Below are 136,348 nucleotides of genomic sequence, written 5' to 3'. Positions count from 1 at the left end.
GGGGGGGGGGGATAAAGGGGGGAGGAAAAAAAAAAAGTTTCCCTTGAAGTTATTAAAAGGCAAGGAGGAAAATAAGCGGCGGAAGGCCGGCGGGAGGGCAGCTCCGAGGCTGCAGCCGGCTGCGTGCCGCGGCCAGGCGCTTACCTTCCGCGGGGCGCGGCGGGGCCGGCCGCGGGCGCGGAGCCGGGCGGGCAGGAGGGAGCGCGGTGCGAGTGCGACCGAGGCGCGGCGGGAGGGAGGGAGGGGGAGAGAGAGAGGCAGGCGGGAGGGAGGAGGAGGGAGGGAAGGAGGAGTGCTCGGTTTGCTAATTACACCGCAAGCTGGAGAGTCAGCTGCTCTGACTTCACTGCGATGGAAATGCTACCTCCAGCTGTGCGCCTTTTAATGCCATATGTTACTCCAAATCTCGCTACCAGCCAACCACAGCTTGCTGCCTTTTAAAGTTCCAGCAGCCCCATTTATAGCCCGCGATTAAATCCCACAAACTTGCCCCGAGCCCGCCCCCCCCTCCTCCGACACTCTCGCCACCACCAGCCCCCAGCCCGGACCCCACCTCCCGCCGCAAAGTTGCTCCCCGCAGCCCGCCGCTGTGACCTTCGCCGGTGCCCGGCTCCGCGCAGCGCTGGGGGGGCCGCCGAGGGGAAGCACGGCGGAGCCGCTTCTGGGATCTCCCCCCTTCACAGCCGCGCTCCCCAACTTTGCGGGGAGGACTTTCCCCCGCCGGGGTGTGGCGTGGCGGCGAGTTCCCCCCGCGCGTTCCCGCTCCGCGGGTCTCCCCGCGTTACTCACCGGCGGGCGGCGGCGGCGCTCGGCGTCCGCATGTGCGCGGCGGCGGCGCGGGCGCTCCGCGGGCGCGGCGCGGGGCTGTGGCGGAGCAGGTTGTTGGCCGGCCGCTCTCGCGATACTTTCGCTGCTGCGAGCCGCGGGTGCGGGCGAGGGTGCGGTGGCGAGCGGCCGTGTCCCCGTCTGGAGCACACAATGGCCCCGCCGCCCCGGCCAGCCCCGCCGCCGCCGGCCGGTGCGCGCTGCCGGCTGCGCCCTCCCCCTCGCCGCCTCCTCCTCCTCCTCCTCCTCCTCCTGCTGCTGCTGCTGCCGCTGCCGCTGCTGCCGCCCTCCCCTCCCGGCCGCTGCATTGGCAGCGCCGCCGTCCCGCTCCCACCTCCGCTGCGCCGCCGCGGACAGGGCGCGCCCGCCCGCCCGCTGCAGCCCGACGTGCCGCGGAGCGCGGGGCCGGGGCAGCGCGGCCGCGGGAGCTGCGCCGCCGCGGGGCTGAGGCGAGGGGCGCGGCGCTGCCCCCCCGGCACATACACACACATACACACACATTCACACCCCGCGTCTGTCTGTAGTTGCGCGCCAGCTGATAAATACCAAATGCCGACGGATTTTTCAAGATGACCTTTTCGATAGTTGATTTGAATTTTAAATTTTAATTAGCTGTGATCGCATCAGAAGTGAGCGCCCTGCGAGGAGCGGGCGCGGGGTTCCCGCCGGGGCTCCCACCGCGGTCGGACCCGGCAGACGCGGCCGAAAGCCGCGGGAAGCTGCGGCTGCCCGAGCCCCGGTGCCGCTGCGGCCCCGCGGGGAGCTGCCCGGGATGCCGCGGCTCCGGCTCGTCCCGGAGCCCCGGGGCTGCAGCAGCGCCCGGAGGGGAGGCAGGGGGCTGTGTTTGAGGCTCCGGGTCGAGGTGGATGTTGACGTTTTTGAGGGATGAATGTGAGAGTGCTGGTGGGTAAGGGGGGGTGGAGGGGTCGCGGAGCACCGGGGGCACTTCAGAGCTCCCCTGCGAATGCCGTGCGTGGTGCCAGCTGGAGTCTCCAGACTGTGCTCTGGTCTCCAACAAGTACAGCAGGGAAACTCCTTTCCCTTTCCTTCCTCTAGGTTGCTTTGCCTAGATTGTAATATCTGCAAAATAGCAACTTTTTTTTTTTTTCAATTAATCCATTTCCCCCACATTTTTCTACAATGATAGCTTTACCACCTTAAAACATCAGGTTTAATTTGGTTTAATCTAATTTAATTTGGATCTCTGATATATTAAGGGTCTTTGTCACAGGAGCTGGGGTCTGCATCACCAACACGACTTTTCTTCCACAAACCTCAACTGTTTAACTCCATTGGCAGTGAATGCCAGGATATTTGGGTGAGTTTGAGCATTAATGATTGCGTTGTCACAAAGCCTTTCACAGAGCAACAGTATTTGGTAATACTGTCAGCTGTAAGGTTCAAATTGGAAAACTCCAGCTCAGAATGTGGAGGTGCCCAGCTTCAGTGAAAGAGTTAAAGGTCCTGGGGTTAAATCTGTCACCATTCTGTAAAGCTTAGAGCTTTATCTATTTGTCCACCACGGCAGACAGGACTGGGGAGCTCTGTCCATTTAAAGACAGTGTCATCCTGCAGTCACAGCCTGCACAGGCTCCACCAAAACTGGAGCAATTTCTTCCTCAAAATGCAAGTGCAATCTCCATGAAGTTACTCGGTGGATTTGCTTACTTGTGGAGTTTTGTTGTCTTTATACATTGGAAATGTTAGGCAGAATTTCGTACTTGTATGAATTAGGCTTCTTGTCAAAAATACCTTGTTTTGTGAAAGTAATAATTCATGTTATCCTCTCCCATTTAATAAATAAATTGACAAAAAACAAGACTATAAAAAGAACCCAGGTCTTAATTCCTATTTGGGTGCTGCAAGGTAGGTGTAATTGTCTACAATCTAGCAGTGTCTTATTTTTAGGAAGCCACTTACAATTTCACAGTAAGTCTGTGGTCATTATCAAGTTTGAAGTGTCAGAAAATGCAACAGCATTCCCATTTCCTCTAGGTATCCATCTGGCATGTTGCTGGCTTGCTTTTTCAGGACTCAGACACACTCTACTCACCTTCACACCAAGGCAACGCTGGGTACAATACAGGTGTTGTACTGATTTAGCTACGGCTGTATAAAATACTGGTAGTACAACTTGCTAATGTAAACAAGCACAAAGTCATTACTGGAAGCAAGGCAACAGGAAGAACTGCCCCAGAAACTTTATTCTGAGAGCTCCTGCATTTCTGACAGCCCTCATGAGAGCAAGACAGGGTGAGAAACTATCTGCTTTCCTCTCCCTGGCCCCTGAGCCCTTCTCAGGCTGAGGGCTCCCCTCCCACCAAGCCCAGAGGAGGCTCTGTTTTCAGTCCTTCCTCAATGGAGCAGAGCCAGGCAGAGCTGCTTGGCCAATACAGAGCTTTGTGACTGCTGCCTGTGCTCGGAGGAGATCACAACCACCGTGCCACCAAACAGCAGGATGGCTGGATGTGGATGGGGACTGATGGAAGGGCTGTTGGGAGTGACTGTGTTGGGCATCCTTGTGCATTCCTGGGTCTGCCTAAAACTCTCCTGGGCTCCAAGAAGCCTTTTGCTGCCTATGGAGCTTTCCAGAGTTGAGCAGAAAGCCCAGCTTTAGGGCAGAGAGAGTAAAAATCAGTGGTGCTGGCAGGGCTTCCACTTGCCAGGCAAGGCTAGCCCTGCTCCTGGTTGTTTTTGCTGCCTGGACACCAGCCAAAGCCCACAGAAATTAGTAGAAAAACCAACTGGATCAGGTCCATAAAGCCTGAGGACTCGCTTCCATTCTTACCCCTTTGATCCAACAAGAGTAGGTATTTACTGAGTGGGGCCTCTCTAGCCCTCTTTGTTGGCCAGATGCAGAAGTGGTAGCAACAGGTTTTTCATGTGATTTAATCGTTTTCTCTCTCACCACATTGGGCAGAAGCCTCTTTGTGTTTGTTTCTACATGATTTCAGTGCTTTTATGTTATTTTTTTTTTTAATAGGACATCTTCTTTGTTATAGTCCAGTTGTATTTCAGAGGGAGAGTCAGGGCCTGAGACTGTCTAATACTTGCAGGATTGAAGCTATTTTAAGTGCATTGGTCATAGTGAGGTTTATTTGCAGAAGTTCTTCCAAACTTTTTCAAAGGCTGTTTTATCCCTTGCAGACAGCAGTGAGCGTTAGAAGGACAGAATGCTTCATTCCCTCCTGTGAAACAGGGAGGAATTTAACCCCCAAAAGATGCAGAGGTGCTGGTGGTAAGACAAGGAGCTGCCCTTGGCATCCACGGGACTTCCCCAATTAGCAATCTCCTCCAGCACTTACCCTGCAGTCAAATCCAAGGTCAGCATTTGGGGGGTTGCTCAGTTTGCAGTCAAGCCATAGAAGTGGGCACGACTTTCCCAAAGATCTTTTCAAGCATGTCATCCAAGACTCCAGAAAGCATTAACTTGCACTGCTGCCATTCCAGACATTAATCAGAGCATATATTGCAGACAGTCTCCTCAGCAGTGTGCTTATGTGAGTCGTATTTGTTTTATGGCTGTCCTGCTGATTTCTCCCAGATAACGAGACCCTGCGTGTGCTGCAGTATTTGTGAGTATATATTGGAGCAGCCAGGGCCATTGTCAAATCATCCTGTGAAATGGAGAGGCTGGTGGCACTAAGCTGCATGTATAAATTGCATATTGCTCTATTTGCCATAACGTGGCTGTCAATAAGGCTGCATCAATCTAGGAGCACGCATTAAAATCAAAAAGGGCTCTGCAGAGGTATCACTGGCACAGGTCACATTCAACTCTGCAGTGAGAGCTTGCAACATCCCTGTCCAAGCCAGCCAGGCATTTAATATCACACCTGTACCTTGGCTCCCCTGTCAGCATCTGGGAGGCAGCTTTCACTCAGTTATTCATCTTCCATAGTTTCACTCAGCTTGTCTAACCCTTAGCTTCTGCTTGTTTGGGTTTTTTTACAGTCTGCTGTGTTCTGTTTATCTAGAAATGGTAAATGAAGGTACCTTTTCAGCCTTTATAAAGCCATTGCTTTTTCAGTAAAGAGAGCATGTGTCTTGCTTTGCAATGGTGAAGGGAATTTGCATGGCGTTGACAAGGCACACTCTTCTTTCAGAGTTTTTTTCCTCTTTCACTCTTTTTTGTCACCCTGGCAACTGTATTTTAACATTGTTTGCGTTTTCTTTGCCAAATTAATTTTAAAATTCAAATAAAATTAAGCAGGTTCCTTCCTTTTTAATATTGTTTTATTTATTTATCAATGCCCAAGAAGGAACTTGAGAACCCACACTATAAAATAACAGGTGTGTAGAAGTTTTGTAGCAGGATATATAGAGAAGGACAGTGAAAGACCATAAATATCAGTGGACAGTAAGAAAAAAAATTGGTGTCTGCTTTGGGACCAGACATAAAATTTATCAGACCCAGACAAAGCTCTTTAAATCAGAAGCTGCTGTATCCTCAGTAAGGGTAGTGTAGAGTCCAGTGTAGAGTTAGTAATTTCTTATTAAAGGAGAGAATTTAATTGGTGTTGCTCTATTTGTAAGCAAATAATGCACCCTGTTAACAATGCACTTTATTTTGGTAACTCCCAGAAGAGGCCTTAATACAGCAGAAGTGTTTTGCTAGATTAAGACTGGGAAATCTCAGGATGAAAATACTTGCTAAGCAAAAAATATAACCTAGAATAAAGAGCTTTCATTCTAAAAATGTTCTCATACAACTTTTGCAGCAGTTCTTCAGAAAACACTTCATCTCAGGACAGATAAATATTACCACAACTACTGCCTTCAGTAGGCATCTCTGCCTCTACTAAGGCAGAGATTTGGCTATTTATCCCACTGTCTGCAAAAGGTCTCTTAAGCAGGATCCATTCCTCTCCTGGGACTTGTGGGGTTGGCAGAACATGTTCTTGGAACAAGTGCTGAGCTCCTCATTAGATAAATCAGCAATCTCAGGGCATAAAACACTCTGTCTTTTCACACATGTGGGGTATATAATATCAGTCTTCTCTTTTGCTTTTCCATGGGGTTTCCAAATCACCTAGCCTGAGTACAAACAAGCAAGTATCCCAGATGCCTGTTAAAATAAGAAAATCCCAAACATTTCACTTTTCTCCATTGCCCATACTAAACCCTCCCTGTTACACAGTTCAGACTGTCCTTGCTGCAATGCCAGTCGCTGATACCCCTCCTGCCCTCCCAAACACCTCCCCATAGCTGCAGCAATCACCTCTACTGTTCCTTTATCTTTTTATCAGGTACTGAATCAGAACCAAGCTGCCTGTTCCCACCTCCAAGACCCTCTGTAACTTGGAGTGCTCATGCTGGTAGAATCTTCTAGCCCTATTCCTTACCCTCCTAGGATGTTTTCCTCTTCCCTCACCCTCGTAACCTTTTTGTGCTGGCTCCTTCAGCAAAGGCAACTCCTGCTCTTTGCCGTGCCTCAACCTTGCCTTGATGTGGCTCACAATGTAGTCAGAGGAGCTGGGATGAAGATTTTGGTGACACTGATAGAAAGGATTTTGGGGTGACTCAGGGAGCTCTGTGCAGAGAGAAGCTGGGCCCAAAGGGCTGTCTCTGCTTGACCCCTTAGGGAGCCTGAATTCCAAACCTGTGCCTCTGAGAGCAGCCCAGCTCCAGGTATGGAGAGAGAAATGGGAGGCTGGGCATGAGGAGACCAAGACAGACCATTTTTCTAGTCAAAATGAGCTGCTTTTGTCTCAGCTGTACAGTAGCCATCACACTGGTTGCTCCACTTCCCTCTGATGTATTCCAGGTGGAGGGGAAGTCCAGAGAATGTCATGTAAGAAATGCAAATAAAAATGTCTTTCTAGACTTCCTTCTCTTACGTACTGTCTGCCAGAACCTTTGCTCCCCTCTTTTACTGTTTTGCCTATGGATGCATTTTATGCTTTTATGTTGCTCTTCTGGTAAAAGAAGAATTACTTGCTGTGAGTTTACATAACTTGCCTTTTACTGCTCTGGAAATTAATGTGGGACTTCAGTCTTAATTAGACTTTCAGTGTAAGTCCTGCTTTAATGAATCACTGAAAGATGTGAATAACATTAAGCTTCAGAATGTGGCTGCAGAATTGGATACCTGAAGCTGATCACCCCACTGGGTCTGTGGGAGGATGAGCTCTTAGGTGCAGTGAGGGGGAACAGACTCCCTGAAACCTGAGTAAGCTTGAATTTAAATGCAGGTAGACCCCTGCCTGTGGAAGAGTTTTGATTTCAGAGCCTGCACTTGTGCCTTTAACACTTTTCTCCTGCATCATGGCTTCCCAACAAAGCAACAGACTTCACTGCATCAGGAAGTTCAGGCTGCAGTCTGAGATCCAGGCTATCACCTTACTGAGCTCCTCTTGCAACACAGCAACCAGCCTGAGCTCCTCCTGCACCCAGGGAAGAGAAGGATTTCAGTAGTTTGCTCTGGGAAATAAAGTGGGAGGGTAGAGATGTCAGAAAATGTACAAAGCCTTAGGAAAAAAATACTGGCTTGTTAAGATATGCTCCCGATGTTTTGGCAAAGTGTCTGTCTCATCTGCTGAACCTGGTGACACTTGCTAAAGAGCAAAAGACACTCAGCACCACACTTAACCTGGAGGCCAGCCCATAACAGTTAGTAAGTGAAAGGAACAACCTGGAATGGTGATCACCTGCTGGGCACCTGCAGGTGTCACTGCTAGGATGGCACCTGGTCACAGCACGGTGGGATGAAGGGAGAACTGCCATGGAAATGGTGCTGGTGTCCATTTGCAGACAAAAAGGGGTTTTGTAGAAGCTGGCACGACAATGAAAGGCTCCTTTGCAGCGGACAAAGTAGGGGCCAAACTAAAAGTAAAACTAAATGGACTGGGAGTGTTGCAGAAGTAGCAGTGGTTCAAAACCCTGTGATTTTTACCTTTTTTGTCTGACCTTCATGACCCAGAATTGATGATGTGCCTAGGGGGTCCACTGGGCTGGGTTGGCTATAGGACCCAAGGTTTCTGTAGCCAGCAGTGTACACGGTGTGATGTGCTGCTGCTCATGCCTGCCTTTAATTCCATAGTCCAAAAGGCTAAGTACTTACTTTCAGCTGAGTGAAGTAGAGATAGCCTCCAGCTCTAGTCCAGAGCAATGTTCAAACTACACCTTTGTAATCAGGATACTCTCAGGCTCTGTGCTGCATCTTAGTGATGAATATAGGAGAGGATTTGTGACTACATGCATTTAGACCAGACTCCTAAGAAGGCAGGGACAGAAAAGGAAAGCAGAGGTCCTTTTAAGATCTGTTCTAACAAAAATATAGTTAAAGAGTATTTTTTTTTTAAATTTGGTTATTGAGAGTTATCTGAATTCTCCCAGCTCTTCCAGCACTACATTTGATGTGGAGTCAATACTGAGATCAGCTCTGATGGAGAAGCTGAAATCCAAACAATTTCTCTCTTCTAATTTGGAGATCAGATTACCCATTTGATTCATGCGTACAGGTAAGGTGGGTAAAAGTAGCAAAATTTATATAGAGCAGGGATGAGAAAGAAAGGAATTGCAAGGTAAATGATGTTTGGAATTGTAGGGAACTCTGGGAAAATAAGCAAACACCAAGAAACAGTGAAAGGACAAAAATGGCAAAAAAAAAGTAAATTTTATTTACTGGGAAAATAAGATGGGTAAAGGCTAAATCCCACATTCCTTTATTCATGCAAGGATTCCTGTTGACTTAAATAGTTGTGTAGAAGTATTTCTCTGGGTAAAGGATTTGTTGGACTGTGTTCAAAACCAGGTTAAGGTTGATGTTTTCACAGAGGCTTCAGTCTTTCGTATGCCACCCTGGGCAGTAAACGACAGCCACGGGACACGTCTTACAGGACACACCACACAAATGGACAAACAACAACAAAAAAGCAAGCTCTGCCGAAGTGCCTGGGATGTTCAGGGTGGCGGGGGGCTGGCAGGAAGGTGACTCAGTGGCCGGGAGGAAGGGTCGGTGGTGAGGGCTCGGTGCGGCGGCCGAGCGCGGACCCTCGGCCGGAGCTCGCGGCTGCCAGCACAAACTCACACAAGTTGTTCTGGCGCCTGGCCTAGAACAACACGGGGCTGTTTTTTCCCTTTTGTGCTCAACTCTGTTGCACTGGGACAATGTGAGATTTTTAATTTTATATGCAGAAGGAAGAAAGAATTTGACCTTTTCCTTTTTTTTTTTTTTTTTTTTTTTCTTTTTTACTTTTCTGTTTCTCCACTGTACTTATCTTTATGTGTGATGGTGTTACAAGGCCAGGTCAGCAAATACTTTATTCCAGTGACAAGTTTTTGTGCAAAGGTCACAAGGGGTGGCTGTGGGTGATCAGGGCATTTCTAATAGTCACAGACAGATGTGCTGCTCTCACCCTTAATTTTCTGCTTCTTCTGTGGGCTGCCAGGTCCAGCTGTTGCAGAAAGAGGGAGAGAACAACAAGTAGAGCAGTAGAAGGGAGGAGTTTGGGGCTTAAAGCCTGACTGACAAACGAGATAAAAAGTCCTGTCTTCCCTGTGCCCTGCTCTTGGCACCAGTGACTCAGGGAGCCACATTGCAAACCTTGCACTTGTCCAGGTGTGCCTCGATGGAGATGCAGAACTCTGGCCAGCCACAGCTCTTCCCACACCTTCAGCAGAGCCATCAGAGTGAGCCTGCATGTACCTGCCCATCAGCACCAGGAAGGAAGGGCTCCACTCTGCCAGCGTGAGCCCAGCCTGAGGAAGAACTGCTCATCACCCTTATCCTCCTCCAGGACTTTGCATTAGGTGCCATGGACATGCACAGCCCCGGTGTCACTGAGGCTTAACTCTAGGCAGGTGCTGCCTGGATCAGGACCTAAATGGTTAATTTTCAAGTGGCTTCTTAGAGCAGATGTTCCCATGTGTATCCCCTCCTTCCTTCTTCTGACACATTTCCTACACAAACAGCAGATTGCATTGCTGCTGTCCTTTTGATCTGCGGGAGGGGGAGGAAAATCCCACACAAATGATATTAGTTCTCTTTTCAGGCAGGGTGGTGATGGTGGGTATGGGCATGTGCCTCCCTCCCACCTCTCCCTGCCCAGATGATTTTTCTGGGACTTTCATCTTTAGTCCCTGCCCACTTCTGGAGCTGCTTTTAAGGTTGCTTACCTTAAAGTCTGGAAAGAAAGAGGAGGTAAGGGTGGGCAAATTGTGAAAAAACTGTTGTTGCAAAATGCTGCTGTCTGTCTAAACACATCCAGAGGCTGGGGTACCGTCTGCTCCATCTGCTGCCACGCTGCTGGCTCTCATGCATGGCACTTGGGTACCTGCACTCTTTGTGGGCACTGATGAGTTAAGCCACACTGCCTGAGTGAGGCTTAAGTTCTCACCAGTCAGGAGACTCTCTTTGAGCTTGTGTCTAGATCATTCCCAATCCCAAACTTACTGTCCAGCCTAGCAGACATGGCCAGGTAGTCTCAGGCTGGTTGCCAAGGGACAGCTCTTGCAGCCTCTGTGAGGGGTGACTCGGGGTGGGGTGTAAGGACGCTGCAGGGTCAGATCATCAGGCCTTCCCTCCTTCTTCCAGGATAAGAACCAGGAACAGCAGAAGACTTGGCAAGATTGTGGGTTCAGGATGAATTAAAGGAGGTGATTCTCCATGGGATTGTAGTTATGGTGTACATCTCCTTGATACAGCAAGACTGCATGGGTTTGGAGGACCATGAGAAAATTTCATGGTTAATAAATTCATCAAAAGGTGTTAAATGCAATGCACAGGTTTGGTTTATAAAGCCACACAGTGCTGACAGCATGAATTCTGGTGCAGCATCACTGATTGCTTACCCTGTTCTTACATTCATCTGACCACATCACTGCTGTTCTTTTTTGGAGAGAAGACACTAGACTTGATGTACCTCTGTTCTGTCCCAGGATGACCTTTTTACATTATTATCCTGAGACAGAGAAGAAAGCTTCCTGTCACTCTGCTATGGGTGGCAGCTGCAGAAGCCCTCTAGATGTGTGATGGAAATGATGGAGGTAAGGTGTGATGGAGTTGATGGAGTCAAGGTGTGGTTGCCACTAATTTTTCTAGCATCACCCACCTGTGGCTTGACTGGGGTGAAAAAGACAAACAGTTCTGCCTGAGCTCCTTCCTAGAAAGACCAGGCATTGCTGTTCAGGAAGTTTTTGGGATGTCTGGGAGGCTTAACACTGCCAGTGTCCCTGGCCTTGGCACAGCAGCAATGTGGGTGCACTGACACGGGGCAGGATGCACATGTGAAGTAGCCTAGCACTGAGCTGCCTGCTGCTGAGACATCTGAACGTAGCCAGTGGAGTTTCAGAAATCAGACATTTTTCTTTATTTAATTTTGTCTTTTTTCCCTACTTTAGCATCATCCTCATTTCTAGCCCTTAGCAGTGGTTTTACAGCATCAGTGCTCTCTCCCGTTGCCTTTGGAGGCTTCCATTACAAACACCTGATTATTATGAGGTTGATGATTCTTGAGGCAGGGAATGGGAAGGCTCAAACGTGACACTGTGACCAGCCAAAGCAGTGAGGCAGGGAGTGACTGATTGAAATGCTCTAAATAACAAATTCTTTTAAACCAAAACCAATTCCAAAGAGACTCAGCATATTTGCAGATGTTATTCATATAGAAGGAGAATCAAATATCATCAAATAACCCACTAAGCCTGACTTGCTCACTGGCTTAGATGGGATAAGCTAAGCTTTGCATGTTATTTCGCTCGATTTCTGGAGCTTGTAACCAGAACCAGGCAGTTTGCAGCAGTCAGCCCGCACGTTCAATTCAGCTCCTTCTTCTGTTGCTAAATTCATTAAAATTGCCCAGGAGTGTGCACTGGAGCCATCTCCATGTGGCTGCTCACCAGCATTTCTGCAGAGACATCGAGTGCACAGGGATCCTGGGCAGGCTGTGTGTGGGGGAGGGTGTGTGCAGCCACGGGGCTGGCCGGGCACTGCCAGCACCTCTGCTTTCCCAGAACATCTGGGCAAGAGCCAGAACATCTGCCCCTGGCACAGGCCACCGGCCTCAAGCAGTGCTGCTCCTGCAATTGTTCTCACAGCAACAGGCAGCAGCGGGGAAAGGGAAGAACAGGCTTGTTACGCTCCTGCAAGGAAAAGTGCAGGCTGATTTTCTTTCTTTTTGATTTCTTCTTTTGGCTTTTCTTTCATGGTGTTTCACACGCAGTGGTTTTTACAGTTGTGTTCAGGATGTTTCCTAGATGGTGGTTTATGGTTATCTTTGGATTTTACCAAGGTCTGATGTTTAGTGTTTCACCCTCACTGCAGGGGGAAAAAATAACCTGCCCGGCTCTTTGTTTTCCTCATTTATGTTTTTTCATTATTCTTCCCTTGCAACCCATCAAGTGAGCTCTCATTTCAAAAAGTACAGGGGTAGAAAAGCTACAGTTTGCTCTATTTTCATTTCCCTGAAACTTTTTTGAAGTTCTTGAAATGATGAGAAGTTAGAGACTGCAAAGAAAAAGCAGCCAGAAAAATGGGGACAAGTGAATCCCTCCCACTTGTCACCCTGGCATCACCCCAACATCTTTCATTTTATTTTGTTCAGCAATAACAATAATAGGAAACAGACTTTTTTATCAAGTTATCAAGTGTCCTTTGTGAATACTCAAAAAGGTAATTGTTTTTTTAGTTTATTACCATAAGCACTGGGCTTCATTGCTCAACAATTGGAAATGGAAAAGTTAAAAAGAAAAGCAGGTTATGGTAAGCACAGTCCCAGTCACCAGGAGCTCAGACTGAATGTGGGAGACAAGGATTCCCCCACAAGCATCAGAATCCTGAGCTCTCCACAGGCCATAAGGGTACACTTGCTCTTAGACACTCAGTCCATCAGACCTTATTGGCTCTGCAATATCAGTAAAAGCTGAAAGCAATTTCTTTGTGCCTTTCCCAAAGTTGCCAGCATCCCTCAGTCCCACCCAGCATCTGTCCTGGGGTACGAGCTCTCCTTCCCTGGTGCTTTCACCGTCATCCCAGGGGCTTGGGTGGTTGCCCTTCACATCAGGAGACTGTATGATGCATTTCAGCACTTAAAAAGATAAACTTATCCGTTTCATTGCCTTGTGTGTAATATATGTTTATGAAGAGCGTGTCCATACAATTTATACCACTAAATTTTCAACCCTGTGGCAGCCCTTAGTAGCCTTAGATGCAACAAGAATCAAATTTTTTCCCTTTAACATCAAATTGTTCGTTATTGTGTGATTTATTCAAAGGCTGCAGAGTGGAAAGTAAGAAATGCCTGTTGTTGCCAATAATACAATCACATGTGGGGCTTAATCCTGTAAACATGCACAAGGAAAGTTACTTACATATCTAAGTCTTTGGTGCAAGCAGCCATTTGAATAAACTCCTCAGCCTGAACATGCATCTGTACAGTATTTAACATGTAGGGTTTGAGCCAGCCTGGGGTCTTTGTGCTAAATATATAATAATTATTATAATGAGGGTATTAATGATTTGTTTGTGTGCTGTTCTTACATCTAGTGCCAAATATTATACAGAATGTGAATCTGGGAAGAATTTAGCCCTTCACATTTTATATCTGTAATAATCCATGACTGAATTGCTGGATTCCATCTCATTTGTATATGCCATATTTTTTTCCAGAACATCTGTTTAAACCCACACTGGATAGCTGCCAGATTAGTGGAAAGGATATGGTATAAAGAAGACTTTTGTTTCCTCCGAGCAAGGAGAAAAAATAAGTTACAAGTTGGTGCAGATTGCCGAGAAGAAGCAACTTTTTCTCTCCAGAAGCAGATGTCCTGTAGTGTTTGAAAATGAAATGTTTTTGTGTCTTGCAGGCAAAGGTTCTGTGCTTCAACAATATTGATTGTCAGTTAGTGCAGTCTGTCAGCCTGCCGTGGTTAACCTACCAGTTGTTGGAGAGACAATCACGAGCAATTAAGAATCACATTTTGCAGTTTCAAATGCATCCATATTGCCACTTCATTCAAAATCTTTTTTTTTTTTTTTCCATGTTGGAAAGTACATTGGTGAGAGAGAGAGGAGTTTTCTTTTTTCCTCCTGCCAACCATATTTTCATTGCTGGCCAAATTAAGAGAGATATATAATGCTCATAAAGTTGCTGCAGTTTCTTGATTAAAATCTTACATCCAGCACTCCTTTCAACATCAATCTATATTAATAAGGAGGGAGCACATTGCATTGCATGTCTCTGTGTTGTGCCTTAGACACAAAGCACCAGGGAAGCATCAAGGAAAGATTCAGCTGCAGAGCAAGCAGTAGCACAAAGAGGAAAGGACTGTTCTTCATGAGGACGGACCTTTGTGATTTGAAACAGAAAAATGGATAGGAAGATTAAAACCAAGAAGAGCCAAGGGTTTAACAGCCGAAATTACACCAGTGCTGGCTATGCAGAAGTTGTGGGAATGGCTGATAGAGTCAAGGTAGCAAAGTGCTGAAATCAACCTGATACACTGAGAAAAACAGCCCACGTGAGATGAAAATGGAGTACTACACACTCCCAAAATCAGCGTGCCTGGAAAGCCTGTGGCTCTTGCCACCCTTCTGCCAACCGCCCTTCAAGGCTTCAGTAGCTGGTGGCCCTTTAAAGAGAAATATCAGAGACGCTGGGTCTGGGCACTCTCTTACCATAACTCAGTTTGTCACAAAGCCTGTGCCAGGCACTGTGCACGTCATGCTGTGACAAACTGTGCATACTGTCACCTTAGTTGGTGGTTTCAGTCCAAACACCTGGGAACCATCTCAACATCATAAACCAGCATGACTTAGAAGGACTTTAGGCAAAGACAAATCCTGTCTCCTTTTCCAGAACTCCTCCACACAAAATAATTTCCTAAAAGCAGCAAAAAATCCATCAGTTCTTCCAAGACAGCACACCACTCACAGCTTCAAAAGAGGTTTCCAGCCAGCAGATGACTCCCACCATGGGGTTTCTCCACACCCCAAACATCAGAAGGCCTTCCTGTGCCTCTGTAACCCACCTCTGATGAAATCCTTGTGTTATGTGGGTCTATAATGCTCGGGAGAATGGGACTGGGAGCAGCACTTGCAGGTTTTGTTGGTGAGAATATGCCCCTTGCAGACACATGGGGTTCTGCCTTATACACAGGGAGAGCAAGAAAATGTCAAGTCCTAAGCAAGCCCATATACATCGTTCAGAGATTGTCAAGAGCAACCAGCAGAAAATGTCAGCACATGCTTCACAGCTCAGAGGATCAGAAAAACAAGTTGGCTGTGACCCTGTCCTTGGGAAGAGTTTTTTCCCCACACTGCACTCCCTCCCAACAGCATTACAAGCCCCCCCAAACACAGAGCAGCATCCAAACACACTAAGCCAGCAATGGACTTGACCTGAGTCCCACAGAGCCGCTGTGGCATTGCAGCACTGATGGATTAATACAGTGAAATCTGCATGATTTAGGATCTCAGCAGAGGTATTTCAGAAAGGATGGGCAATTTGGGTCAGCAGTACTGCAAATGAAAGATGCTCAAACTGGGGAATCCAAAGAAAAAAGAGAAATTATGCAGCTGAATAATATTGAGAAATCATTTCCTACATGCAAATGTACACAGGTTCTGATACCAAGGCTGATATGAGTATAGAAGTGAAGAGTTTCATCTTTAGTAAGACTTTGTCAATTCAAAACTTAGATTAAAGGGATTTCTGTGCAGTAGCTCTCTGACCATCTTCACCTCTTCTCTGTACAAAACACAAGTTTGTGGTTTTACAATCACATTTTCCTATTTTTAAAACATGTTTTCTCTGCTGTCTTGCTCTGTGAGAAAGACATTGAAAGTGCAAGAGAAACTGTCTCAACAGAGGAAACTGAAATGGTTTCGTGCATGACATATGAACAAGGGAACAAAGTAAACACCGACAAAAATAGAAAAGCAGTGCTTTATTTTCTTTCTGATCTTTCATTTTTAGGGGATATTTGTGATTACAGAGAACTTCCAACATTTCAGGCAAATGGGAAATTTTTAAACAACTGATGTAATAGGGAGTTTAGGTGTTAGCATGCGATGAAACAATATCTTATTCTTACTGACAGCAGGATACAAAGATTGTTTGTATTTAGGACTCTTCCTGACCTGAGCAAGAGCAATGGATAAATGGCTTTAAATGGAGTGCAGATCTTCACAGCACACTCCATAACTCTGATAGCTCTGTATCTTTGATTCATCCAGGGTTAAGCATTCAAGAAGACTAAACATGATTTTCTCCCCTTCTCCTATGTCTGTCTTTGAGCTGAGGAGGAGTTTTCTATCAAGCTATTCAAGCTGTGGAAAAGTGCTCTGGGCACCTCACTGTTATTTATGATCCCCAAAATCTTGCTTCTGGTACCAGAGATGAGAAACTTGAGAAAATCTCTTGGTCTTATGCTAATCTCGCTCAAACTGTTGACACAGACATTAAGCAAACATACTGGGGTGTAATTACATTTCACACTGATCTATGAAATATTCATGTAATAATAACGAATACATACATGCAATCCTACAATATCATCACCATAAACTGTGGTCAAATAGGTATGATATTTGCAATTCTTATACCTTGTTCATATAAATAAATATTCATTAGAACTAAAACTAATTACTGCATGGTTGATGACAGCTGAGAATATTAAGCACCACTACTGAATTATGCCTTCAAAGGCAATGAAATGACATTCATTTTTAAGTTGGGTCGGTTTATTTGTCCAGCTATGATAATATTTTTTTTCCAATGGAAAGAGGAATGTTTATACTAATTGTCATGAGAATGTCTAAGCATTTTCTGTGACTAGTAATCAAATTAGGGAGCTGAAAGTGTCTGTAACTACACCAATGTTAGTCTATTTTCATATTTAAAATTGGCCTTTCCCACAGCTCATTCAAGTTTATGTTCTAGCCACATGTCCCACAGATAAATAAACAGATGCTCTATATAAAGAGTTAGATCATATTCTGAATGAGTGAGGAACATATGTCATCATTAAGGGAAGCTTCAGTGCCAACACTGGCATTAAGGTAGAGGAAAGAAAACAAGGAGGAACTTGAAATAGAGCAACATAATCCCAAGGAAGTTGTCAAAACCAGAAGAGAGGTTATTTGTGCTAGAGTTGGCAAGAAAATGTTGTTCGGCAGTTTTTACTGAAAAACAAAAGAATAGCTAGAGGAAATTTTGATTTTTAATTAAAAAACATCCCCTGTTGTTGGTAGTTCTGGCCTGAAACCAAAGAGTATGTTTTTTTACCTTAACATGCCAGATCCCTATGTTTTGTTTGCGCTGAACTTTTTGTGCAGTGTTTGAGGTGCCCAGTTTTCCAGTGAAAACAAGAAAAACAAATAAAACTGAAATTTCCCAAGAATATTTCTCTTTGTTGGAAATCTAATTTTTTTTTAAGTGAGAAATTTTCATGTAAGTTTTTTTCACATGCTGCTGATGAAAGGAGGATATCCAGATATAGATGATGATAGATCTTTGCTGTCTGAATGCAACCAGATGACATTGCTTTTATTGTTACTGTAGTGTTGTGTGCTTCATAAATAGAGACTGGAAAGACAGTTCATGCCCAAGAGATCATTGTAATCTAAATATAAGTCTAGAGGCTTTATTTATAAAATGTACAGAATCAGGGGTTTTTAATTGCATGCAGAAATATTGTTCTGAGAAAAGTACTATGCACACATAAAAAAAATTTTTGTTCTGAAGTTTTGAGAAAATCATAAGTGAAAACTCATGCTATAAGCGACAATTAAAAAAAAAAAAAAGAAGGGAAAAGGTATTTGCAAATACCTTAAGGATTTAACTGCAATTCAATCATAGCAAATGAGCAGAGGACTGACACAGAAAACCTGGAAAAGACCAAAGATCTCCCTGAAGAACCAAAAGAGGGAGGTGAAGTCTGTGATGGGCAGAGATCACTGATGCAATCAGAGGGTTTATGCAGGATATTGATCCAGCTGATAGTTGATTTCCCTAAATAACAATCTTTCTAAGATACATCCAAAGGTATGGTGAATAATAATGCACAAGGTATTGGAAGGACAGGGCTGCTGCTACTCCAATTTTTATTGCTGAATTCCCTAAAAAAGGCTTAATTTTTTGTTTTTGGGGTATCCAAGGGTGGGAAGGGAGAGACTGACTAGAGGAAAAGGAAAGACCCAGTTCACTGCTATCAGCATGGGGGGATGAGGATGAGGAAACTGGGGGCCAGGCTGGGGAGCCTCTGGCTGATGGTACATGGGGAGGAGGGACGCTCTGCATCTGCACATCGTGCACCTCCTCCGGAGGAGGCTGCTGGATTTAGCAGCCACTTTTGGCTGCCAGTTGCATCGGTCAGTGGCAGCGTGTAAAGGTTTGGCAGTACACAGCCGGATCTGTGTGAGACTTGGCTGCCTGCACCATCTTTTTATGTACTTGATTTGAGAAATGAGTACACGACAGAAATTTCTCATGGCCTGACGCGACAGAAAACATCCAGTGCTTTGTAAGCTGAAAACCTCCCTTAAAGCCCCAGATCCAGGAAACACCCGCCTGGCACTCTGGATTTGGAAAAGAAACTTTACAGGAAAGTTGTTGAAAGGCTATTTGGAGCAGGATTGTTTATACCAAGAAGCTTTATGCTATTTCATGTCAATGGTTGTGCAACTGCCCCTCTGTCCAGGTGTCCAGCTTTGCCACAAAATGAGTCTACACCAACCAGCCCCTGCCAGCTGGTCCTGACCTCCTGAAAAGGGAGTGAGGGAAAGGGCAGCCTAGACCAGGGTGGCCACTGTAATTGTCTGCTCACAGTTGTTGTGGCCATGACCGTCTGCTCTGGGTCCCGTGGATGGGCCAGACTTCTGTGGCTGACTGCAAGAAGAGCAGAGCCATAGGTTGCCAAACCCAGTCAGCAGGCACTGGCAGGCAGTTGGCAATCAGGTATGTTCCTACCTTGTTCCAGCTATTTCATTTATGTGACTGTTCAGGGGAAACATCTGGCACAACATCTGACTGACACATATCCAGCTACAGAAAGGTGATAAAAACCAAAGCAGCCATCGGGGATAACAAAATGCATTTTTGTGTATCTTAAGCCTCATTCTCTTCTCTCAGCCACCAGGAGTGAGCCAGGAGTAACTCAGCTGAGGTCAGTGAAGGACTGAAGGCTAAAGATGGTATGAATTTTGGTTAAAATGCTTCTGCCTAATGAGACATTCTCTTAACTAAGCCATCCAAATTTCCCCACTTGCACCATCACAGATTTTGTGTAGGACCTGGGATAGTAAATTTTTCTTTCCCTCACCTCAGTTTCTCTCTCTAAATGAGGGAAACAAAAGGCTGTTTTGGTCACACAAGTTGATATCTGCCAGTGCATTCTAGAAGAGGTAAATATAATTACAGCCATTCTGGCTCCATTGATGATTGCATGTAAATTTGGTGAACATTTAACAACAAGATCAGGAGCTGGAAAGTGAAACACTTGCAGTTTAGCATGACTGTAAAAAACATGATTTCAGGACAAATGATGAACCACTGTAACAGCTTCCCAGCAAACATGGTGGATTCTCCACGCAGAGCATTCACAGGCTGCCTAGCTTTTTTTCTGACATTAAAGACAGAGCATCCAGAGGACTAGAAATGTGCTTTACATTTAGCTTTCCTGTATCCAACAGCAGTAGTCCTCACTAGTTTAAATTAAAGATAACAGTATGATGTGAGGGAAGCCCAGGTCCCCGTGGGGCTCAGATGCACGATCCAGCTCCCGCGAGCGAACAAGCCACCTCACGTCAGCTGAGATGTGGCAACTCTGTGGGTGCTTGCTCCTACAAGCAATAACAATAGTTCCCTGCAGCAACTGTAGTGTGCTATCTCAGCCCTGCTTTCACCACAAGCAAGTGCCATTCTGCTGCCTTTACGGGAGGCAAAGCAGGGCCATGGTTACAGCAGTCACCCCGCTCGGCTGGGCTGGCAGGCAGCAGCTTGTCAGGTGGCAGGAACTCGACTGAGACCTCTCCAGAGATGTGGTCATCCTTCAGACATCTTAGAAGTGGATTCTGGCTGTGCAGTGGCAAAGTTCAAACAGGAAGCCCACAAACTTCTCCCCAGGTCTACGTGAAGTTCTACGGCTTCACAAGCAGTCACTGCTGTTGCTGCTATCCAAAGTAAATGCTTAAAATACTTTCGGCTGTTGGAATATGCCAGAACAGCCCTCCTCCCACATCCAGCCCCCATATGGAACGATCTAAATGCAAAAGAAATGACTAAAAGGGTGTTTTTGGAAATAATTAGGTCAATTAGAATGTAACAAGGAGAGTGGTCTAGACATAGAGAGCATTTAAATTAGAAACAAACTACTCCATTTGGGTTCTTCAGTTCAATCAGCTATTTAATCATCAATTCATCTATGTGAATTCGTAGCAAATTAGGGAATTTACTAATTTAATGTACCCTCAAGGTGGTGACTCAATTATGTATCAATGTCACTGATGCCTGCTCAGTCTAAAGCAAGAGAAACACAGTCAAGCTCTTCAGAGCGGGGCTTTGGTGTCACACACTCTGCAGGGATCACACAAACTGATGTGTTTTAGAAAGGTCTGTAAGGGCAAAAAAGAGACTTTGGTTCTGCATTAGCCAGTCTGAATTTTGTTAAATGTTTCCTTACCCAAACCTGAAGCCCAAGCACAAAGCTGCTAATAAATGAGAGGGAACAGAAATGAATTTGTTTCTCAGCATGTCCTGTACTCTAAAGTGGCAGGTGGCCATTTTTTAAGCCAAAGGTAATAAACAATAATCACTTTTATAACTGATACAGTATAAGCAGATCTAAAAGTGGAAGGTGATGTAGGAAACCATAGCATCCTCTTACATGATATGTTAAGAAACTAGTCCTGTGGCATGTACAGCATGTCTCCCAGGCAACAGAAAATGCCATAATCTCTCCTAGGGGAGCTAACCCTTACCTGGGTGAACTTGGCCCCTGTGCAAAGCCACACAAGAGTTATCCATCACTCAGGTCACTCCTCTAGTTGTAACTGACACATTAAAAAAGTCTGTTCTGACTCTATAATTGATGCCCTGCCAGAAGCCTCCTCTGGGGCCCAGATGTGATCATCTCACATCCTTTAGGACTGACACAGACTTTGGTGAGACTGAAGTCAAGCTCTGAAGAAAACAAGTGTGTGGTGTGTCTCTGAAATGGGCCTTTGCAGAAAACATGGGTGGGGAGGAAATGGAAGATGAGAAAGTTGGGTAGAAAGGAAAACAAAACTGGAATTTTTGAGAAATTTTACTTTGTGCTGCACAACCTGCGTGTTTTACCCTCTTTGCCATTCCCTTTCACTTAGACTCAGCAATTTGAGGAAGCCCCCACTGTGTAGTCAATAACAGGATTCAATCTTGGGTCCCGCCTAGAACAAAATGGATGCTATTTTTTGTCACACTGGAGCTCTGCTTAAACAGCCCGTGGAAAAGAGTGTGCTCCTGTGTGGTGAGAGCAGGCTGACAGCCCCAGAGATCCTTTCTGGATGGAGTGGTACCTCTACAGGTAAGAGGCAGCATCATTCCAGCACGAGGTGCTCTTTGTCAGACACTGTCATCTGCAGGGGTTCCTGAGAGGTTACACGGTGACGGGAAACAGGCTGAACGTCACAGAGTTCAGATGGTTCTTGAGTGGTATTCAAATGCCCGGAGATAGAGGGATGGGTGCAGTCTTGGCAAGATCTTAAAAGCAAGATAAGGAGCAAGGAATAATTAGGCATCTGACTGGAGCTGAAAATTCACATCTCTCCTCAGGATTGGTGAACAGCTTTGGCTAAAATAAGATGCAATTTGAATCTCTGCCAGTTGCCTGTATTAAACTGAACCCTGCTTTTCTTTTCTTTTTTATTTTTTTCTCCTTAAGATCAGAGATTGCTTTGTTCAATGTTGGAGCACGTCAGAAATTCTTCTGTGATCCTTGGAAGTCTAAGTGGGGGGGAGTGGAGAAGAAGGAGTTGCCATATTGCTGCATTTCACACCTGGTGCAACCAAGTGAATTCTGCCTCCAGGTCTGGGTCTGGGATTCAGCAGGGATTTTGTGAAATTACAGAAGATGCATAGATACAGTTACCCACTGTGCCTGTTTTTAGGACATTTGTCTTGGTTAAATATAAACTCCAGAGAGGGACCCTCTGCTCATGCTGGGGCTGGCTGTTTTCAGAGATGTTTGCCCTTCAGCCCAGGACCTTGCACAGAGATCAGCTTCCTTCCATAGCTATTTGCTGGCTTTAAAGACTTGCACCCTTCCCACATGGGCCTGAAATGGCATAGATCTGGCCTCCCCAGGTCCTTGGGATTCTGAAAGCTTGCAGGCACCATCACTGAAACCCAGAGCAGACCCAGGAGAGGAGTTTCAAGAAAAATGCCCTTTGACTTCAGCAGAAAGTGAGATTATTTGGTATTAATGAATACACCAAGTATAGACTAATGTGGTCAGATCTGAAATGAAAATAAAGACAATTTTAGCATTCCTCTACAGTGCCTGATTGAAGAATTTGGTCACATGGCAGGAAAGAAGGTCACTGACAAGAGCTCTTTCAACAGAAGCTTATTCGTATTTTAAACTGGTCACATGCCTTTTCATTTGTGTCTTCTCTGATGTGAGTCCCCTCTTCCTTCATCTTTATTTACACTAATCTGTTTTCATAATTTGCTTTGAATTGCAAGCAGACTTCTGTCTGTCAGCCAGTTTGAAGGGGCAGCAGAGGCATCCCCCTCAACTCCTGCTTGCCCTGTGCCCAAGAGGAATCGTTTCTCCTAAGGAAAGAGCATCATGACAACTGTTTTGACATTATGAATTTCATGCTGACTGGTCAAGATCAATTTTAGAAACAAGCTGTAGCATGCAAGTGTTGCTACTCTTCCATTTGTCTCTGCAGTCAGGCTCACATCAAACACACTCCACGTCATGTCATGGACCACAAGAAAAGATTTGCAGCTAAAGCAGTGGGACTCACAGCTAACACTATCAGAAGTGTTCCATAGTGATGGCACTGTGGCAAAACACAGATTTCTATCACAGAAACATAGATCATGTTCAGGAGGACAGCAGTGTTTGTAAAAGCGTGCAGTACATAATGAGGAGAATTTCACCACGCACAGCAAGGAGACGTGTTGGCGGCTACAAAGCAATAGATTTAATTCATACCTGCAAATAATTTGATCTTCAATTTTCCTCCATGTTACTTTCTACACCAAAACAGCTTGTACAAGCTATCAATGGGCAGAAATTGTCAAGGAGTTATGGCTTTTTAAGATCTGACTTTCTCAGCAGTTGCAAACGCAAGAGCAGAATGCTGATTAGCCCTAAGATGACATATGCATAAAAAAAAGGACCCCAGGAATATAATAATTCAAGGCTACTTCAGATGGATTGTGTTTTTGTAAACACTACACAAATAGTGATTTGGGGAATCTGAGCCCCGAGCTGAAAGCCAGGCTGAATGCATTTCCAGGGAATATGCAGTTAGCACCTCGACTAAGGTGGTAAGATTACAATGAGCATTTCTGACTATTGCTAACTACACATTTGAGCTGTGTGGGTCAGCGTGGTGACTCAGCAATCAAAGTTACTTCATCCTGCTGCAGAGGACTGCAGTTTGGTTTCCAGCACCACATTTAGGATTTCCAGGGGGAGCAGGAGATGAGTCAGGGAATTAGAGCAACCTTGCATTACTTAACTAGTGCTTGTGGCTTGATCAATGGCACTGGGAAGGCTCTGCTGTAGGGAACCCCTGCAACAGTGTCGCAGTGTGCTCGCTGCTACAGGGCGCTGTGGAGGCTGCCAGTGCACTCAGAAACAGGGGGGAAATAAAGAAGACAAAAAAGGTACACACTGTGAGAAATAATGTGAAAAATTACTGTAGCATCACATGGCAGGTATTATTTACCTTATTGTGAGTGAACTGATGCATACTGCATCCCATCTGCGATGCAGGCAGACACAAAACTTCATACGGCACGGCTAAAGCAATACTGCTATTTTATAGGTATAGCCAATACCTGGTAAAATGGAATGTGCACAAACCCCACAACATTCCTTAGAGCACGAGTGTGTCCTCTCTGGTCAGCTGCGACATCGGGCAGGTAATTAACAAATGCCTGGATAAAACGAGCAAGGTCTTGTTTATCAATCAACATCCTATTAATTAGCTCACATGCCAATTTTAATTGAAGTGATTTGTATTAATAATGGTTGTCTGTGCAAGTTGTGTGGTTTACCTGCAGGAATCTGTCCTTGCTCCTGGGCTTAAATTTTGGCAAATATTCCAGCCTAGGAAATACCTTCACAATTTCAGGATACTGATTTTTGAGAGCTAAATAGCTGTGTAACTGATAGCTATTTATTAATAGAAACTTTACATGAGAAACCATCACCTGAGAACTACATCTGAAGTGAAAACAGAATAACGGTGTTATGTAAGAAACTCTCTAGCTGAAACCATGTCATAAAAAAGCTCCAATGACACACATAAGGGGGTAACATTATTTGCAAATTATAATAATGGCTTTCCACATCTGTTCTCATGAAGAGGGAAAGCTGTGTGGCTGCTGGTATTTTATTTAAGGTTTGAATCCACCCCATATTGCTTTACATTTTGCAAAAAAACCACAAAACTATTACTCTTCTTCGTTTTACCTTTTCTTATTTTGTTAAAGGCAGTGCTGTAGCTCAGGTTACTTGGAGGTTGTCATCATCCCAAGATCATGTCAAGCATCTTCTGGAACTGAATTATCCCAGGTGTGCTTTCAATTTAAAAATGACTCTGTGAGGACAAATATTAGGACAATAACAGCTGCTTCTGTGCTACTGCACGTGATTGTTATTTTATCATTTATAGACTTGCCAGAGCTCCCTGGTGCTGTGTGCTGTCCTCACAGTTCACAAGAGGCAATGCCTGCCCCAAGGAACTTATAATCAAAAACCGCAGAATGGGCTGGGAGAAGGGAATTAATCAATGATTGACTTTCTCTGCATTAAATACAGGAGTATCTGAGGCATGGAGATTCAATGACTTGGCTAGGTTATGCAGAGAGTCTATAAAAGAATTGGGAATTGAAAGTAGCCCTCTTCCATCTAAATCCAGACATGTTGAGTCATCAGTCAATAACAAGACTGATTTCCATGGCAGTGGTGTTTGGAGGCTTTAATCAGGTTTCATGTCCTATTATGCTGGGTACTGTGTAAATATAGAATAACAGATACTCTCTGCCAGCATGTCCTTAAACAGATCCCTGCTGATTTCAGTGGAACTCTACACGTCCAGAAGGATACCCTGGGGTAGATCTGATTTTCTAAATAGGGATGAGGCGCAGTAGGTGGGAGTAAAACCTGCAGGATTTATGGGGAACATACCATTATAGGTAATGGGTAGCAACTTCTTTTATCCCTTGTTTTATTTTGGAAGAGGGTAAATGAATGAGGGAGAATCATAAACTTTTCAGTGATAGTCTGGTACCTACAAACTTCGAAGTATCTCAGTAGTTGTGTTTTACTGAAATGTGAAGTTTTTCTGCCCAAGAATAAATAAAAACCACTGAAAACAACTTTGGCAAAGCTCTTCTCCAGTTTTAGACACAGTGTTTAGCAAAGAGTAACCTCTTTTCTAGCTGAAAAGATGGGACTGTGAAAGGTAGATGGAAAATAAAGATGCTATAATGGGAGAACTGTGAGCACGTTTGGAGGACATCTGCTAAGATGTTATCGGTGGCAAAGAAGCCCTGCCCATTGGGTGACATCATTCCCTACAACTGCCAGCCTGTCCTGGCAGGCTCCGGGGCTGCAGCGGGAACGCTGTGTGAGAGCCAGGCTGGATGCGGCAGAGGAACACAGTGGGCTTGATTCCCTCTGGGCTGCCAGGGAATAAATGCCTGAGGAGCAGTCGCTCCTCCAGCTGAATGCAGATGACAAGGCCGAGGGCAGTGAAGACCGCAGGGCCAGTCAACAGATTGATTTCTTTTGCGCTTGCCTTTTTTATTTTAAAAGTTAGTATGTTAGATGAGCACCAAGAAGCTCCTGCAGAGATGGTGCTCAGCACTGGACATGGACATGTGGAGAGGTGGGTTCTGTCCCACACAGACCTGGGGGATAGTCCTGTCCTGGCTTACACAGGCTCCTCTTGGATCCAGCTAACGCATGAGCCTTTCTGCTCAAGGTGGGATGGGAAGCTCAGCAGACAGGCAATGTCCAAGAAAACTGATGCTACATGCCCAGTATGCTGAGGAGTGGGGTGGGCAATGAAATAGGTACTTGTTACATCAGCATGCGTGCAGGGGTTTTGACCCTGAATTTTGCAGTGCTTGTGTCTGATTCTTACTCCTAGTATCTTCTTAAACTTCTCCATAATATCTACTTAACTTCTGGTTTCAATGCCTTACTCTCTACTAGCGTGCTTGAGTCAGGACTGTGTTGTTGAGGCAGACCTCCAGATCACATTGATTTATTGCTGTTAGGTTTGTACCACAGACCAGTCTGGGAGTGCATGAACTGAGTGCCCTTGCAGTGAACCTAAAGCAGCGTGATCCTCCAGAGCAGTTCACATGAACTGCGGCCATCACTGGGTATAAAGTCCATGGGACCCCATTAAAGCTAGCCTGAAGCACCTTCACTTCCCTGAAACACCTTTGGTTTGGAGATGGGGTCCTCAACATCCACAGAATTATTCCAGAAAACCACTCCTCCAGGGCCACTACTGCTCACACACACCAAGTGCATTGCAGCTTGCTGCTCTCAGGGAACTTCAGGCTGAGGGCAGAGGAAGAGGGTTTGGGCTTGGAGAGGAGCCCAGCCCCCTCAGAGCAGGATGGACATAACTCACTCTGGACACAGAGTGCAGCAGCCACAAGCCTATCTTAGGCACAGCTAACAAAACCAGTACAGAAGTAGCCAAAGGCTAGAAAAAGCACTCAAAAGTTTTGTGACAATAAGACATCTTGCAGAAAAGGAGAACTCAGTGATTTTGCTGAAGGCAAGTGGAAGCATAAGCTTAGATATCAAAGAAACACAGGAGAGAGATGCTCAAACAAACAAACAAAAAATTATATAAATTATTTCTGCACCTTGCTTTCACAGGACTGCTTCTTGTATTACAAATAAAGCAGAATATGAATATAGATAAAGACATCAGTAAGCACAATTTTGTGGTTGCACTAGCCAGAGTGTCAGACCAGAATGATGCTGAAACAGTCACTTCTCCCCTTAATTTTCCAAACTATATAATTTTGAGCAGGTGATTCAAAGCATAGCGGATTGGTATGTGCATGCAGATGCCATTAAAAACACACTGAAGAAATTACAAGCAATCTCCTCTCTTCTAGCATTATTATGAAAATGATAAAAACACTTGCTAGTCCCCCAGGTAAATGTCATGGGTATATACTCTTTAAAGGATATGGGAAGCCCCTGTCACTATAATGCTCAAAACCTTAAAAACTTGATTGCCACCCTTGCTCTTTAGGAAACTGCAAATGTCATGAGGAAGACTGAGCTGCTCTGTGCTGGCTGTCATCTGCAGATCCATGTGGCCAGAACCAGTGCTCCAAGAACCCACTGCTGTGTCCTCATCCAGCAGAGTGGCTGCTGCTCCTTTCACAGAGATCTGTACGTGGGGATCTGCAGGGGTAATCAACCACTGAAATGGCCCCCAGGTTAATATGCTCACACTGTGCTTAGCTCTGTAATTTTAAGTGAAGAACATAATCAGCACTCGATGTGTGAGGGTTGGGGATGCAACAGGAACCTGAAAGTTTTTGCTTTTCTTTTAGTATGTATCTGTAATGTCGGTATTTCAGTCTCAGAGGATTTGTCTATCTGACTATAGTTAAGATCGTGATGTAGTCTCACACAGATCATTGGAGTTTAGCTTTTTCAGGTATCTTTCCTGATCTAAGAATCCATGACAAGTCACTTTACAAGGAAGGGGGAAAAGCAGAGGTTTGAAGCAGACTTCAGTCCCTTCACATCAAAGCCCAAGTTTTCTGATGTGCCTACAGCCCCTAACGGCGCCTAGTCCAGACTGAGACTTGTGGTTATTTTTATAACAAAAGTGACTGCAGTGGGGTACGGCACAGAACTGAATATTTGCTATTTTTGTGTGCTTTATTTAATGCATTTTCTATGCAAACCAATTGGGTTCCTGTTTATGTATCAAACTCCCCACATCAAGTTTGCCCCTTGTCATGGCTATCATGTTCCTGGTGAAGAGGACTGTACTGCTCTCACTTCGGAGCTGACAGCATTGACACCCCGCCATCCTAGGGCTGTCTAGCTTCAGCATCCCAGGAACAGAAGCAGGAAACCAAAGCTAGGTCTCCTGTCCAGCCTATTTCAGGACTTCCAGCAAGCCATGAGGAAGAGCAGCAAGGCCTCTTTCAGTGCTGCTCTCCAGCAACCTTATCAGTTCAGCTGACAGCAGCTCTGTAGGAAATTCATCGGAGAAGTATAGACACACTCATACATCTATTTAGTCTCAAGATGAATTTCTAAAATGCAAATGCACAATGTTTCAGCATTACTATATTTATTATTTTTTTCCAGAGAGTCTGCTATTGTTTTGCTATTGAGAAATATACCTTCAAACATTGGATTAGTTCAGTTTAGAAGCACAACTATGTTTATTATATTTGGCACTGTGAAAAGCACTTCTAATTTCTATTTTTATTAAGATAGATTTTTCTCTGAAACCAAAACTCAGTTGTTTGTTTAAAAGCTATTAATGCCTAGACTGAAATACCAGCTCTGTAATTCTAATAAGATGTCATAGAGTTTTTCTGACTATGTTCTGAGTACAGCCCACCTTTTCAAAAGGGAGGAAAAAATTCACTATTGGCCCACAGAGGTGCTGTCATTACTTGAATCATGGAACAGAGCTTGTTCTACTGGGGGTTAACTCAGTAATTCTACTTCATCTTAGCATGGTATCTTTCTTGTTATGCCTGACTGGACAATTTTATCCAAAGCTTCATAACTTAAAAATTTAGAAATAACTTCTAAACGTGATGCTGAATGAGTTCTTACCTATATACGTGTTAAAAATGAATGGGAAGTGCCTGCTCTTCTGGCATGGTATCAATACACTGTCTGGAAATCATCCATTCTTTGCCACTAACACCTACATTCAGTATTTTCGGGTAATGTAATACCAAGGCTCAGTTGATGCACCTTATCCTGAAGCACTTAATAAACTAGAGTTAACAGATGTGAAATCTGAGGAAGCGCTCAGGGAAATCTAGGGACTTCCCTGAAAATTAGGGTTTATAGACTATAATCCCACTGATGATAGCTGAGTGATAAAACCCACATTGTTTGTATTTATAACAATTCTTGAGTGATTTCATTGTTCTCAAAGAAAAAAAAAAAAAGCTGCTTTTGTTCATTGTTGATACAAAGTCACTCTTGTTGTTGCAGACCAGGCACTTCCTACTTTACCTGGGTATTTTTATCCACAGTACTTTGCTGTGTTTGAGAGATAAGCCCTTACTCCAGACTCTGAATCACACTTCCCCCTCAGATTTGGGGAATGTCAGATCCAGATCGGGATCCAAACTTTCTAGTTTGGGCCTGTCTTTCATCATGGTAAATCAACAGTCGGCAAATCTAAACAATATGTTCATGTTGAAATCTGGAGGTTTTTTTTTTAATTGTACTTCCTTTCTAGCAAACAACGGACGTTTATTTTCTTCTCTTCAGGACAGAAAATTGTTTACTCTATGATCTTATTTTTTAAACTGCTTCTTCATTTGCAGGGGGAAGTCCTAATGACCTTGCTCACCACGCAGCCTGGGAGCTTATCAATCAGGAGACAGTTTGTCAGGAAGGTGAGAAAGCTCTCCTGAAATCAGATCTATTACCAGAGATCCCCCTACCCCCACTGTCTCACAGCCAGTGAACTCCTATACTTACATGCACTCTTTACTTCTAGATGTAACTACAGCCCGAAGGCTCAAAATTAGTTGATAAATCAATTTTGTCCTTGTTTTTGTTAAGTAAAATACAGGTCCTCTGAGCTGCTTGCAAGTTTTGCACACTGATGATGAATTTAATTTTAAATACATCTTTAAGGACTACCTACATTTTAATAAACACTAAGTATTTTGTAAGTAATGCATGGTAGGTCAAAATGTGATCACAAACCCAGATTTTTCCTTTCCATTACCTTTACATCTTAGAGTTCCCACAGCCATTCCATTCTGTCCTGGGTAACTGGGCCAGTACCACGGGGCCTGCTTACGCTGCTAAAGTGCCTGAATGGTACATTTTTAAAACTGTGCTGAAATATGCCCCAGTAAACCTAAAGGTGATGCACAGAAATCCCACACTGGTGTAGCTGCTCTGCCAGCAGGAACTGCTCTGTATGTTGGTGGAAAAGGAGGCATGACTCTTTCTTCACCCTCCATGAAGAAAAGTGAAACATTTCTTCTCTGCCTCATCGTTGGCTCCTCTAGCACACCAGTGCCCCCAAAATCCAGGAATCCATTTGATGCTCAGGAACCCTGATGACAGATATGATCAGTCAGACCTAGCTGATCAAAACGGAAGAAGAACGTGAATTTCAGTAAACGTTTACAATCATCAAAATGATGTGGTAAAAAAGCCTCTTATTATATGCAATAGGTTTGTAAAGGCAGAGCTGTATTCCCCAGCTTTACTGCTGTAAATGCATTTTATGCACTTTTATGTTGCCAACAGTGCAAAGCTGTGGGAAGATGTGCTGTTTCCTAAATTCCAACCAGCTTCCGATTGCAGAAATGTGATCATCAGTGATCGTATGTTTCTGAAGAAATCCAATCAGTTCTTACAACCCAGTTAACGTTTATGGCACTGTCAATTTGAGAATAAGCAAGCTCTCTTAATGACCAAAGAAGACAAATTCTGATAGTGGAAGGGCGGAGAAACGTTAATCTGTCATTGCTGTTTCCACAACATTGTTTTTTAGAGCAGAATGAAAAAACCTTACCAAAAATACTGTCATGCTGTAAGCAATAGTTTAAGCAATTTGTCATGTTCTGAGCCATTCCTACTGTGAAAGCAGGACGGCCTTGAGTGCAACATCCGGAATCACTACCCTGGCCCCTCCACGGGCAATTCCTTAATTCTGCCTGTCCAATGTGGAATGGGATATTGGAGCATCGTCCAATGTACTGTGGTACCTTGTTAGTTAATCATCTGGTATTTTAGGGGAGTGTAAGGGAAAATTGTGAGGCCAGAGAAGCAGAACTGGCACTCCATGCTTTTGGGGGAGCTTGCTGGAAGCCCCCCAAGAGGTTTAAAGGAGCTTGGTCATTCCTAGAGTCTGAAATGCTGGGGCTGCCTAAGCCTCTTATCTATGTGGGGCAGGAACCCTCTTTTTTGGGGCTGCTCTGTCCAGAGAAGGGCACTAATGTGGTGAAGGGGCTGGAGAACAAGTCTTACAAGGAACAGCTGAAGGAGCTGAGGGTGTTTAGCCTGGAAAAAAAGAGGCTCAAGGAGATCTTGTAATTCTCTAGAACTCCCTGACAGGAGGGTGTAGCCAGGTGGAGCCCGGTCTCTCTTCCCAGGCAACCAGTGACAGGACCAGAGAACAGTGTCTTACGCTGCACTGAGAAAAGTTTAGGTTGGACATTAGCAGGAATTCTTCACAGGAAGGGTATTTTGAAATTGGAATGGGCTGCCCATTTCAATGGGAAGTGGTGGAGTCACTGTTCCTGGACGTGTTTAAGGAACGGCTGGATGTGGCACTTAGTGCCATGGTCTAGTTGACACTGTGGTGTTCAGTCATAGGTTGGACTCGATGATCTGTCCTTTCCAACCTAATTGATTTTGGGATTCTGTGAAATTGTCCATGCTCCAGGCAGCCAGGTTCACAGGCCGAGTCAGGACAGGCCACATCCCTCCCCTCCCGGGGCACAGCGTCCCCAGCGCTCTGCTCCAGGGCCGGGCCGGTGCCAGGGGAAGGGGGAACACCGGGCCGCCCGGGGCCAGGAAACGCCGCCCCCGGGGCCTGGGGCCGGGCTAATTCTCTAGAACTCCCTGACAGGAGGGTGTAGCCAGGTGGAGCCCGGTCTCTCTTCCCAGGCAACCAGTGACAGGACCAGAGAACAGTGTCTTACGCTGCACTGAGAAAAGTTTAGGTTGGACATTAGCAGGAATTCTTCACAGGAAGGGTATTTTGAAATTGGAATGGGCTGCCCATTTCAATGGGAAGTGGTGGAGTCACTGGCCGGCGGGCGCTGCTCCGCCGCGCTGTGGGAGCTCGGAGGGCGGCGAGGCCACGAACCCCGTCCGGGGAGCGGCGCGGAGCGGAGCGGGGCGGCCTCTCGGCACGGGCGGGAAGCGGCTGCGGGACCCGGCGGCCGCTCCGCGGAGGGTGCGAGCGAGCGCCGCGGAGACGCGTGCGGGACGAGCCCGGCGCGGGCGGCGGGAGCGCGGCCCGGGGGTGCGGGGGGAGGCGGCGGCGGAGCGAGGCGAGGGGCGGCCTCGCAGGGCGGAGCGGCGGGGAAGGCGAGCCGGCAGCCGGAGCGGGTGTGCGAACCCCACGGGCCGAGCGCCTACGAGAGGGGGAGGAGGAGCCGCCCCGCCGCCCGGGGATGGTGAGGAGGAGGCGGCGGCTGCCGGGAGCCCAGTGAGGCCTTCGCTCGGCGCCCGCCGCAGAGCCCGCCCGCCTCGCCGGCCGCCCCCTTCCCCCGCTCGCTCGCTGGCTCGCTCCCCCCTTCCCTCCCCTTCCCCTGACTCCCTCCCCGGCTCCCTTCCCCTGCCGCCGCCGCCGCCTCCTCCCGGGGCTCCAGCCATGTAAGTGACCCGCTCCCCGGCTGGGAAGGGCTGGGGGAAGGAAGCGCCGGGGCCGGGGCCTGCTCGGCGCGGCCGCATTGTGCGGGGCCGGGAGGGAAGGGAAGGGCCGGGAAAGGGGGCGGCCGCTCTCCCTTCGCCTTCCCCGGGCGTGGGCTGCCCCGCCGGCCCCCGGGCACGGCCAGGCGGGGTGGGGGGCGAGGAGGCCCGGGCTGCAGGCGGCCCCGGCCGGTCGGTCCGTCCTGCCGGCGGGCCCGGAGCGGACAGGAAGCTGTTGGCTCCCCGGGGATGTGGTGGGTGAGAGGGCGGCGGGGCGGGGGTCTCCCCTCGGGCCTGCCCCCGCCCCGGCCCCTGCGCGAGCATCCCCCGGGGAAACGGCGGTGGGGGCGGCTGGGGGGTGGCTTGTGATATTTCTGAAACAGCGGCGAGCAAAGTAGCCGAGGGCCCCCCATTTTCCCAGCTCCCCCGCCCCCATTTTCTCCCCTTGTCTTCTGCGGCCGCGTTGTTCAGCCCAGCTCCGCTTTGCGGACCACTGAGTGTTTGCCGACGGGGGTGTGATTCTCTCCGTGGGCATTTCGCGTGTGTAGGTGGCTGTGCAGCGCTTGTGGACTTGATTTTTTTTTGCAGTCGTGTTTTGCAGAGGTGTAGGGAGCTGTCTGCAGAATCCCCCCCGCCCCCCCAGGTGAAGCAGTTGCCGAAATGTTCTTAGAGACTTGTAGGACTTGTGTCTGTTTCTTTGTAAAACACATAATCAAGCATATAAACGTTCTGGTACTTTCAATTTATTTTACTGACAGGACGCTACTGATGCAGATGCAGCTTGCACCGTATTGGTGGTGTGGGCCCCCCCGCCACCCCTCTGGGAAATATTTAACTGTTTTGCTTTGTTTTCCTACCACCTATCATGTAAGAAACAAATCCATGATTTTCTCTTGTTTGTTTTATTTATACCACAGGAGGGATGCACATTTCAAAATACAGTTATAAAAGGGAGTTACTAACACTTAATGCTGAAGTGTTTGTTTGCAGGTAAATAAATTTGACATACTGCATGACTAGTAATTACTTTCATGTAGTAGTTAGTTTCATGGTGACAGCCACAACATTTGTCTGCGTTAGCAGATTTAAAGACACTGTGGAACTACCTTTGATTTTTTTTTTTTTTTTAAATAGTAGGGTTTGTGTTGTGTGTGGTGTTTATGGAACTGTTTTTGGTGTGCAGCAGCAGTAAATCAAATTTAATAATTGATCCAGTGTCCACAAGTCACTTTCAGCTCCAGTATTCACTTACAGTCTTACAAAAATGTTCTGTAAGTGATTACATTAACAATTAAATAGTTTCACAACTGTCTCGATTTCTTTGGGGACTGAACAACACTTCAGTTACAAATACTTTAAAATGGAATTTGATTAAATATATCTCAGGTCGGTAGCAAAGTTCCGAGTAGCACAGTTGTTAAATTACACGAGCATAAAGTGTAAAAAGACTTGTTCTTGTTTTGGAACATAAAGAAGATTTTGTCTGGGCTGCATAAGGACTTATGAAGAAGTCACTTTTCTGCCATCAGTCAGTTTTGAAATAGATAGCTTAGTTTGTCCTATCAAACTGTTGTTGTGTTTGCAGCATGGACAGTTGGATGTCGTAACAGTGGCCCCTTACCTGAACAGCATTAACCTCCTGTCTATTGATCAGCAGAGGCAGGAGAGCACAAATATTTCAAATTACAGTTTTGTAAACCTAGATTAGGCTAATAGATTGGAAAAAAAAAAGGGGGGGGGGCATGTGGCTATAGAGATTTTTGTTTTCCAGTTACCATTTCCCTAAAACTTAGTATCTGAGAATCCTTTGTGAACCTTGTGATCAGCTGCACTTGCTGCCATGAAATTCCAGTTTAGATGTGGTGTCATTGGACACATAGCGCATAGTAGCAAATACTGGTGGCCACACCTAAGTAGTGGCCCACAATGCCTTTTTGTAAGGGAAGCTGAGATGGTGGCACAACCTGGTCCTTCTAAGCTTCCTTGAAAGCTGTCTGCCTAGATTTGGTAACTGGGTCATGGTGCGAAGCTGCTGCAGGCTCAGAGGGCCTTGAGCACGTTGGAATCACTGCTGCTCACATGAAACAGCCAGGGCAGGATTTGCGTAAGGCAGGAGATGTACTTCACTGGTCAAAGCCTGGTGGGAACATCTATCTGTACGCTCCACTTGAAACGTTGGCTGGAGCCCAACTTTGTTGTGTCTGTGCCGTTTTGGTGCAGTTGGCTGTCAGCTGGGAGCTTGCACTGGGAAGAGAGTGTAGGTTGCTCGTGGCATCCCGTGTAACGGGCCTGAACGCACCGCCCTGGCCCAGTCCAGCTCCTGTGTACGTCGTCTCTCTCATGACAGTGTCATGTGGCCACAGTAGGCAAACTTGGGCAGCTGGATCCTGCTTTGCCAGGTCCTGCTGCTGTGCATTATGAGAGCATGTAAGGATGTGCAGCATGTTTGGGCTCGGAGTGCCCTGGGACAATCAGGAATGTGCTACACCAGGGCAGTGGGCATCAGTAACTGGTGTGTGACCGGGCAAGTGTTAGCCCAGGGGAATGCTTTTTTGTAATCTGCTTTCTGATCTGGGCTAGCGAGTGCAGCCCAGACACACATGCCAGGACAGACTGGTGGGTCAGTCTCTTTAGTCCCTTGCTTACTCTCCCTCATGAAGATGAGGTGATTACCATAGGTGCTCCCATAAGCTTAAACTTAATTGAAGACTTCCTTTTCTTCCTGATCTGCTGTAGGGTGTGAGTGGAAACAAATATAAAACTTTACATTGGAAAGAGGACAGGAAGTACAAATTAATATTTCTGCTTTCTTAGAGAAAAAAGGTGAGGATAACGTATAGAGGAGAACGAGAGAAGGAGCTCTAACACAACTCTCCCAAATACAGAAAAGGTGGTTCTGCTCCACCTTCTGTTGGATGGTTGGTTTGACTGACTCCTTAAAGCAGGTTTCATTGCTGCAGTGCCTACGGAAGTGAGTTATCTCATTATTTATGAAGAACTTAATAACCTTTAAGGAATTAATATGTACGCAAAACCGGTGTCACCGTGATACAATGCTGATGTCATGCCATTCATGATTTTACAGCACTTCAGCTGTGTGAGGACTATTGCAGTGTTAAAAAAAGTATTGCAGAAATGCATATTGAAAAACAAGCAAAGGGAAGACTAAGAGAAAGACCAAGTTGTTTAGCTTTTGACAGTATTCAGTCCTGTGCAGACACAGACTGGAGCAGCCAGGTCATACTTACCTCAGATGCCCTCTCTTCACTGGGAACCATTCCTAGATGGCCATAAATGAGGACTGTAATCATTCCTTTTCTTTTTCCCCTCTAAGGATTTTATGGAAAAGGAACTTTTTCTGGTTTACACATCTTCAGTAGTACATTGACCTATAGTTAACTTGCTCTTCTATTCCGAGAAATCACTCTTGCTTGCTGCCACTGTCTTCAATAACGTCTCTTACTAAAATAGATGTATTAGGCACAGCTTGAATGTGTGTTTTAAAATACAGTAGATAGAGCAGGTTTGCTGCTGCTGGAGCTGTGCCTGTGGACATCTTGTTAGACAGTGAGAAGGGTTCCCCAGCTCTTCGCATTGCAAATTAAAAATAGCTTAAGTTTCTCCATGTGAAGTAAGTGCTCTGACATGGCTGACTGAAGGACTGAAGTGGGACCCATGATGCAGGTTGGTGTCAGGAAATGTTGAATGTTTTTCCAATTTGTTGTGCCATGGCTTCTTTACAAAACTCTCCACCCCTTTCACCACCACTCTCCCCTGAAAGGAGGTGGGCAGGTAAAGACACATCCCTGAGAGCACTTGCTTCAGTAGCAAGTGGGAAATATTTCTTGGGTAAAAATGGTAGGGAAAAGGCAGTCCAAGCTGCTTGGACACCACAGAGAGTAGAAAAAATAGTCCCTCTGAACTTTGTATTTCTTGGTTGATCTGCTTTTTTTGGCTCTGTTGTCATTCAAATTTGGATTATTAAATGACAGTTTAGCTGATGACAGGCAGGAAGCTGCCAAGTTGTAATCCTGGCAAGTGTTAACGCAGGAAAACCTGGAGTAAGTTAGCTGCAGATTGGAGAATTCTGTCCTTCATGCTTTTTTACATTTTTAATAATAGCATTGCCCTTTCTACAGCCTACTTTGTCTTGTAGCTTCCATTTTTATGTATGGTTGTTGGAAAGGATATTGATTGCTCGGTGCCTCTAAATGGTTGAATTCAGGATGCAGAGGTAGGATTGCACAGTCCCTGCACCCTGTATGACACAAAGTTAGAAGCGTTAACTTTCACACCGAGGTGTTGCATTTCCATACTCGAGCTGTGATAATCTTGGGGGTTTTGTTCAACACTTTGCAAATTGCTCAAGCCTCTAAGTGAGGTCTAGTCTCCTCTTGACATCAGCAAGCAAGTCTAGCTTGCATGGCTATTGTGCATGGCCATTTTGAAAGGAGCAAGCCTGCTGTGTTTGTCAGGTTCTATCCTAATTGCTCTGGAGCTCAAGGAGTTTGTTCCAAGGTATCTCTGGCAGCTGTGGATTACTGGTCTCTATTCTGCAGCATACAGTGTTCTCATATTTATTTATGAAATTAGGAATTATTACATGTCACTTGTTCCAGTGTAATTTTTTGTGTATCTTCCCTCCCTCAGGCAAACATCTGTTTCGTGGAGTTGATAATTCTAACTAGTGAGATCGGCAGATTTATAATTTGGAAAAAAAATCCAAACTCACCTTGTTTCTGGGGAAAACTTCAACATAAACTGCTAACTGGAAAAGCTGAGGAACAGTAACAAACAGTGTAGGTTTGTAGGCAGTGTCAGGGGAGTGACCTCCTTTCTCCATCCATTTCTGCTGGCAGTGATGGAACTTGTTCATATTCGAGCTTTGTGCTTTGAACGTTGCCTGTTTCAGATCTCTCGGATGTAGTACAAAGCCCTCTGCCCCTGCTGGGGTTTCAGTTCTAGGCTGGATTCATTTTGACCACCTGTTTTCTTCCATCCAGTGTTGTGTCTTAGTGAGTTATGGGGAATTAGTTGCTGTTTAATCTAGTTTCTGATGGATGGCTGTCACCTGCATGCTCTGGGATAATTGATGCACACGTGCCAAATGCATGCAGAGATGGTATATATTTGTCAGGTGGGACTGGGATGGCTCTGTGGTAAGTGAGAGACTCCAGTAGCAGCCGGGTCTTTGGTGGCAGTTTACAAATGCTGCTGGGTTTTGTTTTATTAAGCTTGTTGGTTACTGCTGGGAATTTGTCACCAGTTGGGTTTTTTGATCACTTAGATAATACCAAATTGAATGGCAGCATGGACACTTCGGAGAGCATAGAAGAATTAAAGAAAAACAGAGAATATTTGCACCACAAGGAGAAAAGTAATCAGATTCAATTTAGAAAAATAATAAAAGCTAATGCATTTGGGAGGAGATTATATTCAGTGAGGGAGGGAAATGCACAGAATATTTCTGTGGTAGTCAGCTACAAGCAAGGCACATTTTCAATAAGAAATGGCAATCCTGAGCTATTTAGAGAGGGATTTTGTCTCATAAAGCAGAGGGGTAAAAGTCCCAAGTTGTGCTTGGTATATTTCATTGTGAGAAAGGCAGTAGCAAACTGCAGCATGGTTAAGGGAGAGCAATAAAATTGATCAGGGTGCTGTAAGGGCTGATTTGGGATAACAGTAAGGTACATGAGCTTATCTCTGGTTGTTTATATACCTCTAGGAGAGGTAGAAGTTAGAAATATCAAATTTAGAGGAGATACTTTTTGGGGAGTCAAGGAGATCTGAGTGGGATTAAGGGATTGATGCTGAAGGTAGGAAGATCTGAAGCAGGATAGGAATATTTACTGTCAGAGGTTTATCTCTAAGACACACTGCTGGTTAATAGACTATTATCAGGCTGTAAAGAAACCTTCCAGGAGATGTTCTGGAAGTCTCCCTTACCAGGAAACATTGAAAACTGTTTTTTGTGATATTTCAGAATTTTTATTGTTGCAAAGAATGAGGTGGTGTTGCAGAGATGGAGGTCTACTAGGTAAGGTGTTGAATCTACCTGTAATTCAGACAGCACCTCATAGTGTTGTGAGTCTGCCCATGATCAGCCTACTCAGTCAAGAAGCAGGACTTTAGCAAGCCTGTATTTTGGCACCTCCACCCGCCAAGATAAATTCTTGTGGAAAGCTAAGCCCTTGTTTAAGATTTGTAATAATAATAGAACAGAAAAATCCCAAACCAGCAATGCAGCAATGAAAACTACTCCCTGTTGTATACATTGTACATCTGCGACATGCTTTGAAATGATGGCATGCTCTTCTTTTGATTCTTTCAGAAATAGCTGAAAAGAGGAAAACGGAGGAAAAACCCTCATCCCTCTTGTGGAGCCTTCTGCTGGAGTTCAAGAATTTCAGCTGAGTGTTCTTTTGCCATAAACTGGTTTTCAAGAGACATTCCTGCCATTATGAATGAAGTAGCGATAGTGAAAGAAGGCTGGCTTCACAAACGAGGTAAGTGACTCTCCCTTTCTGGACAGTGAAATGACTCCATCCCTCTCTAGTCTGGTGTTTAGCAGCATGTTCTCAAATAATCCATTATTTTCCTGTTCATCCTAGTGGGAAACAGCACATAGGTAGCATACCTAACTTTTTTTCAAGCTTTAGAAAATGCATGAAAAAGAGGTTTTCTTGTGTGTGTGTGTGTGCATGTGTTCACCAAAAATTGGTGTCAAGTGCTTTGAAAATGATGATAAAGGTAGCAAGTGAAGGAGGTGTTAGTGGTTAAACTGTAGTAAATAATTTTGGTTTGTATGTAGGTCTGTAGCTTTCCTTTTTGTGCTAGAAGGGAGAATTAAGATGAACATTTTTGAACAGTGAAAAGTATGCCTGTATTTTGTGAGCAATGCTGTGCTCTTGCAGAGACTTGCTAGAAGATGTGCTATTCTGTGTGTATCTAAGCTGCTCTGGGTACCGGTGTCCTGGACAGGAAGAATAGCCTTGAGTTTTTGCACTCTGTGCATTTTGGTTGTACCATGAACGACATTTGATTTTTATAAAAAGTCTTTATTCTTGACAGAGTGGCAAAACTGAAAAGACAGTCACATGTATGGTTAGGCTTTTTGCCTTCTTATGTGTTTTCTTCCCAAAACAGTTTTTTTTGGGGAGGTGCTCATTTTCAAGTACCACAGCATTGATTCTATAGGATATTACCTGTTTCTTTGTATTCTATTACTGTTTCTTGGAAAGGAGAGAGCAGTGTTAGGTACTTTCCACGATAGTGTCATTTTTTTGGACCAAAACCAGAATCTGTGTGCTCCAGCAGTAGGGAAGCTTACATGGTTCTGCAGACTCAGGATTTTTCTAGAGGGTTTGCAACAGCTTGCCTGAAGGTGCAAAGGTGTAGCATAATTATTTATGGAAGAAATTTGAAATGCGTTATCATAACATTGGTAAAGGCTGGTGGTTCTTCGGCAGCAATAAGAAATATCTAGGAATTTAGAAAACATCTTGATAATGTGTATTTAAGAGAGTGGAAGTGTATATTTCTAGCAATTGGTTATGCAGTTTAGTTTAGCAGATTGATGCTTGATGTACAAATGCTTTGTTCAAGTTTTTTTAGGGGGATGTGTGGTGTTTTTTTGGTCTGGTTTATTTCAGTTGGAAACACCTTTGCACTCATTAGCTTAACTAGCTCATTCAGTAACTGTGGTGTACCCGGGCTGCTTTGTTCTGACAAAGTATTTGAGAACTGTTCTGTGTTTGGATTAAATAGAAGAAAGAAACACAGGATTGTACTTCCCATTTCCATTTATGAATCTAGAAACTCTTCAAATCAGAGATTTATTTTTTTTTTAATTTTAAACTGTTTTCAGGCTTAGGGTTTTTAATCATCTGTTGTTGCAATTCTTCCTACACTTACCTGTAATTTTAAAAAAAATTCTGTTATTTTGAGGAGCACTGCACAAAAGTCTGAGGGACAAACATTTATTTTAAACATTATGGAAAAGGCATTGTTAGGATGATTCAGAGGCACATGTGTCTGAAACTTTTGAACAATCATGCTGTATTTCAGGTTTGTCTGTGTTTAGTTTTGAGAACTGAATTTTTGTTGTTTCTAGGATTACGATAAAGTTACTTTCAAGTAAGGAGACCTCTGAAGGAGGTCTTAGTAAAAAGATGCCCGGATCTCCTGATCTGACTTTTTTTGTTGTTTTAAAATTGCCTTAGAGAAACAGATTATTATCTCTGATGGATTGCTGATAATGTTATGATGAGATTACGTGCTGAGCACATTCCCATTTTCAAAATGTTACTCTGCATGTTCCGCATATTTGATGCTGCAAATTTATGCTCAAACTCCTAAACTGTTAAACATACCTTGGCATTTTTTGGATGCCAGGTTTCCTAATCTTTTTAACCTGTTTCCCAGTGTCCTTTTGCCCTCTTGGTATGTGCAGTGACACCTATTTCATTCCACTCCATTGACTTTGCAACTGTTAATTCGGTGTTGTCCTCATGAGGAGGTTTTTAGAAAGCAGTGCTCTATTTTCTCTTCAGCCTGCTGGTGTCAGCCCTGGGAATCTCTTGGTTTTTGTAGCTGTTCAGGGATAGGTTGACAAATTTAGTTCATTTGGCTCTGTCTTTGCTGTGGAGTAGCTTATCCACTCTGTGTATGCGTGTGTTTTGTTAAGCATCTTTTTTTTTTTTTAATAATCTGCATTTATTACCAGACACAATCAGTTTGCTTGCTCTGCTAAATTAAGTGCTTCAACCACAGGATGTTTCCAAAACTGATGTCTGATACGGTGAGCTTCTGAAGTCAAGGCATAAACAATAATTACTGCAGGGAGGGACTGCTAAAGGGGGGGATTTCAGATATTAGAAACATACATATATATGTGTGTGTGTGTATTGTGCACATATCTGTGTGTGTGTGTGTATATATATATATATATATATATGTATAGTATTTTAGATCATTTATAAAACCAAAGGTTGCGCTTCATGTGTTCTTTAAAGATCCTAGGGTTTTCCACATGCAAATATATTAGGTAGTGACGGGCTAAAATCCAGATTGGGCAATGATGTTCTCTCGACCTAAGGTTCCCCATAGCTTTGGTTGGATTTGGTGTCTCTTACAGTTCCTGTCCTGAGCAGTCAAACAGCATGGCTGCGTGCAGTTAAACAGTTGCCACATCTCACCTCAGCAGTGGCTTAATTTTGGTGGTTTTAATGATTTGTGTATGTATAAATCAGGCTGCAAAGTGCTCTGGAGCCCTTCTGGATGGCAGGTGTGTAAGTAAGCATAAAGCCATCATTAGCAGGAGCAGGTGTTTCGGCCTGGCAGGGAAGTAGCAGGGCTTTCTAGAACTGTGTAGTTGTTTTCTTCTGTCAGCATGCTTTACATTTATGTTTTTGTTTCCAAGATTAAAAATACAAATGGAGAAATGAAATTAAACGTTGCTGCCTGACCGAGAGCTCTTGGCAGTTCTCTAAGTCAGTCACTGAAGGAAGCTCCACTTCCAGTAGAGCAGATGTTTGTTTGTGCAGGGGCCAGTTGTGTCCAGGACATGTCTAACCTCAACCATGCAGAAACAGAACAATTCATGGATGAACTTTGCCCTCCCCATCCCTTTCCCCATTGCAGTGCTCCGTGCTGTTACTCAAATCCCAGCAAGGATAGAGTCTTGTGACCACTCTTTGTATAACTGCATGGCTGGACTGTTCCAGCACGCAGGTGGGAGGTGTGAAGGAGCTCAGGCTTGTGTTTGTGCATCCAGCCTGTGTGTGTGCATCCAGGGTGTGCAGTCCCTGCTTGTGTGATGCTGAAGGTTTTGTTTAGTGGGAAAGGATGAGGGAAATGGTTAGATGCAGAGGTGCTATAATTGTGATTGAATATGAGGGGAGAAGGAGAAAATTATCTGCCCAAATTGCTGCTTGTTGAGCTCTGAGATTATAGGTTTTCTGAATGTGTGTCATGAGGATCCTTAATTTTGGTTGTGTGTGGGGGACTTTTTGGAGAACAGAGGTGTTCCCAAGTGTATTTTACTTGCTTTACTGGTCCATTTTAAAGATCTCATTGGATTTCTTGCATCTTTCTGCTCTGGTCCTTGTTTATAAAGGTCCTTCTATTGTTTTCAGTCTTCATCCTGTTTTTTTTTTTTTTTTTTAAAGTCTTTCTGCATGGCTAACAAAGAGGGGATTGTGCGTTTTGATACTCTGTCATCTCTGTCCTCCCTAGTATGTCCGGTTTTCTTATTAGGGCATAAACTTGTATGAAAAAAAGGAGTCTTTTGGAAGCAGGGAAAGAGGAGGAGGGAAAAATATACACTGACATTTGAGAAAGGAAATTGAAAAATCTCCATTTCTCAGTCTGAGAAATCAGAAGCAATTATAAGGAACTGGAGAGACCTGTGTATTCATCCATTAATATTTAGCAGGAAATGCAGAGCTATTTTGTTTTTAAATAGCATATTAACACCACATAGTAATTTTAACCATGAAAACCATAACATGTCCTCCAAATGCCGATTTTTATGGACTTCAGGCTGGTAAAACTATTTGACTGATGGAGTCTGTAGCTTACAAGCTGACCAAATCTAACAGAGGCCCTAAAATGAGAAATAATATGTAAGATACCTACTCCACTTCTGGATATAATACCTTTTTTTTCTTTTGGTTAAAAAATTATTTCTTTAATGAATGGAGTGATACAGACAACAATAAATAACAAGTGGCCCATTGTGATTTTTCTTGCTATAGCTTCATTGCATAAAGTGGATGCAAGATCCATATGAAAAATACAAACCAGGACTAAAATGCTGATTGTTGCTCTTTTAACTTTCCCTAGCAGAATAGCACAGATGGTGAACTTTATTATTTGGAGCACAGGTTCATACTTTCAGTATTCTGTTAGTGTGAATCAAAAGAGGATTTTACGAGGTATGACCAGATATATTTTTAAGCCAGTGAGTCTCTGGTGTTGCTGTTTTTCTTCACCTCTTCTTTCTTCTCTCTTTTCTGTTCTCACCATGTTCCCTACCTCTTTTTCTGTATGTGTGTGTGTGTGTTTTATTTTGGGGTGTTTTTTTGTTCTTACCTTGCCTTCTGTCTGTCCCTGGGATGTAGTGATGCACTGTCTTGGTGACCTGTGTAGTCAGAACCTTTGAGATTCAGATTAGTTCAAGGATCGTCTGGCTTTCATGGTATTTCAAAGAATGGCTGTGGCACTTGATGCAGAGGATCCTAAGAGCCATCTGAACTCTGAAGATGCCAGCTATAGAGGGCACAGCTGCTTCAGAGGAAAAGCTGGGGGGATTGGAAAGGTAAGAAACAAGATAGGGGCTGAACAAAAAACGGAGCAGGCCTGAACAAAGAATGGACTGGGGAAGTTGTGTCAGAGGGAAAGAAGCTGGTGCTGTTTCTAGAGCTGAAGGATTGGGTTTATAGGGAAATCTGTTGCTCTTCTTGTTGGAAACAAAAGATAAGCTGTGTCAGTTTGTGGTTTTCCTTGTGTGTCTCTTTTTCAACACAAGGGGCAATAGTTTTGCAATTCTAGCTCTTGGTTGCTTTCATTTTGCTTGTCCTGTTCTGGGAAAAGGGGACTGGGGAGGAACCAGGAAATTGTCAACTAATAAATCTGACCTTGGTGGTAGGCAAGATGCTAGAGACATTAAGAAAGGATGAGATCACAAAACATCTGGAGAAATATGAGCTGATAATGGCTAGTCAGCTAGACTTTTGGAGGGTAATCTCGTCTGATGAAATTATTTGTGGAGAGGTCATAGGAAACAGACTGGATCCAGTGTACTCTAAAAAGTTTGCTCTGGTTGACAGGGGAAGTCAGAAACTGAGAATCAGCTGGTGCAGTGTAACTGTACTGTACTTCATCTTTGAAAGAGCTGGTGTAGCCTAGAAACGGCTCATCTTCCTTTCACAGAGCAGACTACTTGTCTTGGAGTGTTTCTGTTACTTTCCAGCAACCTTTCAGAAAACTGTCTTCCAGAACATTTCTGCATGAAACCCATTCTTTATTCTACAGCTTCACATTTTTGAAGGGTGACATCCAAATGTTTCTTTCTTCAGTAAAAATTACTTCCAAAAAGTCTTTATTCTAACATTTTCACAAAACACTTTCAGTTCTTTAGAGAAGTGATGCTGGGTTAGATGTGTTTTTCGTTGATTGTAAACTGACTGGAACTTAGTTGGAAGTGAGACTGAACACTCTCTTTGAATGACAAAGAGGAAGAGCTGGGATGTTGATGCCCAGGTTATTTATGTCAGTCCTGGAAGTTTACTTTCATATTCTGTTTTATTGCACATCAGAAGCGAAACAAACTAGGTCTCAATTTTATCTCTAAAAGTGGGGTAGCGTCATAGATTAATGTTACTTGTTATTAAAAGGGATTTGAGAATGAGGGATCTAGGACATTGCAAGCCCTGTAAAAGCAAGCCTGGAAATGCTTGATACAGTGGATCATGCAGAAAGTGCCTGTATTGGCTTTGATTTTCTTTTTCATGGTTCCTTGCTTTTCAAAAAGGGAAAGGTAGGCCTCTGGAAAAAAAAAAAAAAGCTCTCCATGTTTTCTGTTCTTTTTTTCTCTCAGTAGGCATATTGAGAAGTCATCAGGTTTGGATGTAGGAAGAAAGAAGTACTGAGTGAGTATGCTATTTTGAGGTAGAGAGCAAGAGAATAAAGCTTGCTCGTTCTTGCAGGGGTGGTTTTAGGCAGGGTGCTGTGCCATGCATTTAAAATTTGGCGCCTTGTCCTTGCTTGGAAATGTCTTCCCCTGCAGCCCCTGTGTGCATGCCAGAAGGTTCCTTCCCTTCCAGCTGGTGCTGCTGCCACTGTGTAAGCACTGTCATTTGCACTCCTTGTCTGTGCCTATGGCTTCCCCTGCCCAGACTTGCTCCTGGTTATCCCTCGTAGCCTGAGGTTCTGCCGTCTTGAAAAAGCTGGTGAGGATTTGATGCTCGTAGAGCAGTACGTGGTGACATGTGGTGTCTCTCCTTTCATACACTTTCAACGTAACTGATAATTCTCTTAAAAATTGGGGTGGTGGTTGGTGTCAGATTCATTTGGGAAACAGACCTTGATATCTATTGGGGGAAAAAAAGGATTTCCTTAATTGCTCAACATTTAATTTTGATCTATTTTAAAAGAGAGAGAGCATTGTAAAAACCAAATACTTGTCAGCTGTTTGGGGTTTCCCCCCTTTTACATATTGGAGTAGCTGATTTACAAAGGAAAAAATGAGTTAAGCCTTATTTAAAAGTCATCTCTCATGGAGGAAGACAGAAGAGGGATTATTATTTTCAGATGCATTATGTTGTAGGTACAATGTGCTTCTTAAAGGGGGAACAAAAACCAGGAAACTATGTGAGGAAAGAGGAAGAAAAAGAATGGAGAGAGAAAAGCACCATATTAGGTGTGAAGTAGTGTGTTTTTGTGAGAAATATTTATTGCAGCTGAAAGGGGGAAATAATGCAGACTGACTCTGAGTGCAGTTGGTAAGCATGCTACAGACCTCTGGGATTATTCTCCCACCTCTTAAAGTTGAGCCAAAAATGTGAAAAAGATAGCTGGTCAAATAACATTGTGAAATTTTTCAGTTTATTCAAAAGTGCATGGTCATATTTGAGGACAGCTGAGGTAAACAATCATCACAGACTGTGGGCAAGTCAGTTACTGTTTCCCCTGAGCCTCTTGGGTAAGTTGGGAGAGTGTGTTTTGAAGTGCTGTCCAATACCCAGGCCTTTGGTGAACTGCATGTAGAAATACACTGGAGTCAGTGGTTCTGTGCATGGCTGCAATGGTATTTCATGCTCTTAATGAGACTGAGTGCAGCATCTGAGTAATTTATAGGACTGTCAAATCAGTCTCCTCTGCCTGGGCTTTTACTAATGGTCTCTTAATGAGAACCACAGGATAAGCATGCTAGAAAAGTGGGCTTTGTGTTGGTGGTGAACCACAGCCTTCACAGGAGATACCTGTTTTGGGAGGGAGCTCCAGCCTTGGAATGGTTGAGGTTGGAAGAGACCTTTGAAAATCATCTAGTCCAGCCTCTGTGTCGTAGGCAGGCACACCTTGCACTAACTAGACCATGTTGCTCGAAGCCCTATCTAAGCTGGCCTTGGACAGTTCTAGGATGGGGCATCCACGGCTTCACTGGGCTGCCTGTGCCAGTGTCTCACCGTCTTCAGAGTGAAGAATTTCTTTATTAAATATTATGTAGTCTAAATCTAGTCTCCTGTCACAATAGGCCCTGATTGAAAGCCTCTCTCAGTCTTTCTTAAAAGCCCTCAGTGTATATAAAAAGTGAGCAGTAAGGTCTCTCCAGAGCATCCTCTTTTCAGGCTGAACAGCCCCAAACTCTCTCAGCCTGTCTCCATAGGAGAGGTCTTCAAGATAAGCATTATTTGCTGATGGAGAGTCAAGAGGTTAGCCCTGGTGTACCTTGAAGTGAACTTCAGGTGCTGCTGATGGAGGTCAGGCTGCTTACAATTGCTACTAATTCTCAAATTTTAAATGCAGCCCTTATGTTTATGTTGGCTTTATAAATCAGTTCCCATCCGTAGAAGTCACAAGATTTTGAAAGTTTTGCCTGTTTTATTTCCTGAAGCAGAGAAGCTTGCTAGTCCTCATGACGTTGAGAAAAATTGGAAAAGATAACCTGAGTGGCTCCTTCATGATTTCAACTAAGCAGAACAAAAAAGGCTGTTAAATTACTTGTCAGAAAAAAAGCTCAAAAATTAGAGGATTTGAATTAATTTGTTGTGTTTGTTTGTTTTTTTTTTTTTTCTGGCCTCCTAGCCTTAGCAGTGTTAGTACCCTGCTAATTCTACAATTGTGTCTGAGGGTCTGGGGATCACAGAACACATCCTGATTACACTTCAGAAAGCAGGCAATATGAAAAAATAAATTTCTCATTACCTGCAAGATGCTTGACAAGTATAATTGTCAATAGAAACATAGAAATGAAACTGTATTTGAACTGCTTTTTTATTTGTCAAATTCCTAAAATAAATCTTAAGATTCAAGAGAAAAAAAACTTAGTTAAAATTTTGTCATGTCTTCCCGTACACGCCTTTGTACGTGCTGTATTACAGATGACAGCATATTGCTGCTTTGTGCAGAATGATGTAGTTAAACTGGTGTGGAAAATATTAACACTGAGTAGGGTTTATGCCCAGAATTACAAGACTGCACACAATTCTGTGTATTTTTTGTTTTATGCCTACTATGGAGCTTCTCAGATGGAGTATTAGTAAATAGTTACACCCTTGAACAACCCGTTAATCAGCTCAAAATCCATTGCCAGGCCTCAGCAGAGTGGGAATACAGCCTTTTATTTGCTGGTTGCTTCTCAGGGGCTTCCAGGCATGGATTGTCTGGACTGGTGTTATTACATGTCATACGTATCCCTGCGCCTGTCTGTGGTCAATAACCTGTCTGTGGTCAATAAACCTTTAACTAACTGAAAGTGTTTTCTTTGTAATGTAGATTTTTCTTTGTCTTGTTTTATTATTTTTAACTTTTGATCATGCAGTCTCCTTACCTTCCTATGCTCATTAAGTAGAATGAAAATTTGGGAACACCAAGGAATAAGTCAAGACTCAAATGTGTAGCTGCGTAGATTTAGCTGTATTAAATGTTTATTATTCTACTGGAAGTTTGTGCATGGAGCACTCTGGAATCCAGTTATGATTATCTGTGTTGACAATGCTGGTTGTAGGATTTGGAAGTTGTTTTCTAGGCGGACTTTGATTTCTGGGCAGAGGATATGAGTCCTATGCCAGTATAAATTCACTGATGAAGTAATTTTATGGGAAGTGGTCTTTGTGCTGCTGGGGCAACGTATGGAGAAGACTGCATTTCAGATCATCATGGGGTTTTTTCCCATAATTTTTTTTTTACAAAAGAAATTCTGCCTTTTTTACATGGTTGTTACTGAAAAAATGGTTTTATCTGCTTTAGTCATAGAATGGATTGAGTTGGAATGGACCTTAGATATTGTCTAATTCAACCCCCCTGCCATGGACAGGGACACCTTCCACTAACTAGATCAGGTTGCTCAAAGCCCCATCCAAACTGGTCTTGAACACTTCTAGGGATGGGATATTCACAGCTTCTCTGGGCAGCTCCTTCTCGCACCTCACTACCCTCAACCTAAGGAATTTCTAACTTCATCTAATCTAAATCTTTTCTCTTAATTTGAAGCCATTCTCTGTTGTCCTGTCACTCACTCACTCTTTAATCCCTCTTAAAGAATAAAATTGGTGACTTTAATACTGTCTTTGGTGTTATTTTTCAAGCAGTGAAAGAGTAGTATACTATGTGACTTTTTCAAGTTGAAGTTTTCTTTGCATCAGGGGTAGCTGTAAAATCTGGTCTTCTTTTCTGTAGGTGTATTTTTACTCTAGCAGGAACATGTAAAAGGTATATAACTCATGTGTCTCCTGATGTAGAAGTAAAAGTTGCCTTATCACTTGCATGATAAGAAAAGCATTTATTCTAAATAAGAATTAGGGAAAAATTGCATTTTCATTTGTTGAAAACCACTGCAAACTTGATGGCAACAACCTCCAGCTGACTTGCAGTATCTCTATAATGCCTATTGAACTCTTGTGACAGCTTGTTTCTGTTGTTTCTGCTGAAGTTTAGCTTGTAAAGTCAAGATATCTTGATCTGAGAGATGGGAAGATGGTTAAATTACATCATCATGGAAGAATAGCAGCGTACTTAGCTTTAAAGCCATTCACGACTACATTGGCACCCCTTTGTTATACAGTGTAGCTGAAAACGAACTGCAGCAATAATGAACCAATCCATCTAAATCACAGCAGCTGAACAACTGACTGTTCTATCTCAAAATGCAAATGCTTTGTGCAGAATGGATTTAATTGTAAATGTTTGCTTAGTAGGGAATATGAGCCTTTTAGTTTGTGACAATAATTGTGAATACAAAGACCGACAGAATTTTAGGGTTTACATAGCTTGTCCCTGTTCTCATAACAATATTTCAAAGTCACTTTTTTAAAATGTACCATTTGGCTTTTTTCTAGCCAGTGAATAGAACTCTAAATGCCCAATCTCCAAGTGGTGTTTTGGAAACTGAAGGATAAATTTAGCTCTATGTACTTTGATCAGGCAGAATTTTCTGTTATATTTCTTTCGAATCTATGTTAGAGCTTTTATGTAGCTTCAGATAATAAGAGGAGAAAAATGCTGACTTTCAGAGCTTGAATTTGTTTTGCTGTGCAGAAATGCCAAGTGTAACTTAGAGTATTAAGCATTTTCTTTGAGATTCTGGTAAGGTGCCTCTCAAACAATTAAAAGGTTACTGTGAGGAATTTCTTTTGTAGTCAAACTAACAAGCAAAACCGCTCTGTATTAAAATCTTCATTCTTTGTTAAATTCCTGAAGCCTGATCGCTTGAGTGCAGCTCAAGAGGGTGAATCTCTCTCACTGATTTGAATGAATTAAAATAAAAGCAGCATTGTCATTTTGGGAAAGGAAAAAGCTCACCGAGCTTCATCAAAAAAAGCAAGAAAGCAGGAATACCTGCCTCCAGGCTGTTCTTAGGTATCTGTGTAAGGAAAAACAGATATAACTTGGAAAACAGACACACACAAAATGTGCGTGTTTATGCTTCTGTTGGCATTTTGTGTGTTCTTTAATAGCCTTCACATGTGGATTAGTCCTTCTGAAAAAAAAAGGCAACCAAGCCCCCTGAAGAATAGGCCTTTGTGACACTGGAGAAGTTTACTGTGCCAAAGTTATGGTAAGAATTTGTAAATTTTGGCTGCTCAAGTACTTCCTTCCCCTGCTATGTTTTTATGTTGGAAACTTGTAAGTGTGGAATAGAGGGTGTTTTTTGGTTTGGGTTGTTGTTTTTTTTTTTTTTTAATGACAATGCAAACATTCATTTCACAAACTAAACCGCCCGTTCACATGACGCTGCTGCTGTATATAAATACCCTGTTGATCTTGTTCTGCAGAAGTGTTTGTTGGGCTTCCTGAGTCATACGGAAATGCTCCACTGCTCTTCTTGGTGCTGTGCTGTGGACTTGGGGCTGTATCTGCTCATATTTAGTTTCTAAATTAATGTCCCTGAAAGACATGTTTTTACTTTGAACAGGGCCCTCAAAGCTGGGATGTTTTTCTGTGCCTCATTTTCTCTCTGTCTTTAAAATTTTTCATTCTGCTATCTCAGGAGCAGGTTTTGTCTTAGTTAAAGCTGAACCTGTTGGGAAGATGTTTGGTGCTTCATAGTTGCAAACCTCGCTTCCTCTTGTATGTGATATTGTTTCTTCACACAGATCTTAGTTTGTGGCAGGCAATAACTCAGGCTGAAGGAGCTGTGCAGAACAAACAGGCCCAAGAGGATGCTGCTGGCTGCACTGCCAGGTGAGCCTTCCTGGCAGCCTGGGATGCAGTGATGAGCTGTGCAACACAGTTAGTTGACTTCACAGGGGTTTTCTGGAGTAACCAAGGGCAGAATCAGAGTCCAGGGCTAGACTGTCATGGTGACAAAATATTTAGAAAACATTTTCTTGCTTGAAACAAAAGCTTGGATTGTGCAACACAAAGTACTGTTCCAGTGTAATAAATGATGCTGTGTATTTTTAAAGGGTTCTGTGTGTTCCCTGACTGTCAGCTCTTGCCAGATGCAGCATGTTCAGGTAAAATGAGGCATTTTTCCTCCAGACTGTTGCTTTTACAAGCTGGGTTAATTCTCACCCTTTATGCAGTGGGGTTGCAAAGATGTGGCAGCAAAATGTGACCTCACATTTTGAGCACAGTGGGACGTCCCTGTTAAAGACAGGTGCAGTGGAGCAGTGTCTTCCCTTCAGCCATGGTGGCACAGCTGCAGTAAGATCAGTTGCTTAAAACTTAAACCTTGCAATTGGCCTGATCTGATTTCTTGTGTGCTCTGTGACTAGACTTGGTGATTGCTGTTATTGGGTTAGAATGTGCTGTTCTTGCTGCAGTAGGAACTTTCTGTTCTGTAAATGTTTCATCCTTCTGTAATAACTCATGTAACTTTCTTTTTGTTAATACCTGAGGTTTTGTGATGCCCCAGTCTTACCAATATCTACACTCTGACTTGAACAGAAGCCACAGGTCTAAAGTGTCTGCAGAAGATTGTTCATTGGGAATAATATAAAATTATTTTAAGATGAGCAAACCTATGAGAACAGAATGAGGACTGCTAGCCAGTCATGTACAGTTCAGTTCAGCACACTGCACCATTTGGAATTAATGCATATTTTTCCCAGTCTAGTCTGTGTTTCCTGGGTAATATCAGTTGTAATTTCTGAGAGAGCATGATTTTACATGTATCCTGCCTTTTCTGCTTAAAGCAGCAGGTGGCCAGATTTCTTCCTGAAAAATAATGACTTGTCTCAACTCTACAGCAGCTCTAAGCAGATCAGCTGCAGAGGCTTTTTTAATCTTCAGAGTTGATTTTTTCTATAAGTTCCTGTAGTTGTTGGACTGTACTGTTATTCTTGAAAATAGAAAACAGAAGCAAAACACGGAGGGGGGGAATATACTTTTCTAAGGTTTGCATCATCTTGCATCTTTGTATGCTTGGCGTGTAACCATGTCCCATTCAAAGTGCTGCTCTGAACAGAGCAGAGCTCATTCTTTAGGCTGCTGCTTTGTCCCTACCACTAGTTCCTCTGTTGCATTGAGCTACAAAACCAGCTGCTTTTGCTTTTCATACCTATTTGTACCATCTCTAATTTGCTATTAAGATGTTAACTTCTGCCTCCCGTTAGCCTAGCATGTGTCTATACTGTGACTACAACGTAGAGGCGAGCAAGCAGTTGTACGTGCTTTCTCTTGTGCTACCCTTTCACACTTGGGAAATGGTCCCTGTAAACAGCTGCAGTGCTGCTTTATTATCCTCTTCAAAAGCTCTGGCTCCTTGTGCTGCTTATAAAAGGCCCCAATGAACTTGTAATGTGTGTGTGCTGTGACTGCTGTTCCCAGCAATGCCCAGTATCGGTCCCCCTCTTTGTGTGTGTCTGTGTCTGGCTTTCCATTGTCCCTGTCCTGTGACAGTCAGCTCCCAGAACAGGACTGTCTCGTTGTTCCATGTGTACAGCAGGTGGCTCAGATCCAGATGTGTATCTGAAGTTGCTGTGTACTGCAGTTACACAAATCATTATGTTACAGAAAAGCTGCATCTAAAATACAGATACACTGTAATAAGTTTTATGCACTTTTAAGGGTTTGGGTTTGTTTTTTTTATTAATCCTCTGTCATGTTACTGGAAGGATCATGCAAAAAAATGGATATATATAAAGTTCTCTTCACATTTTAAGAAACCTTTCCTGTGGCCAGAGGAAAGCTTTCTTCTTGGGAGCTGCTCCCGGCTACTAGGAATGGGCTACTTCATAACAGTTCTTGTTGGTTTCTTGGAGAGGTTTGTTTATTCCTGTGAATAGAGTGGGTGTGCTTATGGCAAAATATCATGTTTCTGGAGACTTTCCTCTTTTCAGGCATTATTTTAGAAATGGAATGACACACAACAGGATGTGTGGTTGTAGATATATGTTCACGCTTCAGAGGCCATGCATACCTTTGTGACCATGTACAATCCTGTGCTTTTTCTCTCATCATTCATGTGGTGAAATAAACCATGGAGGAACAGTGGATTCATTTCTCCTTTTTATGCCCAGAACACACAGAGAATGTATTGATACTCATCTTTCTGTTGACTTTTAAAATGCTCAGACCAGTTTCTGGAGGTAAGGAGAGAAAAATGAGGGCACATGCCCATGCAGGCTTGAGATTTTATTCCTCAAATTTGATTTGAAAATTGCAGTTTGATAAAATTACATTTGTTCTATTTCTTTGTTTGTATATTTTTTACGTCTGAATTACCTACATGCAGTATTAGTGTTTGGAGTTCTTTTGTAGCATTCTGAGTGGCCCCACTTTGGGAAGGGTGATCAGACCAGATCACCTCAAATGGCTCTTTTTAGCATAAAGTATTCTGTGATTCTTAACGGATTTAATACTGGGATATTGGGAATCTCATGCAAAGCCCGCCTTGATTTTGAAGGAGATTAACAACTTCATATGTAGAGGTGTTTGGCTTTATTTTTCATATTCCTTGTGATGGCCACCAAAGAGAAAATAAATAACAGTTCCTCAGTTTTCAACAGGCCTTTTAATTTTTCAGTGTTGACTGGTCTGTTCATATACAGAAGTTGGGATTTTTCAAGGGAAAGGTTCAAAACTTGGAATAAACAAACTGTGCTTATTTACTACCTTTTGTAAGTGTTCTGGGTGTGAACCCAAAAGTTACTTTTTCCTTTAATTGCTAGAATGCCTAGTTTACTAAGATTGCTGTGTAGCTGTGAAGCTGCTGGAAGTTTTGCTTTCATTTGTTTATTTGGCTCTTGTTGCTGTGAGGCTTGCTGTCAGAAAGTAGAAATGTTTCTAACCTCATCCCCACCTTTCTCCTTCACTTTTTTACTGTCCTGGAATAAAAGAAAGGGGAGAAATTTGGGTGTAGCAGGATGTGTGGTAGAACTAGCTCTGTTCTTTCTGGGCCACCTTCAAGCAGGGCTTCTATTTTGTCACTGACAGGAGTTAAATTAGGTGCCTGATGGTGCTGCCTTCAGAAGAAGCTGGTTGGCTACAGCTCCTTCAGACTCTGTGGCAGGGGAGGTGTGCTTTAGATGCATGTTGTGTTGCTGGTGGCTCGAGTTTACAGAAACAGCCTGTTGTGAAAGTTGAGGCCTGAGCCATGAGATCCAGTTTATCAACAGCAATTGACAGAACAGTCCATGGATAGCAGAAGTGACCTGGAAGTTCATCATGGCTGATCTCAGCATTCATCAGTTCATCTCAGTTCATCATGGTGTCCTCAGCAACCACCGACTCACAAATTTCTTCCTTTGACCAAATCAGTGTAGTGACTGTGTCATTCATTAAGGCCTGTTCCTGATGGTTTAGTAGCAGTCCTGTCATTTTTTGGCCACTGAGATGAGCAGTCACCTTTTGAAGTCAGATTCGATAAACCCGGTGATCCATAGTGTGATGGATCTCTGCTGTTTGTTTCAGGGTAATAGTCACCTCAAACAGTTGACGTTAAATGCTGCTTTATGAATGCCCTTAAACTGTAGATTATTTCATAACAGGTTCTCTTCATGCTTGCAACTAGAGTCCCAAAGGACAGAGTAAATTTTGGACCTGATGTGCTGTTTCATTTAGAAAAGAGAGCCTTTGAGGGCAGGGTTGAAGCCTGGCTCAGCCAGGAATGGGAAACCTTGAGTAGTATGCAGCCTTTGGAATTTGTTTTATCTGAGACAGTATTGTTGTGTGAAGTCTGGAGCCAGGATCTCCATATGAAACTACATTAGGCCTGTGTTTGGATCTGTGTATGAAATGAGATAGCTGTAGTACCAAAGGTACTTATTTTATTTCTTATTGTTGTATAACCTAAACTCTCTATAGCAGGGAGATTCTTGAAGGATGCATGTTTAATACCAGCTTCCTGTTAAACTTTCACTAATTATTTTAAAATTATACTTAGAATCTGCTGTGGATGTTTTTAATTTTCTGCTTTGAAAACTTGATACATCTTCCTTCCTTTTCCCACAATACCAGGATAGTGGTGATTATTTTGGAAATTGTTTTCCTTGTTCAGGTTTGGATTTTGGAATGCAAACAGCCATTATGTCTGATACCCTCTTCCATTTTTCTTGGGCTGGAAATGCTGTTGCTAAAAGGCATATCCATTACCTATTCCTTGTGGCCCAGAGGAGCTTGGTAGGTCAGTGAAATTGAAGGCAGAGCATCCAGGAGCTGAAGAGGTGTCTGGTACAGGAGAGTACCATCCTGGAACTGAGAACTGAACCCAGTCTTCCCCTGCTCTGCCACAAACTTCCTCCTTATACAATCACCTCGGACAGGGTTATTTTTCTCTCTCTGTGCCCCAGTTCCCTATCTGTAAAGTGGTGATAACAGCACTTCCTTGCTTCGTGGGGATGTTGTGAGGACAAATGCAGCTCAAGCTGTGGGGCTCTTGGATACTGTGGTAACTGGGAGCACAGATGGAAGAAGGGAAATGTTCCACATAAAAGCTTTCTGTTCTTTGAGCCCAGTGGTAGATTATGGCACTGATGTGAGTGTGGCTTCCACTGAAGTCATGGCTTGACTGGTGCCATGTCTTCCCTTCAAAGGTTTCCTTCCTTCCGTGTGCCAACAGGGAAAGCCCTTGACGTCCTCCTGGATGTGATTGTTTGGGTTCTTGGCTGCAGGCTCACTGACCCAGGAGCCTGGGTGACTCTTGCTGTCTGTTTTCCAGCCTGGCCTGCTCACAGTTACTGGATGGAGTGTGTGCTTCTGGCACCAGCCACCCAGGGCATTTCACAGACTAACTCACACCCTGGAAAGAGTCAAAAATACATATGAATGGATTTTTCCTTGCAAAATCCAGACTGCTGTAGCAATTACTCTGAGCAAGCCCTGGATGCAGTGTGACCAGAAGAAAGCAATTGTCCCTGACACAACTGGTTAAATTTCATAGAAACCACATCCTCTGTGTTGCCACTGACAACGTAACATTCCTTAATGTTTGATTTCAAGCAAAGCTTTATTACCCAGCTGTACATGCAAGCATACTTTCTTCTGAAGAATTTCTGTCCAGAGTCACCACAGAGTGAAGCCCTTTCCATTTTAATGTGGGCTTTATAGTCTTGTTTATATATAGTACAAGCAGGTAAGAGACAGGAAACCTTCTGCTTAATGTGTACGTTGTGACGTGTCTGAAGGGAAGGAAGGCAGTGAGTTTAGTATTTGTTCAATTGAATCTTGGTCACGCAAATAAGTTTGGTTTTGGAAGCTTTTTGGGCCATGAGGTAGAAGTATACTTCATTTATTGCTTACTCCTTGGAACATGGGGCTCATGTCATCTTTCTTCTTCACCTGCCTTGATAAATTCTATATTTAGTCATCTCTGCCCATCCACTTGAACAGGACAAAAATAACTTGAGTGTAATCCATCCTCTCTGTCCTTTCCTCTCCACCGCTTCCCTCCCCTTTCCTTTCCTGCTGCTAGGTTTAGGGCATTCAGTTGTTTGGGAAGTGGTGTTTGTTTTGCTTTGTTTCCTTACAAGTAGGGTTGGAGGGCAGGAGAAAACATTTATACTGTGGCATAAAGTTGTTGTGAAGAGTATGCAAACTGTCAGAAACACTTCCTCCTCTTTTACAACATTTGCTGAGGGGTCAGAGTGTGTGCAGAGTGTGGAGGGAGGTGGAGCAGAGAGGTTGGGAAATGACTTGCATGTGGCATACATCTGTCTGACAAAAAGCCAACCGTGCCAGGGGATAAATGGACAAACAAAAAATGTTTCAGTTCTGAACTCAGAGGTTCAGAACTTAAAGTTTGCACAGGAGCAACTCTTCAGATAAGTTTCCAACTGGACCTTGACTTGTGTTGTGCAAACATATAGTAGCTAGCACAGAGGAGTCTGTCCTCTAAAACCCTGCCTGGGAGACGATCTGGGCACAGGCTGTGCTTTGCATGGCTTCTCCTGTGTCCTGCAATGGGCATATATATATAAATATATATATATTTGTGTGTGTGTGCACATATATACATAGCTTAATGCAGATCAACACTGGCCAAAACCCACAGAAGTATTTAGGCTTTAACCCCTTGCCTTTAGCATGAATTAAGGTGAAGTAGCATTTCTGTTAATCTGGCTGTGAACATTGGCTATTTTTGGATTGGATAAAGAATGTCTACTGAATTGACCAAAATGCTTGCTGTCTGTGTTATCTGAAATATTATGGTCTTCCACTATTAAGCTGATAGGGATTTAAGGGAAACTGTATTGTTTTGGTGAAACTGCTCTGAAATATGGCCTGCCAAGTTCTTGTATCTCGAGCTGAGTGTTGGGTATGTTGTTGTTCCTGACAGACACGTTGTCTGGAGATGTAGAGGGACTGATTGTTCCAACAAAAAATGTTGCTTTTTGTAACTGAAGCATTTTTTAATTAAAGGTGTTAAAGAGGGTGATGTGGAGCAGAAAGATTGAGGGAAAATGCTTTAAGTGATGCCTAATAAAATTCAAGTTGTTTTTCATTAGAATTTTCATTTCAGTATCTGCTATTCAAAACTGATAAATTTTCTTTTTTTTTTTGTTTTTTTTTTTTTGCTTATTTTTGCATTCATAGAATTGCTGCAGGATAGAAGGAGGAAAAAGTTGGTTTTGAAAATTGGTTACAATTTTAAAGATTAAAATTCTTTGTTCTTCCTCCTCTTTTGCCTCTGTGCCACTAAAAGCCTGAGCCATGTGGCAATGTCAGAGTGGCAGTGCAGCCCCATTTTGAATTGTACCCTGAGTGGTGAGGGTGTGAAGGACAACTGATTGGAGGACACTGATCATGTAGGGTCTTCCATGGTGTGAGCTGTGTTGGGCAGTGCAGTGGAACCACTCACCAGACCTGGTTTGCACTCAGGAGCCAAAATCTGATCTGAACCTCCATGCTGTGAATTTGTAACAGCGCTCACTACCAGCGCCCACCTCGCTCTGTGCGGTGGTGTCCGATTGCCTTGGCCCCCTTGCTCAGCCCTGCTTTTAAAGCAAAGGGCACTTGAGTTTCTAGGAATGTTAATTCCTTACTTTGCAAGCACAAATACGTGCTCTGAGTGTTTGGAAAGGAGCAGACCCTGAATTTAGAGCTTGCACTCCCAGGCACGGGGTAATCCTGTTAGGAGTCTGGGCTGCTGCGATGGTCCCGGGCAGGCCGTGCTGCCTCGCAGGCGTCTGCTTCTCTGCCGATTGAGTCGAGTCAATATTCTCAAAATTGTAATTTACACTGTAATGATGGATTACACTTGTCATGATTTACAGAATTTTGTGTTGTGCATTTAATAAAAGAAAACACTTTTTAATGCTTATCATTTCTGAAGTCCAACATGTCTGAACTAAAGCTGAGTGTATGCGAGGCAAACTATGCTTTAATTTTACAATTGTCTGATGGGACTTTGCGATTTATTTGTTGTTACTTCCTTAATGATGTTGCAGTCAGAGGCACTGTTTTGCTAAATGTTGTGTAAAAAGTAAATTGTAGCACAGCAGATGTTGGTATTTGGATGGATGTCGGTGCAATGGGGGGACAGCAACAGTCATCTCTGTCAGCTGTCTTCAGGCTCGGCAGGCCTGCTGCGTGGTTACTTTGGTGTGTAAAAACAGCTCGTTTTGCAACTGGGAAGTTTGGCATTACATTTGGCACTGAGCCATGTAGCTGGGTTAACACAAGTGTTTATCCAGTGATTTTCTCAAAATTGGTAACTTGGAGAGAATGTTATTAAACTTCAGTACAAAGAAAGGAGGAATATGGATGGATCTCTTTCTGAAAAAGGCATTGATGTTTATAATCCTAAATTCCATTTAAAAAAAAAATCCTTTTATTTCCCTCACCCCTGCTTTCTTTGCTTTTTCATCATCATCCTTTTTGCTGCTTACTGTTTGCAGTTTCCTTTTTAAGGATTAAGACATGGAGGCATACCTAATGAAATGCCATAACCACCTTTTTCTCCATCCTGTGTGCTGTCATGAATTAGGTGCAAAGAATAGAGGACTGCAAATGAAGCTGTTTAATTGCCACCACCCAAAATTTGGTAGAAGTTCCAAGTGCACAATGAAATGAGAACCTGCTTGTATGCATATCTGCAGAGCAGTTGATTTCTGTAATATAAATTACTGTAAATTTTACCTTTGGGTTAAGTACAACAATCCTTACAGGCCATCAAGAATTTTTCATAGAACTCCTGTTAGTATTGGATATATTTCTTTATGGAAGTAGCAATTTAAACTGCATTTTCAGTAAGGACAGGCAGGAACATGTGGTAGTTTTGCAGAGCAGCAATTTCAATAAGATTTTGTACCTGAAATTTGGTACCTGTTGATTTAATGTTCATTGAGAAACTTTATCATAAAGGATTAATTTTTCAAAACCTTTTTAATCTTGTATTGCATCTGTGATTAAATAACTAGATGTCTTCCTTGCTTGGAAAGGCTTCCATTTCTTTTGAAATTGGGAAAATGATTAAACTGGGAAATTTGGATTCTCTGATGAGGGGAAGGAAAATATAGAAAAATATTTTCTCAAATCAGTTATAGTGACCCGGTAGTGGACTTGTGGTTAGTTAATCTTGTAGATGAGCTGCAATTTTACCAGCAAATAAAATATCAGGACAATAATTTTAATTTCGGTCCTTTGTTCTCTCTATTTTTAAAAATCTTTTTTTTTTTTTAAAGAAGAGAGTTACCTGTATTGTCCAGTTTCTATAGCCAAATGTGTCTTCATTTGGAAAACTATAATTTTCAATAAGTCTGCCCACAACCAAGGTTAATTTAGTATGCTGTGGATAAATTAAATTTTTAAGTGTTCAGTGACTGCTTTTTGGAAACATTTTTGTCTCTTAGTTTGATACTCAGACTGTAATTCTGAAGTTAAAAAGCTTTTCTCACAGGGTATGGGGAAATAAATGTGCAAAAGCAGTAAATAGGGGAATAATGTAAACCTTACAGCTTCCCCAGACCAGAGGGTCGTACAGTCTTTGTGGGCAGCGTGACCCAGGAAGATTTTGCTGTGAGTGTTGGCTGTGCCTGTGAAGGAGCAGGGTCAGTGCAGCGACCCTGTGCTCCCAGCCAGGCTCCACGTTAGCTCTGTGGAACATACCTACGTGTCTGTGTGTATCTGAAGGATACAGCTTTGAGATTCCAACTTGGATTTGGCTGCATGTCAGCAAGGAGGTGCTGAGTGGGGAGCATACTCTCCCCACAGGCTGGGCACAACCTGTGCTTCCAGCTGCCTGCGTTGGTGCTGGGACAGGAGCAGGAGAGGACTGGTGGTGGCCACAGGCACAGCTGGCATGGCCTGGGGTGGGGGTCAGGCTGCAGCCTCTCCCTGCCCTGCCTGTGCTCTCAGCCCAGTCAGTGCTTTCCCTTCTGCCCACCAGAGACAGAGCTTGTCCCTTTGTCAACACTGCTTCGATGCAGCTATTTCAGCCAGAATTGTAGCCACGTCTTATCTCATGTCAAGCACAGTTCTCTGCCTCCAAAAGATGCTTCTATTCCCTCCTCCCCTTTTGTCCTCCAGCTCCCCTCCCACCTTATTGGCGGCAGCAGGGTTTGCAGGGTGGCCTTGCTTGGCTTGACCCCTATAGTGGCAGAGGAGCCCCCAGCAGCTGCCACCTGAGCTGGAAGCATCAGCTCAGGGACCAATGGCGGGAAATGCTGTAAAACAGGGTGTGCTAAGCATCAAACAGTGCTTACATACAGGCTTTTCTGTATGTGTGTCTGTATCTTCCTTGCCAGAAGTCCCTGAGGCACCTGGCTTTCAGGAATGTTACCCCAGGTGACCTGTAGGGCTCTTTCTCTCTCCTTTTTTTAAAAAAAATGGAATTAATAAACAAGAAAATGGAAAAATAAACAAAGCAAAAAGCTGTAATTTAAAAGTTTAAAGCTTTATTTATGGTTTTCTGGTGTTCTCAAAGTGTGGAAATCTGACTTTCCTGGAGAGCTGTTGTAGTTGTTGCAAATTCTACACCTGATGGGTAGCTGTAATGCGGTTAGGCGAGGGATGTGCTTTGGAGTTTGTTTGGCTTCTGTTCTTTGGGGATATCCTAGTGAGACTGGGAACATGGAACTACATAGAGTGGACTGTGTTCAGTGACGGGATGGGGCTTTCAGGATTCAGGTGGATGAAGGAATGTGTGTGGTGAGGAGCAGTTGTGCTTGGAAAAGCAGGTGTGGAGGAAAGGTGGGGCTGATGTTGCAGTCCCTGACCTCAGAAGATCCAGTGAGGCAAGTACCAGATTTGATGCCCACAGAAACTGGTGTAACTTTAGGGCAGTCTGAGGGTGATGTTTATTTTAACACTGCTTATAGGAGCAGTTTGAATAGAAAATGGATTTTTTGCCATGTCCTCCCAAAGCAAAAGAGGCACTGCAGACTGGTAACTGTAATTCAGGCTCCCATCTTCTGTGTCCATCTGCTTCCCAGTTCTGTGTGGGATACACTGTTCATTTTTTATGCTATTTTTAAAATGAAAAGTGAGTTTAGTGTAGCAAGATGCTGTTGGCAACAAGAACATTAATTTGTGGTAGCAGTGTCAAAGTAGGTGGGTCTTTATTGTGTCTTTTTTCAGGTTGGTCTTTATTTCATTTGTCCTTGTGTAAGAAACAGATCTTTGTGTGACTGAAATGCATTCTCTCCTAGAGCTTGGAGCTGTTACAGAGAAGTATAATGAGCTTAATATAATAGATAACTTCGAGGTTAAAAAATAGTTGTGATTATATGTATGTGGTTTTGGTTGTATTTTAGACATGTTTCAATGTCACAGGGCTAAATTTTGGTACCACTGAAATCCAGCAGAAATTTTGCTGTTTGATTATATTATTATATGAATATTTTTACTGTCTATTATAAAAATAAATGAGATGTAATAGTGTGTCTGACTGAGCTTGTGACCCTATTGAAGCAGCAGTGTGGATTGTGCTCTGCTTTACAGTGACAACACACCTTAGTTCAAGGCACAGAGATCCTTGGCAGAGTTTCTTGCGCCTGTGTTACTTGGCTAAGCTTAGCACCAGAGCTGCAGTGGCTGTTCTGCTCTTACACTACTCAGTGGTGAAGTTGCTTTAATAAATTCTCAGCATGCAATTAAGTTACTTTGCAAAATTCCTCTGAAGTGAGGCAGCACTCCTGTTATCTGGAGGAGATTTTCATTGCTGAGTTTGGGGTAGTGACTCAGTAAAACTTATCTGCGGAATACTAAATTTGGAGGCGTAACCAGGAGGTTGCCATGATAACAAATATTAGGACTTGCTTTCTGGGAACTGCTCCTAATTTTTCCATTGATGGCCATTAAATGCCTCCAGATAAATGAAACTTTTTATTAGAACTAACATGGTCTCCTTGTGCTCCTCCAGGATTTTGTAAACTTGCTAGTGACTAAATGAAGAAGGGAAATCCAAATTAACCCCAGCCCTTTAAAGACACCACCTCTTGTTTAATGTTGTTTCTTATTTTTTCCATTGAAATGTTTGCTTAACTTAGCTTTCATTCATCTTTCTACGAAATATTTATCAGTTTGTATAAACATTTGAAAATTCTACATTGATTTTATTTTCTTGGCACTTTTAAGAAATTTCCTGATGCACAGCATGATCACACAATTACTGGTTGAGCTTTTGTTGTAAGTGACCGAAAACAGCTCTGTGCATTTATGTCGAAGATTAGGACTCAAACCCAGAAGCTAAAGGATAACAATACAATGTGTTAATTTCTTACTCTCCATAAATTGCTTATTTATTAAAATCCATGTTCTGCAGATTAGTTCTTACTAAGAGAACTTTTTCCCCCCCTCTTCCAACTGCCTCTGTAGTTGGTTCATATCTATTTTAGAAATGCTGCTGTTTCCGTAAATCTCCCCTAATGTCCTTTAACCTTTTTTTTTCCCCTCCATTTCTTTACAATTCCCTGAGGTTTTGATTCACTTTGTGAATGACACAATGATGTGGTAATGGGAGCCTAGAAGAGCAAGCCAGGGACTCAAGGAGTGGTGGATGAAAACATCCTCAGTGTGGATGTTTTCTGGTTTTTTCGTGGCTGTGTCCAGCTTTTTCCGTCCCCTGGTCTTGCTTTCCCATGGGCTTCCACCCCCCAAGCTACCAGGTCATCTCTCGGCCTCATCAACTTTGGGATTTTAATGAGGAAGCTCTGCTGAGTACTTTCCAGGTTTAATGTTCATAAAACAAGTAAATGCATCATAAAAATCACTCCTGCCCATGTCTTTGACTCGCCTAATCTTTTTTTAATGGGGCAGAGTGAGAGAAGGGACCTAAAATAATTTTTAATCAATTAATGATGCTTTTCCTGAGCATCCACTATGGTTAGGTCGCTTGAGGAATAAAATTTAAAAACTGTGTTTTCAGTCTTAATTTGTTCTGAAAGAGCTTTGGTTTGTATATGTTTTTTTGCTCTATCCCCTCAGACACTCTGCCAGTCTCTAGATGGGATTTACTAAAGAAAAAACTGGGTTTGTGATATTCAAATCAGGCATGTGTTCAGATAAGCACAAGTGTCATGCCTGAGGATTCTTAGGCAAAAAGGTAAAATCATTGAATCAACTTTCAGAGGCTGTCTAGAAAAGGCCATCCTTGTTCAAATACAGCGGGGTGTGGTGTGTTTGGTGTTTCTGATTTAGTTTTTATTTTTCTTTGTATTTGTAGTAGACATAAAATCTTTGGAGGACCAAGTCACGCTGTTTGTATAAGTACAAGTGGTGTATTTAAGAGCCTGATTTGCAGAAATACTGACCATATTCAGACTGAGCTTGAGGAATAGTTGTAGTTACCTCCTTCCTCTGAGGGAAGTTATTTAAAAACTTGCAGAGGCTTATTAGCTCAAGTGCCTTGTTAGTTGCTTGTGCTGTTTTCCATCATGGTGTCAAGGTAAAAATTACTTGGGGAGAAATAATTGTTCTAAGTATGCTTAATTCAGTTCAGTGAATCTGACACCTCCTCTGTCATTTTTATTTATTTATAAAAATGGGAGAGAGTTGGGCACCTGTCAAAAGCAGAGAAATACATGATGGCACTTTCTGTTGCAGGAATGTTTTATTTTGTTAAAGTCCTGTATCTGCTCTGAAGTTTATTTCTGAAGATTTCTCTAATCATGTTGGACACCTCATGGTAGTTTTAAGTCCTTTTGTTCACACCATGAGGTAGTGAAGATGCAATTCACTCTGAGATTGTTTTCAGTATAGCTTAAGAAATCACTTTATATTTTCCTGTAATTTATGTAGCTATCCTTAAAACTGCTGTTTTTAATGAAATTTCATTTACATCTTCTCCCACTGGAGACAGCTGTAGGTTAGGACTAGCCTGACTAAGCTGTGCCAAAGGTAGGAGTAAGGAGTTTTTTACATGCTGATTAATTCTCTTTTGCTCCTTTGGGAATATCTGGTATTGCTTAAATTGATTGCTGTAAGCAATATGGCAACATTTTTGACCTTCTAAACTGAAATTCAGCAAAAAAAGAAAAAGAAAAATATAAACCTCCATGTTTCAGTTTTACATAACTATACAGTTGAAGTATAGTGGTGAAAAATACAGGGGTGTCATCTTCTGCAGTGGTGGTGTTGGCTGGTGATCTCAGACCCTTTGGGAGAGATAGAATCTGAGAATGTGGTAGTTGTCCATCCCTTGCACAGAGAAAGTGTTGGGTGATAATCTGTTTTTCTTTCTCTCTAATCTGGCTTCTCATCTCTCCCATGGCCAGCTTTGTGAATCAGAGCACCCGCTACCTTCCTTAGGTGTTCCCCACCTGCGCTGTTGTGTAACTACAGACAGCGGCAGCTTCCAGTACGTTTGCTTTTCTACATAGCTGTGTGGGAAGCCCAAAGCCAAGGCTATGTGCTGCTTTCTGAAGTTGATTTAAAGATGTGGGGTGCCAGGTGACCAGGAGTTGTCCTCCCACAGCTCCCTTTGTTGCTCGAAGGCCAGACGGCTCATCCATCACCCTTCACCACACCTCCAGTGCCCACCTCCCCCCCTCCCCATATTCCCCCAAGATATGATAATGAAGCAGGTGCCCTGGACTGCAACTCTCCCTGAGCTTGAGAAGCGGCACGAGGTTTAGAAAAGCTGAAGCCAAGGAGGAGGAGGCGGCATTTCTCCTGAACCCGTTGGCAGTCACGTCAGTCACGGCCGTGCACCCCACAGCCGTCCCACTGCCCGCGGGGGAAGAAAGCCAGGAACCGATTTGTCGTGCCCCAGTCAGCCCACAGGACTGTGGGACCCCACTTTAGGGCCGTGCCAGGCATGGAGGAGCTGAGCTGTGCAGGGTTGGCCTGGTGTGGCGGTGGCCGTGCACAGAGGAGCCGAGCTGTTCACCCCGCGCTGGCCTGGCGCGGAGGCCCAGGGCTGCGGGTGACCTCCCCGCCGGGGAGCAGCCCCGTCGGCAGCCCCAGCCACCTCATTGAGATTCCAGGCACAGGGAGCGCCTCTGCAGCTGTACGCTGGAGGCGGTGGCCGAGGAGGCATCCAGAGAGGGGCCCCAAAAAATCATCAAAGAACCGGCCCCTTTGCCGCGCCTCTGAATAGCAGACAAACCAGAGGTCCTCCTCTCTCCGCCAGCGTGTTGGGAAAGACATTAACATAACCTCTTTTTTTTTTTTTCTCTCCTTTCTTTTTAATTTCCCCAAGCTACCGAAAATCTACTGTGTTTAAGTATCTTGTTCTGACAGTTTGCATGGGGGAGCGGAGAGTGGTGCACCAGCCTGGTGGGTGTCTGTGCAGCTATTTTTATAAAAAACGAAGCATACTTGAGCTGAGAGTTTTCATTCAGGTCACCCTAGACTTAATTGTTTGGTGTCAGGTCGTTAAAATCCAGAATTAGCTCCCTCCACTTGGAAAGGGCTTGCTTCTGAGTGCTTTAGAAATGCAATGGCAAGTTTTCAAGCCCTGCTTTCTTTTTCCAAATCTGTTTTGATTTCAGCTGGTTTTGAAGCGAGTGGACACTTACTCAGTTTGCTCAAGCAGTAAGAACTAACTTTAAATCCCCATCCCACTCCTCAGCACGAACGAGATGGTAGCTCCTGAAAGCTTCACATCTTTAAGGAAGTTGGTGTCTGTTTTCCGAGCCCTTGTTAGGCCGACAGGATGCAGACCACTTCTCGTGGCCATTGAGGCTCAGAAATGAGTCACTGTGCCTTTGATGGGTGGCACACTAGCGCTTCGATTGGCATAACTTTCATGTTCCCTCGGACAGGAACTGGGGCTCTACAAGCAGGGAGTGCCCTACATCATCAGAGCGTGTGGGAATGTGTAGAGAAGGCTTGCATAACTCAAAAGCTCTAATTTTTTGAGTGTTATGCTTAAATGCAATTAAAGGTGCTACTTCTTATGCTCGGAGCGGAAAGTTTAATGCATTATTTATTGGAAGATTTGTGGTAGCCACCTGACTGAATTTCGTATAACTGAGACTTTGTTTTCAGTCAGTGCTCCTGGGCTTGTTACTTGGTTACTTTGGGCCATAAGAAAGTTAATAGTCGGTCGGGTGCTTTTGTAAATATCAAGGGTAGCATTGGATGCTGACTTGGTTAACCTAATGATTTTTTTTTTTTTTCAAACCATTGGTATGTATGAGTTGATTAAAACAAAAGCAGAGGCTTCTTAAATATAGTCTGTTCTGAATTAAAGGGTGTGGTGTTGGCTTTGAGTGAGCTTGATGCAGCAACAAGCATGCAGCAGTTGGTAAATAAAGATGGATTTTCTTTTGTTCTACTGGTGCTTGCTGCTCATTATTCTCCACTTACCCCGTGAGCTTCCCAGGGAGTGGCAGCTGTTTCTGATGTTAGACACTCTATCAGTGGTAGACAGCTCCAGATTCGGTGAGATACTGTTGTGGAGAGGAGAGGAAAATAATCTAACCCTGCATTATTGTAAATCCTCAGTAGAATTAACTTTTCATGAGCCAAAGGAGTTTTGTGTTTAACTTTTTCTGAAATATTCAGGCATAAGTGAGCTTTTCAGTATGTGTTACAGCGAAAAAGCTTTTCTGGCATGAGATGGATTTACATTCTGAGTGTGTGTTAAGTATTTTAATGTGCAGTGTGTGGGGGCAGGCACAAGGCAATAAAGGGAAATCAGTCTATAACAATCTTTGTGTATGTTTCCAGATATATACAGTTTGGGAATCTTTGCAATTTGGAAATTGTTCGGAGTAAACAGAGTGATACATAAAGATTTTAAATAATAAAGCTAGCAAGCTACAGAGGAGTCTGTTTGGTTCCAGGATTTTATATGTAGGATTTATAACCCATGCTTTTGCTTTCCTGTCTCTGCAGTGTTAGCATTCTGTTACTGAAAACAAAGAAGGCTCTGCCAGGGCATTACACAAGCAATGAATCACAGAGGAAAAAATGTTTTGCTTTGTAAATTGTTCACTTTTCCATGGTGGATCATTATTTTTTTTTTTTAGTGTTGTCTGATAGAATTTGCCACACATGCTTGCATTTACTGTACTCGGTATGATTCTTTCTAGTGTGACTACATAACTGCTAATATTAGTGACTTCAAGTAACTTCTTCTTGTGATTCTTAAAAACAAAACCGCAACAGGAACAAAGAACACAGGGCAAAAATTGAAACAGCTCAGTTCACTCTTGAGGCATGACAGCTTGCTGAGTATATCGGAGGAAGGAAAAAGGTGTTGATGTTTTTCAGACAGCTTTGTCCCAGCAGTTCCACAGAATTATTTTTTGTCTGTATTGACAAACTCCTTTTTTGCCTCCAGTACTCAGATTTGCTGTCACCTTTTGATGTGGTCCTCGTATGCTGTAGGCCATTTATAGTCTTTTACCTAATCATAAAAATATAAACTTGTTCCTTAAGAATATACACTTTGTACATCTTTTTGATGACTGTTGGTGAATCTGTGTTTCCGAGCTTCTGCAGAGGAATGATAGCTTGCTGAGGCTTGAATGTAAAATTATACTTGGAGATCGTCTCTTTGGGAAGTCACACACCAGGCAGTGTCTTGCCACTTTTTTGCAGAATGCAGAAGTACAACCTCAGTGTGTTATATAATAAAAATTTGTACCACAGATGCTGCACTGTGCCTCATACTCTCCTTGGCAAGAACAATAATCAATAGTATGTTGGATTGCCATATTACAGTATTCATTAAGCTCCAGACATGTGGAGAATATTTGAAATAAAATCATATTACTTATTTAAGAATTAAAAAGGTGGATCAAGAACCATAACCGGCTAAAGCAATGCTTTAAAGGAAGATCCAAGTAGAATGCTCCCTGCAGGAAGGCTGGTGGTAATGAAATCCTTGATTTTTCACACAGAAGCAGTGAGTGTGGAGGAGGATGCTATATATGTATGGAATGCACCATTTTAAAGACTGTGTGATTAATCCTGTTAGAGGATGTGTTTCTAACAGAGAAGCAGATCGGTGGGATAAAGCTGTAAGAAAGTATGAGAGCCAAACATAAGCATCTAATCTTAGAGAAAGTCTCCTATGACAGTACAGTGTAATTCTGTTTAAAATTATGTATACTTAACTGCAAATAACCAGATAATAATTTCAGAATCTGCAAAAAATTATTGTCCCATCTGTAAATGCCGGTGGGGAAGATGTGTAGCATAAATATGGAGTAAGGGAAGTAGAAACTCTCAGTCTTGTCCCTGTTCAGATATTATTTGTCCCATCCAATCTGGATTTAGTCCTAAATGTGGATATGATAAGGGGTGTGTGATGGTCATTAGGTCTCCTAGGTGTGCTTTATTGAAGAGAAGAAAATACCAAGGGGTCAGGTATGTAACAGCATGTTCCAAAATCCTGATGATCTAGGCAGCCACTTTCCCAACCTGCTTACCTGGCAAACCTCTAGTCAAGAGCTGGACTGAGCATGCCACGTGTCTTCTCATCCCTGTAGTCACATCTGTGGTGTAATAGTAATGAGATTGGAGTAATCTCACTGATCTGGGCCGAGTTGGACTGATAATTTAAATGTGAGGCTTCATAATCTCCTGATCCCAGAAAGTTTTTGGCATTTAATTAAGGTCAGAATTAAAAAGATGATGACAACAAAACCTTCTACATTTACCTCCTTGCCTATAAATGTTAAACCATGACAGGTGAGTTCTGAAATTCCTGGAGCAGTGATGACGCTTTTGTAAACGCCTTGTAAGCTGGTGTAACACTTAGAGCAGTAACAGCCATCTCTAAAAGAAAGAGTGAGAAGATCTGTGCTCCTTTTCCTGTCCTCTTTCTTGCCCCATACCTGTTTCTTTAGTTCAGATGGATGTTTTCTGCAGACATGGCCTGCAGAGGTGTGTGACTCTCCCTAACAGTTCAGTAGCTCTTAGTTTTTTGATTTAGATGAGGAAATTGAAAGCCCAGTGAGGACTAAAGAGGTGAAAGCAGCTGGTGGGGGCTGTGCACACCCGTGTCTGTGTTGTGTGGGCGTCAGGGTTGCTTCTGCTTCTGTGTGCAGGAGGGAGAAGGATGAGTGTGAACGGAGAAGTGACACAGCTGCTGCCCAAAGCAGGTTGAAACTGCACCACAGACGGAGAGGAGGTCTGTGGGGACAGGAAGGAGACAAAGCAGCTGCAAGGGAGTTCCTGGGGCAGGGTGCACTTTGCTGGGAGAGAAATCACCAGTGGAGGAAAGCTGAGCAGCGGGGAAGTGTGAGAGGAGCCTTGGAGAAGAGGCGAGCAGCAGAAGGTTGCCAGAGCCAATAAATCTGGTGAGCCTTCTCCTCTCACCATTCTTGGTTGTTTGAAGAGGTTGCCAGCAGGTGAACCTGTAGGCAATGGGCACCAGCCCACTGCAGGGCAGCATTGCAGGGTGCACAGGTGTGGTCCTGCTGTGGCGGGCTGGAAGGGAGCTCAGCTCCTAGTGTGCTTTCTCATCTTCTCCCCACTGTTAAACAAACCAGTGAGAAACCATACAGAAGGGAGGAGGGCATGGTTGATGTGCGGCTGTGGGTGCTTTGTAGTTGACCACTTGCTTTTAAAATTTTTAAATCAGTTTTTGGGGTAAGCAGAATTGGAAAAGTGTGGCCAGTACTGTGTTTAGAATAACACCTTGAATGAGATTTTTGTGACTCAGTTGAGTAGAAACAGGACCTTTTAGGACCTAGAGGGGCAGCTTGACACCATGAAAAGCTATTTGAGGTTCTTGAGACTGCCTCAGAAAACAATGATCTGGTAAACAAGCAAAAAACTCAGGCATACTGACAGTCATCCAGAAGAGCCATCAATGGGATTTCTGCTACCTTCCCTGAAGATCTTAATAAATCCAGTAAATCACTGAGGTTTTGATTAACTCTTTTCTTCTTATTCTACTGCTGAACGTTTTGAATGTGTCTGTAATGCAGTCACGCAAGTGTCACCTGTGCAGGTTACTCAGATGAGCAGTAGCATGGTGTGAGCAATGGGTGTTTCCTCAGACAAAGAAAGGTGGCATATCTTTCTGAGTAGATGTTTGTTTTCGACTTTGTGGTAGCTATACATCATCCAGTGTTTTCTTCTTCATATTGTGATATATCATCTTGTGTTTCATGCTTGAGATGTTGTGAGAGAAGTGAGTGATGTTATGTAACATAAGCAGAGAATTATCTTCTTATGGTCTGAAAGTGACTGTTGGTTTGATAAAGCAGTTGACTAATTAGTAAATTACCCATTCTTGTTTAAAATACTTGCGCTGCAAAATGTAAATGAAAAAAATTTCTCCACTTGTCAGTATGAAAAATGACAATAGCAAAAATAATACATAGGACATCTGCTCTGATTTTTTTTAAAATTTAAAATGCATTTAAGGCAGATGTTGCAGAATTTGAATGGAAATCGAAGTAGATGGAAGAACAAAACATAGCTGTTTACCTTTTATGAAGTCCCATTTTTATGGCTAACATAGCTATCAGTATGTGACTCAGTGTCTGTGTTTTTCCACTGTTTGTATCAGACTGAACTGAATGTTCTTAAAACTGCTGCTGTCAGGGTGACATGTAGTTCCAATATTAACAGAAATTATTGGAGTGTCAGTATTTTGGGGTGTTTTCTGATGTTGTTTCCCTTTGCCCATCCTCTCTTTCCAGGAGAATACATCAAGACATGGAGGCCGCGGTATTTTCTCTTGAAGAATGATGGCACCTTCATTGGCTACAAGGAACGGCCACAGGATGTTGACCAGCGGGAATCACCTTTAAATAACTTCTCAGTAGCTCGTAAGTGTTTTTAGCTGCTTCCTTGTCCAGTTTGGGGTTGATGTCTTCTTGTACCGTAGCTGGTAAGCTGCATCAGTAGCATTCAGATCTGCCCAGAGTGCTGTATCTGAACACTGAGTGTATATGTGAGCTGATAAATCCCACTGTGTTTCTCAGCAATGATTGTAACATGGAGGTTTGATGCTCTGCTTATTTTTCTTGTTTTTTAAGTTTTCTAGTCATTTAGTGTTTCTGGTTATTGAATAAAATGGGTTTATTTGTTAATATTTTGTATGTATGTTAGTCAGCAAATTGCTTTAAAGTGAAAATTCACCCAGGTGCATGTACTTGGTGGGTAGGTACAGCAGAAGCATTTCTGCCACCAGATCTGGATTCCAGTGGCAGTGACATTGGTCAGTTATTTAATTGTTAACATAAGAGAATGCAGAGCGAGCACATGTTTTAATGAAGCACACTTGGATTTTCTTAATGTTGACCACAAACCCATAGTTCTTCTATCAAAGCCAACAAAAGGGTTTGGAAATAATAACATCTCTTAACCTCTGCACTCTCTACTATGCAAACATTTCCGACTTTGCTCAGGTGCTGTAGCACAGGATGTGATAGAAGACTCTGAAGATAATTTCCTTTTCTTGCTCATGTTTTTAACTTTTCACTGTATACTTCCAGCTTTTATTTTCTCCTGTTCTTAATCTTTCCTGTCTCGTGATCTGCCTGTGTCTCGTTCTACCACTTAAAAATAGATCATTGTGGCACCTGTTATTAACAATGATATGTTCTGTGTTCCTGGTGACTACTGGAAGCAAAGTTCTGCAGAGAGAAGGGTAGGGGCTTTCCCTCTTCCTTACAAGGTAGCTCAGAATACAGGGGATTCATCTTTGTAGCTGATCATTAAGCAGGTATTTATTTTGAAACACCCTGCTGCTGGAAGAGGGCTGGGCAAGAGTAGGAATTAATGGAAATATTCATTATTTTTCCTCCAGTAGCAGTATAGACCTGTTCTGAGTGATGATGGGAATACATAATGGACATGCTGTTGCCTGGTGCCTCTGTGCAGGATTCCAAGAGTGCTTTGGGGCTTTTTGTGTCGTTTGAGAGGCAGAATTCTCATTGTGTTTTCATTTCAGTAATGACATGGTACTTTCCTCTTCAAACTGGTATCTTCTTACAGATCAAGAAGGTAAAGCAAAGCAGAAGAAAGCCATTAATTCATAAATTAATTCAGTACTTGGTCTATAGCCAGAGGCTTTTAACAAATGCACTTTCTGGAGGACACTTCCATCCTCTTGCTGCTGCTAACTGCATTACTTGGGCAGCTCAGTGCTAAGGAGTAAAAATGTGTCCATTGCCTTTTCTTTGTCTAAGTTGCCTTTAAAATGGGTTAACTTAAATCAGTTTTCACAATAGGAATATGGTGCTTTTTTGGCAGATTGAGCCCATCAGTCTCAGCATTTATAGATAAACAGGTTTGTTACCATGGCATTGGAACATTGTCAGAGAAGACACAGCACATGCTGTAGATGAGTTGTAAGAGTTGCCTGTAAGAGGCTTTGTGGGCTGGGTGGTGGGTGGGAGGATGTTCCTAGCAGTGGCTCTTGCCTCTTGGCAGCTCAGGAAGGCCTTGAAGACTGGAGTGGGGCCTCCTTGCTAGAAGTCATTATTGTGGATTGGGGCCATCAAAAGCAGCTGTTTCCCCACCAGGATTTAATTTCTCGTGTAGGCAGTAGCAGGCAGTGCTGCCACCACTTCTATCCCTTCTGGGTGCCCTCCACACTTTCACAGATTGACAGAATATTCTGAATTGGACGGGACCTACAGGATCATCGAGTGCAACTCTTCATGTAAATGGCCCATATGGGGACTGAGCCCACAAACTTGGTGTTGTTAGCACCAGGCTCTAACCAGCTCAGCTCATCTCAGGGATCGCTGTTTGGATGTATTTTGCACCACCAAAGGTTTTCCCTTTGAACCTGCTTGCCTGATCCTTCAATTTAGGTTAACATGTTGTGTTAGTGTGAATGAATTTGAGCTGTCTCTGGAGGAAGGCTCAGGCCAGAGCACAGGCCTGTAGAAGCCTCCTGCCAGTGAAAGGTGGGGGAAATTAATTATTTTGTTAAAAAGAAAGAATTATTTTAAATATTAAGATTAAATATTTTGTAAAAATTTATCTTTCTGTTTTCTTTTTGTCCAAGAGACCATGATAGCCCTGCCTTATTTTGTTAATTAGTGAACCAGTTTTTTTTTTTTTTAATGAGATGGCAGGCTGTCTCTGTCAGTCTGTTCTTTGGAAGTGGTCCCATGTTTCTGATTAAAATCTTTACCCTCTTCTGCTGTACAAAAATGTAGGCTTTTTTATCTTCGCAAGTAAAAGGAGGGTTTTTTAAAAGGGGAATTTTACTACTTGTAGTGTAAAATTCATATTGAGTGATTTTGTCAGCGCATGAGAAGTTGGAAATAATTAATGAGAAAGCTATGACAGAAGATAACAACTAATGGTCACCTGTCTTTTAATGGGTATGAAAAAAGTATTAGCAGTAAATAATGTGTGATTTCCATGTGCTTGACAGTCCCTTCTTTCTCCTACACTGGCCTTTTCCTTTTGGTCTGTGAGGATTTTGAACGTACATTTTTGAAAACTTGTTTCTACTCTCCTCTAGCTAAAGAGAGGCTTGCTGTTTATTTTAAATAGCTTGTTCTCTACCTAATTTTCCTTTCAAAATAGCCATATATTAATGTTTGCTGTGTTAAAGGAGTTTATTTTCTCTGGAATTAACCTATTGATGATTTATTAAAAAAAAACCAGCTAACGGCAAACAAAAAACAAATACAGAAGAACCCAAAGTAACACTCGTGAAACATGATGCCTGAGTGTTTCAATCTTATTTATGTTTTGTGTTCTGTACTTTCCTACTAATAAAGTAGAAAGAATAAAAAAGTCTGTACCTAGAAGTTCTGCTCCAGAGCTCCTGCAGATGAATAACCAGTAGAGGCCGAGTTGTAAATCTGTGAGATAAGTAGCCTTCATACCAGTTGTAATCTCAGATTATCATGTATGTCTCCCTATTAGGTTATAAGCCTTTAAAACCATATAGCTGAGAAAAGCAGTATATTGTGAAAAACCACATGGAGAGAGAGGCTGTTCCTGTTAGAAAGGGATTATTGCTCCCGGCTGTCAAAAAGGAAGATGAACTGTGGTGGTTTTGTTGTACTGCTGAAAACATAATTGCTCAACAATACGAGAGCTCCTTTTGGGACAGGACTGTGTGTCTGCAGTCAAGCATTTTTCAGAGGGCACAGGATGGCCAGATTAGTGGTTGGATTTTTGTCTGCTGTTACTAAGAGCCACCTTTGTGCAGGTCTGTTAGTTGGTGCTCCTGGCCCCTCACTTGTGCCATGCTGAACAATTCAGAGTTGAACCTATCCAGTGGTGTTAGCAGAAAACAAACACTTCAACATAATATTCATGTTTGTCTTCCAAAAGTTTTATTTCTTCATCATTCTGTTTTCCTTATTTACCTTTTTCCTTTTTTTTAATCTGTTTTCTTTTTTTCTGTTTCTTCATACCCTTCCTTAAAGAAAGCAAAGCAGGAATAGGAAGGATTCTTCCTTGACATTATTGTTTTAAAGTGTGATGTCATTATATAGGGAGCAGAGTTTGACACTTTCATCGAAAGTAATCTGCCTTTTAGCTTAAGTGCTGGGAAAGCAAATATTGTGACATTTTAGAAAGTCACTGGGATAATACTAAGTGTCTTTCAAATACAAAATGGTAATTTACATTTGAATGCCTTGGTGTCTATTCCTGTTAGGAACAATTTCTCTGTCCTACTTACTTTAAAAGACCAAACGCCAGGAAAGAATCAAGAGGTTCTTTAGAGAAATTTAAATAATTTTTAACAGGCTGCTGTTTATAGTACCTACTCTGTTGCTAATGGGGAATACTTACATTGGCCTGTTTCGTAGGAAAAACTTCCTTCAAAGAGGGTAATCGACCCTCAACCCCTATTTGAAATTGAATGTTTTTATAGCAGAATCCCCAAACATGCCCTAAATCAGACCTATTACTACACAGCATCTCTGTGCTCTGCTGGAGTGGTGCAGGTTGCAGTAATATATTGATGATTACAGAACGTGGATTTGGTGTTTCTCTAACTTCAGCTACAGTGAAGAGCACACAGGTTTAAAAGTAAGAAAAAAAATCCTGTTCATTCGTTTCATTGATAAAATCCATGTGGTTATCATACATGGTGAGAAATAAGTGGTAGTTTCAAACTTTCTGCAACCTATATGGTATAGCATTTTGGTAGAGTAAAGCCTTCTGTATTTCTTGATATGTGCTGTTATGATTGAGCAGGGTAATTAGACAGCATATTGTTCACTAAACAAAACAATTCTGGGTGACATTCCTGAATTATAGTGGTTATTAACTGACAAATCTCTATTATTCATCTTGCTGTATGCCTTAAAGATTGCTGGATCAGCAAGCTTAACAAATATCAATGGACAGTGCTGATTTAGGGGAAGAGTGATGTGTAATTGGTCCCTGTCTTTGACAGAAAAAGCCTTGTGTGGTTTATCATGCTGAAATTAAATGGTTAAATCTAGAGTTCATGGCTAGTTTAAATATCTGTGCAGCTACTTTAGAATATGAATCTAAAGTGTTTTTAAAATCTAAGCAAAACCTCTGTGTTTATCTCTTTATGATGCTGTACTTAGGGATAAGTATGGGAGAGCAGCTCTGGATTAGCACAAGGTTAGGAGGTAGCCTGGTGTTGTTCTTCGAGTCTTCAGCCGGATTCGGTGTCTTAGGGCTGCATTGTGCAGGCTCCTAGAGGACAACCCCAGCCTTCATCTAATCACGTTAAGCAGCTAAAAGCAGGAGGCTGAACAAACAAACAAAAAAAAAAGAAGGGCAGCTAAAACGGAGGTGGGAGGTTGGGAAGCCAGGAGTGAGATGTTTTGAGTGGAATTTATCAGCCCCAGGCTCACGGGGCTGGCGCAGCCCGGGCAGTCGTGTTTGGCTTTCGCTGCCGTTCTTTGAGAGGACAGAGGTGACTGCAAGGCCGAACCCAGCGTGGCCACATCGCTGCATGGAAGTTGTTTAATCTGAATGAAGGAGTGCCATTTATTGCACTAAAGCCTTTGCATGACTCGTTAATAAACTTTCTCTTATCTAATTGGAGTGCTTTAGTAGGATGCAGTATAACCTCAGCGTGCTATTAAAGAAAAATTATATTTTCTTGTAATGAAAAATGCAGAGTTACTAATTGAAAAGCTTATAATTCCAGCAGCAAATGAGGCATGAAATATATTGCCAAAAATACAGTGCTCAAAAACACTGGCAGTAAATATTTTATCTTGGTACTAATTAAGAGCTTGAACTTAAAAACTGAGCATTCTAAATTCACACAATAATGAAATTAACCTAATGGTACCAGTGTAGCCTTAGTAATGTATACTGTTATTCTGGTGGATTCTGTCCTCCACTTGCACGTTGCCGATGGTGGAGGAAGTTCGTAGCTCTAGCAGTAAACAGAAATTTCTTATTGTCTTCATAGTGCCTTTTTATTTATTTAGAAATCTATTTAGAAACTGAAGACCAAATAACAGCAAGCTTGTGGTTTCATTAACTGCAAGGAAAAGAGTTTAATGCAAGAAAAAAACTCCCACAATTATATTTCTTTTCCCCCTGCTCACTTGTTTTCTTAATTTGACTTTCCTCTAGCAGGATCTGCTTAATTAATTACCTTTTCTATTAACATTTATCCAAAAAATATGGTGGTTTGGCTCCTGTTGTTATTTCATTGATTTTCTTTTGTTTTTTGGATCTCTGTTAGTAGACCTAAAATGTACCCTTTACCCAGGAGCATTTTCTGGCCCAAATTTGAAGGATAAACACTTGTAACGTCCTAAAAAGCTTAAAGTAGTAGATGTAATTTAAAAATTTTTAAAAATTACACTCAGCTCTCAGCAGAACATTTTGATGAAGGAAGTGGTGGTATAGCATGGAGCTGTACTTCTGTAGCCTTTTTAGGCTGTGCTTAAACCCTGGCAGGGATGGAAGCTGCTCACTGCGTGTCCGTGCAGCATCCGACTGCAGCAGCTCTCCCGTGGGCTTTTGGAACGGGGTCCTCTCAGGGGGTGCCTCTGCAGTTTGATGTTCCCTCTAGTGTTTGAGGACTGGAAATGCTGAGTCTGATCTCCATCAGGTTGCTGCAAAATGGTCAGATGTTCTCCTGCAGCTCCCTGGAACCCATGGATAGGGTTTTATGTGGGAAAGTTAATAGGAGGGAATGTGAGGGCTTGACTTCAGTTTCAGTGTATGTAATTGCTACATTATCAAATAGCTTGGCCATGTGCTGTGCTCCGGATGACCTTTAGAGTGTGGGGGGACCTGGGTCTGAATGGCTTGTGTTATCACATCACATTTCTGCTTACCTCTGTGGGCAGACCAAATGTGGAGCCTTTCAAAAGAATTTGATTTCAGAGCTGCTTAGACGGCTATCTCCCAAGCTATTTATTGGTTTCATCAACACAGTAAATTGTCTCAAGTCTCCTAAAGAAGTACTTACAGAGATTTCTATGGCTGATTAATTGCAACAGTTTGCTAGATAAGAATAAAGACAAATGATTATTTAAACCTGCTTATGTACCATGACTCTTTCTTCCTTGATTGTGGTAGAGTGCCAGCTGATGAAGACAGAGCGACCTAAACCAAACACATTTATCATTAGATGCCTCCAGTGGACCACAGTAATTGAAAGAACATTTCATGTGGAGACTCCAGAGGAGCGGTATGTTTCATTCATATTTAATGCATAAACTCCTTGCAAAAGCAGATGCAAGTGTTCAGCATTAATAGTGAGTCCTCTGCTGAAGCTCTTATTTATCAGATGATGTACGTCTGGACTGAAAAGTGACAAATAATTTTCGAGTGCCTTCAGTTTTAGTGTGTTTTCCAGTATAAAAGCAGCCCTGAAGAGGGGGTTTCAGAGAGTGGATTTTGAGCAGTGTTTGTAAGTGAATTGTTGCTAGGTTGGGTATCCAAAACGGACAGGTGCAGGTGTGTACCAGCACACAGGTAGTTATTTCTGGAATGTAAGGTTCATTTCTCGCTGGAAATGTTGTTTTTTGTAAAATGAAGGGTTTCTGACCTGGGAGTTTCTGGAAGGATGAGCACAAGTGAAATAGAGATTTAGACAGAGTGGAGTTGTATCAAAATAGTGACCTTTTAAAGTCTATTTAGGCACCCTATTTCTAAAGGAAAAGTTAGTTGTATCATTGCTGATTGCTAATGTTTTATGCAAATTAGATAATAAAGGTGATCGTTATCTGCTGCAGGTGCAGATTTCTGTTTCATCTTTTAGGAAACAAAGCTAAGAGCTACATCCTGTGCTCTCATCGTTGGAGAATAATTGATCTCTTACCTCCAGAGAGAACAGTTTTCCAGCACAGCTATAATACAACTACTGAGTATTTAAATATTTACTTGCTCTTCAGAAACTGAACTTAAATTATTCCAGTATCATTGCCCTAAGTGGGTGGATATCTTAAAACCCTGGTCCTCCCTAGATATGATCCTAGCATATATTTATTTTGAAGACCAGTAAATTCTACCAAGAATTACTCACTTATTTCTTTCACAGCCTTTGCATGCACTTCGCATGCTCCTTATTATTGCTTTTGATTCTGTTACAATGATCAGAAGAAGGTTTAGTCAAATTAAAAGCAAAGAAAAAGAAACTGGTCCTTGTTTCTTTTAGGAACTTCGTGGTCAGTGACCCTAAAGGTAGTGAATAGCAGTTTCCACTTGGGGGAAGATTGTATTTCAGTCTTGTTTTGTTCCCTCCTAGCCAATTAAGTCAGCTTTGTGACACTTCAGGGCTCAGAGTGTTAGTCACCTCTGTTGTGTACTCTTGAGACATAAAAGCTGAGGGTGAAATTCTGTTCTCCCAGAAATCAAATGTACTCACTTCAGGAGGGCTGAGATCTCAACCAAGTCGGTAACAAAAGAGATATGAAGGTCAATATGCCTTTAGCTTTCTATATGCTTTTAGAACTGATGTTTGCTTTTTTGAAAGAAATGGAGAGAGAAAAGTGGAAGTTGTTCTTTTTGTAATAATTTTGAATGTAAAACTATGACTAGTAAACAAGGGAATGTGTTAGGGATGGTGAATGGAGCAGTCTGTGCTGGGAGTATAGCGAGAATGTTCTGAATGTTTGACATTACCTTGCTGCCCCAGACAGGGCTGGATGAATTGTGCACAATTCAAGCAAAATCCAAAATAAAAATGCACAAGGCAGGAAGGACCTTACGCGGTGCAATTTTTGTTAAAATCTTGTGTTGGATACTTTTTCCCACGGACTTTGCTTCCTCTGGGGAATGATGTGCCTCTTGCATCCATTATAAGTGGAAACTCACATGTTCAGATGCAATTTTTTTAAAAAAACAGCTTCATAGGACCATTGAAAAATTGAACATTGATAAGGATGGCACGGCTGCACTGCAGATTGTGCACAGAATTGTTCAGCATTGGCTGCTGCTGATCCTGCTGTAGTAGCAAAATATTTTACATGGGATGTCCTTAGGAGAAGAATTTAAACAGTCCCTAGAAAACAGCAACTAAATCACCACATCCTCTTCCCTGCATGTACAAAAGTCAGTAAACATGTTAAGTTCAGATAGTCCACTGGATGTGTCTTCAGCCCCTGTGTGTGTCTTTAAAGCCTGTCCCAAGACCCTGGAAGCCCTTATGAGTTATATTCTTTATGTTCAATAAATTTGCAGTGAAATCAAGTGAAGGCCAAGGACTTTCACTTCAGTAGCTTCAAAGGTGTGAAATCTCCCAAAGGACACTGGAGTGGAAGTTGTCTCCATGGGAGTTGAAGGGGTCACTGTTAGAGCACTGGTTGCCGAAACAGCTGTGGAAACTTCATCGTAACCAAGACGTGCGCCTAAGATGAAATGTCACTGCTTTTGCTGACATTCTGCTAAAGTTTACACAGCAATTGCTGTGCTAATGTCATCATCTTTAGAACAGAAGAAGAACTTAAGTGTCCTGAGCTTTAAGACCTTTTCCAAGAACACCTTTTGCCACTGCAGCCACTAAAATTTGGTATACATGTGTGAAGAGGTGCCATAGTGTCCCCAGGAGTTGGATGTGTGTTTCAATGCACCACAGAAATGTAGAAACTGTCTTTAATAGCTTTGTGCGTCATGTAAGCCTTTTGCTTTTTGCTTTTAGCAAGTCTGTTTTGGTTATGTAAATCTCTATCACCAGGTCATATCCTGAGCTGTTGACTGAATGCCCATTAGAAATTGTTATCCAAAAACCTTGTATTGTGTCCTGACTGAGAGGACTTCAGTTGTCTCTTGTTTCTAGTACAATTAATAAAGATTTTAAAAATGCATTTTTACAGTGCTTGAAAATGCACATAATTAATCATATCTTCCATTGATTCATGAGAGACTATTAGTGACTCTGTATTCCTTGGTGATCCTTGCCATGGCAGGTGGTAATCTAAAGCCACAAGTAATTAACATCTTTGCCTATATTTTGCCAGGGAAGAATGGACAAAAGCCATCCAAACAGTAGCAGACAGCCTCAAGAAACAAGAGGAAGAGATGATGGATTTCAGATCTGGCTCTCCCAGTGATAATTCAGGTGCCGAAGAAATGGAAGTTTCTATGACAAAGCCAAAACACAAAGTGGTAAGTGGGTATAGCAGGATTGACTGTTTTTTAGCTCTTCTCAAATATAGACAAGAAATAGCCATCAAGCCATGTCTGTACCCCTGACAATTACATGATTGGCTGTAGATGCAGCTTCTGGAGGAAACAATTGTCTCAGCTGAGCAGAGCCTGTCTGGGTCTGCCAGAGTTCTGAGTTCACGTGTTCTTGCTGGATGGCTTTCAAGGCCAGCTCAGGTCTGAGTTTGGTTTGCCCATTTTCCTGTGGTACAGACCCTGAAACCAAAGTTCCTGCTGGACCTTTTGACTCTCTAAACTCCTTGCAGGCTGGTGCAGAAGTATTCTGATGGCTTTGTAGGATTTAGGGTGGGTCCATGGATTTAATTGCTCTGGATTAAGGATTTAGGTTAACTCCAGCCAGCCACTGCAGCGTCTGTCCATAGTGCTCCTACAACTTGGGGTTTTGCATTAGGCACTACATAGCTGAATGCAGAGGGCCAGCTAAGGAATGGCCTTCCATAATATGAGTATGTGCCAGAGAAGATCTTTGCCCTGTTGAGCCTTTTTAGGCATCTGTCTTCAACTTCCCCTTATTTCTTTCTACCCCATTGTGTTATCTTTGTATTTCTGTTTTCAAAGTTCCCACCTGTTCCTGCAAGAGGGAATTGATAGAACCTTTCCCCATGCAAATCCATTGTCTGTGGATTTTAGGTGGGCACTTCCTTGTGTCTTCATCTCACCATTGTCATCTTCACCCACTTTCATAAGTTTGTTTCCGTTTTGGGAAAACTGATGACATTTTTCTATAAAAAAGATATCCACCAGTGTCTTCACTAAGCTTGTGTGTTACCCTTGTGTCATGTCAGTGCTTTCAGATGTGGTTGGCTACTTTAATGCCACTCTGAGTCAGAGCTTGCCACCAGGATTCTGGGTCTTTGGCTGAAGAGATGCTGCTCTTGCTGAGGAGTCCTTCATAGAAATGCGAGAACCACCTCATTCATCAGATGGATGCAGTGTTCTGAAGCAGTGACTCTCTTCCTGGACATGTTAGTGAGGATAACCAAAATGATTACTGGGGTCCTGACATCAATTGTATTGAGCAATTTTGCAGAAAATCTCCTCCCCCAGCTCTAGGGATGAATGTGGAAATGTTTGCTGTTGGGGACATCTTAAATTTTTTCCCAGACTGAGGCTGCAGCAGCCTTTGGTTGTGTCAGTCCCATTGTTGCCATGTTGGCAATGGTCACTGATCTGATGGTACAGTCTCTGCTTAGCCTCTGATTACTCCAATGCTTTTCCTCATGATGAAACAAATCAGAGCAAATGGCTGATTTGTGAGGCAGTGTCAGGGACTGGAAAGATGTCTCAAGAAATTTTGGGGTGCATGTGTGTGGGGGGGAAGGGGACAGTTGGGCCTTGCTCTGGTGAGACAGTGAAGTGCCCCACACCTCCCCAGAGCCCGTATCCCAGCCTGGCAGAGCTGCCACTCACTGACACACCAGAGCCAGTGCTCCATTCTCCCCTAACCCAGCTCCTGAAAGGCCAAATGACCACAAATTCCACCTGGGATAAGACCCATGAAGGCCAAGGGATATTTAGGGTCCAACACAAGGCTGTCACCTTGTCTAGGCCCTACCTGTTCTTGGAGTTTCTCTCTGAACACAGCTGGAGCCCAGGAGTTGGTAGCTGCATGTGTGCTTCTCTAGATCTTTCCTGTCTTTTTCTCCTCATTTCCTCTTGTTGGAATATTTTGAGTAACTTGCCATTGAATGGATTTTAAGTTTGCTAAGGTGAATGGTCTAAGTTAATGCTGTGAGAAGTGTTTTATGTTGATTGGATATTGTAGTAAACCTTTTGCCAAAGTTGCTTGATTTTCTAAAGTTTGTCAGTGAATGTTTTGTGTTGTTATGAGAATATCTGGTTGGTATTTCTTCCGTGTGTCCAGCTCAGAATAAGAAGGTAGTTTTCGGTCAAAACCAGTGTTTTCTGGCAAAAAGGTCATGGAATCCTGAGTATAGAAGCTTGATCAGACACAAACGTGGTCTGAGAAAAGCTGACAGAAAATGCAGGTATATATTGGAGCTTTGTCAAAAGAAGGCAAAAAACTGCCTGGTAGGGGTTCCACTTCGGAGTCCTAAATGGCTGCCCAGAAAGATAAAGAAGCACGTGTTGGAAGGGCCAGAGAGAGAGCTGATGAAGTTGCAAATTGCCTTGGAGGCTGAAACAATAGCTCGCCTCAGGGTGGAGTGAGAATTAACAGCCCAAAAGCGACTAGCCCGAAACCTGAGAAACCTGTTAAACAACTTTGTGCAGGAACCAAAGAGCTTTAGAGTTGCAAATTAACACCATTGAGGAAGCTGTGGAGGATGAGCCAGGGTCTTCTAGCCTAGGGGAGGAGTTGTGCCTCCCCGAAGGTGATTTCAACCCTCTCAGCTCTTCGGAGGAGTTTGATGGAGCAAAGTCAAACCCCTCCCCAAACCATAAACTCCGCCCATCGGTAAAAAAATGAGAAGGTGAGAGTCCCTGAGCAGATGTCAGTGATGTCACCTCCCTCCACTCCTTGGAGGAGGGGTTTGACTCAGCAAAGCCAACCCCCACTGCGAGCCCTGCTATCCAGAGAAGAGCCGGTGGTGGTATCACACTCTGCAACAGAATTGGTTAATTTGCAAGGGAAGATTAAAACTGAGAATGTTTTGAAAATTTCACTGATGAGTGAAATAAAGCTTTCTGAGGAGGGAGTGACCTATTGCGTGAAAAGTTTAAACCTGTTGGAGTGCATATTTATTTGTTGGAGGGGGAAGAACTCATCCCTCTCCCCACTCCAACATGTAGTAAATTGCTGGAAGAGTATGGCAGGCAGTGGGCTTCCAACCAGTGCATGGGAAACAGCCAGTGCCATCTTGGTCTTCTCCAATGTAATTGTTATTTATTGCAAAATTTAAGGATCAAGCCTGAGACAAAAAACTGTGTGCCAGCTCCAAAAAGTGGGAGAGAGTGGTGCATTCAAATACCCTCAAAGTTTCCCTGTATTGGCAATGAGACTTTGCAAGCTCCTCCTCCACTGCCTCCTCCTGGCAGCAGTGGTATTGAGCCTTGCCCACCGCTAGAGGCCGGAGGTGGGACTGCAGAATCTGTAACCTCTTGGGGAAGAAATACTTCTGTCATTGTGCAAGTTTGTTGTTTTGGTAAAAAGTCTGCATGTTCAAGTATATCCTGACCAGGCAGAAGACTGAGTGTATGTCTGGAAGTGGAGTAAAGAGGTGCTTAAGCAGAAGTGGAAAGGACTCTAACTATACACACAGCTGTGAGATGTGCAGCTGGAGACATCTAAATTATGTGAATAAAGTCAGTTCTGGACAAAGAGGAGTGAAGAGGGACTGTATTGGACAATATAGTAAACAGCAAATCCATTGGAGATAAAGCTGCAGTGAAACCTGAAATCTAAAATGAAATACATTAAATGGTTTATCATATTGTATTTTCAGAACAGTGTCCCCGGTATGCCAGCACAGTTGTTTGCTCCTGGATTAGTCGACCATCCTAGCAGGACCTTCTACCTAAAAATTGTAGTAGCAAGTATGGTTTTAAAGGGGTGAGGAAGAAAGAAAAGAGAGTGGTGTCCTTTTCCCTTAGGACCGCTCTAACATCACACACACAGAACAAATACATGTTATTAGTTGGCTTTTGGATTGGAGTCCAAATTTGCAAAATTGGACATAACAGAATATGTAGATCCAATGAAAACTGTTTTGTCTAAAGTGAAAAGGCCTCAAAAGAATGGCTGGCTACTCTAACTCAAGTTGACCTACGTGGCTAAGAATGCTTATCAGTATTGTTAAGGTACTAGATAACTTAAGTTTCATTAGTGGTGGTTGCATTTTTTGTATTTTCTGAGTTTTTTTTTTCACAGACTATTAATTATTCAATGAAACTTTCTAGCAGAGAACACAAAAGATTGCCAAGTAGATGCTTCCTCTTTTTGAAGTAGGTCTGAGTGAGACCAAGGTTTCTCCTTCTAGAAGTGTTCCATGAGAGGATGAAGTGGTGCTAGGACAGAGGAATTGCTGTCCTTTGCTGCATCAGTGCTTACATGTTTTTATCTTGAAAGGTTTTAAGATAATTATGTTCATATATGTTTATATAAGTTTGTTGCTGCAATATTTTGAGATGTTCATATTTTCCCTCTGGTTTCCCGAGTGAGTGGAAAGATTCCTCCCTCCAGTTTAGTTTTGGGAGCTCACGCATAGGATTTCATATGATGATGGAAAACAAGTTTGTGTGCCTCTTCCTTTCTTCTCAGTGCAGAGTATAAAATTACTGCATTGAGGGAAGCGTGTGTAGTAATGGTAAGCGATATGTGAGGCATGATTGTACAAAAGACAGGGATGTTGAACTCTTGGTGGCCCTGGAATGAAGGAGAAAAGGGGCTGACAATGCAACTGATGTGGAGCTGGGAAGTTTCAGCTGTAGATGAAGAAGGCATAAGTGATTAAGAGAAAAAGGATTTGGGTTTTGAGAACTGCTGAAGAGTCTGGTAAAGTTAGAAAGTATCTGGTCCAAACTCAGGATCCTGACTAAAATTATGTGCTGAAGAGGTTGGAATGACTGAGTGTTGCTATATATTGGACCCCACCCCTGAGGCAATTCAGATGATTAGTTAGTAGAATTTTACTGAATGTTTTTTCCCATGGTGCTCACTGACCTCTTCCTCTTTCCCTGGGTACAGGTTCTGGTAATCCCCCTGAAACCTGCTTGGTGGGAGGGATAACAGTGGCAATTTGGGACATGTGTATTTGTTCAGGTGGTGCTGATACCTGGACCTACAAGATAATGGACTCCAAAAGGCAAAACAGCCTAACTATTGATCCCTACAGAATTTGACAAGGAGAGCCATGTATTGCACTATCAGTAAGTCGTAGAGAATCCTAAGTTCAACTCATCCAGCTGTTTTGGAACCCAGCTTACAGGTCCAGCAAGTACCAAAACCAATTGTATAAAATTGTCTAAAACCTCACAGAAAAAGAGTACTGTCTCAAGGAACACACAGGAAGTCAGAGAACAAACTGCTGGACTCTTCAGACACTGCAGCTGAAAGAATGGCTCTGAACTCTTCCCCCAGATCCTGATTTGCATTGCACCTCACCTGCAGTTCTAGAGACTCAGGGAGTGGGGAGAAATGAACTGCATAGGAGGATATTAACTAGACTTATGTTTTGGTTCTTGGAATAGCAGTTGCCCATTATGTGAGTTGTAGTGTACTTTCCTCTTCTTTCCTTTCTGTTCTGTCTGCTAGATTAGACGACAAGAGGAAAGGTACCATTACTGTGGTCCTGTCTTGGGGCAAGAAATGTTGGGGTGCATGTGTGTGGGGGAAGGGGACAGTCAGGCCTGGTGAGACAGTGAAGTGCCCCACACCTCCCCAGAGCCCGTATCCCAGCCTGGCAGAGCTGCCACTCACTGACACACCAGAGCCAGTGCTCCATTCTCCCCTAACCCAGCTCCTGAAAGGCCAAATGACCACAAATTCCACCTGGGATAAGACCCATGAAGGCCAAGGGATATTTAGGGTCCAACACAAGGCTGTCACCTTGTCTAGGCCCTACCTGTTCTTGGAGTTTCTCTCTGAACACAGCTGGAGCCCAGGAGTTGGTAGCTGCATGTGTGCTTCTCTAGATCTTTCCTGTCTTTTTCTCCTCATTTCCTCTTGTTGGAATATTTTGAGTAACTTGCCATTGAATGGATTTTAAGTTTGCTAAGGTGAATGGTCTAAGTTAATGCTGTGAGAAGTGTTTTATGTTGACTGGATATTGTGTAAACCTTTTGCCAAAGTTGCCTGATTTTCTAAAGTTTGTCAGTAAATGTTTTGTGTTGTTTTGACCTCATGAAAATATCTGGTTGGTATTTCTCCTATGTGTCCAACTCAGAGTGCATGAGCCACTGGAAAGGCCTTTCGAATGTCCCATTGAGCAAGTAGATAGAGACCTTACAGGGAGTCACTCTTGTCTCTGGTTTTTGGTACTGTTTAATGAAGCTCAAGAGAACTGGTCTCCTAGAGAGATGGGGAACATCAGAAAAAAGGTGTGGGTTTAATCCCTGGAATCAGAGCAGCATGTGCCTTTTAATGAATGTCTGCACTGGCTAAGAGGTCAGAATGGCTATGGATTAATATATTCAATGTTACTTGTATAGTTCAGTATTGAGTCATGCAACAGAGCGTTCAGTTAATTGAAAGCTTATGGTTTTCTGTAGATAGTTTGATTGATTATCTTTGGGAGTGCACTGGCATTCATTTTTGTGGAAGAATCGTTTCTGCTCCTGAATTCTGCTAAACAAAAGGATAAAAAAACCCACATGTGCGACATATGCGATGGCTTCTCACGTGAATGAGAAATTCTGGTCTGAGAATAATACACTTCTTGTTAGATCATGTAATTCATTTCTTCTTTATCTGTATCGTTAACAGACCATGAATGAGTTTGAATACCTTAAGCTACTGGGAAAAGGCACTTTTGGAAAGGTCATTTTAGTTAAAGAAAAAGCAACTGGACGGTATTACGCTATGAAAATTCTGAAGAAGGAAGTTATTGTAGCAAAGGTGAGTAGATGGGAAACTTTGGGATGTGGTTTACCCTCAATACAGCCTTTGTCAAAGTCAGGGGAAGGATTCTCAGAGTAGTTGTAAGTAATTGCTCTGTTAGTGTTTGAAATGGACCCCTGATCTGGGGAATCACTTTGCTGATTTCCTTCTCCTTGCATTTCAGGATGAAGTAGCGCACACGCTGACAGAAAACCGGGTTTTACAGAACTCTCGGCACCCATTCCTAACAGTAAGCATTTCTGCCTCTGGACAGTGTAACTTGATATCACCACTACCAAGGCTTTCCTTATTTTCTGTTACTTAATGCATCTGAGGTCTGTGTTTACAGAGTGGCTGTGTAGTTCTGTAGCTTTCCATTTTAGGGGCGCATAAATGAAAATACTTTTTTAAGTTTTCTGATTCTTGCAGGGCAGGTTCTCAGCACCTCTTGAAGACAGTGTTTCAGGCTGTGGTTTGGCATTAGGGCTCACCCATTTAATTGCTATCTCGAGAGGACTATCTGCTTTCCTTGCCCTTCAAATGTTTGGTCTCCCCTTTGTAGGAGAGGTCAGGGTGACTCTGCGATTTTGTCTTCGTTTTTTTTTTTTTTTAAGCTCCCAGATACAGCTCACCAGTAGAATCAGAGCACTGGTAATGCCAGCCAAAGGACAGTGGTAGGAGCATGTGGAATGGGAAGGAGAAGAGCAGGACTGTGCTTTATCTACTGCTTTCCTTTTGAATTGTAAAGTCAATCCATACTCTCATTTTAGACCTCCAGTGCTAGCAGTCTCTCTGGGCTGAGTTCAGATATCCAAGTTCCATCTCAAGATTTTGTTTCTAATATTTATTACAAGTTGTCTCTGAATTGTTTCCAACCGCTTAAAGCCTCTAAGAGACTGTGTAGGATCCTGGTGTTTTCCAGGTACAAGGGCTTAGCTGGAACTCAGACCTTTTAGCATGACCTCTGGAAGTAAATATTGCCTATATTGAGTAAAATCAATAATGTTGACATGTCTAAAACTTGATCCTTCATTTTTCCAGAAAAAATGTGACTGGTTTAAAAGTGCCACCCTTTGCAATGAAGACCAAAATATCATATTCAGTGTTTTCTTTTTAATGCTTTTATAAACCCAAGTATCCAGAATAAGGGCTGTCTTGAGATGTTAGCTGCAAGACTGGGTTTAGCTTGGGTACTAGGAAAAGGTTCTTACCCAGAGAGTAGTTGGACCCTGGAATAGACTCCTCAGGGAAGTGGTCACAGCACCAGCTTGACAGAGTTCAAGAAAAATTTGGACAACACTCTGAGGCCCCTGGTGGGATTCTTGGGGTGGTCCTGTGCAGGGCCAGTAGTTGGGCTTGATGATCCTTTTGGGCCTCTTCCAGCTCAGCATATTCTGTGATGAAAAATCTTAATATTATGGCAAACAAGTTATGTTACTCTTGCCACGGGAATACATGTGACAGGACTATACAGAGGCACCTTGTGACTCTCCATCACAGCCTCCATCTGGTCTGTTTTTGTGAATTGCTCACAGATTGGTATTGCCAGTGTTGGCCAATCCCCTGGCAGGCTGTCAGCAGGGTGCAGTTGCAGGCAGCAGGGCAGAGGCCAGGGGGCTGGTGTGTGAAAATATGTGTGTTTCATATGAGAGGTCTTGTAGCCAGTGTGGTGAAACCTTGTGCTCCAGGGTTTGGTTGTGGCCTCTTTTCTGTCAATTGAACCTGTGGCCAGAGGAGGAAACTTCAGTCACTGTTGGTACACTTTGAGTCCCTGTTAATGGGCCAGGACTTGGTTTTGCAGCATTGTAGGTGATGATAGCTTCTGCAAGGAATTTGTTTGATGTTTTATTAAATTTATTAAGTGAAATAAGTTGGCAGTGAATCGGTCCTCAGCTGCAACAGGAAAATAGAAGTAATATATAAGATTTAAGGATAAAAAATTCACTAAAATAGAAAATTTCATGTCTGCTTCTGAAATTCTATTAAAAGTGCTTTTCTGACTGTCACTGTGATCTGTCTTCTAAGTTTTGGTTTAAATCTGTTTCAGGCTTTAAAGTATTCCTTTCAGACACACGATCGCTTGTGTTTTGTTATGGAGTATGCTAATGGAGGGGAGGTAAGGGAAATACAATAATGTTTAATATTTTAGGATTTTCCTGTTCTACTACTAATTTTGCTTGACATTATTTAGCTAAGGCCCATTTTTGCAATTCTAATTAATCCAAGTTGTCCCAATTAAACAGAGCTGTTCACAGGTTTAACTAATATGAAGAAGTAAGACTCTTAATTTTTTCAACTCCATTTTTAGAACATAGAGGTTTTGGGCATAGGTTCATATTTTACATGACAGCATTATATTGTAATCTGACATTGAGAAGTTCAAGAAGGCAAGGTTGCTTTCTAGTTGCTCTAGCTGTCAGACAAGTTTTAACACTTAAATTAATATTGTGAGTATACTTGGAGGGAGAACTAGAAACTGCTGACTGCTATTACAGTCAGGAAGGAAAAGTCGGAATATTAACATTTCTCTTAAATCATGCATTAGGCTCTAGTTTTAATATGTAATGGTAGTTCAGTCAAAAATGGTTTTACAATTTTCTGAACCTGTAAGACTGTAGTACATGAACTGGTTATCAGTGTGTGTCTGTGAATATGAGACATAATTATCTAATCATTTAATTTATGATGCTTTTTAACACATTTGGGAACACAGCTGTGTGAGGGTGGGAAGGGGTTTTCTCTTAGTTAATAGCATCTTCCAAGCAGGATGGCTTGTGAACTGCAAGACATGATTCAGAAACATTTAAAGTTAACAAATTACTGTTCTTGTAGTTGTTTTTCCATCTGTCAAGAGAGCGTGTCTTCTCTGAAGACCGAGCTCGGTTTTATGGGGCTGAGATTGTTTCAGCGCTGGATTACCTGCATTCAGAGAAGAATGTGGTTTATAGAGATTTGAAGGTACGTAGAAAAATCATTTTCAGGCTTTTGGGGTTTGCCTTTTTGTTTGTTGTTAAAAAAAGCAAATGATCCTGAACTATTAAGAAATCCTTTCCTGACTGAACTTTATCCAAACTGTTGTTGCAGCTGTTGGGCTGGACTTTACAGGATGTCTAAACCCTTTGATAGTCAAAGAAGCTGCATAAGGCATTTATTGTGACTCTGGCAGCATTTCAGAGAACATGAAGGGTTACTGGGCTACAGGGGTTTCATTTTCACTTGCCTTCTTATGTTCTGAGAGAAACTTTGCTGGTGCTTCTGCACAGTGGAGCATAATCCTGGTCTTAGCAGAGATGGAAGTTCACACTGCATGGATGTTGTGCTTCCTTGCAGTGTGCTCACATCATCTTCGTAGTAGCTGCTTGCAGTTGGAAAACTGCCTATGCTTCAAGTTACTCATTTGTTTGGTTAGCACAGAAGGGGAAAAGAAACCCCAACCAAACAAGGTATCTCAGGGCAAACGAACCTGTGAAATTCTTGAGGAAAATGCAATAGCATTTTCTTTCTTTCTGAGAAGAGTTTTCAGAACAGGATGAAGGGATCGTGGTAGTTTATTTAGGGGCAGTCCAAAATGAAGTATGCTCTGTAATGTTCTCAGACTATGTCAGAGTAATTTTGGGATCTCTGCTGGGATTTTGTCTTCATATTATTGTGATTCCCCTGTAATGCACTTTATTGATGCACTGAGGAAACTGTCCTAATATCTGGGTGAATTCCTCAAAAATTAGAGGCTCAGGGTGGGATGAATACCATGTGCTGAGTAAATGTATATCATGATTCTCATTTGAAGAGTCTCTTGGAAAGTGGTTCCCTAACCTTGCATATGATTTCTGTTTTATTTATTTTATGCTATTGCTTACTGGTACAGATTATTTAATAAAATCAGAGTGAAAACAGGAAGTTGTGTGAGGGGGAATACTTAATATACTTTCTAAACAACTGCTGTTCTATTGATGATGATACTGTAGAAGCATAAATACAATGTTCATGTTCTGCATTCTTTCTGTATATATGGTTGGTTACCCCGAGACTACAAATTAGTTACCTAGTTCCCTAAAGAACTGAGCAAAATGTTACAAATGTATATTTACATTTTACATGCTCTGGCAGCTGCTGTGGCTCTGACCCCACTGAGGATGAGTTTCAAAACTGATCTGCAAAAATCATGTCTTTGATTATTCTGCTCAGGGTTAGTGTATGTTACAGGTAATCATGTCTTTTAATTTGGCTTTTCTTCCCAGTTGGAAAATCTTATGCTGGATAAAGATGGACACATAAAAATAACAGACTTTGGACTATGTAAAGAAGGCATCAAGGATGGAGCAACAATGAAGACTTTCTGTGGCACTCCAGAGTATCTTGCACCAGAGGTAGTTTATGTTGGCTGTTGTGTTAAATTGCCTTCTTTCACGCCTTCCGTGGTAGCAGTAGGAGTACAGAATAATTCCTGTGCCATGATGTGCTCATGCACTAACTGCTGTTATATAATTACACATCCTGAGACTCCTTTATTCATCATGATCTGGAACACATCTTTAGCATAATGATACATGATAATTTTTTGGCGGGGTAGTTTCTTCCACTTGACAGAATATGTACATTTTACTGGAACAGTGCTTGTTTTCTTGTATCAAATACATATTTTTTAAAAAAGCCCTTTTAATCACTTCAAATATTTCATGATAGATTGTCTTTTTTGCAGCTTGCTATGTGTTTTCCTATTTGAAAGATTATCAGTAGGACTTCACTTGAGAAGTAGAAGTATTGTCCAATTCTTTTACTATTTGAGGACAGTAAAAGGTGACATGCTTTGAGAAAGAGGACAGACCAAGCTGCTTGTGCATTATTTAGCATGGCATGCATTAAATGTGCTGACTGTTTTGTGACTATAAAAGCACAAGATATTTCTTAGTGTTAATTTGAGCACTCCAGTTTCAGAGGAAATAAGTCCAGGCAGGGGATCTCAGTTCCCAAACAGTTTTGGGTCATTTTTTTTGTGCAGATTTTTTTTTTTTTTCTTTTTTCCTTTTCAAGTGCAAAATTCGAATGCATGTTTTCAGGTTTGTTCCTGCGAGCACTCTTGAGCTGTGCAGCAGAGGTGATGGGGGTGAGTTAGGGGCAGATGAGAAGTGAGGTCAGGTTGTAGGGGTGCGCGTACGCTCGGTGCTCAGGCACATGCTGGTTCCTCTGCCCACGCTCTGAGCTGTGTGGAAGCAAACTCCTGGACTCGTGGGGCACGAAGCCCGAGCCAAGGTGGGGTGCCTTGCACGAGGGCTGCTTCCCTTGCAGTGGGGCTTTGCTTCCTGTGGCATTTGTATTTCCATCCTGCTCGGAGCACACGCAGAAGCCAGCCTTGGGCTGCTGGCAGGTTATGGTCTGTTGGCACAGCTTTCCTCTGAGTTGGGAGACTTGAGCATTGCAAACCTGCCTTGAATTGAACTGTGCAAAAGTAACAAAGATGGAAAACCAGCGTGGAGGAGGAATATTTCTGCTGCAAGCTGATGTCTTTGCTGATCAGTGCTTTTGTGCTCCCTGCTTTCATAGCGGTGGCAGCATGTTCTTGGGTTTTGTTTGGTTTTTGTTGTGGTTTTTTTTTTTTTAACTCCCAGCTGCTTTCAAGGGCCTCCAGTCCTTTGTAATAATGAAGAACATGGGCACCTGTCGAAGTAGCTTGCAGCAAAGAGGCGGAGGCAGTCTCATGATGACTGCCAGCTTTTCCATGGATCACCAGAAGTCTTCAGTGAATCTAAATTGGGGTCCATGCACCACAATTTGAGATTTACTGATGCAGAGAGTAATTAGCAGCATGACGGAGTGTTTATTATTCATAAACATGCCTTTTATTTTAGCTTCCCTCTTAAAATCAATTGCTGAACTTCAGTTTCTCATCAAGGATTTTTGTGAGGACGCTAAAAATATTTATTGTTTTGGTTTTTCCTAACTTGGATGTGGGGATTCCCTGTGCAGGCAGTTGGGCTGTTCATTCTGTTCTGTTACTTGCTATTATTTTTTCTTTTTTAATATTTATGATGAGTTGCCTCATCCAAAAACGCTGAAGGACAAATCTTTTTGATTAACTCAGTTCTCTCCCTTACTTGCAAATCCCATCTGTGAGTTAGAGTGTTAAATTCTGGGGACGTTTTTGTCATCTGGTTGATAGCATGCAAAAATCTGGAAATTGTGTGCATGTGATCTTCCATGCGTTTAAGGTCATACATCCTTAAAAGCAGGGGTGTCAATGCTCCTGTCTGCATTTGTAACTCGAGTCCAGCACAGCAGTGTGTCCGTACAGTTGTTGCATCGTTGTTTTTAGGTTCATACTGGAATCTCATGCATGGATGACAGTGACTGAGCCTTGTCAACTTTGATGTGTCAGATGCATCAATGGCTGTGATGTGTACAGCTGTTCTGCCTTCTCTTTGGAATTCCATCTCACAACAGTATAGAGCTGCTCGTTAAGAAATTATGATCCCTTAATTTAAGTGAAATGACCTTGTTACTTTACTGCTCCCCAGCTATCCAGTGTCTTGCAATAAGTCATGGATGAGTGCAATATTTTTTTTTGTTACGGTGCAGTTTTGATACTCACACCATTGCTCTCTTTTATGCAATCACTAATATGATGATATGCTCATTGTGCTAAAGAACTTTGAGGAAATAAGCATTTTATATTCTGTTTAAAATTAATGAAGGTGAAGGAAATTGTTGTAGTTAGTAATCTAGTTTATAATACAGAGTATTAATACACTTCTTAAAGTAACATCTGAAGTGTTTACTGCATTTCAGAAGCACCTGTAACATTAACTATGTGCACAACAAAGGCCTCTGATTTTCTTTTTCTTTCAGTCTCTCCTATTGCATCTCTTGCAGCGGTTTAAAAAACAAAAATACAAATCGGAGGCCGTGTGAGTGTTTTATTTTAGGCAAGCCAAGTGTAGGGGAGTGTGAACAGGAAGCGCTGGGTGAGCGGGGTGACTCAGAGCGGGAACTGCATTGTCACACAATCTCCGTGAGCCGAGGGCTGCCGTGCCTCGGGAAGGACGGGGCTGGCTCCTGGAATCCCAGCCGGCGGCAGCTGTGCCGGCCGTGTACATGGAGGGGGCAGCTGCACAGCCAGCTGTCGTTTGGTGTGAATCATACGGCCGGGGATGCTGGAAATAGACCGACGTGGGGTAATCTAATACCTGGCAGCCTTTTGATTTTTACTGCAGGCCCTCTCCCTCGTTCAGATAATTAAGGGGAATAATTAGTGAATAAAGAGAGGCAGAGTGCAAACAGTTGTTATATGAAGTGCCTCGATGCTTCTTTTTTATGTGCAAAACCTCTATATCAAGATTTATAAGGTGTAAAGATCTTGCTTTTGTTAAACTTGCACTGACTTGGGCTCTTTTACCTTTTCAATTTTGAATGTTAAGTATTCTGAATCACAGGAATGTAAAGCTCACACAGACACTGTCCGGTAAGAAAACAGGATGGTGGTACATTTGTGGTTCATGCTCTTAGCAAGAGTAAGCAGCTCAGTGCAGGCCCGTGCAAGGAGTAAAGATGATAACTAAAACCTGAGGACAGGGTTTGGAACATGAGATGTTGGTGTCAGCTACAGACAACTGCATAGGAGACACAAAGTCTAGAGAAGTCCTGCTAACATCCACTGCACAGGCCACAAAACACTCCCCACTCCCTTCAGCAACCCGCTGTGCAGCAGAACAGAAATGCTCTGTGGCAGGGCTTCTCTGGAGCAAGCGGGAGACGTGGAGAGCGCTGCTGGGGTCCCGAGTCCATGCACAGCTGCTGCTTTGCTAGGTAGAAGTACCCAAGGGAAGGGAAGAATGAACTGTGCTGGGCTCCTTTTGCTGTGAGACCTGGCAGAAATCCACCCCACTGACTGTTCCTGTGTTTGCAGCCCTCTGAGCAGAGGCAGGAGTGCCTTTGGAGCGGGGCAAAGGGTTGGAGGGGAAACATTTCCAGACAATTTGGCTGCCATTTTACAGCCGTAGAGCCGGTCAAATGTTAGAAGTGTTGTTCTGGCTCCTCGTGTTTAACATACATTAATCATTGAGTATTTGTGGGTGGTCTTTTAGGATGTGCAGAGCCACCTCTTTGGGGTGCAGGTTGGTAAGATGATGGATATGTTTGGCTTTTTGTTTGTGAAGGAGCAGGTTGATGGCCTTTCCTCCCTGTACTGGCTCCTTGGGGGGTTGGGTTTTTTCTAAAAACTTGGATCCCGTCTGGAACAGTTTGTGATGAATAAGTGAGAGTTTAACAGCTAGCTCTGTAATGTGAGAACATTGCTTGGCCTTTGGACTTTCAAAGGTTGTGCTTATCATGACTATAACATGAGGGAGGACAGGAGAAGGAAGACAAGGAAGCTGCTGTAACATACCTGCTGCCTCCTTTTCCCCCCTCTGCTCACTCAGGATGGTGAGCATGGATGCCAGTTCTTTTCACATGCTTCTTCTGCAAATACTCTCCTGGTAGATATGGCTGTGTCATGGAAGATGGACTTGCTGGGGTGAATTTTGCTTCATGAGTTCTGTGTTCATGCCTGGTTTGGGAGTATCTTCTAAAGCCTTTTCCTTACAATCTGCAGGTTCTGGAGGATAATGACTACGGCCGTGCAGTGGACTGGTGGGGTTTAGGAGTTGTGATGTATGAAATGATGTGTGGCCGGCTCCCTTTCTACAATCAGGACCATGAAAAGCTCTTTGAACTCATCCTTATGGAGGAGATCAGATTTCCACGCACATTGTCACCTGAAGCAAAATCCCTCTTGTCAGGTTTGCTGAAGAAAGATCCTAAGCAAAGGTGAGACTGTTGCTTAATAGTTGCACTTTTTTAAGGTATTTGAGACAAAATTGTAATTTAATTTTTAATCCATTTGAATTGATTATCCAGCAAAATGCATCAAATGGATCTGCTCATATATTTTTAACTTTTTTAATGAGCTGACAGCGTAAATAGTGACATAAAGCAGCTTTGGTGCTAAACTTCAAAGTATGGTGGCTGCCATTAAAGTAAAACTGTAGCCTGGGAGAAAGCAAGTTAACCCTACCTTTGGCTGTAATGAATCCAGTGGCTGCTGGGATGCTCTACTCCAAATGCTTTTACCTTCTGTTGCAGTTGAGACTGCTATCCCTTTCCTGAATTTTTGTCTAGATCTGTGCCAATGTTTTAGCGTCCTGCTTTGGACAGTAGGTGGTGGTGTTTGTACCATGTTTGTAGTGGAGTTTACACCATGCTCAATTGACTTTTCCTATTTCCTCCTTCTGTTTTTGTTTTTCTTTTATTGCTGTATTTTTTTTAAATAACCCTTGATTTAAAAACAGAAGAAAAACCACAGAAAAACCCCTGAATGGCTAACAAACAAAACATGGAACAAGATCCAAAAAGGATGTTGGCCTTCACAGAGATAAACATCAGTTTAAAAACCTGCCATCTTGTCAACCCAGACATTTTTAAAACAAATAATATCGTGACTCTGCCCCTGATCTCCTGTCCTGAACCTTCCACTGTTAATAGGCCTCAAATAGGAAACCTTTCATGTGAGGTGCAAGCAAAGAATTCCGGTTTACTTTCTGGTGTTTGTTTAGTCTCCGTGCATGTGTGTGCACATAGTAGGAAAATGGGATTTGCCACTACCTGGATACTTGTAGCAAGGATTTCTGTCATCACTGTAGGCTATTTCCTTCACTATTTTTTGATGGAGAATCCTGTTGGGAGGTCTCATAATGCAAATGCACAGTTTTTAATGTTGGAGGATTCATCTTGGTGGTGCTGTGGGGCTGCAGCCCGGAACGTGGCCAGCCCTGTACAAGGTGGCAACAGCTGCACCCCCTCCTGAACCCGGCGCCTGCGAGGGGACCTCCAGGAGAAGGTTGAGTAATTGATGAGCAGCCCCAGGCTCTGCTCTGCGAGCCTGGCTGCGGCCCCTGCCAACAGCATTCCTGTCCAGTAAAGCGCTGGGTTAAATGCAATTGTGACCCTTTCATAGCTTATTCAGGTGGGGCCTTTCAATCACTGGGAACACAAGCAGCATCTGCTGCAGTTTGTTCTTAAAGGAGCATCTCTGATGAACCAAAATGCAATTTGTTTACAAACAAAGAATGCCCACTCGTTTCTAATTACGAGATTTTCCCAGTGCCAATAATTACTCCACAATATGCTCACTTTATACAGATAGCCACTTCTTCACATGTATCTTCTGCAGGCTTGGAAGCAGCGCTGCTCTGATCTGGTGGACAGATGATTTTCATGCTGCTGATAGAAATAACTGTTGACTAGACAAGCCTGCACAAATGCCTTATTGTAATTATGCCTAATTACACTGTTGCTTCCCAAGCTTTTTTGGATCATGGACTGTTCTTAAATACTGGTTTCTCCCCAGTCACTGTTCCTATAACTTTTTAACTGAAGCTATGGTTCAGCAAATCCCCTGCACTTTGTGACATTTCAGGCAGCATGGAGAATGATCTGGAAGCACTGGAGGTAGCAGTCCTGCATCCTGCCCTTGGAGTGTTATGTTCTTTTTTCTGGGTGGTCTGGGTGCTGGGGAGGGTGCTTGGCATACTTGGTAGTTGACTCACAGTGTGCTCATGGAGCCATATGGACAAAAACCAGCCAGAGAGCTACTGAAGTATATTCACTGAAAAGTTATATAATGTGTGATAGTCTGTGCTTTGGGGAGCCACTGTGTAATTCAACAGAAATGCCAGTGGTGGACAGAAGTTGGTGTCATTGTAATGCTTGTGGCGGAAAGCGTCAGAATTGGCAGCATAACTTTGGATGAACTTCAGAGTGAGATGGAGGAGGCAGCCAAAACCATGAGAAAAAGGAAACTGGAGATGTTGTCACTTCCCCTAAAATCATCAAAAAAACCTGACCAACCCAACAATAAAGGTTGATATACTGAAGCTTAGTGCCAAGGATACTTTAGGTTAAATATCAGGAAGCTAGGTAATTGTGGTCTCTATCAGTCACTTAAATCTTCAAAATGACCTGTTGTACCTGAGCTGGATATACTGAAACGGTGTTAGCACACTGTGTTCAGTAATACCAGTCTCAAACTCCCAGGCATATGGAGAAAATGTGAAGAACAATAAATTGCATTCTGCTTTTAATCATGGCTGTTTTCTAAATTTGGTCATATGAAATCCATTTTGTAAGAGAAAAGGAATTTTGAAGTTTCTTTTGGGATTGATAGAAGTTTATTAATCTTGTAATGTGAGCCCTAATTTTCCTAAGAAGGAAAAAATCTATTCTGTAAATATTTCCTGTTAATGTGACCTGAAATTCCCCTTTGCTGCTTTGTGACATGGATCAAATGAAGGAAGAAGGTAATCAGAGCATTTTTTCATAAATGAAACAACAAATATTTTACCTTCATTGTTCTTCCTGTGGCTGTGGAGACTGCAACCTGTGAAAGTGGGCATGGAACAGAGCACCCCGTGTAAGCAGGCTAAGTTTAGATGGGTGGGTGGGTTTATAATCAGTGTCTTGCAAGCTCTGAATCTTGGCAGGTTTTTAACTTGAGAGAGGTTCAGGATGGTTTAATCTGAATTTGGATCATAGGAGTTCACTGCGTGCCTTAGTCCCTGTCGTAGGCCAGGGTCATTCAGCCTCTTCTCGGGTGGGGTTTGTCACAGGCTGCTTCACCTGCCTCTGTGGTGCTGTTGGACCTTGCCATTCAGCAAGAACGAGAGGAAGATGATGCAGCATTTCAAAAACACCTGTTCAAAATCTGATGACTTCAGAGAGTTGCAGTTGTGGCTTTGGAGAGCTGATGGTGTTCCTTGGGACCTGGTGGCCAGTTCTTGCAGTCAGCTGGAGATCTGGTGACTGATTCTTCCCTAGCCATGATGGTTCTTTCCTTATCCACATGAAAGTTTGGTCACAGATGTTCAGGAATGGCAGAGTCAGTCAAGCCTCACTTGTATAACTCCTTGTTTTTTCCCTAGTGAAAGGAGGAGATTTGTAGTTAAGCTGTGTGTCTGTGTCCTCACTGCTGCCCTGCTACAGGAAGGTTAGGTGGCTCCTGAGCACCCTTGCTCTCAGGCCCAGGAAGGTCTTCAGCCCTCACAGCCACTGCTGGCCTTGGAAGAGTTAGAGGTGACACTTGTGGGGACTTGAGGGGCCTGGAGGTGGTCCCAGCTAGCTGGTGGCCAGCAGAAGGAGGTAACCTTGAAGATCTGGTCCTCTTGGACAGCACACTTGGATGCCTTGTGGACATTCTGAGTTTTGGAGCCACACGTGACAGGTGACTTGTGTTCACTCTGAAAAGTGTGTGCTTGAGTAGGAAAGTGCTTCTGTCTCCAGACAGCTTCAGGGTCCTGTGTATCAGCTGAAGTGCAAAATGCTCAAGTCTTCATGTTTCACCAGGTGCTTTGAGACAGGCTGAGATTTAGCTGTTGTGTATGATAATTTTAGTCTAAATCAGTTCTGTCCACAGCGAGTTAGACAAACTCAAACAGTTCTCCCACAGAGATCTAAATTGAAGCTAAGAAAAACATAAAAGGCAAGTTGAAAGAGTTTTTTTCTCCCAGCTTTCCAGAAATTACTATTTTAGAGACTTCCCAAGCTTCACCAACCTCAAACATGACTTCTCTCGATTACTGATGTTGTGAAGTGGGAGCTTTTTCAGTCCTTTTTGGATCTGCCATGTTTGTGTCACATGCGTGTCGTTAATGAAGAAGTGGGGAAGTAAAGCTCAGCAAAGAACTGGGAGTTAGCTCATTAGGTTTCCAAAAGGGTTAATCTCTGAGCAGGAAAGCACCCAAAGACTCTGTGTATGGGGCTTTGGGAAGAATGTGGCCTTTTCCTTCCAAATGTGGAGTCTTCAAATAATGCTGTTCTCAAAGCCAAAGACAGCTTCTCTGTGCTGATAGTGCCAGTCACAGGACGCTGATGTGGATGGAGCTCCCAAATCCTTCCTGTGGCTATTAGAAGCCTCTGACGGTAAGGGCCATAGTAAAATAAGCTGCTGGTGTCCATCTTGACTGTATCAGAGAAGGAGAAATAGGAGTCTGTGTGCTCAGAGCTGCAGAACACCAACAGCCTTTGCTGGGCTGTTGTTCTTGAGCCTGGCGGGGATGTGTGTGCCATGGCAGAATCAGGTTTGGGGGCAGGGCTGACTCAGAGAAAGCATGTGAAGGCAGGGCTGGAAAACGAGCAGTGTGCAGGTTTCTTTTTAAAGAGCTGGGAATGGACCTGTGAGCTCAGCACTGTTTACTTCTACATGGGCAAATGGAGATACTTTATTTTTCATGTGATCCACTTATTGCAATCTTCCTATGTGTTTACAGAATATATTTATATATATATGTTAAAAATACAGTACAGCAAATTTTTAAAATTATTTCTATATGATCTATCTGTGGAATGATGGCTGATTGCCCTCAGTTTATGGAGCACAGACATTTGTCATTAAATGGTTAAAGGGACTTAAAAGCAATATGCAGTTTCATTAAAATTTAAAATCTGAAAATAACTTCATTTTAATATTGATGTTGCACTTTATTAATAATTTTCACTTTTGAATTTAACTAAAATAAAAAAGTCTCTCAAGTGTAGATAGAAGTTGAATGAATAACCAGAATTGTTTGGTGGTTAGATTTTAGGGGATGTTTTCTCTTGCTTTTCTTTAAATTGCTTTTTGGCCTCCATACTATCTGTTGTATTTCTTTATATACTGTAAATTTCTGTAGCTTTTGTTTTTCAAGTCCTATATATTGTATTTTTGGTTCTGTCTGAGGACTTAAATGTGCAGAATTTAACTTTATTATCCAGGAATCTCTTCAGAGCTCTTATTTCTGCTGCATTTTACTTTATTTATTGCATGTCCCTATGAAAGACAAACCTGCTGCTCTTCATATTTTCTCTGGTGCTTAACCATGATTTTTGTGTTAGTTGCCAATTTAATTGTGTTGTCCTTGAGACGGATCTTTTGTAATAATTCTGGAAAACAAAACTATATTTTAGGATAAATCCATATACAAAATATGAGGTTTCTGTTGTTTTGCCATTCACTTTGACTGGATTTGTGTAATTTTTAAAAGGTAAGTAAAGCATCTGGAGTCTTTCTTGGCATTTCCCTGAAAATGTGTTTGCCCTTCATGGAACACAGGCTCGCATTAGATAACATATTCTGCAAAGCACTTGTACATGGCTGCAGCAGCCAGCCTTCCTGCCTGCTTCTGCAGGGCACATTCAGGTGCTTCTTAGCCCAGAGTCACTGCCGAGCTCCTGTGCACTCTGTGATAGAGGATTGACTCCACCCTCTTCATCAGCCATCATCATTGTGCTGTGGAAGCAACAAGGAGTCTGGCAGAGACCTGGCAAAGCCACTACACCTGGAGGGAACCAGCCGAGAAGTGATTACTCACAGAGTTTGTTTCTGTTCCCAGGCTGCCCTGGAGTTTGTCTCTGTTCCAGGCTGCTCTGCAGCTGTAGAAAATGCTGCCAGGCAGATGGGAGAGCCCTCATCCAGCTTGGTTTGGCCCCTGGGGCTCTAGGGTGGACTTGGGTTGGTCTTAGAGCTCACCTGGGGAGTAGAAAGTCACCCAGGTACTGGAAGGCTGGGGAGCTGTTCCACAGCACATTTCCTAAAGGATGATGAGGAGCAAACCCACAGGTCACTGTGGCGCTGTAGTGGAAGGGGGCAAGGAGGCAAGCACAGCCCCTGGACTGTCAGGCACCTGTGCTGCGGGGTGCCTCTGGTACCGCTGTGGCCTCTGCAGTTTGCCTTCTCTGCAGATGCTGCTCGGGCGTGGCCGAGGGGTTGGATGCATCAGGATACATTCCCAGTGAGCACTGAGAACAAAGTGCCACAGTATTTGACTTTTCCGTGCTGAACTGTCATCCAGTGCTGTCCCAACAGCGTTGTGCTTTCATGCTGCATTCTAGAGCATGCAATGTCAAGCTGTAAAAATGCTACTTCAATGGGTTTTAGCATAGCCTTCGTATTTTCTCTGATATTTTGAACCAAACTCCTCCCCTCTATCCCCAGATAATCATGAACTGGGGCATGGAGTTACCACAGGTGGCCCAGAGGACATTCAGGGCCAGATGTTGAGCACAATGGATGAGGCCTGGCCAGGTCTTGGCTTCAGGCCCAGAGAAGAGGCCTTGTCCCTGATGTCTGTAACAGTATAACTCTAGCCTGGGTCTTCTACAGTCATTGCTTCAAGCTCTTGAATTGGGGTCAGTATCTCAGTTTGCCAGTGGCACCAGGCATGGGAGAACAGGCAGATCCTAGAGATCAGCCTGGGTGAACATGGTAACACCTGAGCATTGTTTTGACCTTGTTACCTGAGTCTGCTGCTGATCACCCAGTATCTGTTTTGTTTTCTCTATGCCTCCTTTGCTTGCAGATGTGGTTCAGTCTTTTAGAGAACATTTTAACCTCCACAGCAAAATTTAAGCATCAGTTAGCTCAACACTGCAGCAAAACTGATTGCATCTATAAGCTGTGTGGACAGTTTTATTTTGGAATAAAAGTGCTTTATCTTGATATACCTCAAGTCAATAAAACACCCTTTGTACTTTCCTGAAGCCAAGGAAGAGGAAAGATTTGCATATGCTGTGATATTATCACTGCAGTTGTCAACTGTTTTCTTTAATGGAAATTTAAATCAGGTTGCATAAATCAGTTTGCCTTAAAAAGCTTTGTCTCTCTTTCCCTTCAAATTTAGTTTTACTGCTGGCATCACTGTGCTCTAGAGGACTGTAAGGGGTAGTTGCATGTTAATGTAGAGAGAAGGATCTGTGGCTCAGACCTTTTACTTTACAGGATCTGCTGTGGTCCCCAGGACAGCATCATTCCTGAAAGGCAGGTTTTTTGAACAGTGATTTTTTTTCTTTGTCTAAGAGAGACATTTTTTCTAATTCTGTTGGTTAGTCTGTTTTTAAATCTTTTAGTGGAACCGTGTTGAAGCCTAAAATAGACCTTGCACAAAAAACCAAACACAGCAAATGCTAGAACTGCTCCCAAATGCATTATATAAACTCAGAATTTCTTCAGTACACTGCAATAAAAATTGTATTAGAAAAAATAACCGTACTCAAACATTTAATTACTTATTTTGCCTCCTACAGGTTAGGTGGCGGTCCTGATGATGCCAAGGAGATCATGCAGCACAAATTCTTTGCTGGCATTGTTTGGCAAGATGTATACGAGAAAAAGGTATTTATACAACTGTTCTCCCAAGGTGAATTGTAGCTGTGGATATATCAAATGTTTCAAATTTTGTTGCTCTCTAAAGGTACACAGAAACCCTCCACAGAAAAGGTTTGTAGTTGTTTTTAGCAACAACTTCAAATACTGTAATCAGATTATTTCTGGATTTTTATTTTGCAATTATAGGAGTATCTCTTAATGAGATATATGGTTTTATGGCTCAATAAATAGGATGTAATCAAAATAGCTTCCAAATTTAGAGAGTATATAAGCTTTTAAAATGGCTTTTCCTATGAGCTCTTGCTGCCATTCCTTGTGTTGACTGATGCATCCCTTGCAAGCCCAGAGTTGCTGCTGGTTCCTGAGCATCTGAAGCCAAACTTCCTAGAGGGAGTAGTAGAAGATGGGCTCTTATTTCCCGTTGGATTTTTCCTACCTTTTCAATCTAATGTTGTCAGCATTCAAGACAAGTCCAGACAAGTGTAGGCTCTTACATCAGTCCAAGCCTAATGCTATTTTTCGTGTGTGGCAAAGGACTGATACAAAGTGTCTGCACTTCATGGTATTTCTCATGGCTTTTCTGTGAAACCCACTGGGTTTGTTGGCTTTTCAGTGGGAGCCACTGAAGTCAAAGAGCCCAGCCCTTCCTGTAAGAATGTGTTTCATCAGTTGTCTGTGCCTCACTGCCCCTTCTTTCTCAGATAACTATTTCACACCTCCCAGATGCCCTGCTTTGTGCTCTAAGGGTGGTGTGCTGTTGTCCTCTCAAGTTCAATTCTCAACAGCCACATTTTCATAACACTTGTGAAATGCAGCCAGAAGTGGGTCTGCTGATTCAAGGCTCCCATCTACTGGTGCCACACGATCTCAGTCAGTCCCAGCCTTTCCTGAATTCCTTCCTTCCCTCAGCAGTCCCTCCTGGTGTCAGATCTCATTTGATCTCAAATACAGTTTGGTTGTCCCTCCAGTTGGTGAGAGCAGGTATGAAACTTGGCAGAAACAGAGTTTCCATATTGTAGTGGGGGCATTGTCCAATGCCTGTATGCAGCTACAGAGAGGGCTCTGTTTCCTTCTCTTCTTTCACTTCCTCACAGATCTGTGTGGCTAAAAGAACTGAAAAATCATCAAACAAGTTTTTGTGCCTTGAAAGTGTGTGGATAAGACATTAAGACCTCAGCCCTTTCAGAGCATCCCTTGAGGGAGAGCTGCATGCAGTCATGAGAGCAGGAGAGAGTTCCACGGAGTTTATTCAGTATAACGTGAAAAGTAGATCTGAATTCCTATTCTAAACAGGAAGTTGTCCCCATTTTCACCCAGCTGACAAGCTGAATGCTTGAGGGTTTGCTGGGTTTGTGCAGTTTAAGGTAAAAAGCTGACAGTGGGGCTCAAATATTTTGAGTAAAGTCATTTGTAATTTGGTAGTAGTCCCAGTTCCCTGAACAGAAGAGAAATCACACAAGCTGGAGGCAGTTTTATTTATCCATAGGACTGAGAAAGCCTTCATAAATTGTTCCATAGTGGTAATGATTGAGATTATTCTGGAAACTCTTAGGAAATTTGAAATATTTGCATCTTTTAGAGAAAACTGTGTGCTAATTGTGAGGCTGTTCCTGACCTTGGCCTATGCAGGGAGTCTAGATCCTGGCTTTGCTCGTGTCCCATTACTGTTTGCACCTGAGGTAGGCACACTGTGCAAATGGAGAGCCTGTGAGTAGTTGCTGCCTACATTCTGGTGGTCCAAAGAGGGCCTTGCAGCATTTACCTGAAGTGCAGTCCCATGGATTAGAGCTGCATTTTGTCAGCTGCCAAGAGGTGTTTGTGTGCTAAGCTTGGTTCCTCACCATCTCCAGTAATGTTGGGTATGTGTATGAGTATGGGCTTGGGTAATTCAGGATGTATGCTTTGTAATTAAGCTTTTTGGAAACATAGCTTTGCTTTAAATTATAAGAAGCTTTGAATAACTGGGGTTGTCCCCCACATTTAAAATGTTTATTAGGCTCTCTTGGAAGAATGCTGTCTGTCTCTGGTGCAGACAAAGGTGCAGTTTAATTTGCAGCATTTTGCCCACCCACAAGCAAAACATACTCCCAAGAGACTTTAATCACATGTGGATTTTTTTCAGGTCCTTTTTCTCTCTTAAACCAGCATGAGCCTGTGGGTACCAATGCTGGTCTGCAGCCGTGGGAGGCTACAGGTGGCACCTCCCTGCCAGTTGAACTGCAGAGCTATTGCAGTGACAGCTTTCCAGTGAAGTGACATATTTGCTTGTTAAAGCCAGCGTTGGAGCTTTCTGCGGCTTCCCCTCTGTTTCCAGCTTAGCGCTCAGAATTTGACAGCTAGGGGGAAAAGATGTCTTGTGGGTGCATCATAATCTGTCTCAAATTGCTTTTAACAGATACTAAAATAAAAAGGAAAATGATACAGGCAGAGCTAGCCCATTCCACATGTGTGCTGGCTTGGGATTGCTGCTCCGAGTTGCTCCAATGTGCTCAGTTCGGGTGGCTGCTGCAGTGCCCAAGTCCTAAATCACTCCGAGCTGTGCACAGCAAGCAGAGCAACTGGGGGCACTGTGAGTGCCAAAACCACCATTAGCTTAAAAGGACAGATAGAGCTTCACACACACACACACACATGCACAGCCTGTCAAACCCAGGGTTGCTTTGGGAAGTAGGCAGAAACTGCTGCAAGGAGAGAGAGAATGGAGTTACATGAGGCAGAAGCTTCCTGCTCCACAGGGCTTTTGTATGTAACATGTTGGTGTGATTTGATTGAGAAGTGTTATTAACATTATAATGTAAAGCATTCCCTCTTCAATAGCTTCAGGGGACTGCAAGGCTCATAGTAACTCCTGACTTTGGGATATCCTATTTCCTTTTCCTTTTTAAATTCAGGACATAAAAACCGCTTCTAAGGACCTAATACTTTTTTATAAGGGTAATGTACCCAGCTCCTTAAAGCCATTCTTGGGCACAGAGAATTGTGAGTAATTGGGAAAAAAAGATGATGAATATATACTGTAATTGAGTTCTCTTAAAATAAATGGAGCTTTTATGCTCCTAAATTTTTAAGGATTGATTTTAAACAGGAAATGCTTCTTTGTGAGAACACTGCCATATGTATGCATTACATTTCTTATAGTCTTTGCATTGAAAATGAATGCATTTGATTGGATTGCTGTTTATAAGACAGGACACTGTTAGGTGTTCTCAAAACAGATCAGAAAGACCATCCTGGTGATAGGGAGCTTGAAAGTTGACAAACAAATGATTCTTCACATCCAAGCAGGAGGCAAAGTCAGGGGTGGGGAAGAGGTGCTTTGTGTATTCCAGATTTGCTATGTTTTCCAGGTAGTGATTTCTGTCAGTGTAGTTCTTGTTTGTACAAATGCAGAAGTGCATGTCTTGGGGTCACTGCATAATTCCAGTTGGAGCAATTTGCCATCCACCTGGCTAAACCTCTCCCTGCAGTTTTGGATTGGAAGCTTGACACTTCCTCAGTCACGCTCCTGAATTGCTGCCCGGTGTGGCTGTGTGCTATTAAAAGATGGCCACGCGTAACCCCGGCGGTGGGCGAGCGGGATCCCGGCACTGTCCCTATGCTCAGGAGGGCTCAGAGCCCTGTTCACATCCTGGTTCTGCCCCCCCATGCAGGGGAAAGTGGGCAAGGTCTTAATCCAGCTCCAGTGCCCTCCAGAGTTGTCCATGTTCCAAGAGTGTGCATCTGTATGCAGCCAGCTCCCCATCCCGCTTCCCAGGCGCGCTCCTCCTCCAGCCCCAGTCAGGCAGCTCTGCTCCATCTGGAGCTGCTCTTGCCAGAGCTTGCCTAGGTACACATGGATGATTTCCAGCCTGTCTGCCTCAGTTTCAGGAATAAACCCCAACAAGTGCAGCTCCTGGTGTAGCAAGAGGAGGATGTTCACTGCTGACTGGGCTCAGGTTTTTGTAAGCACTCCAGGTTTTCCAAGTTCAGAGCTGACATCAAACTGCTTTTGGGGACCAGGAGTATTAAAGCTTAGTGTTGCTGCTGCCTTGGCCTAGATTCTGCTGGGTTGGTCAGACATCCAGTGTGAGCTGCATGGGCACAGTAGTGCTGTAGCTGAAACTTTTTGGTGAATATTAGAAGCCTTGTGGTGATACACAGGGTTAGCTGATAAGTTTCATATCACTAAGCATCTTTCTTAATCATTTTCATCCTCCTTAAGCATAAATCTGACTAGATGAGGCTGACAATTTCCATATAATTATGTGAGGAACTAGTATGTGTTGTTATTTTTAAACACTGATCAGCATGGTATTACTTGAAGAAATTTTAGGATTCTGAGTTTTCTTTGTGCAGTTAAATCCTAAGGAAAAAAATGCCTTAAATGCCCCATAAATAGTAAGTGCACACCTAAGTAAGTATCTTATTGTATATGGTTCCTTCTTTGTGAACTGGTGATTTTTAGACATTTTAGAAATGTACAGAAAGGCACTGTAGCTTATAACTATGTCAAATTCTACTTGTTTCAAGCAGCACTGTAAGAACCTGTAAATGGACACTTTTTTTTCTTTCCTTAGCTTGTACCTCCATTCAAGCCACAAGTTACATCTGAAACAGATACAAGATACTTTGATGAAGAATTTACAGCACAGATGATAACAATCACTCCTCCTGACCAAGGTAAAGTTTTTCCAAATGTTTCCCACTGTGTTCTCCACGCCATCAGAAATAATTTGCTATGATGGGTCTGTTCAGCCCATACGAAAAAAGTACCAGTTTAAACTTGAGGGTTTTCCATATGTATTTGACCAAGAAGTTGGTAAAATGAAAAATCTGCTTAATAAGAGTGAACTTATTTGTATTATGGTCTTTTCCAAATCTGCACACTCGCACTGGAAATCAGTGGTAATAATGTTTAGCTCATGTCCATATCCACATGCACTGTGTATATGCAAGCAGTCAGTTGAGCATAGGCTAATGTCCCATCAAAATACTGTATTTTTGTGATAACTGAGCATGCGTGATGCTCTCAAATAGCAGTTGCCAAAAATTCAGAGCAGTGAGTGTGGATTTAAGCAGGGAAGCTCCTAGCAATTCTAAATGGACACCTGAACATCTATTTTCTGAAATAACTTTACCATGCATTATCTTATTGTTGATTTGCTGAAAATAAAACTAAAGGTAGCTAATGTCACCTAATGGGTTTTTATTCCTCTTTCAGATGACAGCATGGATTGTGTAGATAACGAGAGAAGACCTCATTTTCCTCAGTTCTCCTACTCAGCCAGTGGAACCGCTTAATGTTTTGCCATTCAGAAACAAAACAGACTGCATTTTGGGGACCTTACTTCAACGGACACTAGAGAACTTTCTATATTATCAAGTTACAAACTGTGTTTGTATTACGACTTAGATGAATTTGTAGGAAGCCTCACAGATTCTGTATTTAAAACAATTCTTTGATGCGTTTTTGAGAAGGAGAACAAATCCATTCTTTAAGTATTACGTCAAGGCTTTTATGCTGAATCACCATAGGTTTTTAAGAATATACACCAAAACTGTTTACTTTAGAAATAATTAAGGTATTCAACATATCAGCAACTCTGACCAGAAAATCCCCTTATTTTATTTATTTCATACAGTTCATTATCTAAATACAGAATCTGCACTCTGATCAATTAGATTTATATAGGAAGATATAAGACGTTAGTAGCTAGTGCAATAATATAAGCAACAAAGTGAACAAACTCTGGAGGGTTAAGGTTCAAACTCATTTTGGACAGCAGTGAAGTGTCATCCAACTCCAGAAAACCAACTATAGGAACAGCATTAATGGCCTCAGTGAGGTAAATCAAAAAGCAAAAGTTATTTTTGTTATAACATCTGCTACAAGACATTACATATCAAACTGAATCCGGTGGGATTGCCACGCCGTACAGATGAGTATTTCATTCTAGACAGTGCATTTAATTATTCCGTTTGCATAGAATCTAGGAATACTTCATAGGATTGGCTTCTCAGAACCTAGAAAACGCTTGATTTACCAATCTAATATGAAAGGCAACAACACAAAATGACCCACTTCCACCACTGTACAGAAATACCACACAGGTCTAAGTGAGAAATCATCCTCATGAGCAAGTCAGCCAGACACAAGTACATTTGGCACTGAAGTAATGACTTGTTGCCGCTTTTTTTTTTTAATGAAAAGATATATGAATATATATAAACACTTAATGAGTTTTTGCATCATGCCAGATCATTTCTTCTTTCTTGAGTGTGCATTAAAGGTATCAACCAACAGTTCATGGTGCCTTCTCACTCTTGAAGATTCAGTTTAACAGTGTTTCCCATGTATAAAAAAAACTAGGTTGAAACTTCATATGTGTTTGAATAATAATGGTGTTCAAAAAGTGAACTCTTTTTTTGTTTTTCATTTTTAATCTTAGTGGGAAATTGCCCACACCCTATTTTTGTTGTATCATGTTTCTTTGTAATTTTCATAAAAGCAGTCTTATTCTGTCTCTGCTGCAAATAAAGTTATTCCATTGTAGGTTGCGTTCTTTAAATTGCGCTTTTTTTTTGTTTTTCATTCTTTTGACTGTATAAAAAATGATGACATGTATTCCAGTTAAGTAGCATTTAATATTTTTATTTGAAAGTAATTATATTATGAAAACCCTCATTCCCCTCTCTATCAGACACTGCAGTGCTTGCACAGAGAGCCCATCATGTTGACTTTCTTTTTAAAAACATTCAGCTCTAGTAATTTTACTCATGATATGAAAGTTTCCCTCCAAATACTTAAATAAAATTGCTTTAACAAGTTAGGTTCTTATTTCTTGTGGAAGGAGCCATCTGATTATGTAGAGATGCAACAACTGCTCCAGTTTCTCAAGTTTGATGTGCCTATCACTGAGGGATTCATGTTGTTCTGTTCCTCCTCAGTTGTTTCATCTCTGTGCTGATCATTATGCAAAGATAATTTTGGAAAACGCTTGTTCAGAGAAAAGCAACCTGTGCCAGGAATAAATTGTTTTGAGGTGAATGAGGACCGGCCTTGTTTTGCTGCCCTCCTGGTGCCAGCAAATGGCCCTGATCTGCAAAGGTATTTCTGTTCCACCGCTTGGGCCAGTCTGTGCTGCACAATCTCTAACGCTCTCCAGGCACTAATGTTGATCACAGCTGGGAGGTGGTTACCGAAGGCTGGAATGTCCTTTTTCAAACAAGAATACAAAGAACAAGATCTAACATCCAAGAACAACTGCAGTGTGCTTCAGAATAAGTGACAGGAGTTGCAACCGTGGTAAGCCATTAAACATCCAGCACGTTTTTGGTTTGAAGAATGAGCTGGAATTCCCAGTGCAATTTACTGCGTGTTTATGCAAGGAGGGAAGGGGAAGAAGAGATCTGTGCCTCTGTGGTGACTGGTGCTGGACAGCCTGTCCTGTTCAGCAAGTCTGATCTAACTGCTCTCCTTCCTTTGCTTCCAAGTCTTCATCTACATCTCCAGCCAACCCAGGGACCAAGTCCAAGGAAACTCTTCTGCAATCTACAAGTCTTGACAAGTTCTGAACCAACACAACTTTGTGCATCCAAATATAGGCAACACTACTGAGCAAAGGTTACCATTATCTGCCCCAGGAAAATTGCTCTGTCAAATGCAGGAGCAGGCATGGATCAGGTTGTTTTGTTGAGGCCGATTACGTTGCACTATTTTTCTGCCAGTTGCTAATGGATTGTTTTAATTCCCTTATATAAAATGGAACTAAAAAAAAAAAAAAAAAAAACCTGGCAGAAATCTCTGAATCTTAATATTGTTAGCAACTGAGAGCTGTGAGGGCCACACCTGAATGCTGGGTCTTCTGGCCACATCCCTCATTTTGCCAGTGATTGTTCTAGATACTTTACTTGTTGTCCATAATTGAATGGTTATGGCTGTTAGAGCTGTATATCTGCAAACATAAAATGTATTCTTTACATTTTTAGCACAGAAAATCCTACTGCAAAAACCTGTGACCTGAGTGTCATTCACCTCAGATTCTATTTGTACCATGTGTGCAGAGAGTGCTTAAATCTTGCATGTATCTTTAGCTCTTTGGTTTGAAACCTCAAAACTTTTCTAGCAATCTCTACAGCAGAACCTCCCCATTCTTCCTTCTGGCATTGAAAAATGTCATCTTGCTCTGGTGTTGCACATTGCAGCAAAGATGGTGCATCCCAGGTTCTGAACACCAGTAGTGGATCTATGTTACTGCCCAGGAATGTTGTTGTAAATTTGAACTTGGAGAAAAACAGGGAAAAAAACCCTTGGCAAGAGCACATGAGCAAGTTCTCTGTGTGCCTGTGACTGCGCTCTGGAATTGAGGTCAGCTGGGCAGTGGTTGAAACAGATACACTCCTCTGAGTGCTGCTTGGGGTTGAGGCATGGGCTGGAGCCAGGTAATTCTGCAAATTCCATTTCATACTCCCTGGTGTAACTAAAGCATCCAGTACAATCCCATTAGGATATGACAGGCTGTTCTCCCTTTAAAGTGGATGAAGGTAACTCTGATTCGTAGCATTCCAAACTTTGTACAAACTGACCACTACCTCCCACAACAAGTACAATAAGCAACTATTTCTTCATTTTTCTTTCTGCACCTTCACTCCTCCAGCAGGTGACCTCCATGTGCTCTCCAGCTCTCATACTGGCCTCGAGTCCTAGCTGTTTTTTAAATTAATTCACAGTTTTCCACCTGAGAAATAAATAATGATAGTTTTTAGAGGTTTGAGGGCAAAAACTAGCCTGGATTGTTTGAATTGGACCGTCCTTTCTTTAACTAGTGGGAAATTTTGTCAGCTGCTTTGGATTGTGCCCATGTGTTGAAGTGCTCAGTACACCAGCACTCCTGAGTGTTTGTGGGGCCTTTTCAATCCTTGTCAGAGAAAATACCCTTTGCTTCTTAGAGAGCACGTGCCAAAACAGATTTTTATCTCCAGTAGCTGGCTGTGGATGGTGGTCTCAGATCAGAGGTCACAGCCCACAGTGGGAGTGCAAAATCCAAGGAGACAGAGGTGCAGAGGGGGAGCCCACACACAGAAAGTGCCTGTGCAAGTTTGTACAGGTCTCCTGCCTGAGAAGTTTGGGAAATGGTGATTTAGCAGGTCTGGTTTATTTCACTGTATCTAAAAGAGCTTCAGAGGTAAATTTGAAGAAACAGGCGAATGTAAAGGATCTTAATGAGTGTTTGTCTTCCACTTTGAGCTCAATTTTTGTAATAACAGGGAGGTTAATTGCCACGAGGAGTAACACGCAAGGAACACACAGTGCCTGTAGTGAGCAGGATTATTATCCCCCTGCAGCTGAGAGTGCAGCCGTGTGCCCGCTGTCTGCTGCAGCATATGCTGCATTCTAATCAGGTGATGGCTGCTTGCTCTCTGCCCAAAATCATTTTAAACAAATGCAATTTGCTACAGTAGTTCCTGCTTGACACTTTGTAAAATTTCTGTAACTGATGGTCGCCACCCTGGTTTTGTGAGCGTGGCGGGTTCTTAAGGACCCAATCAAGGTATGTATTCATGTGTAAAAACTCCACTTCCCTCTGTGGTTTTTGAGCCTGCACATAGCTCAGTTCTGTTTCCCATTTGCTGAAGTGCTGCTTCACATGGGGTTTTTTTGCCTGTAACTGGGTTTTTTTGCCTCCCCTCAAAGATGGGCTTTGTGTTAAGAGTAACCCTGTTTTCCACACTTTCTTCATGTCTTTTGTCAGGTTACTGTAACTGCTTGCAATGCTGCGTTTCATCGGGGCTTTGAGTTTGTTTCAAGAAGACAAATGGCAACACAGCATTTACTGTATTTTCTGGATTCTGAAGGTCTCCCAAATTCTCTACATATTCTACATTCACCCTGCAGAATATATAGTTATTTTTATACTGGAGTGAAAAATCTTCACAGAGGACACACAAACTCTTCCCCAAACGCTGTGATCTTTAGTTATTGGTAAACTCCCCGTATCTATTCCTTTGTGCTGCTGTGTCCTTACAGTACTGATGCTGTTACCCAGGAAGTTGTGTAGTACTGAAAAAATCTATATCAGAACAAAACATAGCGATTGTGATCTTCAGCAGAGTGTCTGAGAGTTCATAGAAATTGGATTAAAATGAACATGAAATCCATTCTTAAACATGCTGGACTCGATGGTCCTTGTGGGTCCCTTCCAACTTGGCTTATTCTGTGATTCTGTGATCCTGCTCTACATTAGGACTTGCTGCACTTCAGAGACTCCTTTCTCTGAAATTGGCTTTTTATTTTAATTTACTAGGGCACAGATCTGACTTCAGAGAACGATTCCAGCACCTTCTCCCACACACAGGGCTGGAGTTCATACAGCATTTGAGTGATTTTTTTTTTTCTAAATAGCTAATGAATTTTTCTCACATACTTGATAAATTGCTCCAGTGACTTCTAAACGCTTTATAGATGTGCAGAAAGATCAGAACGTTAGCCCTTCAGTGAACTTCCAGAACAAAAAATGGAGTGATATTATTAGGATGGTTGCAGCACACAGTATGATATCTTTAGCTGTTGTGATTGTTCCTTATTCTGATGATATTAGGAGAAATGAAACTAAACAGGAAGGCAGGAATACCTGGTGCCCAGGTGTCTGGTAATGAATGTAGAATGAAACTGAGTAAAAAGCAGAGAGAACAAAGTCTCTTGGAGCAACTGCAGATTGGAAAGTTGCAGAGGAAAGGAAGTGGAAGAAAGCGGAACAGAATGTACTTATTTATGCAGGTGAGGTCATAAATTTAATGTGTAACTAAGATAAAGGGATTAAACTTAGTATCTCCCTTTACTTGATTGTAAAACTTAGAATCGGGTTACCTCTCCAAAGTTTTACTTTCTGTGGTGGCTTTCTCAACATAAAGGAAGTGGGGATCAAAGGTGGCTGCTTGGTATTTAAAATGATCTTTTTTTTAAAATTCCCATAAGCAGCAAAGGGAGTTGTAATGAGTGCGATGCTTCCTGGACTGCCCAGTGATTTTTCAGGTAACTTTGAGAAACTTCTCATAGCTGTGCCTTGCTTGAGGTAGGAGAGGCATCCCAGCAATGCAGGAAAGCACCGAGTTTGACTGGAGGTCAGTGTGTGAGCGGCACAGAGCTGTCTGGGGTTCCCCTGTGCATTTCAGTTGTGTCAGCTTTCTTTTCAGATCACTGACAGTAATTTGGCTTTTATTAGCAATCTCTCAATAATCTCTCCTCGCAAGAAAGGAGAAGTCAACAAGGGCACCTCAAACGGAGAAAACCCAGGATATCAATCCATTTATTTCCCAACGGGTTCAGCTGCAGTTTTCTCTGAGCAGCACTGGATCCGGGCACGCAGGCTGGTGGAGCCCCAAGCACCCGAGGGCTGCTGCACAGGAAGGCTGGAGCAGCACAAAGAAGCTTCCAACTCCCCATCTGGAAAAAGCCCCCACAGGAGCACAGGCAATGGCAATGCCATCTGTCTTCTGCTGAGCAGATCTCCTCTCCTGGGAGCAGGAAAAAAGCTGGCACATGGAGGTGGGCTTTCAGTTCCCTGCACATGGAGGTTGGGTGCAGATTGCAGGGTGGTACCTGTAGAGACCAGCCTGCACTACTGAGTTCCTTTTCCATTTTTTCAGTATCTTTTTTTTCCAGAATTCCAGTTCTCTTTATTTGCCTTTTGCCTTATGACATCGTTCTTCTATCTATTCCCAGCAGACAAGGAACAATGGATTCCTTCCTCCTCTTCTCCCTTGCTTTAATTCTTTTTTTGTGCCTTACCCTGTCTCTCATCTTCTGCAGCCCCTTCTGGAGGGTGTGTTATCAACTGACAGAATATCTCTTTAAATAATTATTTTCCTCATGCTGGATGCTCCTTGGGTCACTGTGGAGACTTCATCTGACCCCAGTCCATAGGAACACTTACACTATCTGTACAGACCCATGTCCTCATGGCTCATGTAGACTCTTGACTGGTGTATTTTGGCATGAAATACTGGCCTAAACAAAGAAAAGAGCAAGTCTCCCATTCAGTTTTAAAGCGATTTCCTATTCCTATTGATATTTTTAATATCAATTCTGCTACAGATAAGAGGAGGAGATAAGTGCCCAGTGCCTTTTGTCACACACTGTTGCTCCTTTAGTAGAGTTAGAAGGGATTTGATTGCTTTAAAAAAATATTTGGTTACCCCTTACTGTCTGGCATCCATTTCTGTTACAGGACATACCTAAATTTGTGTGAATTTCCAACCGATAAATATAAAAAACCTGGGGAAAACAAAACAGAAAATTTGTCTGCCCTTTATCTCACTTTGCTTTGCTTTGTGGTATGAACTATCAAGTTTAACCTATCTAGAGTTCTCTAAAAATGTAGAGTTAAGTACCTGATAAGACACTAACTGAAAATTGCTGATGGAAAATATTTACATCTTCTCTTTAAAACTCTTACAACACTTAAGAACACTTCAAAATGTGGGAAACTAAACCCAAGCTACTTCAGCATCCTCAAGTTCACTGCTTCAGTCTGCAGCCTGTACATCCTGAGGCCAATTTACCCACTTTTCTAGGTGTGAAAGGCTTGCAGTCCAACTCAACAATATTGATAAAACTCTTGGAACTCAAGACTTAATAATGTATTTTCCAATCCTACTGCAGAATCAGGGAAAGCTTCCCCTCTCTGGCACCCAGCCCACATTATCCCCTGAGTATCCACTGATCTCATTTTCTAAGAGGAACTGAGGGGGAATTCCTGCCAGGCAGCTCTGTGGAAGTTGCCCAAGAAGTTTTAACACCCTATTCCTGGATGATATTGTCCCATCCTATAGTTACCCTGCTTGGCTCCAGCTAGTCTGCAGATGCAGGTTCAAAATAAAATCAACCTCCATTCTGCTCCCTCCCCCCTTCTTTGGGCAGCTAAGTGAAATCCAAACATATGGACTCCATAAATCCTTTGTAAATGGCCTTGTGTTAAACACTCAGTCAAAGCAATGGTTATCATTAAACAAATAATGACACCACTAGAGCAGAACACAAATTGCACACGGGGCAGATCCTCAGCTGTGCAGCCCAGTTTGCCCAGTGACACCAGGCTCTTTGACACTGGTCCCTCGGTGCTGGTGCTGCCTGCTATGAAACCAACCTGGAATCCACACGATCCTGCAGAGATTTAAGGGGTGCCCTTGCAGGGCCAGACTCTGAATGAAAGGATGTTCTGCAGTGTTTGTGGAAGAGCAGGACGTGAACACTGGGACAGGCTGCCCAGGGAGTGGTGGAGTCACCTATCATCCTGGGGGTGTTTAAAAGCTGTGTACATTAGTGCTACACCTAGTGGGTTTAGTGCTGGGCTCGGCAGTGCTGGGTGAATTGGATGGATTTGATGTTTTTTACAGCCGAAATGATTCTATGGTTCTGTGACAGCAAATTTTCAATAAACACAGATCGTAATCAAGAATGCATCCACAGCTAGGCAAACCAGAGTAAAACAACTGAAATAAAATATTGCTGGAGACAAGTTTAAATATAGACTGACTCAAAAGCACGTGAAGAGCTGTTCTACTGCTGGGGCAAACTGTCTCTCAGTAATATGAAATGCCACAGGGAATGTGTCAGAATAGTTTGCTACAACAAATAAACACACACACACCCCAGCCCACTGAATTTTTTCAGTAATTATAAACTCTTACATGCAATCTAAGTAATCCCAGAACTTTCTGAACAGTAATGAAACTGTGGAGCATGTTGCATTAAAATATGTAGCAAAATAATAATCTTAAATTTATTTTACACCTTCCAAGGAACTCAGTTCATCACACTTTTGCTTGTGTGGCATCTGACCAGATTGTCAAAACCCATTCTTACAGGGTTCTGCAGGGTACTATAACTTAAGTGATTCATGCATGCAGCTGTTGGAACTGCTTGTTGGGTTGTGAAAAAGCTTGTGGTGCCAAGTGCTGATCTAGGAGAACTCAGATCTCCATCAGCCGCCTTGGCTCCGAGTTGTTACTGAACAACAGATGGTAGCAGGAGTTAAGCAAACTAAGAAAATATTCTAAGTTAAAGGCCTCACAAGAACTGAAATTCTTGAGAAAATACAAGAACAAGTGTTAAGGTTGGAACTAGTTTTCATGTCCAAGTGATGTACGCCACTAAACTTTAAAGGGTATTCTCACTTCTGGCAGCACTCGTTAGGGTGGAAGTCTTTATTTAACTTGGGCAGAAGCAACCACATACAGAATAATATCACAGCCATTTCAGGTACAGCTCAGAGCCACCACTCCTGCACATGAAGCTGCACTTGCCACAATGTCTGGCACTAAGGAAAAGAGGAAAGAACCCCAGGTTGTGTTGTTTTGCAGTAGATTACAAGCAGCAGCAGCAATGAAGGGACAGCATCACGAGCACTGATGTTTTCTCCAGCAGAACAAGGACAGCACTGCAGTTCACAAACGGGAACCTTGTTACTGCTAAGGGGAACAGAAGTGCACGGGCTCTCACTGTGTCCTTACCAGCAGCAACAGCACAGAAGGGAGAAAGCCAGTACAAGATGTAAGAAAGACTGATCTAGCGGTGATCCCAAACACAACAGGGAGGGTATAGGAGAGTGCACAGAGTGAAGTCTTGTGCAGGGAAGAAAGGAAGTCCCTCTAACTCCATGTTCAATAACTTCTAGTTTTTGGTCTCACCAAGACAGCACAGTCCAGTACAGCTAGGTGAGGAACAAAAGGTATTTTCAGGACTTATAGAAGTTTGTGTTCAGCAGTGCTGATCCAAAGGCACAGGAATAAAGTTTCCTATAATACTTCTTTTCTCCATGCCCTAGTTGAGCAAGAAAGATCCTGCATTCCTGTGACCCATCTCAGTACACAAATTTCTTCAAACCAGCTCTGTAAGCAGCAGTACAGGCAACTACACCCAACTGAAACCAAGTTCTCTCATTTTTAGAGAAGTGAGGACTTCCAGAACAACCTGGAGTGAAACCACTCAACAGAAGAGAAAACACTTTATGAAGGAAATATTCAAACTGGCTTTCTTAACATTTTTGGGAGGAGACCATGAAAATCTGCACATTGACTACATATTTTAAACCTTACATTTTACTGTACTTGAACTCCTTATATTGGTTATCCCAACTGATCCCAGGTTTCTAAGCTTGTTTTTACCCCATTTTAAAAAAAAATTCAAAATCTATTTTGGGGCAGTAAATAATCTTGCTATCATGGAAAGCAAAGTGAGAACAATCAGATTACTCATTTGGGGAGGTATTACTCAGTGCAAGAAAGCGTGGGAGAACCAAGCTCCAATGAATGAAATGAAACTCACTGGGATGAAATACATAAAAGTACATTAAATTCTGTATGTAAACGACTTGGTTGAAAATTGAATCATTTCTTTAGGTTCAGAAATCAATATTCAGCCAAGTGCTGCACTCTACAGCGCATCCCACCAAAACACCTAAGGATATGAGTAAGCTTGATCATATCAGTAGTTCCAGAAGAGTAAACAGGATGTAAGAGTGGACACACTCGTAGCCTTTTACCGCTTTCTGATTTCTGGCAGCAGCAATCAATGCTCAGGAGAACAGAAGAAGGCTGTTCTCAGAGTGCTGAAGAGTTTCAACAGTACTATAAACAGTACTATAAACTCCTAAGTGTGTCCAAAAGCACCACACCTCAACACACAGCCTTGCAGTGCTCAGAAACTCATGAAATCCTTGTGCTTTGGCAGACTCTGAAGAGCACTGGTGTGCCCCATGTGTGACCTGGAAGTCACCAGGCTTCTTGTTCCCCTCTGTGGTTTCTCTGCACTGCAGGGTCTCCAGGGCCACCAAAGCCTCGTGTGCAGCAGCAGCAGCAGCAGCTCTGGATCTCTGGCACAGGAGGGTCTGTGCTGCCCCTGCTCCTGCAGCCCAACAAGGTTTGCCTTTCCCCTGGCAAGGACACCTCCATTTCCCTCCTGTCATCCAGCACTGCTCATCTCATCAGAAACGCCAGTGAGGTTGGTCACATGTAATAGGTCCATGATAAATCTGTGTGACTGTTCCCAATTTTGTTCCCACCCTTCCTGTGCCTGGATGTGGAGCTGGACACAGCTTTTGTGAGGATTCACACTATAACATTCCTGTGGGCTGAGGTCACACTGACCAGCCCATCGTTCCCTAAATTGTTCTCCTCAAAGACTGGCACAACTCTCACCTTTTTTCCACTACCAGGACCATCCCTGAGGTGCCACTGCCAGTCAGCATCCCACTGTACATTTCCTGGTCCAGATTCACAGTCCTAACCTTGGCATGGACATCACTGTATTCTTTTGCATCTTTATGAGAAGCAGCTTGAGTAGGATGTTAATTAAATGCACAGAAATGTGTAATGGGAATATTTGGTTTGGGGTTTTTTTTGGTGGGGTGGTTTTTTTTTTTTTAATTGTTGTTGGGCTTTATTTTTTAAGTGTGATATAACTTACATGTTGGCATATAATCACCCTTATTTGTCATACTGATACATTAGAATTCAAAGAAAAAAATGGGATCAATTTGTGCTTTTGCATTTGATTTACATTTTGCTCTTGTCTTTGTGGTCTGGTCCAAATTTCAGGCCATATTTTATGAACGGTACAAAATATCTGGGATTAAAAACAAATCTGTTTTGTGACTATTTGACCTACAGATTAATGAGGGAAATATTTTAAAACACACTGCCTCTCCACATTAGCAGTCCAATTACTACAGTATCAACTGAGCAGTGAGGACTTCAGAAAAAACACCAAGAATTTGGGTAACAATAGCCATAAACCCAACGTCGTGCTGCCACCCTGTGGCTTGAGGATAAAACTTCGGCTCCGAAGGCTGGAGGAGGGATTGTTTTATCTTAAAACTAATCAGATTAAAGAGCCCTTCTGCAGGAGGAGCCGCTGGCAGCTGGAGGAATTCAGTACAAATCTAAGAGAAATCGTACAGAACAGATCAGGACAGTACTGGTGACACCATCGCGGTTCTGATAACCTGCGCAGGCTATCAAGGGGACACCTGCCCTCAAAATCTTCAACTGGGTCTTTGTCAGGGAAAGAAGAAACAGAAAAACAGCTGCATCTTACAGGGCAAATAAATGAGAAGGAAATCATGATTTAAACTACAACACTTGTGCAAAACAGTATAAGAAAATACAGTTAAATAAATCCTAAAATTTAAAGTAAATTCTATAACACAAAATGTTCAAGCAATAATAAGCTCTGCAAGAGATAAGTAACTTAACATCTATCACAGGGTTTTAATGCAAATCACAGCCATGAGAATAAAAACTTTTAATAAAAGTGTAAGACATAATGATTTGATTCCAGCTGAGTTTTTTCCCAGAGGAAGAAAACAAAATAACAAAAGCCCAGAATACATACCACCAGCAAATATTAAAGCTTGTGTTACAATTGGAGCAGTGCAAAATGCAATCAACTGTAAAAGCTATGGTATTTTAATATCTATCAGTATAAAATATCTATACAAAAAAGTAATATATGCGTGTGCATGTGTATTAGCCATTAAAATATACAACACTGTGTGATCACTTTCACCTTATTGCAATTTTAATAATGTAAAATAAAAATAATTTGGAAGAATTTGATTCCAATTTTCTACCCACAAATATTTGCCTTTAAATTACACAGCTCCTACTTATTTCTTAAAGAATCACTAACATTTTCTGAGGCCTCTTGACTGCTTTTAATAGGTTAACCAATTTACCTCACTAAGAACAATGCTCAAAGCTTTGCTACCTTCCCCATCCCGGTAGTGAAAAACCCTAAAGAGAGTGGAGGAAAGAGCAGGTACAGGTGGTCTTCCTCAGCCTTACCTGTCCTCACTCAGAAGCCTGCAGGGAGCAGGATGCTCTCTGGGAAGGGGCCCCTACATCCCTCTCCTTTTCCAAGCTGCCACACCCGAGGTTGTGCTGCCAGGTTGGGCTCTGGAGTCCCTGTGCTGCTGCAGCAGTTTTCTTTGCACATCTCTGAGTGCTGCTGTTGGGTTGAGGTTTTCCTTCCTCTCCCTGGACAACCCCACATGTTCCTGGATCTAAGCTTAGTCTGACAGTTCATGGTAAAGCTCTGCAAAGAAGAGAGGACAAACCTTGACAGACACAGAACAAACTGTGGAGGTATTCTGCCACACTCCACCCCAGCTGGAGCTTCCCCAAGCACACAGGGCTTTGTGTCCAGGCAGTCAGTTCTCTTGGAATCCAGATAGGTGGCAAAGGCAGCACAAAGAGCTTTTAGTTGCAGAATTTGCCTTGATGAAACAGTATCACACCTAACCAAAAGCTACAGAGCAGCAGTACATGCAAGTTTGTACACATACTCCATTCCTGGGAGCTTAATGACAGGTAGGTTTTGCTGGGATTCAATTTTTTAATCCAGTTTGATCCTGTCAAAACCCAAAGCCATCACGCAATGACCGGTAGGGAGCATGGTGAAAGAGAGAAGTATTTATTCCTTGCATGGTGCTGGCATTTGCTGTTGTCTCACCAATCCAGCCAGAGGCCAGTTGAGTGTTTTCAAAAGAAAACAGGCCCAACAAACCTAGGGACAAAGAAAACTGCTTCCATTTCTACTTCTTGGCTGTACCTCTTCAAAGTAAGATTCAGAAGATTTAAGCCCTTTGCATATTGCTGCCACTTCTGAGTGCCACAGCTGATGGCAGCAAACTCAGCACAGAAGCAAAGCATAAATGCCTTACCCATACTTGTAAGGAAAAAAAAAGAGGACATTGTCTCTGACTCTCACCTGCATTATTTGGGCTTTATGTCCTGTCCTGAGATAAAATACAGCTGCATCTAGTTATCACCTGTTCAGAAAGGAATACAAAAAATGCCTTTGAACTGGCTATAAGTCAGGGCCCAAATGTGTAGGACACTAAAACAAAAAGGAGGGGAAGAGGCTGAGGTGTTGGCTGTATTAAACAAAAGACACATCAATCACAGAATGCAGAGCTAACATTTATTTATTTTTAATTTTCACATTGTCTGGATCGCCTGTAGAATCACTTTTCTCTTGGAAAAAAGCAGACTTCTGGACTGAACTGCAAAATATTTGGGCATTCCTTTGTGCACAGGACAAATGCTATTGAAGGAGACAGCTCAAGTGTATTTGTTCTTTTCAGTGAGTTTTTTTATAAGGTTGTGGGCTTGTTCTAATACAGTCTGGAGATACTGGAGACTACTGCAGTAATTTACCACCTTAGACTGTCCTTAAATATCTGGTGTCTATGAAACCACACATTTCTAGAACTGACTCAGTTATTAGTCTTAAGAGAAATCGTTTTGTCCTGATCTGATCAGATCCTTTTGGACATAAAGATCTGCTTTTTGAGACATATGTCACCAGTAATGATACACAGGCCTCAGAAGTTTCTCATCCATCTGTAAAATCATTATTGCAGGATATTTTTACCCATCAATATGCTGGCTCCTCAGGGGATCTCCTTCCCTTGGAACAGCAGGCAAACTTTGATTTTTGACACTTGCCACTGAGTGGGAGGGGAAGAACATACAATTACAACAAAAAAGCACAGGATTAAACCCAATTTCCTGCTCAACTAATAAACCAGACAATTTCTCTGGCTCTCATTTACAGTCCTAGGGGTACCCTATGTGTTGTATTGTAACTCTATTACAGCTCAATGATCAGTGGCAACAGACAAGTCCTTGTGAGGAGGAGTTAATTAGGCAAAGAGAAAAATCTTTATACTTCTCACCCAAAGATTCTTCCCATCACACAGGTTTGGTTTTTTGTTTTTTTTTTTCTGTAGGCATTATGAAGATTTACAAACAGTCTCCAGTCTTACCTCCCATTGTTTATCTGAGAACTGCAGGACTAGAAAAAGAACTTTCCTGAATAATATTCGAGTCTTTTGGTAGACACAGGCAGTTTTCTCTCCTTCTGAAGCCACATAAGCAGATGTGGTAACCACTAAACCCCATTTCTCACATGTATCAAGGACCTCCACTAAGCAAGTGTTGGCCATGCTGTTCAGTGCTCCTCCTGCCCTTCCCCTCCCAGCCTCTAACCTTCTTCCAGCCCTCCTGCTTTTCTTCTCCCAGCTCGCTGCATTGGGTATCTATCCTAATGCACAACCATCTTTCAAGCAGCTAGAGGATAACAAATAAGAACATTAAGCCATGAAATTTATGTCATTGTTTACAGAGGACAGCTTTCTATGAAATACAGCAGTGACTAAATGAGCCAAAAAAACATTTCTGTCACTAGTTTGAAACACAAATCATTTGTAACAACATGTCTCATCTCTCCCAGAGCCTAGAAGCAAAACATTATTTTCAGTCTCTCACCCTCAGGAGAGGGTAAGAAAAAGCAAGACACATACTTAAAGGTTTCATTTTGAAAAATATACTTGACTGAAAAACACTTTAGTTCACTGCTTAAAGCTTCAAATGAAACAAAGACAAGTCTTAAAACTCCTCCTAAAACTAGCATCTAAATGCAGTAAACCACAGGTTCTTTCCATCCATAAAACTCAGCTTTGTGGTTTAAAATGATTGCCACAGGAGCTGCCCTGTGATACCAGCTGGGAACTGCACCAGGGATCTGCCACCATTCTGACTTCATCTGTTAGAGCTTTGAAAAGATAGATAATGCTATGGAATTCCTGCACATTCCAACTAATTCCTTCACTACCAAGTCACCTGACTTGAGACTTTTTTGTTTGTTATGGGAACGAAGATAAGACACATTTCAGAGTTGCTCAAAACGAAGACTGGAGTAAGAACCAGTAGTCTCCCATTTTCACTGGCTCCAAAGCATGCAGAACAGGAAAACCAACCAGATCCATCAGCATGTCCAGGCTGGCACAGATGGTCAGTCTAAGCTGGCACAGAAGGTTGGGAATAAAGTGACACCCCTCAGGAAACCCTACAGGGCACAAATGCTTTTAAAGTGTGTCGGCATAGTTATACAAAGTGCTACACAGGCTAGAGAGGATGTCATCCTGCACCTCACTGTGGCTGATACACCCAAAGCCATGACACTGCAGCTATGAAGAAGAGCTGCTCTCCAGCAACAGCCACCCCCACCCTTTGCTAAAGCATTTACCAGTCTCTTTGGGTAGCTGCAGGATTATGACAGGCAAATACCCAGAATGCCTCCAACAGAATGTCAAATAAAGTGTCCCCATGAGGGAGGAGTCAGGCTTTCAAATTGCACTGCAATGGACTTTCCATCTCTTCAAACAGAAATGGCTAAAGTGGAGGGAAACAGGTAAAACAAGGTTACTCCACCCAAAACATACTAACTACTGCTGAGAAGACTGGGAAGCATGAGTGGCAGGCTTTGCTTCAGGAGTTCAGGGCAAAAAATTAGAGAAACAGACCATTAGTTGTGCCACAAGGATTTCTTTTCTTGTGTGTGTCAAACCTATGCCTTTTATCCTACAGTCTGAAAACAGCCACTCAAATCAGCATTTTCCTGTGGTAAAGACCACTGTAGTTTTCTCTTAGGCACAGTTGGTTTGCCAGATGAAAAGTGGGGTTTTTTTATGAAACATAGCAAAATCAGTAAAAGAAAACTATTTTGAGGGGCTGTCCAGTAGTACTTTACTTCCCTCTTACAGCACAAACAATACTAATCCTTTGCAGTGATTTGAAAAGAAAATGAGGAATTTTCTCATTTTGGAATGAGGAATGAGCTGGTTTATGGAGAGATACCCCTGAGTGCTGACCATTTTTCAGACCACTTAATGAGCTGTTTCTGAGTGGGTATTCAGAACAATATGAAGTTTACAGTGTAGGTGATAAACTCATACAGATAAGTTGCTTTCCAAGAAAGACCTTTCAGTGAGGTACTGGAAAATTTACTAATGAGAAAAACTTTCCTGCTCCAAGCCTGGTGTGCTACTGCTCTTTCTATCAAAGTTACCATAAAAAGATTAAAACCATTCAAGCTGTCAGTAAACACAAGATGTTTGTGATAGCTTAAAAAAAATGTAACCAGAATCAGCAAATTCTCTTATTTGGAAAAGCCTTCAGGCCTGGCTGATTTTCCTAGTAAGCTCACAAAGAAAATGTTGTGTGTCTAGAATGGAGTCACACTCACCTGAAATCACAGAAGGAGCAACTGATTTCTATTCTGATCCCACAAAAGTGTGTCCTAACATGACCAACAAGCAAAGAGAATATTCTGAATCCTGTATCATATCAGGAACACCAGGTAAGAGCACAGAGTGGTCCCTTCCAGACAGGCATATCACAACTAGGGAAAAGGAGAAAGCCGACTCAAAATAATCTAAAAAGCTTTAAAATATAAATGTTTATTTAGCTACAATATTTAAAAGTACAATATAAAGATATAAAACATAGAAATTCCATAACTAATTCACATGCTAAAAGGATTATTTGACCAGCTGCAAGGAGAAGACTTCATGAAGTTCATGGATGTTTTAACCACAAGGGTTCAGACTTTTAGCCATCAAGTTTCAGACTTGAAATACTGAACAACCATTGCAGAGAACTTGCTCTCCCACATCACCATAACTAGGGGAAAAAAGAAACAAAAAAACCCAGAAGAAACAAAAGTCAGTAATGTTTCTGGAACATAACAATGGCATACTATTCCATTATCAGCTGCAACCACGGGACTCCCACACAGCACACTCAGTATTTCTTTATACCACAGAATTGTTAACAATGAGAGAAAAAAAATTAAGATTATTCCTTGGAAGTGCATGCATTCAGTACTGGCCAGCATGCAATATCGCTGGTGGGAAAGCAAGAGAAATTTTTGCCTCCTACAGCATTTAAGTAAGAAGCTGAACTAGACTTGTACTACGGTTGATTACAGTGCTTCACACATGCATCTTGGCTTGCACGTTTCAGACAGTTTTACTGCTGCTAAAGCATGGCAAGAGTTTAACTCCTTTATGTGTATGAGCTAGATATCTGCTGCACCCAACCATCAGGCCATGTGTCATTAAAATAAGCTTCCAAACTCGAAAGGCACTTACTCAACAGCGGAGCACAAAGAGCAGGTAACCGTGTTACAGCAGCTGCAGAGCCTGCTGCAGCTCTGGCAGACGAAGCGGTCACACTGCGCACACGCCTCCTTCACATCGGCCGTTCTCACACACGATGAGCAGGCTCTGGACGCTCCCACCGGCGAAACTGCTTGGCAAAGACACGGTAAAGAAGGGATGAGCTTTACAGCAAGGCAGGGAAAGCAGCTGGAAGTCCCAGGAGCTGCAGAGCGCGGCGCGTCCGTGCACTGCTACAGGCGGCAGCACTTGGCAGGACGCTCGGGAATGCGAAGGAACAGGGAGCGCCGCTTGGAACTTTCTTGGTTCTTTCTCAGTAGCAAGACTAAGGGATACTAAAACAGAACATGCACGCGGCAGTTCTGAAATTTGTCAGCTCAAATCTAACACTTCTTTTAAGGAAAGTCAATAAAGAAGAACTACACACCACAAAACTACCCATCACAGACAGACCTCCTTGTGAGGGGAGGCCAAGGGACAGCACTGGTCTCTGTAGTGACCAGGGACAGGAACAGAGGGAATGGCCTCAAGTTGTGTCAGGGGAGGTTTAGGCTGGATATTAGGAAAAGGTTCTTCACCCACAGGGTGGTCTGGCACCGCAACAGGCTCCTCAGGGAAGCGGTCACGGCCCCAACCCTGCCAGAGTTTAAGTTCCAACAACGCTCTCAGGCTTGCGGTGGGAACGTCGGGGATATCCCGGGCGGGACAGGAATTACACTTCGATGGGTCCCTCCCACCTCAGGGTATCCCGCAGTTCTGTGCCACGGCCCGGGCACTCACCCCTGTCCGCGGGCCGCCGCCGCAGTTTCCCGTCGTGGCCGATGAGGAGCTGCCCGCTCCAGCGGGGCCCCTCGCCCTGCGCCTCCCCGGCCGGCCCCGGCTCCGCCGCACGGGCTGCGGCAGCCGCGCCCTCCATGTAGGCCTGGGCACCCCTGAAGAGCAGCCGCCGGGTCCTCTCTGCCGGCGGGAGAGGAGAGCAGAGTTAGGGGCGGGCTCCCCATGCCCGCGGGCCGCGGCGGGCCGGCACATCCCCCCGGCGGGGCGGCCGGCCCGGCGCTCTCCCCTCCGCGCCCCGCTCACCGAACACCTCCCGCCGGTACTCCTCGCCCCGCACGCCGCGGCTCAGCTCCCGCAGCCCCACGCGGGTCTTCAGCTGGAGCGGGGCCGCGTCCCCGAAAGGGCAGGAGCGCTTCGGCATGGCCGGACCGACCGGCGCCCGCTCCGCCCCGCGCCGCGTCACGGCCGCGCCACCACCTCCCTCACATCCCGGCCCGGGCGTTCGGGAACCGTGGCCGCTCCTTTCTTTCCGCAGGGAAGCGAAAGCTTCGTCCGCAGCGGAAAATTTCTCTTCCCGCCGCGTCCCGAGCGCCCGGCGGGGTTGGCAGAGGCGCCGGCCCGGCCCCGCTGCCCCGCCCGCTGCCACCGCCCCTCAGGCGTCACCTCCGTGCGCCCGGAGCCGCGGCGCGGAGCCGGCCGGACAAAGCGAAACTTCTTTTGGGACTCGAGTTTGTCGATAAACTCAGAATCACGGATATGCTGGGTTGGAAAGGACCCACGGGGATTATCGAGTCCAGTTCTTAGCCCTGCACAGGACAGTCCAGGACTGGCACCATGTGCCTTAGAGCGTTGTCCAAAGAGCTTGAGAGCTGAGAGCTTCTTGAACTCTGTCAGGCGTGGGGCTGTGACCGCTTCCCTGGGGAGGCTGTTTTAGAGCCCGGCCACTCTCTGGGCGAAGAACCTTTTCCTAAACCTCCCCTACACAGCTGGCACCCATTCCCCTCACGTCCTGTCGTTGTCACCAGGGAGGAGAGATCAATGTCTGCCCCTCATGAGGAAGTTGTAGCTGCAGTGAGGTTTCCCCTGAGCCTCCTCCAGGCCGAGCAGGCCAAGTGCCCTCAGCTACTCCTCATACTGCTTCCCCACCAGACCCTTCACCTTCCTTGTGGCCCTCCTTTGTAAGCTCTCTTATAATATAATCATTTTTTATTTTGTGGCACCCAAAACTGCCCCTGGCACTCGAGGTGAGGCAGTCCCAGCCCAGAGCAGAGCAGGACCATCCCCTCCCTCTCCCGGCTGGAGATGCTGTTCCTAATGCCCCCAGGACAGGATTGTCCCTGCTGGCTGCCCGGGCATGGCTCACTCATGCCCAGCTTCCCATCAGCCAGGACCCCCAGGTCCCTCCCCTAGTTCCCCAGTCTGTTTCTACATCCAGAGTTGCCCTGTTCCAGGTGCAGAAACCAGCACTTTTCCCTTTCAAACTTCATACAGTTGGTGATTGCCCAGCCCTCTAATTTGTCGAGGTCTGTCTGCAAGAACTCTGCCTTCCAGGGAATCAATAGCTCTTCCCAATTTTATCTGTAAACCTACTTAGCATCCTTTCCAGTCCTGCATCCAACTTATGAACCCTCTTTGGCAGGCCCCCACACTACACTGTGCTCTTTGTGCAGCCTAAAAGAGCCTTGCCCAGGTTTGGGCTGTGGAACCAACAAAAATGTGCACAAGCTTGAGAATTTCCTCTTTGAAAGACCACCAAGGAGGCTGGAGAATCCCTGTCTGGCCAGGAGGCTCTGGTGGGCTCCTCAGCACCAGCCAACATCAGGAGTGGGTTCACCACTTATGGGCACAATGAGTTTTTGAGGATTGAGACCCAGTTTCAGCTAAATCTGGAGTTCTCCAAGACCTTCTTCGGTGAAAGGGAATTACTACAATTAATTTGCTATTTACAGATGGGCTCTATAGCACCGCAGGTGTGGTTACATGGGTTAAAGTATCAGACGCCATTTCAAGTGGCAGCCAGTCTGGGTACTATGTATATTTTGAAAATACATTGTTTTCCTCAGGGCAAACAAGTTTAAAACTGGTGTTGGATTTTACATGCTATGTTTTGTGTCACTTGAAGGTGATCTGTCAAGACAGTTCTATTTCTTCCAGAGGTCTCTGAATTCAAAATTTCCTCTGTATGTACTGTGGACAGAATCACAGCCAAGTACAGGAGCGATTTTTTCATGAATGAACTTACAGTCTGCTAAGGGTGAAGGACTTGTTCCTGGTTTCTTTGTTTTGTTCTGGTCAAAAACAAGTTATCAAGTAAAGACTTGTGTTTCTTCCTGAAAAAAACAAAGAAACACTCTAAACACCAAAACCCAAACAATAACAACCTTCTCAAAAAGTAGTGATAGAATCAGTATTTTTAAAAGCCTTTCTTTCATTCAGAAACTCATAAAAATGTACATTTTCAATGTACATTTTCAATACTAGCACAAGACTTAGAATGGCATAGATTAATGTGCTGAAAATGGGCCACAATACCTAATGGACTAACTCTTGTCTGGTTTCATTGCTCGAGTTCTTCCAAAACTGCTGAAACCCCAAGAGCAGTGGTACTAAGAGCAGTGCCTAACTATGGCTGTAGGATCACAAGCTATCCTGAGTTGGGAGGGACACACAAGGATCATCAAGCTCTGCATCCTGGCTCCACCGAGGAGAGCCCTAAAAATCACACCAATGCCTGAGAGCATTGTTCAAACCCCAAAATGATGAGAGTGAGTTGCTGAACTGCAAATAGTTTGCAGGTACAACCACTCTGGTTTCATACAGGTTAATCTGATTTTTTAATTGTTCTTCTGTAGAGCTGATGAGCCCAGCCTTCTGGTCTGTGGAGCAGAAGCCGTGGTTGTAATTCACAGCAATTCCCAAAAATCCCTTCTGAGCTCCAAAATCTTACTCCTGCCACTCTTTCTTTATCTGCAATGATTTCTACTTTGGCTTTTTCTGTAGATACTTGCAAACACATGCTTAAGGATGTTCAGCAGAATTTTCCAACTGCATATGGAAAACTCATGGCCTTTTCTTTCTAAGGAAACTACTTTGTAAATATTCACTAGCTAGACACTCTGATGTCCCTGAAGTTCTCTGGGGAATAGGGGTTAATCAGAATGTAATTGCAGTTGGAAAGAGCCCTGACAGGATAGAGGACAGTGGATCACACATGTTTCATCAGCGTGGCATGGGATAAACATGGATGGAACTCAGCTGTCTGAGAACTGGATGAAATATGAAAAAAGAGCTAAAAGCACCATTCCACTTGTGGGGAAGGAGTGCTCTGAAACACTGATCTCAAATATGAAGTAGATTTGAAAGGGAGTAGTTCATGCTGGAACAGTGCTGCTTTACACTTAAGAGTAAATTTAAGGGTACTTTTGCAGAATCACAGGATATTCCGATTGGAAGGGAATCACAAGGATCATCCAGTCCAGCTTTTGCTGCGGGCTGATCACATTTGACACATTGCCACCACTACCCCACTGCAGGAATCTTCTGTTGCAGCTCTGAGTCAGCCTCAGGTGGTGACATCTCTTAATTGCTTTGTAAGACTCACCTTCACCAACATCTGCTACTCACCAGCTCTCTCCTCTTTGCAAGGTATGAGAGCAAAATAATTCTGTCTGCTCTGTACCAGCGGGCCTGAGCATCCTGGGGAGGGAATTGGTTCACCTGCCTGTCTTCTGAATTGTTACCCAGCAGAATGGTGCTGAGCATTTTATTAGTTCCAGAGCAATGAGCCTTGAGGAAGATCCACTGGTGATTTGGAAGTAGATAAATAGTGATCCAGGCCTTAAAATACTTTATCAATCCCTTCAGCTTCACTTATACCAAAGACCTCCTCTCCATGTCCTTGTAGTAAAACTTCCCATTTTTTTCTATTCCTCCATTTCTAAGCCATTTAGAAAGATTTCAAAGCACATCACATAGAGGTGGGACTCTGCCTCCCACAGCTCTTTAAATAGGGAGTTTCCTTAGTTGAATTGGTATAAAATGAATGGCTTTTGGCAAACTCACTGGTTCTTCTTTAATGTTTTCATGCTAAAACGGTTAAAGAAATAATCTGGGAATTCTTTCAAGTGGAAATTGTATGATAGTAGCTGATATAGTTGGCCATGTGCCAGCCTGCAGTCTGTGTTATGTGGGATGGGCTATCAGGACGGGCACACATCCCCTGGTGGGCCTAGGGTAAAGAACCACTCCCTATGTGCCCAGCCCCACTGCACTGTCCTTTCTCTGCTCTGCAATATGGATCTGAAGATAAAAAAACCATTCTTGCATAAAACTGCTTTTACTGGAAGGGCTAGGGGCAGTTTTCTTTGTTGTGTTCCCTTTCCTAGTACATCAGCCTTAACAGACATGTTTACAGCTGGGATCAGGGGGCTACACCTGGTTCAGACATTACCTGTTCACAAGAGCATGTTGTTTCATGAGGACTTGCTAGCACAGAGTTCATGCCCTCATCTTGATGAGCTCTTGATGAGGTTCATGCATCCATAAAATATTTGACAAGCCTATGATATGCAGGATTAAGGGCTGGGGTCTTGAGACATCCTGCTGTTAAGAGAAGGCTCTGCTATCTTGTCACTGCAGCCAGTGCTTGTTCTTAAATTAGCACAGCATGGTTGAGTTTCAGAGCAGGTTTTGTTCCTGCAGCCCTGAGATGCACCAGTGCTGCAGCAGATCAGAGCACCCAAGGGTCCCACTCACTAGAGGGCACCCTCAAAACTATAAATTATTTTTGCTGTTACAAAGATGTTATTGTTCTGCTGACAGGGGTTTACAAAAGGGCTACTTTCCCTGGTTTTTTTTCATGGTTGTTGTTGTTCCTGGCCCTCCCATAGTGTGCTTTCATTTCTGTTGCACTGTTTTCTTTCAGTTTGCTTCTTTCCAGATTATTTTAATCTGTCATGAAAAAAGGAATATTAACTCTGACAGTGAGAACTGCTATCACTGACCTAACATAGTGCCAAGGGCTCTGTTTTCTTTCTCTGCAGGCAGCAGTGTTTTTGATTTAATTCTAGGTGGTTGTCCTAAGAATTCTTTAAATCTTTATCCAAGTAGTGCTATCCATTATTGAGTGTGGATTTATGTGGGAGAAGCTCTGAGAGGTAGCTCTGTCCTTTCACTATCCCCACACAGTACAAAGATCCTCTCCCACACATGGCTTGGGAAGAGATGGGCAAAACCTTCCTCCCTCCATGTTTTAGCCGCATCCAGCCCTGCTGTTATTATTTTGTTGTGGAAGTGAATCCTTGCTTCGAGACAGCTTTATGTTGTTCCTGGTATGCTCTCCTCTCTCCATTCCCCAGAGCAGCCGTTCAGCTGGAATAACTCAGGGTGCCTCTGCTCAGTGAAAGAGGCTGTGTCAGTGCAGGCTGGCCAAGAACCCAGCTCTGCACTCACCAAGTCTAACAAACCATCCCCAGCAGCAGCCCACAAAGTGTGTTTATTTTAAATATGTGTGGCTGTGTTGTCAGCCCCACACAGAGAAGATCTCTGTGCACAGAACAGAAGCTGCACAGAGTCAAGGCGATTCCCTGAACGTTGCCAGGATAACATGCCACAGCTACAGGGACCATCACAAGTGCTAATGTGGAAATTTCCTGAGCGCAGCCTTTCCAGATGAAATCCATTTATGCAGAGAAGTCTTGAAGGCACTCATTCTCTTTGCTCTCTGCTGAGCAGTTTGCATGAGTGGTGTGGTATAAGCTATAAAAGTAATGCTCAATCCTAGGCCTACCATCCAGGGTGCCAATTAATAGAATGAGATTTTTGTGCTGCTGGCTTGTTTCCTCTGCATGGAAATCATCAATGCATTTTGCATAGGGCTCAGACTTTCATCAGTACCAGCTTTAGTATTTTAATTACATAGTGTGAGGCAAATCAATCTCTAATAGTCAAAATGCCTTATCCTATTTGTAATGCCTTAACTAGCTAACTTATTTTATTTTTTTCACTTGACTTTTCTCCATGTATATTAGAATCTATTATAACTTATTCTATGTATTTATGCTCAGTAGCTTCTTATCATGTATTTACATTAATATTTTTTTATTTTTTTCTGCATGAGGATATCAGAGAAGATATTGTGTCACAATCCTGTCCTTTTTTTCTTTCCTATCTGCAAGATTTAGAAGATCCCCAGATTGTTGGTGAAGTGTTCAGTATTATCTCTGTTTCTAATACTGATCCATTATCCCGACCTAAACTGTAGGAAGGGTTACTTAAATATACAAATGTTTCACCAGTGTAACTGCTTCAAATATAAAACTGTGCTACTGGCATTGAATAACTGATGGAATAATGAAGAAGAGTAGCCTGATATTCCTCCTAGATCTTCAAAATTCACAACCCCCACCCAGTTTGTCCCATACATGGGTTGTTCTTCAGGCCAGGTCCAGCACCCAGCACATGAGCTTCCTGCCATTTTATTCCAACTTCAGTTCTTCTGGCAAAGAAGAGAGATGTTACTAATTGGAGATGTTACTTATTCCAGTACCCGATACACGCAAGTAGAGATCACTGAAGGCATATTATTTTTTTCTGTAGAACATACAGTACTAAAAATCAATGGACCAAATACTCAGGGAATGGGGTATGGTGTCTTAGTCTCCTTTTCCAATAATCTCCTTTGGAAGCTATAGATAGAAATTTAATGCTGTTTCAGAATGACAAGGCAAACCTTTTGTGAGCTTTCTCAGTAAATGTCTTCAAGCTATATTTTATCTCAGACAGACATAACTGAGGCCCCATTGGTAGAGCTACAAAATGCATTCCTGAATTCTGAAAGAACTCAGCTTCCAACGAAAGCATGAAACAGTGATAAGAGTCACTGCCAAGGTCACCACAAGGGCACAGACTCAATGGCTGGGAGAAATGAAACAGAAGAGAATTGGAGTTCAAAATCAGAACTGTTTTCAATGCTATGGGGTGGTAACTGAGCAGCAGATCTGTGACCGTGGTACTGACATACACGTGACTGTACACTGGGAGCAAAATGAGTCTTATCTGTAGCAAGGCAGAGTCCTGAAACTAGAATATCACATCATCTTGGCAAGTCTCCCTTTCTTCTTCACCCATTTGTTTAGGATGCAAAACATGCCATTACAATGGATGCATTACAGTGGACATGTAGCAGGAATCTGTGGTACTACTCATCAACATGAGTAATGGGAAACACCTTCCCTGCCTCTCCTGGCCATTATCCCCCTCACTATAGCCCAGCAGACCATCTGCTTTATTCAAGATGCAAATGTGCTGTTGGCTCATGCTCATCCTCACATCTCATTTAAACCTCAGGTCATTCTTGGCAGAGCTGTTCCTTAAGCAGGTGCTCCCCAGCCTGTGCTGAGACATGAGGAATCCTGGGCCTCTTCCTGAGCTTCAGGAGCTTCCCACAAGCCCCCAAGCTTATCAATTTTTTCAGCTGTTCTGGAATTCAGAGCTCAAAGGGCAAGTTTCCATTTATGGTGGAGGGCTGCACTGTTTTAAGAATCTCAGTGGAAACACAACTCTAATTACTATAGGTTTGACCCAGTGAGTTTCCTCTTCAGAAGCAAAGAACACCATGAAACACCACTTTATGATCATGACTGGTAATACACTGTGTTTCCACACTTGTCATTCTGTCAGAATCACCAAAAGCTAACTCCAGCACCACGTGCTTGGGATCTTTTCCATTTACAGGCCAGCCAGTCTGAGAAACCTCAGTAGCAAACACTGTTTCCTCACATTTCAAGAATTAGACCCAGTTAGCAGGAAAAGTTTTGTCTTCTCTGGGGAAAAATGGACACTGCCACCTCTGCTAGAAGGGCATGTATAGTTGACTGCCCTTAAGACAGACATATATATGTTCTGCAGTCCTTAAGAAAAGTGACTCAGCCCAGGGTATTTTAAGGATTTCAGCAGCCAACTAAACTGTTTGAAGTGCTCTGCCACTCTTCAGGCACTGCAAAGGATCACCTGAAACCCAACACTGCTGTCTGAGGCACTATTTACAGCCCTGCAATGTAAACTCTGGTGTCTACACTCAGCTCCTGAAAGGTAATGTCTGTCACAGGAAGGGTGCATTATCTTGAGACTGTGGAAACATTAAAATACACAAATGTTTGGGGGTTTTTTTTCTTGACAAAGACATTTTTTTGCCAAACACATTTATTTAGACAGTGTTCAAATTTGTACTGCTTTCAACCACTGAAAAATGCAGCTGTTGGACAAAATTTTTTACATTAATGGAAGATATAAAGTGTATGTGCTTACAAAAGACCTTCTCTCCTGTTTTATTTTTCTTACCATCTTATAGAGCTGATGGGCAAATATTTAATGAACAGTGTCTGTTCCAGAAATCTACAGATATTAGTAACACATGAAAGTATTTTAGAACAACTAATTTCCTGTAAGTATACAAGAGTTTAAATGCAAAATCTTGCAATCATTCTGTAAAACACGCTCATTATCAAAGCTCATTTGTGTTGGACCAGTGATTTGGGAACAAAAGGATCCAGTTCCCTACCCCCCTGGAGCAGCCTGTACAATCCCACTTTCCCCATGCCATAGATCCATGTAGTGTCAGTTGAGCAGGCTCCGTGCTTCAGGCATCCTCTTTGTCACTGGCAATCTGGATCTAATAAAGAGACAAAGCAAGCACTGACACACTCATTAGTGGCCAACAAA

At 43.0% G+C, this 136,348-nt stretch overlaps 3 protein-coding genes across 5 annotated transcripts in view; 1 reads left to right on the top strand and 2 right to left on the bottom strand.

Annotated features, from left to right (window-relative positions):
• The window catches only part of ZBTB42 (zinc finger and BTB domain containing 42), a 3,157-nt gene extending 2,160 nt beyond the window's left edge, over positions 1-997 (bottom strand). Inside the window, exon 1 of the mRNA XM_041476313.1 lies at positions 790-997. The gene's annotated coding sequence lies outside the window, so the exon portion shown is untranslated. The remainder of the gene's footprint in view (positions 1-789) is intronic.
• A 31,027-nt stretch (positions 998-32,024) lies between these two features.
• AKT1 (AKT serine/threonine kinase 1) lies at positions 32,025-110,379 on the top strand. 3 transcript variants are annotated; one of them, XM_041476335.1, is made up of 14 exons: positions 32,025-32,589; positions 38,957-39,131; positions 71,283-71,411; positions 78,094-78,205; positions 80,976-81,123; positions 87,566-87,697; positions 87,864-87,929; positions 89,727-89,795; positions 90,512-90,637; positions 91,918-92,046; positions 96,267-96,481; positions 103,766-103,853; positions 108,404-108,506; positions 109,048-110,379. In XM_041476335.1, the coding sequence occupies exons 2-14, from the start codon at positions 39,086-39,088 to the stop codon at positions 109,125-109,127; spliced, it is 1,443 nt and encodes a 480-aa protein (XP_041332269.1). In that variant the 5' UTR covers positions 32,025-32,589; positions 38,957-39,085; the 3' UTR covers positions 109,128-110,379. The 3 variants fall into 3 exon arrangements, with proteins under 3 accessions (XP_041332269.1, XP_041332270.1, XP_041332271.1); XM_041476336.1 differs by lacking the exon at positions 32,025-32,589 and adding an exon at positions 32,863-32,879; XM_041476337.1 differs by lacking the exons at positions 32,025-32,589; positions 38,957-39,131 and adding an exon at positions 43,829-43,945.
• Positions 110,380-126,109: 15,730 nt separating this feature from the next.
• SIVA1 (SIVA1 apoptosis inducing factor) lies at positions 126,110-128,255 on the bottom strand. The gene is made up of 4 exons (XM_041476296.1): positions 127,931-128,255; positions 127,631-127,807; positions 126,824-126,980; positions 126,110-126,353 (listed from the first exon to the last, which is right to left on the bottom strand). Exons 1-4 carry the CDS (start codon positions 128,046-128,048, stop codon positions 126,296-126,298), a joined length of 510 nt encoding a protein of 169 aa, XP_041332230.1. The 5' UTR covers positions 128,049-128,255; the 3' UTR covers positions 126,110-126,295.
• Positions 128,256-136,348: the final 8,093 nt, after the last annotated feature.

The sequence above is a fragment of the Pyrgilauda ruficollis genome, unplaced genomic scaffold (genome assembly GCF_017590135.1).
Source record: "Pyrgilauda ruficollis isolate IOZ18807 unplaced genomic scaffold, ASM1759013v1 scaffold38, whole genome shotgun sequence".
Classification (NCBI taxonomy): domain Eukaryota; kingdom Metazoa; phylum Chordata; class Aves; order Passeriformes; family Passeridae; genus Pyrgilauda; species Pyrgilauda ruficollis.
This window is presented reverse-complemented; position numbering and strand designations above follow the sequence as displayed.

Bases quoted from the DNA above. Each gene is read 5' to 3' on its own strand.
- AKT1 (XM_041476335.1), top strand. From the start codon at position 39,086: ATGAATGAAGTAGCGATAGTGAAAGAAGGCTGGCTTCACAAACGAG. The intron at 39,132-71,282 runs GTAAGTGACTCT...CTCTCTTTCCAG, and splicing joins AGGCTGGCTTCACAAACGAG to GAGAATACATCAAGACATGG. The intron at 87,930-89,726 runs GTAAGCATTTCT...AATCTGTTTCAG, and splicing joins CTCGGCACCCATTCCTAACA to GCTTTAAAGTATTCCTTTCA.
- SIVA1 (XM_041476296.1), bottom strand. From the start codon at position 128,048: ATGCCGAAGCGCTCCTGCCCTTTCGGGGACGCGGCCCCGCTCCAGCTG. The intron at 126,981-127,630 runs GTGAGTGCCCGG...TTTGCCAAGCAG, and splicing joins GCGGCGGCCCGCGGACAGGG to TTTCGCCGGTGGGAGCGTCC. The intron at 126,354-126,823 runs GTAAGTGCCTTT...TTTTTCCCCTAG, and splicing joins TCTTTGTGCTCCGCTGTTGA to TTATGGTGATGTGGGAGAGC.